Raw genomic sequence first — 108,391 nt, forward strand, 5'->3', positions numbered from 1 at the left:
TGGTTCGATACATATCCATTTACTACCATCTTTGCTAACAGTCCATTAAATAATGCTTTAATCCAATTAATATATTTTCCTGGCAGATTGAACTTCTGTAATACTTTAAGTAAGTAGTTCAACTCTACCCTGTCAAAGGCTTTTTCTGCATCTAAGGCAACAGCCACCGTTGGTTTTTTACTTCCTTGAGCTGCATGAATTAGATTAATACGTTTACAGACATTGTCCACTGTTAGTCTTTTCTTGATAAATCCAGTTTGATTTTTTTTACTATTTTTGGTACACAGTTGGCCATTCTGTTTGCTAATAATTTCGCTATTATCTTATAATCTGAGTTAAGTAGGGATATTGGTCTATATGATGCTGGTGATATTGGATCCTTCCCAGTCTTTGGTATTACTGTAATTATTGCTGTCTTAAACAAGTCTACCAAGTTTTGTGATTCTTCTACCTGATTTATTACTTCCAGGAGAGGAGGAATTAATAACTCCTTCAATGTTTTATAAAATTCTATTGGAAATCCATCCTCTCCTGATGTTTTATTGTTCGGCAGCTTTTTTAATATATCCTGTACTTCCTCTATTTCAAATGGTTTTATCAGTTTGTTTTGTTCCTCTTCTTGCAATTTTAGCAGTTCAATTCTAGCTAAAAACTCTTCTATTTTATCATCTTTCCCCTCATTCTCAGTTTGGTATAATTGTTCATAAAATTCCTTGTTTTCATTAATCTCTGTTGGGTAATATGTGATTTGTTTGTCCTTTTTCCTTGATGCCAATACAAGTGTTTCAGCTTGTTTTGTTTTAAGTTGCCAGGCCAATATTTTATGTGTTTTTTTCTCCCAATTCGTAATACTTTTGCTTTGTTTTCATTATGTTCTTCTCCACCTTGTACGTTTGTAATGTTTCGTATTTTATTTTTTTGTCCGCCAATTCTCTTTTTCTTTATATCGTCCCTTTTCACTAGTTCCTTTTCTGTACTTACTATCTCCCTTTCCAACTGCTCTATTTCCCAATTGTAGTCCTTTTTCATCTTAGTTACTTAACTTATTATCTGTCTTCTAATGAAGGCTTTCATTGCATCCCATAATATAAATTTAGCTTTAACCGATTCTGTGTTTATTTCAAAATATGTTTTGATTTAGTGTTCAATAAACTCTCTAAATTCCTGCCTTTTAAGTAGCTTGGGATTTAACCTCCATCTATATGTTCTTGGTGGAATGTCCTCCAGTTCTATTGCTAATAGCAGGGGTGAATGATCTGAAAGTAATCTAGCTTTATACTCTTTTTTCCTGACTCTTCCTTGAATATGGGCCGACAACAAAAACATATCAATCCTTGAGTATGTTTTATGCCTACTCGAGTAATATGAATATTCCTTCTCTTTTGGGCACTGCCTCCTCCATATATCCATAAGTTTCATTTCCTGCATTGATTTAACCATAAATTTGGCTACTTTATTCTTTTTGCTAGTCTTTTGTCCAGTTCTAGCCAACATTGGAACCAAATTAAGGTTAAAATCCCCTCCTATCAATATATTTCCTTGTGTGTCTGCAATCTTCAAAAAATATCTTGCATAAAATTTTGATTCTCATCGTTAGGTGCATATATATTGAGCAAATTCCAAAATTCTGAGTATATCTGACACTTTATCATCACATACCTCCCTACTGGATCCGTTATTTCCTCCTCTATCTTGATTGGTATATTTTTGTTTACTAATATGGCTACACCCCTAGCTTTTGAATTATATGATGCTGCCGCTATGTGCCCTACCCAGTCTCTCTTCAATTTGTTATGTTCCACTTCGGTTAGATGCGTTTCCTGCACAAATGCTATAACTATTTTTTTCAGTAAATTTAGTAGCCTCTTCCTTTTAATTTGATTATGTGTTCCATTAATGTTTACAGTCATATAGTTCAACGTGGCCATCTTATATCTTAACATAGTTTGCTCCCTAGGTATAAATACTTTAAGTATGGTTGGATGTCTTAACATGAATTTATAACCTTTTTTCTATAAAATTATTTTCACTGCATTAAATTCCTTCCTCTTCTTTAAGAGTTCAAAACTTATGTCTGGGTAAAAAAATATTTTTTGTCCCTTATATTCCAATGGCTTATTATCTTCTTTAACTTTATTTCTTGCCCGCTCCAGTATATTTTCTCTTGTCATATATCTTTAAAATTTTACTAAGATGGATCTTGGTTTTTGATGTGTCTGTGGCTTCGGTACCAGCACTCTGTTTGCCCTTTCTATTTCCATTTCTTCATGCAATTCTGTCATTCCCAAAACCTTTGGGATCCATCCTTTTATAAATTCCTTCATGTCTGCGCTTTCTTCATCATCCTACAGGCCCACTATTTTTATGTTGTTTCGCCTAGTATAGTTTTCCAACATATCAATTTTCTGAGATAACAACTCTTGTGTCTCTAATTTTTTGTCACTTTCTTCCAATTTTTCTCTTAAATCATTTACTTCCAATTCTACAGCTGTTTCCCGTTCCTCCATATTTTCTACTCTTTTCCCTATTTCTGTCATGACCAGTTCTAAACTTTGCATTTTCTGCTCTTTTCATTTTTCTTTTAATTGCACTAAATTCTAATGATAACCATTCTTTTAATGATCTCATTTGTTCTTCAAAAAAGGCTTTATCTATATTTTGTCCATCTGTTTTACCTTCTATTTCGCTGTGAAGATCTTGGTCTTCTTCTCCCTCTTCTTCTGTATCTGTACCTGTGTTTGTGTCTTCTTCTTCTCTTCTTTGTACCTGTGTCTCTTCTGCTTTTTCTTCTATGTCTTTGTCAGGCCTCCTCTTGCTGGGCCTCATGCTGTTGTGCCTCCGGTCATGGGCTGTCTGTCTGTCGGGCCTCCTGCTGTTGATCCTTTTGATGTCGGTCACCCTGCTGCCGTTCTCCCTCTTCTGGCTCCTCGATCCTTCCCTCGCCGTTATTTTGATCCTCCAGCCGAGCGCCCTGATGACGGGCATCCCTAAGCTGGTTGTGTTGTAGCTGCCTGCTCCTCGGCTGAGCCCCCATCCCGCCGATATTCACTTCATCCTTTGATTGCGCACTGTACATGCGTGAGCAGTTGCGCACTTTTGTTTGGCTCTGAAAGCCATTTCTGGAGTCCACTGGTCGAGAGGTCGCGACTTCGCAGGGCACTCACCAACCTCGGAGATCGGCTGCTCTTCACCACCGTAGCTCCCTGCTCCTGCGTGCGGGTAAGGCCTTCTTCTTTCTTCTCTGATGATTTTCCTTCTTTTTTTCCCTTTGTTCTTATTTCTCTTTCTTGGGTGTCATCTTCTTGTTCTTCTCTGTATCTTCTATTTCTTGTGTTTTATATTCGTTGAGTTCTGTCTTTTCCAAACTTTTTTTCTGGAGAGGGCTGGTTCAACCCGACTGGCCACTACTCCATCACGTGACTCCTCTCATCTTTATTGTTGTTTACAAGAAGATTTTGGCGTCTTTTGGTATCCTATTTTTTGTAATTCTATTTAATATTAGCTTTAAATCCTCTCAAAAAGTGTTAACTTTTGTACGTCCAAATTGCATGTATTTTTGTTCCAATTTCTTGTTTACAGCAGAACCATTTGTCTGATATTGTTGTATTCCATTCTTTTAACTTTTGAGGTGTAACCTATAGTCTATGGAGCTAATTGTATTGTATCATACGAAACCAAGTATTTATTGTATTAATCATGGTACCTTAAGCAAGCAGTTTCTTTATCTAGAATTATTTTATTGAACGGCCAGCAATTGTTTATTGACATTCCCTAGAATGTACATTTATTTACTTCAGAGCAACACCAGGTGCCAGAAATACCGTATTTTTAATGTCTCATTTGGCCACTATCCCAAATTCAACTTTATTGTCACATGTACCAAGGTACAGTGAGAAAATTTGTTTTGCAAACCATCGAGCTAGTCAACCTATACATAGTACAGTAGTTAAAATCAGTCAGAACAGAGCAAAAGCAACATTATTTTACTGGAGTGAGGTTCTGTCAAGAGCTGAAATAGCCTCAATATTGAGTGTACAGATTGGCTCAACGTGATTTATTTTAACATGGAATGGCCATTGGATACTGACTACTGCAGAAATTTGACAGAGATAGGTCTTAATCAGTAGCAAGGCAGTCCAAGGAAATTGGAGACAGAATTAATACTGACATCATTTTATCTTATATTTATTGATTAATAAATAGTAATGAACAAATTAAAATGAGGTCTTTCACTCTCTATTCAAAGGAGTTCAATTTTCACTTGCAAATAGGTGAAAACATATTTCATTGGGTGTGAGTTGACTTATCATTTCAGGAGACAATGCTAAAAAATTACCACAATAATTGGGAGAGCAAGAAAACTGATCTAACTGCCCCTTACTCTTATAACCTTGTGATTATTTTTTAAAGAGTTTCATTAATCTTTAAACAGTGAATTCTCTGAAGAATAGGTCTTGCTGTCAATATTAGTTTAGATGGGTGTAAGTCAGGATTTACTCATAAACTTTACTCGTTGAACCACACAAGACTGACACTGATCACCACAACTTCACACTAATTTTTGTCCATTGTTTAAGCTGTCCATGAGTTGCATGAGTATCTGATTAAATTGATATGCCTGTTATCTGGAATTATAGAATCCATAAATAGTGATTAACAAATTTTTAAAAAACATATTAGCTTTTTTTTAAAACCAATGATAATGAATTTTGTCGATTGAATTCTTCAGATTGGGAACGACTCCATAAATTGTCCCCTTAATGCACAGTTGCCCAGTGCCCACAGTAATCATTTCCCCTTTTTGTGGTGGAAGTGCCCATCCCCAATATCAATCAATAATATCAGTTCTGTTTCCTTTAAAAAGGTCTTGAAATCCTTGCATCCTTTTTAAAGCACTCTACCAAGAACTTCGACAATAATGCAATTGGAGTATAAGTAATGATGTGTATTGCTTTTGTATGGGTTGAAGAGCGTCTTCAACTCACGTGCAAGGGGGAAAACTATTTGATGTTGCTCCCATAAAATCAGTAATGCAAATTCCTGTTCTTGAAGACATTGCTCAAGAAAACGATTCCTTTCGCATGAGTTAATTGCTGGGAGAAAGCGATCCGACAGAAGAAAACCCGACGACACACACACACACACACACACACACACACAGAGTCTGTGTGGCACGAACGAGTTGTGAGATCTACGGAACTATTCAGAGATGCTCCCTCTGTGCGGATGAAGAGCATTTTCTGTTCACGCTGCCTTTTGATATTTATTGAAATTGAACAGACGTCGGTAATAATCAAAGTCTCATTGAATTAGATGAGTGGCATTATTAAAAACAAACGGAACACTGGAGGGCCACACCATTCAAAAGGATGGATGCTTAAGCTCTGGAGCTGTGAACAAGCCCTTCGCCTTCTCCATCCAAGGACCTGGCCCAATAGAAACGAGTAAATGCAACAAGGCTTAGAATGACGGATGGATCGTCAACACGGAACGTCCGGGCCCTCTGGGTAGCTGAGTTGATACTTTTACGCTTCCATGATAAATATGATTGTTACGCATGTTCCACTTTTTGGTTGACGTTTTCTGTCACGCGAGGGGGGCGGGAGACAGGACAGCGGCTCTTCACTCACTGCGCAGGATGGCGGTAAATCCGCAGGGGCAGCCTCCTCTCCCTCTCTGGCATCGCGTCGCCCGGCGCAGGCGCAGGAGGAACCTGGCCGTGGGCGGGCTCCCTCTCCGAGCCACAGCGCCCCCTCCCCTCTCCCGCTCCCGATTCCGTGGCTGCCTCTCGTCGCGAGGCTGATGTCCGCCGCGGGTAAGTGCCCTTGGTTTCTGTCTTGTCCGGTGCGGCTGGAGGCCGCGGGGCGTCGGGTGGAGCTGCCGTTGCCGTTGAAAGCGTTTTCTGTGCCGATGGGCGAGAGTTTCGTTTCTAACGGGCTTGTCCCGATGGCCGAGCAGGCAGGACGTGGCTCTGGGAGACTTGGAGAGCCAAACGTTCTTCTCTTTCATGTTCTTAAATTAAGGCATTTCGGTCGTGCCTTCCCATTATCGGGTGTCTCCAGTATTTTTTAATATCGTGCACTGCTTCCTGTTGGGCAAACATTTCAGATTCAGGATTTGTGGTCATGAATAAGTCGTGAAATTCGGGGTTTTGCGGCACCATCTGAGGGCACACATTCATGTTATGAACCATCTTCCAACACTGCTCTCAATAAGACTCAAAACCTAGGAGTGCATTGTTCTATTTGGTATATAGCTATGTTTTCAAGGACAGAAATGGTGGGGGTTTTGTTCGTGCAGGTCACTAACAAACACTTCACATCACAGATCTCATTTAAAATACCAGGGCTCTGCTCAAGCCTTGGTAAAGGACTTTGCTGAAGGAGTAATTGGCCGTGCTGTGGAGTAATGGGAAAGCCACAGATGAAAGGTGGGGGTCCTATGCTGCAATGTGGCTGAAGGCAGTCTGCTGTTCTAGGAAGGTCATGCGGTCGTGTCACAGGTTTTTTTCTCTCGCAGAGAGAGAGAGAGACTGCTGGTTTTCTGCAGTGGCTTTTGGAAGCCCCATTTTGAAGATGGGTTGTGAGTTCTTAGTTCAGCTTGTTCAAAGCCCTTGTATAATGTTTGACTTGAAATAAGGGAAACAAAAAGGAACTCTGGTAACTTGGCGAAAAAAGTTATCGTCTGCAGAAAACCCTGATGCGGCAAGTTTCTTCAGCAAGGCGCTGAAGTGGCTGACTGGAAAGAATCAGTTTGTGGGTGTCCAAACGAGCAACAGATCTCTCTGAAAACCAACAAGAACCTTCTTGACAGTAACCATTTATCTTTCAAGCACCAAAAGCCTGGTGAAGATTCATATAGGTTAAATTCTGCGCACCGTACAAGGATTGCCTGATATCGGTGAACTTGGAGGAGTGAGAAGTGAGATTGGACTGTGAATCAAAGAATTTTTCTGAACTTGTATACAAATGAAGTTTATTGTCAACCCGATGAAACAGCATTCTCTGGTCCTCGGTTCAAAACACGCAGACGCACAACCAGACGTAACAGACAGACAAATATATATGCAAGACAAGCATTTCATATAGGCAATAAATAAATAAATCAATAGTTTCATGAATATGAGAGTCTCGGATGATTAGTTTGATTGTTCAGCATTCTCACTGCCTGTGTGAAGATTTTTTTCAACAGCCTGGTGGTGCTGGCTCTGATATTTTATCTCTTTCTCAATGAGAGTAGCTGAAAAGTGCTGAGTGTGGGGTGGAAGTTGTCCTTAATGATGTTGTGGGCCCTCTTCAGACAACGATCCCAGTAGATGATAGATCATGTCAATTGGGCGGTGGGGGGGAGGGAGACTCCATTGATCCTTTCTGCCAGCTCAAACGTGGACTCATTGTTGTAGATGGCCCAGAATGGACCCTCAAATGGCCTCTGCAGCAGTGGATGATGTGGACCCCTGCAAATTGTCATGAGCCGAGAGGACCCCAAAACCCAGCAGCAATAGAAATTCACGAAGACAAATGGTTTCTTAAACAAAAATTGCTTTTAATTATCTTAAAACTTGAAAACAGCATAAAACTCTAACTTATTTAACTTAACTTAACCCCCTTCTCATTCTAAGCGCACGTGTATGTAATGTGTATATAAGTTCAAAAAAAGTTATTTGATTCACATTCCAATCTCACTTCTCACTCCTCCAAGTTCAGATATCAAGCAATTGTTATACTGTGCACAGAATTGAACATTTATGAATTTCACCAGGCTTTGGTGCTTGAAAGGTAAATGATTACTGCTCAGGAAGGTTCTTCTCGGTTTTCAGAGAGATTTGTTGCTCACTGGACACCCACAACTGTTCCCTTTCGATCAGCCACTTCAGTGTCTTGCTGAAGAAACTTGCCCTATCAGGGTTTTCCAGATCATAACCTCTTCCTTTCAGGTCACCACAGAGTTCCTTTTTGTTTCCCTTATTTCAAGTGAAACATTATGCAGCCAGCCATCTCCTCTTGTATGGACCAGAAGGGCTTTAACCAGGCTGAACTCTCAACCCGTCTTCAAAATGGGGTTTTTCCACAAGCGTGCCAGCTTGTCTTGTTCCAGTCCCAGCTGCTGCTGAACTGTCAAACTGAATTTTCTCTCTCTCTCTCCATTTCCCACAACGGAAGCATTGTCAGTGGGAAGGCCTGCAGACCAGTAGGTCTGGTTGACCCACATCCAAGTTTTTGTCTGCCCTTTGCCAGCCCCATCACTAATCTGTCTCGCAGTGCCTGATTTAGAAACTGGTCGAAATGACAGTGCTCTGCCAGTTTGCGTAACAATGCCAGGTACTCACTCACTGTTTCTCCTGGTCCTTGTCTCCTTTCACAGAATTGTTGCCTTTCTGCCATAACTGGTGGTTTGGAGTTAAAATGGTTCCTTAGAGTTGTGTATAATTCATTGAATGTCTTTGTCCCTGAATCAGAATATGCATGTTGAGCACTCTGAAGTTTGCATTGGCAGTGGGATGTGCCATAATTGGAAATTGCCCAAGAATTCAATTGGAAATTAACTTTTCCAAGTAATTGGAACTGAGATGAGCTGGTAATGGTGGAGAATGATGTTGCTGTGTCAGATTAGAGCTACAGACAATAAAAAAAAAAGGTGAGAATAGATGGTCTGGTATCTGAGGTGCCTTGAACTGTGAAATCTTCGCACAGTATAAAATGAACTGCAACTCTTGGTGCAGAAGATGGATTAAAGGAATTTGAACTGGCAGTGGTAACAATTTTGAATAGATTATACAGAATAAGTGTAAGGTCTGAAGAGTGTTTCCATGACAATTGAAGAGGATAAATATTGCTTTTTTTTTCAAAAATAATTGGAGTACAAAAATGGATATTATTCAACTGCATAAATGATTAGTGAATTTCATGGCAATAGAGTGGTACTTGAGAATAGTTTAGATTTGAGTAGATATTTTCAATACTTTAAAACTCCTTGTATCTGGCAACTGTGGGGATTAATAGATGACAGATAAGTGTATTTGCTGGGTGCTTGAGATTGCATGTTGCGCATTTGGTGAACTAACTGCTGGGGGCAATTTTAACCACTTGTATTTTTTTACCTACTGGTAATTTTTTCCACAATTTTTTTTCCAGTTACTTGAATAACAACTTTTCATTTTCACCTGCTGCTAAGACATCAACCGTCTCAACTTTACCACCTCACTCGTATTCCAACCTCATCTCCTCAGAATTCTCTGCCCATCACTCTCTCCACAGCAATCCCAACCTCACCTTCAAACCTGCAGATAAGGGTGGTGCAGTTGTAGTCTGGCACACTGACCTCTACCTTGCTGAGGCTAGTCAACAGCTCTCAAACACCTCCTTCTATCGTCCCTCCCACAGGACCCCACTACCACACATCAAACCATTGTCTCTAACACCATCTTCAACCTTATCGCCTCCCCTCCACGGCCACTAACCTCATTCTTTCTCACCCCATACTGCCCATTTTTACCTTATACCCAAGATACACAAAGCCAACCATCCAGGTAGACCTAGTGTTTCTGCCTACTCCTGTCCCATTGAACTAATGAGAGACAAGGAGTTCAGTTAGGAGAATACAAAAGTCAAAATCCTGTGAGATAGGGTTGAATTACCAGAATAGGTGCTGTTGTATGTTACTCCTGGGAAAAGAGGAGCACAAATTAAGTGGCTTTTGAAATAAGGAAGACCACTTCACTGTCTCTTTGGAAAAAGGACTGAATTCCACAGGGTCCAATTTGTATGACCACTTCCTTTAATCCTTGTCTGGATTTGTGAATTTATGGTGGAAGAAAATAGCCACTTCCTTTAACCCTTGTCTGGGGTTGGGAATTTATGGTGGAAGAAAATAGCTACTTCCTTTAACCCTTGTCTGGGATTGGGAATTTATGGTGGAAGAAAATAGCCACATTCGCTGCCTCTTTGAAAAGAGGGCAGACTATTCGTGTGGAAAAATTATTCCAAAATTTTCAGTAAAAGTATTTCATCCTGGGAAGACAGGAATTCTCCTTTTCACAGGAAATAAAAGTGTTTAAGAACTATATCAAAATTATGTTGATTTTAATGTTAAATTTTATTGTTACATTCTCAAAAAAGTTATTGATATAGGTTCACAAATACTAATTACCACAATATTGTAGCTAAAACACCAGAAAATTTGACAGTCAGTGACTATAAAAACATAAGCAGCAATGAAAAGAACAGCGTGCTCTTGTAGTGCATGCAGACAAATCCAAATGATTCGAAGTGTCATTGTGAATGGGTAATAATGACAGCTCTGACCAGAGTGCGTTAGAAGGTTCGAAAAGTAAATTAACAGTTTAGCCTTCCAAGTATATTGAGCGAGTAAGCTCTGTCGAGCGGGCAAGCTCTGTCGAGCGGGCAAGCTCTGTCGAGCGGGCAAGCTCTGTCGAGCGGGCAAGCTCTGTCGAGCGGGCAAGCTCTGTCGAGCGGGCAAGCTCTGTCGAGCGGGCAAGCTCTGTCGAGCGGGCAAGCTCTGTCGAGCGGGCAAGCTCTGTCGAGCGGGCAAGCTCTGTCGAGCGGGCAAGCTCTGTCGAGCGGGCAAGCTCTGTCGAGCGGGCAAGCTCTGTCGAGCGGGCAAGCTCTGTCGAGCGGGCAAGCTCTGTCGAGCGGGCAAGCTCTGTCGAGCGGGCAAGCTCTGTCGAGCGGGCAAGCTCTGTCGAGCGGGCAAGCTCTGTCGAGCGGGCAAGCTCTGTCGAGCGGGCAAGCTCTGTCGAGCGGGCAAGCTCTGTCGAGCGGGCAAGCTCTGTCGAGCGGGCAAGCTCTGTCGAGCGGGCAAGCTCTGTCGAGCGGGCAAGCTCTGTCGAGCGGGCAAGCTCTGTCGAGCGGGCAAGCTCTGTCGAGCGGGCAAGCTCTGTCGAGCGGGCAAGCTCTGTCGAGCGGGCAAGCTCTGTCGAGCGGGCAAGCTCTGTCGAGCGGGCAAGCTCTGTCGAGCGGGCAAGCTCTGTCGAGCGGGCAAGCTCTGTCGAGCGGGCAAGCTCTGTCGAGCGGGCAAGCTCTGTCGAGCGGGCAAGCTCTGTCGAGCGGGCAAGCTCTGTCGAGCGGGCAAGCTCTGTCGAGCGGGCAAGCTCTGTCGAGCGGGCAAGCTCTGTCGAGCGGGCAAGCTCTGTCGAGCGGGCAAGCTCTGTCGAGCGGGCAAGCTCTGTCGAGCGGGCAAGCTCTGTCGAGCGGGCAAGCTCTGTCGAGCGGGCAAGCTCTGTCGAGCGGGCAAGCTCTGTCGAGCGGGCAAGCTCTGTCGAGCGGGCAAGCTCTGTCGAGCGGGCAAGCTCTGTCGAGCGGGCAAGCTCTGTCGAGCGGGCAAGCTCTGTCGAGCGGGCAAGCTCTGTCGAGCGGGCAAGCTCTGTCGAGCGGGCAAGCTCTGTCGAGCGGGCAAGCTCTGTCGAGCGGGCAAGCTCTGTCGAGCGGGCAAGCTCTGTCGAGCGGGCAAGCTCTGTCGAGCGGGCAAGCTCTGTCGAGCGGGCAAGCTCTGTCGAGCGGGCAAGCTCTGTCGAGCGGGCAAGCTCTGTCGAGCGGGCAAGCTCTGTCGAGCGGGCAAGCTCTGTCGAGCGGGCAAGCTCTGTCGAGCGGGCAAGCTCTGTCGAGCGGGCAAGCTCTGTCGAGCGGGCAAGCTCTGTCGAGCGGGCAAGCTCTGTCGAGCGGGCAAGCTCTGTCGAGCGGGCAAGCTCTGTCGAGCGGGCAAGCTCTGTCGAGCGGGCAAGCTCTGTCGAGCGGGCAAGCTCTGTCGAGCGGGCAAGCTCTGTCGAGCGGGCAAGCTCTGTCGAGCGGGCAAGCTCTGTCGAGCGGGCAAGCTCTGTCGAGCGGGCAAGCTCTGTCGAGCGGGCAAGCTCTGTCGAGCGGGCAAGCTCTGTCGAGCGGGCAAGCTCTGTCGAGCGGGCAAGCTCTGTCGAGCGGGCAAGCTCTGTCGAGCGGGCAAGCTCTGTCGAGCGGGCAAGCTCTGTCGAGCGGGCAAGCTCTGTCGAGCGGGCAAGCTCTGTCGAGCGGGCAAGCTCTGTCGAGCGGGCAAGCTCTGTCGAGCGGGCAAGCTCTGTCGAGCGGGCAAGCTCTGTCGAGCGGGCAAGCTCTGTCGAGCGGGCAAGCTCTGTCGAGCGGGCAAGCTCTGTCGAGCGGGCAAGCTCTGTCGAGCGGGCAAGCTCTGTCGAGCGGGCAAGCTCTGTCGAGCGGGCAAGCTCTGTCGAGCGGGCAAGCTCTGTCGAGCGGGCAAGCTCTGTCGAGCGGGCAAGCTCTGTCGAGCGGGCAAGCTCTGTCGAGCGAGTTTGGATTCTACAGAGACTTTGGTGTGACTTTCCAGATCAAAATTGTATCCAAGGTTTGGATTTTCTTTAAAGTCGTTTTCAATCAAAGAAGTTTGTGACCTCTTATCCCTGTGATTTTCCGCATTCTTACCTACAATGAAACATCCTGTGAGCAATAATCATTGTCCTAAAAAGAGCGCAATCAACTATTTATTACAAAATTCCAGTCTTGTTTCAATTGCATGTTACTATTTTTAGGGTGAGAAGCATAGTTCTGTAAATTGCAACCGGTTTGCATCTAAAAGCATTGTTTGAAGTCTTTCTCACTGAATAATATGTTATTTCAATTGATTATATTTTATTTATTTTGTCATGCAGGTTCAATGACTAGCAAAACCAACTATATCCTGGACAGCCACACGTGGATGGAGTGAATTTTTTCAAAGATTCCACAATTTTCTTCTGCCACAAGTTGTGTATTGCTTGTCTGTGATCCATTACCCCTACTGAACTGTTGTTTTAGTACAATGGTTTGCAAATTGGCAACTAGAATTTTTTTTCAAAGATTTGTACTTTTGTTGATTATTCTTAGTATTGGACCTGTTATTTGGATGTTAACCATTTATAAAGAAGAGCTCGTATGGGAAGTTAAAACAAAACATTTGATGCAGAAAGTTTTGAAGGTGGCACGACAGGTTGAAGAATGGAAGACATCAATAAGTCCATCAAAAATATCTCCAACTCCAAAACCTTTGCAATTGTGCCCTTCTTTATCACCATTCCTACGTGAGTATGGGGCAATCTTTACTCCAGAGAAGGGAGGAAATATTTGGAAACCTGATTTGGAAATGATTTGGTTTGGAGCTCCAGTAGTTTATTGGTTCACTCATTTATGGGGAAGAGTACTGTGAAATAATTAATATTGGTATAGGCTGAAATAGAAAATTAAAGTGAAATTCCTAAAATATTGTCTTCATTTAATGGGTAATGATTATAATTGGACACTGGAGGCAAGATACTGCAGCTACTGAGATATGAAAAAGGAAGGGAATTGTTGACATTTCCAAGTCAGAACCTTCATCAAGAAACATTGTGGAGAGGGTAAGTGGCCAGTATGTTTGGGCACATTAGATTGGTATTATTGGAAAAGGATTTGCATTGCCAACTTGGGAGTAAGAGGGGGTTGTAGAAGTTCTTTGCAGCCTTGTCTTTAAGTTGATTTACCGTTAAAATGTAAGAAACCCTAATGCCAATTTGTAAGTGGGTGGAACAAGCCTGCAACAGTTTGAAAATAGCCAGGACATCCTGTCAGCAATTGATAAGTGAGAAAAAAACTATATTGATGATAGTTGTTTGAAGGATAAATATTGGCTGGATGTGAATTTCAATGATTTTTTTCAATTAATGAAATGACCCTTTAGTACGTTACCTTCAGTTGGCCTTATGGTTTCAGGATTTCATTTGAAAGTTTGCAAGTTAGTGTCAGCCTAGTTTTAGTGGTTCTACCTCCTAGTACAGCAGGATGAGAAATAAACCTAGCAATCCACTGATATCAGCTGGGCAGATGCAATATTCAAAATGAGATCAATAGTTTTGTTAATTGGGATGCAGATGAAAGGTGAGAAAACAATGTTTTTGTAGTAATCAGCTAAGTGGCAGAGGAATTTCAATGGACTGACTGAATTGTCAACTTGTTCTTCGTGTACATTTGTGCTGTTGATCATAGAAAACCTGTTACATAATGCTGGTATTAGTGAGGAGGAAAAGTACAATATATGTTTTGTAATTTTGGTAAGATTTAAATATACTCATTTTCAGATAATTCATTCCATTTGTTCCAAACTTCTTTTTTCTTTTAGGTGGTGCAACTGATTTAAAATTTGATGCACATCTTACCTTGGAACAAGTTTGGAAGAAGAACCCAAAAGTACAGAGAGGGATGTTTGCTCCTGAGAAGTGCCAGCCAATTCAACGTGTTGCCATACTGATTCCATATAGGAATCGGGAAAGACATCTCCTATATTTACTTGAGCATTTGCATCCATTTCTACAACGGCAGCTTCTGGATTATGGAATATATGTTATTCAACAGGTAAAATAATTAGAGTACAGCAAAGACCGATCTTTGTTAAATTTACAATTCAATTTAAACCTTTAACCAACAATTATATCGTGTTGTCTTGATAAACATAGATTTTCTTAAATTCAAGATTCCTTTATTGTCTTGGATGTAAATACACAAAGTGTTTACTTTTGTTTGTCCGTAACAGCACACAAAGGGGCATTCGATGCCCTTAACAAGCAGAGAAAGAGAAGCAACAGAGTTGGTTTAGCGACATTGGGTGTCCAAGGATCCCGTTACCTCCTCTGATGTCATAGCCTCCTGTCCATTCCAGCAGTGAACCAAGGCTCCAGGCACCTCCTCTGTTCCTGGTTCCGAATCCCTGATATGATTAGGAAGATGTCAGTTGCAAGGTCCTTTAGGAGCCTTGCTCGCCATTGGCACCATCATAAATCCCAGTGAAGATACCTGGTTCCTGCAAGCCATTGAATAGCAGCCCACAGCCTGGAGTTGGTCCTTCAGCTATTGAGCTTGGTTGTCTTCTACTTTGTAGGAACTTCTCAGCATGTCAATCTTGCTACCAGAGGAGAGAACACCCTGGATATGATGTACACCAACATTCCTGGTAAATACAGGATATTTGTCCTGCTCGCCCTGACCTATAGACTGCTAGCAAAGTAAACTAGGTGAGTTCCCAGGAAAATCAGGACTGGGGTGGAGAGGGCACAGCAGCACTCCAAGACTGTTTTGAGACCAATGACTGCAGCTGTTTCAGGGAGGCAGCTACCTATAACAGTTATATAAATATAGAGGAGTACATGAGCTCAGTGACAGGGCTGACCAGAAACCATGGATAGATGTAGAGGTCTGGGCACTTCTCAGAGCTCATGATGCTGCCTTCAGGGCCAGAGATTGGGTGACCCTGAGATCAGCCTGGGCTGAACTTTTCTGTGCAATCTAGAAAGCAAAGAGGGGCATGAGGCAAGGGATCAGGGCTATAACAGATCACATGTCAACCCTTCCGGACAGACTGAATATCTATGCACGGTTTGATGAGAAGAACAGGATTACGCTGAAGAAAGCTCCATGTCCCCCTCATGGCCAAGGTGAGGAAAACCCTATCCAAGATTAACCCAATCAAGGTGGCAGAACCAGACAACATACCTGGTTGGGGACTGAAGGACTGCACAGACTAATTGATGGAGGTCTTCACAAACATCTTCAATATCTCACTTCAGCAGTCCATCATTCCTGCAGGGTTCAAGTCAGCACCATCATTTTGGTATCCAAGAGGACTACAATAAGGGGTCTGAATGACTGTCGCCCTGTGGCACTGACCTCCACCATTATGAAATGCTTCAAGTGTCTGGTGTCCAAGAGATACTGCACCCATTTCATTTCTCCTATAACAGAAACCATTCCACAGATGATGCTACAGCCTTATCTCTTCACTCCTTACTGACCCACCTGGAGGGTGACACTTTGTTCAGCAGCTTGTTGTTCTTTGACTTCAGCTTGGTGTTTAATATGATCCTTTCCTTGAGACTGGTGAATTTCCTAATGGAAAGACTACAGTTTTTTGGGGATTGGTAGCAGAACTTCGAGCATCGTTATGCTGAGCACTGGCACATCTTAGGCCTGTGTGCTCAGCCTGCTCCTCTTCATGCTACTGACTCATGACTGAATTGCCATGTCCATCTCCAACAGTGTCATCCAGTTTGCAGATGACACGACAGTAGTTGGCTTCATCAGCAACATCGTGACACACTACAGAGAAGAGGTGGTAAACTTCGTGATATGGTGTGAGTGTAACATCCTGAGTCTTAAAGTGGACAAGACAAAGGGGATGATCGTGGACTTGATTGAGGGGTGCCAGAAATGACCACCCTTCACTGCGCATCAACAACTCTTATCGTGTCAGAGTGGAGAGCACCAGGTTTCTTGGAGTTCACTTAACTAGTTACCTATAGTGGATGCACAATATCTCCCAATTGTCAGGAAGGTACAACAGCGACTGCACTTCCTGAGAAGACTGAAGCAGGCAAGATTACTGGCACTTTTTGTCAACCTTCTACAGGAGCTCTATTGAGAGTATTCTAGCAGGCTGCATCACTGTACGGTACATTTTCTGAAGAGAAATGGTTCGGTGGTCATTCCACTTAAGAATGGCAGAGATGATCACTGGTGTCTCCCTCCCCTCATCACCACCCCCTCTTCCCTCCTCCTCCCCCCCCCCCCCCCACAACGTAATCTACCTGGATTGTTGTCTGAAGAGGGAGTGCAAAATAATTGAGGACCTCTACTACCCTGCACACACAGCATTTTTCATCTGCTCCTGTCGGGAATGTGAGTATCAGAGCTAACAACACCAGGCAGAGAAACAGGTTCTTCCCCTGGGCAGTGAGAATGCTGAACAGTGAAAGGAATTGCTCATACTAACCATATGAGATTCCTGTTTATGAAACAATATTTATTTGTATAAATGAATACTTGTCCTGCATATGTATTGTTTTATGTGTGTTTTGCACTGAGGACCAGAGAATGCTGTTTCATGGGGTTGTACTGATGCCTCCCAGTGACAATAAACTCGACTCTACTCCAAATGTTTTCCTTGTTGACGGTGATATTCTCCCGCTCTGACGCCCTGCAGCAGTTTCTTGCTCCTCCAGAGTTTGCAACCCTCTTGGTGTGGACTTCCTAGCATGGGTACCACTGTCTTAGGCAGGAATGTCCTGGCTCAATTCCACAGGTGGTTTTAACCTGAATTGGGCTGATGGCATAATGACCAGGACATAGAACACTACGGAGGAACATTGGAAGATGTGTCTTCACTCCCCACTCCCTTTGGGTTTATAGCAGTACTACTGTTATGGCAGAAATGCCATTTCTGACCAGTATGGTCATGAATTAATTTCCAAATAGTTTTTCTTGGTCAATGTCTATCAGAAATTCTGATTTCTTTAATTGAGGAAAGCCTTTTCTCCTGGTTGCATATTGACCTGTTGATGGAAATGGGATGAAACAGTTTCTTTGTGGTTTGTTTATGTTCTGCCTCACTTTTTCCCCTCACAATTTTTCAATGCTTCCTCCCATCCCTCTTCATTTCACAAATGGATTCCCTTATTTTTTTCTCCCCACAGACAATTGTTATTCATGATGAATGCTATTTTTTAATGATCTTTCTTACTTTCCATCTCCTCTTTTGAGTTTCAAATTAGTCTGGTAACAGAGTTGTGATCTTGATATACAGCCTTTAATTTTAATTCAGTTTGTAAAATACCAGTTACTTGGATTATTTTAATGTGAATTTGTACTGCAAAAATACTCACATTTAGAAAAAATATATAAATCTCGCAAATTTTTAAAACATTAGTCCAGTTTTGAGATTGCAGGAAGCCTGTTGGTGGCTCACTTGGTCAGAATATAGGAGCCTCTTACACTTTTAAGGTTTTTTTTAAAGAGACCCTGGTAAAAATGGCATATCTTGATTGCCTTTTGCTCCTTCAGGCTGGTAACAATGTATTCAATCGAGCTAAGCTATTGAACGTGGGTTTCCTGGAAGCAGTGAAGGAGCGCAAGTGGGATTGCTTCATTTTTCATGATGTTGATCTCATACCAGAGAATGACTTCAATCTGTACCAATGTGATAATGAGCCAAAGCACTTTGTTGTGGGCCGAAATTCGACTGGATACAAGTAGGTGAACGTACTTAATGTCACTTTTCCACAAGATGATGGTTGAAGTAAAAACATTCTGGAGAAACTCAGCAAAGATAAAGATAACTGATGTTTCCCTTCAACATCTTTGCTATAAAAGAAAACTGTTTGACTTGCTGAGTTTCTCCAGCATTGTGTTTTTACTTCAACCATGATGTTTAGTCTTTTGTGTTTTACTCCTTTCCTACTACCAGATGATGGTTGAATGTAAAAGGAAAAAAGTTGATTCAACAAGCTGATTTGGTGAATCCCAGATAAAAGGTCACTTTGCAAAATGAGTATTTTAAGTTTTGAACAGTTATGAAGTCTCTCTCCAGAGAAAGAGTATGGAGTCGTCCTTTGACCCACCAAGTCTGCACTGACCATCAACAGTGATCTTATTCCAATTTTTTGTATTTCACACTACCTCACAAAGATTGAGCCACACACCTGTATGCAAGGGGCAATTTAAAGTTAAAATCTACCTTCCAACATGTAGGTTTTTGGAAGATGGGATGAAACTGGAACAAACCTTTGAGATTCTCATGGGATGGATGGCAAAAAAAATTACAGTATTAGTTTTTTAAGTTAATAATGTACATTGGCTGACAGTTGAATTAAATAATTGTAAATTTGATTCCATGCAGAAATTGGGCAAGTTTTGAAAAGACACAGCATTCAAGCATTCAAACCTTACTGAAAAAAAATGAGGAAGAATTGAATTGTAGTCCCTGGTGTTGCCCTATCAGTATTCTTTAAAATGTCAGCCACCACTTCAAAGCTGACTATAGGTTGTTGTGGAAATTGGCATGCTGAAGCCCAGGCTCATCCAGATGTGTGTGGAGTGGTGGTAGACAGCATAGAGTTGGGATGATGTGAATGGAGCTAAATACTGAGCTCTATGGCAGATTGGAAGAAGACTGCTAGAGGTTGTGGAGATTGATAGTTGAGTATTACTCTCAGGTCTGGTAGGCATTGCTGTCCTTGTCTTAGAAAATCATGGGAAGCTGAGGCACTGGACTTGAGAAATGTAACCTGAAGGATACCAATCACAGGTCATTGTCTCTACTACATTTCCCAATGAGAGGAGGCCAGTTAACCCCATTGGGTCTCTGCCAACTGCCAGAGCAATACCTTTGCCAACTAATTTTTCCCTGTAACCTATTCTCCCCTTTATACATTGCCATGAATGCCTTTTGCAAGTTTGAATTGTATGAGATTTATTTCAAGATGCACCATCATGTGGGGTTCACACAATTGAAAATGAGCAATGAATTGCCATGTTGGTGTGGCAACCAGCATCTTTTGGGGGCTGAAATGTACAGCAGTTTCTCAGGATTCAACTTTGGCCTTGTGAATCACTTCAGAATGCACAATGTAGGAACCACAGCCTCCTCTAATTGTAGTTTGCGGGATGGTCCACTCTTTCTATTGTTTCTGCCATGCTTCTGTTTTCAATATTGTTACAAATACTCAGTGTACGTGGGCCACATTTTCCACATCAGGCTTCCAAAACAGACCAGACAGACATGTTTAATGATTCAAGGACGTGCTCAAAACTTCTCCAAAAATAAATACGATGTTCCCTATCTTCAAATAAATTTTGAGTAGATCCTTCCATCTTTAACTATGCATCTCTAGTTTATTGTGAGTTCTGATGTTGGACATCAGAATCAGGATTTATTGTCATGAACATGTCATGAAATTCATTGATTTGTGACAAACTACTGTGCAAAAATAATTACATGCAAAAATAATAGAAAGTGAAGTGTGTCTGTGGTTCATTGTTCATTCAGAAATTTGAATGCAAGAAAGGAATCTGTCCTCTTGCCAACATCTTCAGTCTTTACCTCCTTCCCAATGGTAACAGTGGAAAGATGGCATTTTCTGGGTGGTGAGGTTAGAGGTTGCTTTCCTGAGATACTACCTCTTGTAGATGCCCTTGATGGAGTGAAAACTGATGCCTGTGTTGTTGCTGGCCAAGTTCAGAACTCTCTGTAGTTTTTTTATTGTTCTGCTCATTGGCACCTCCATGCAACTCATCAGAATGCTCTCCACAGTACACCTGCAAAAATTTGCAAGAGTCTTTAGTGAGCAAATTTAAGTTCTTGGGAGTTGCTATTTTGGAGGATCTTTCCTGGACCCAGCACACTAATGGGATCATGAAGAAAGCACAGCAGCACCTCTACTTCCTAAGGAATTTGCAGAGGTTTGGTATGATATCGGTAAATTTCTACAGATGTGTAGTGGAAAATGTGCTGACCAGCTGCATCACATTCTGGTATGGGGACACCAATATCCCTGAGCGTAAAGCACTGCAAATGGTAGTGGGTGCAGCCCAGGACATCACAGGCAAAGCCCTTCCCACCATTGAGTGGATGAGAAGCTCTGCCATCAAGCAGCAGCAATCATCAAGGATCCAGGCCACCCAGCACATGCTCTGTTCTAGCTGCTGTCATCAGGAAAGGGGTATAAGTTCCACAAGACTCTTACCACCATGTTCAGGAACAGCTGCTACTCCTCCACCATCAGCTCCACAGCATCCTGCTCCATCAGAGACTCATTTAAGGACTCTTTTGCTCCAGATTTTTCTCTCTGTATTGCACAATTTGTTTATATATTTTGTTTATGTAAATACTAGTTTCTTGTGGAGTTTTTTTGCACTACAAATAAGTTCTAATTCTGCCTTGCCCACAGGAAAAAGAATATCCGGGTAGTATGTACTTTTGACAACAAATCTACATTTTGAACCCCCCCCCCCACCACCAAACTCCTCACAAAGTATATGCATTGGTGAGCCTCCTTTGTGAGTAGTCTCCAGGTCATATCTTCAAAGATGTTGACGGTCAGGAACTTGAAGTTCTTAACTCTTTCCAGTGCTGACCCCTCGATGAGGACTGCTTCATGTTCTCCTGATTTCACTTTCCTGGCCCACAAACAGCTCCTTGGTTTTAGTAGCATAGAGTGCAAGGTTATTGTGGCACCACTCAACTAGCTGATCTATCTCTCTCCTGTACGCTTCCTCTCTTTTTTTTTTGGAATATTTTTATAATTTTCCAGACTTGGACTCAAAGAGCTTTCAGCAATATTATTGTCAATCAACACTGATTGCAACTTATTCAAAAACATGCACAGATCCCTCTGCTGAGACCATATTTATCCTCTTTCTTACCCTCCCACTCCTGATCCCATGACATGACATTTAACGTTTAACTAGTCAAAAAAAAACTTTCAGGACAATTTTAAAAATAACATTCACAACAATGGAATAAATCATACATCAGGGAGTTGTAGGTTTGTCGAAGCATGGCGGCCCAGGTCCAGGCCAATTTCTTTTCCTGACTTTACCATCTAGAAACAGACAGGGAAGGCAGAGCAGCTAGGCACAGCAGTCCTCCCTACAACTGTGCTCCTATAAAGTTTAAATATGGTTGCCAAGTCTTTTGGAAAGTGCCATATCTCCCCCTCAAGTTATGAGATTTTTCTCCATGGGAACACAGCCTTGCATCTCCTTGTTCAACAGCACAATGTTGAAACAAGAGTCAGACTTCCAGGTAACTGCTATGCACTTCCTGGCTACTGGCAATGTGATCATTACAAATTGAATTTGGAATTTGGACAGCTTCATTTTAAGTCTTGTGTCCATTATATTACCCAACAGGAACAACTCCAGGTCCTGTGGGAATTCCTTACCTATAATTTTCCCGAGGATTTCACCTAGTTCTGCCCAAAAGGACCTCACCTTGGTACATGTCCAAGTCGCATGCACAAAGGTCCCTGTCTCAATGCCACATTTAAAACCTTGGTCTGATAATTCTGGCTTAGGTTTATTGATCTTTTGTGAAGTAAGGTATAGCTGGTGCAAAAAATTATATTGCACCAGTCTATACCATGCATTGATGATTGCAGTCATGCTGTTCTGACACAGGTTGGACCAGCATCGCTCATCAATCATTATTCCTAGGTCCGACTCCCATTTCTGCCTTGATTTATGAAGGCTTTGTTTAGGTCCTTCCGCTTGGAGGAGAAAATACATTACTGAAAGGAATTTCTGTGTGTTCCCCTTTTGAATTATGGTCTCTATTGTCACTGGACTTTGGTAGGGCCATGGTTGGACCTAATTTGTACTGTAGAAAATATATTTTTTAAACTTTATTTAAAAGATAAGTTAAAAGTATAACATACATCTAAATATTCAAACAAAGTAATTTTACAAAGATTTATATATATTAAAAAAAATGCACAACAAACAAATTTTTTTAAAAAATTAAAAAAAAAACAAACTCCCCCCACCCACCCCTTCAGCTAGCCCCCTTAAGGGGAGCCAAAAATATAAATCATATTAAAAAAATATAAATGTTAATAGCAGTTCAAAGTACATCTAATTGCATACATTTCAAATACGGAGACCACTTATCAAAAAAAAGAATAATTATCATGTAAATTATAAGTAATTTTTTTCCATAATGATACAAGCTTTCAATTCATTATACCAGCATATTATATTAATTTCTACACCATCTTTCCAAGTAATAGCAACACATTTACGCGCTACCGATAACACTAAACGTACAAAGGCTATTTGAACTTTATCCGAACCCTTTCCCTTTAAATGAATACAAATCTAACAAAAAAAAATCGTTGGATCCAAAGGTAGTTTAAAATTGTACAATTTTTCCAAAACTATTTTAATTTCTTGCCAAAATAGTTGGACTTTCACATAGGTCCAATCAGCATGTAAGACAAAGTACCAATACATAAACCACATCTAAAACAAGAATCTGAATTACTAAATATTTTTAAAAAACTTTTCTGGGGTCAAATACAATTGATGTAAAAAAATTATAATTGACCATACCATATCTTATATTAGTCAATTTAATTACATTGTCCTGACATATGTTCGCCCAATCATCATCAGGAAAAGTAAACACTAAATCAGTCTCCCTTTTAAGTTTATATTTTTCCCAATCTGACTTAACCATATAACCATTTACGGAACGGAAACAGGCCATGTTGGTCTTTCGAGTCCGCACCGGTTCACTGACTTTGTGTGCCCTCTTCAGGCATTGGTGATTTTAAGTGTAGTGTATCTTTGAGAATTTTAACATCTATCCATAGGTACTCTTTACTTTGGATGTGAAATCTCATATTAAAATATTCAAAAACATTGGCTGTGTGGGAGAAGTCAGTGAGTGGCCGTGGACAATTACTTCTCAGACTGGAGGCCTGTGACTAGTGGTGTGCTGTAGGGATCGGTGCTGGGACCAGCATAGCTTGCCATCTAGATCCACAATCTGGACAACAATGTGGTGATTGGATCAGCAAGTTTCCAGACAATACTCAGATCAGAAGCATTGTGATATGGTAAGTCAAAGATTAAAATTTCAATAAAGTAGGTAAATACATCTCCCTACCATAATTATCTTTTACCAAAGCCCTAAGCTGATAATACACAAATAAAGAATTTAAAGGTATTTCAAATCGTTCTCTCAAATGAATAAAAGAAAGCAATTGTCCCTCTACAAAACAGTCCTGTATTGTCTTTATACCTTTAGAATTCCAAATCTTTAAATAACTATTAAACATTGAAAAAGTAATAAGCTGATTATTATATAATGGAGTTAAAATTGGTAATTTATCTTTCGACCCTAAAATTTTATTTTTTTATCCAAATCTTTAATAAATGTTTCAGTATTGGCAAATTATATTCCTGTAATAAAATCAAATTCCAACAGAATATAAATTCATGTATCTCCGTTCTAGGTAGCTATGATATCTCCACCTTAGCCCAACTAGGAGGTTGATCCAAATCCATCAATCTACTAATAAACTTCAACTGAGCTGCCTCATAATAATTTTGAAAATGTGGCAATTGTAAGCCACCCTATTTCCAAGCAAGTTTGTACAATGCTACTCAAGCTAATTTACCTTTCCACAAAAACTCTCGTACTGCTTTATTCAAATCCTGAAAAAAAAACTCTTTGAAAGCAAACAAGGTATTGACTGAAATAAATATTGAATCTGAGGGAAGGTATCATCTTAATACAATTAACACGTCCAATTAAAGTTAATGGAAGATCTTTCCATTTAATTAAGTCTGCTTTAATCCGCCTCAATATAGGTACATAATTTAATTGATATAACGATTGATACTCATTGTCCACAAACACACCTAAGTATTTGATTTTATTCGTCCATCTTAATTTTGTAATAATTTAAAATTCAGAATAACCTTCTCCAATTGGTAAAATGTCACTTTTGTCCCAATTAACTTCTCCATATTTGTCTCCCGACAATTCTCCATATTTTGATTAAACACTCCTGTAACTGTTACAACTATCTCTCAGGCTGTCAAATATATCAACACATCATCTGCAAATAGATTAATTTTGATATTCTTCATCCTTAATCCTCATCCCTCTAATATCTTCATTTTGTCTAATAGCCTGTGCTAACAGTTCTATAGCCAATGCAAATAGGACTGGTGACAATGGGCAGCCCTGACGAGTTGATCAAGTCAATTTAAAAGGTAAAGATGTCTGACCATTTGTCACCACCCTAGCAATCGGATTCATGTATAAAGCCTTAACCCAACCAATAAAGAAAGGGCCAAATTTAAATTTCTCTAATACCTTAAATAAAAAGTCCCATTTAACCCTATCAAAAGCTTTTTCAGCATCTAATGCAACCACCATAGGATGATTAGGTTGCCGCCGATAAACATTGATCAAAGTAAACAATTGAAGTATATTATCTGAGGCATTTCTATTCTTAATAAAACCTGTTTAATCAATATGTACTAACTTAGGTAAATATTTAGCAAGTCTGTTAGACTATAAAATTATGGCAAAAGTATTAGCTATATTCAATAAAGAAATGGGTCTAAATGAATATACCTGTCAAGGATCTCTGTCTTTCTTTGGGATAAGTTATTAAAGTACTTGAACACGTTTCCGATAACTTCTGATCTTCAGTAGCTTGATTTAACTCTTCCCCAAATATATTAGAAAATTTCATCATTTTAAAAGAAAGTTTATAAAATTCCACAGGAAACCCATTGTCTCCCGGGGACTTACCATTAGGCATTACCTGAATAGCTTCCTTGATTTCGAAATCCGTAAATGGAGATTCCAACTCCTGAATCTTTCTCATCTAGTACCAGTAATGTTAATTTAGATAAGTAAAAATCAATAGAACCATTACCCTGTTTCCCCTCAGAAGTATATAATTTTTGATAAAATGAATAAAACTAGTCATTAATTTCCTGAGGCTTATGTTATTATTGAATTCTTCTTAACAGCATTAATAGTCCGAGACGCCTGTTCAGCTTTCAATTGCCAGGCAAGTACCTTGTGAGCCCTTTCCCTCAACTCATAATAACGTTGTTTAGTGCTTATTAATTAAGCACTCAAACGGGTAAGTTTGTAAAGTATTATAGCATAATTTTAATTTCGTTAATAGGGTTTTTTTTAATCTTCTGTTATATCTTTCTGAAAGTCCTTCTCTCGTTCAGCAGTCTGATTTTCCAACTGTAAACTTTCTGCCATATATTGTTTCTTAACTTTCATAGAATAGATAATGATCTGTCCCCTTAAATAAGCTTTTAAAGCATTCCATACGATAAAATGACTCTTTACAGAATTAACATTTTTGGTCAAAAATAAAGAAATACGCTCTTTAACAAAAGTAACAAACTTTTTTTCAATAACATTGCATTAAACTTCCATCTATATGTCGAACGTACTATCTCCGAACTTTCACAAGAGAAGATTAATAATGAATGATCTGATATAACTCTACTTTTAAATTCAGTTTGCAGTACCCTACCCTGAAGATGTGCTGATACCAATAATAAATCAATTCTGGAAAACGAGTTATGCCTTGAAGAATAAAAAGAAAATCCTTTCTCTGTAGGATTAGCTTTTCTCCAAATATCTACCAAATTTAAAACTTTCATTAACACATTAAGTTGTATTGCCATCTTTGACTTCCTAATACTCTTTGGATTTCTATCTAATAAAGGATCCAAACACAATTAAAATTTTCACCCACTAAAATATTCTCATTAGCCTGATTTAAAAAGAAAAAAGCTTCTGAAATAGACCGCTCATCATCTGTATTAGGTGCATATAAATTAAACAGTGTACAAAATTCTGCAAAAATTTTACAATTAACTCTTAAAACTCTACCAGCATTCCCTTCAGTAGATTCCAATTCAAATGGTAAGTTCTTATGAATTAAAATCGCAACTCCTTTTGGTATAGAATTAAAAGAAGAATTAAAAACTTGACCAACCCAGTCTCTTTTCAATTTCAAATGTTCTTTCTCAGTCAAATGTGTTTCTTGTAAAAAAGCAATATCAATTTCATCTTTTTTATATAAGCCAATACTCTCTTTCTCTTTATTGGGTTATTTAACCCCTGAACATTAAAAGTTGCAAAGTTCAATCTAGACATAATTTTAACTATTAGTAAATACACACACTAAAAAAATTAAACTCTATAAAATAATGCTCCCCTTTATAATCCTTCAAAGATTAAAAAAAAAGAGGAAAAACCCCCTCTTAAAAAAAATTCAAAACAAAAATAAAAAGAACAACACAACAATGGATCATTGTCCTTCTTTAGGATTGTCATAATTACTGCCTTTGAAAAAGAATCCTGGTCTCTTGCCTGACCCACTACCTCCATATAAAGAGGCATCAGTAAATCTTTGAATTCCTTATAGAACTCTGATGGAAACCTATCCTCCCTTAGGGATTTGTTAGTTTGCAATGATTTCAGTGACTTCTCTATCTCGTCTTTTGTGAATGGACCATCTAAGTCTTCCTGGTCTTCTAAATTGAAATTTGGCAGCTCTATCTTGGACAAGAACTCTCCAATTTTGTCCAACCTCCCCATCAATTCTGATTTATGTAAACCTTCATAATGTTCTCGGAAGCTATCATTAATTTCCTTTGGTTTATAGAAGATCCTATCTTTCCCAGCTTTCACTGCACTGATTGTTCTCGAGGCTTGCTCTGTCTTCAACTGCCATGCAAAGACTTTGTGAGCTCTCTCCCCCAATTCATAATATTTTTGTTTTGATCTCAGTATGGCCTTTTCCATACGTTAGAAGCACATTATATTTCAGCTTCATAATTTGTAATAGCCCTGTATTGGTCTTCTGAGCTCAATCTTTGTGTCCTTTTCCAAACTGACAATTTCCTGCTCTAATTCAATCACCACCTTCTCATATTCTTTTCTTACTGTTCTAGTGTATCCAATTATTTTACTCCTGAGGTACACCTTGAGGGTATCCCATAGGAGGAATTTATCCAAAGTGGAGGTGGAGTTGGCCTCACAGAAAAAATCTATTTGCACTCTTACAAAACTCTGGTATCTTCAACAGCAATGGATTAAGATGCCATCTATAAACTGTTTCCTGTTTGTCTGGCATTTCAACCATTATCACCAAGGGCGAATAATCTGAGAGAAGTCTTGTCGTGTACCTAACTTTCATGATCCTACCCTCTACATGGGCTGAAAATAGAAAATATCTATTCTAGAGTAGGAGTCATGTTGCCTACATATATCAACCAAATTCAGCTCCTTCATACCCTTAATGGCTGGTCTTGCCATAATTTTTTCATTATTTTCTTTGTTGACTTATTCAAAACCAGATCCAGACAAAAATTAAAGTCTCTCCTAATTAAAATGTTCTCCCTTCCCTCTGCCAATCTCAGGAAAATATCCTGCATAAATTTTTCATCATCAAAGTTGGGAGTGTATACATGTACTAAGGTCCAGGATTCCAAGTATATCCGACAGTGCACCAATACAAATCTACCTGGTTTATCTATAGACACACCCTCCACTCACCAGAACATTCTTCCCAATCAATTTCAAAAGATGGATTGTTCCTCTTTCATATGTTCTATTTGAGTGTCTTTTCTCAGTATTTTCCAGTTTCCATATTGCTTAATAGTTCACCTAATTTTCTCTAATGCTGTCCAGCTAATCGGGGTTTCCCTGTTTTTCATCTTCCTCATTTCTTAAATAGTGGAGTTATGTTTGTTACCTTCCAATTTGGGAAATTGGTTCCAGAAACGATATCATCAAATTGAAAATTAAAAAGTGGTGATTATTCGTTGAGAAGTTTATTTTAAGTCTAAAGAGAAACTCTTCAGAGCAAAACCGATTCATTTGCACATCAAGTTTTATGCTTTACATGATAAAGGACTCCCATCACCAGGGTCGTATCATCTTCTCACTGCTATCTTCAGGGAGAAGGTACAGAAGCTTAAAAACTAGCATCTCTAGGTTCAAGAACAGTTTCTTTCCAACAACTATCAGATTCTTGAACCTCCCCTTGATACATTTATCATTGGTTGCTCTCACAGGACAAAAGTAATGTCTGCACAAATGCAAGTCACTTTTTCTGCACTGCTATTTATTTTTTTTAATATTTTATTTTTGATTTTCAAAAATATACATAAAATTTTCAATATCATAATATATTAAACATAAACAGCAACAAACAAAAAAAGTCCCTCCCCCTTCCATACATGCAAATCCACACACTGTCAGAGTTTACGTATCTTTTAAATAGAATACAATTGGGGAAGCCACTTTTAAATTTAATAGTTGCATTTTTGGACCCATATGTGGTCCAGGTATGGCTGCCAGATCATTACAAAAGTATCATATTTATTCTTTGTGATTCTCTCCCCCCCCCCCACCCAATAGGTATCCAGCTGTTCATTTCCACAGTCTATTATGCTATAAGTAAAGTCGGACTTCCAAGTGGTTGCAATACATTTTTTTGCTACAGTCAATGCTATTTTTATAAATTAGATTTGATATTTATGGAATTTGTTTCTTATTGCCATAAAATTACCTTGTAGATATATTTCTGGATCACCCATGAAGGCCACTCCTTTTATCCTGGTTAATTTTTCTGTCATGTCTTGCCAAAATGCCTCACCTTTGCTTGACCACGTAGCATGTTTTTTTAAAAAAAAATGCATGTCTCAGTCCCACATCTGAAATACATCTCTGATATTTCTGCTTTTGATCTTTGTAATTTCTGTGGGGGAAGATGTAATTGGTGTAAAAAAAATTATACTGAACCAATCCATATCTTGCATTTATAATTGATGTCATGCTGTCCTTACACCAATCTCACCAGCTTCTTTCTAAAATCACCACACCCAAGTCTGACTCCCATCTTTCTCTTGACCTCTGTAATCCTGGTTTCATTCTGGAGAGCATAGTACATTTTTGTTATAAATTTGGGTATTTCCCATCCGGACTATTTGTTCCATTTCACTAATTTCAGGTGGGGCCATCATTGTTCCTCATCTTTCTCTTAAGAACAATCTAAGCTGGAGAAAACAGAAGAAGGTCCTATTGGCCACTATATTTGTGTTTTAATTGTTCAAAGAACATAAGAGTTCCTTCCATGCAGCAGGCTACAATATATCTTATACCTTTGTCATACCACAAATTTAATGTTCTATTGCTTATGTTCATAGGCAATAGCACATTTTTACACAGTGATGCTTTTATTGATTCCCTACTTTTTTTTCCTATGCATTCATTAATTTCTTGCCAAGTTCTGATCATATGTATTAGTATGGGATTGTCTTTTTCTCTAGTGATTTGACACTCCATTTATAGATAAAAATCCTTTGCTTCCCCCTCCTCCATTGAGCGCATTCCCATCTGAATCCAAAAAGGTGGGGTGGGGGGGGTGGGTGTCTTCAATGAAGAAGGCTGCGATAAATCTAGCCTTGGCAGCAAAGTAGTATTTTTTTTAATCTGGAAGTCTAAGGATTCACAGCCTGTAGTTCCATGTCAGTTTTTCCAGTGTGATTCTTGGTACCTTATTATTCCATAGGAACTGTCTGATATGGTTGTTTAGTTGTTTAAAGAAGTTTTAAGGTAATGGACTAGGCAGCGATTGAAAAATATATGCAGTCTTGACATCACTTTCATCTTGATGCGTTAACCTTTCCCATTAAAGTAATCAGTAAGTCTCTCCTTTTCTGCAGGTCCCTTTCTCTCTTCCCAAGAAGAGGAATGTAATTTAATTGCTTTTGTAAATTCTTGTCAGTTGCTATTCCAAGATATTTTATTCCATCTGTCTTCCATTTAAATTTACTTCCTTTTTTGTATCTTTCATATTCAAAATTTGTTAATGGCATTATCTCGCTTTTGTTCATATTTCTTTTGTAGCTGGATATTCTTCCATATTTTTCTAGTGTTCTTGTAATTTTTCCAAAGATTTAAGCGTGTCTGATAGATATAGTAGCACATTGTCAGCAAATAGACTCATTTTGTGTTCTTCTTGTCCAACTTTGAGGCCCTTTCTATCCGGATTCCCCCTTATTATCTCTGCCAGTGGTTCAATTGCTAAAATAAAAAGCGCTGGGGACAGGGGGCATCCCTGTCTACTCGATCTACTCAAGGGGAACACTGCTGACATCAGATTATTGATTATAATTTTAGTTTGCAGTTTATGGGTATAAAGTTTTTATCCAGTTTATTAATTTTCTGCCTATACCAATTTATGGAAAGGGCCATTCCAAAGGGTTGAATGCTTTTTTTGTCTATTTTAATTCTGTAGTTTACTATTATAGTTTCTCTTTACAAGTACCTGTTTGGCAGTAGCAATTAAGAATTTTGTTGTATATATTTTCTTCTTTGGCTTGGCTTCGCGGACGAAGATTTATGGAGGGGGTAAAAAGTCCACGTCAGCTGCAGGCTCGTTTGTGGCTGACCAGTCCGATGCGGGACAGGCAGACACGATTGCAGCGGTTGCAAGGGAAAATTGGTTGGTTGGGGTTGGGTGTTGGGTTTTTCCTCCTTTGCCTTTTGTCAGTGAGGTGGGCTCTGCGGTCTTCTTCAAAGGAGGCTGCTGCCCGCCAAACTGTGAGGCGCCAAGATGCACGGTTTGAGGCGTTATCAGCCCACTGGCGGTGGTCAATGTGGCAGGCACCAAGAGATTTCTTTAGGCAGTCCTTGTACCTTTTCTTTGGTGCACCTCTGTCACGGTGGCCAGTGGAGAGCTCGCCATATAATACGATCTTGGGAAGGCGATGGTCCTCCATTCTGGAGACGTGACCCATCCAGCGCAGCTGGATCTTCAGCAGCGTGGACTCGATGCTGTCGACCTCTGCCATCTCGAGTACCTCGACGTTAGGGGTGTGAGCGCTCCAATGGATGTTGAGGATGGAGCGGAGACAACGCTGGTGGAAGCGTTCTAGGAGCCGTAGGTGGTGCCGGTAGAGGACCCATGATTCGGAGCCGAACAGGAGTGTGGGTATGACAACGGCTCTGTATACGCTTATCTTTGTGAGGTTTTTCAGTTGGTTGTTTTTCCAGACTCTTTTGTGTAGTCTTCCAAAGGCGCTATTTGCCTTGGCGAGTCTGTTGTCTATCTCATTGTCGATCCTTGCATCTGATGAAATGGTGCAGCCGAGATAGGTAAACTGGTTGACCGTTTTGAGTTTTGTGTGCCCGATGGAGATGTGGGGGGGCTGGTAGTCATGGTGGGGAGCTGGCTGATGGAGGACCTCAGTTTTCTTCAGGCTGACTTCCAGGCCAAACATTTTGGCAGTTTCCGCAAAGCAGGACGTCAAGCGCTGAAGAGCTGGCTCTGAATGGGCAACTAAAGCGGCATCATCTGCAAAGAGTAGTTCACGGACAAGTTTCTCTTGTGTCTTGGTGTGAGCTTGCAGGCGCCTCAGATTGAAGAGACTGCCATCCGTGCGGTACCGGATGTAAACAGCGTCTTCATTGTTGACCTTCATTGTTGGGGTCTTTATATATATTACATGTACAATATTTATGACAATTACATGTACAATATTTATGACAAACTCATGATCATAGGGCATAGATAAAATATCAGTTTTGTCTTTGGCAGCAGTCTGTCAAGCCTTATTGAGAGGAATTGGATAAGAAAATGCAAGCTAGCACTTGAATGAAGTATTGAATATTTTATCTGTCTTATTATGTGAAGGTGAATGTCAGTGATTCTTTGGCACAATTGCATAGAAAAGGAATTGTGTTATCCCTCATCTCCTGCCTCATCAACTTTTTCGAATCATGTCCTCTGTGATTATTGCATTGTTGGAGTTGGTAGTGTTAACATTAGTTGTCACATTTCCTACTTTAGAGCAGCAATTACAGGTCAGTAACACTCGACTGGCTGTAAAATATCCTTTGGGAAAGATTCAAAGTTTGTATTGATTGTCAGAGTACATGCACAATGTTGCATACAACTCTGAGATGCTGCAGACTAGGCAGATTTTCTATTTTACAGTAGTGCAAATAAACTATTCAAGGAAAGATACGTAGGCAAAAGAGAAGTGTAAACAAACTGCAATACGGAAAATGCTTCAATAATAAATAATGTGCAAAATAAGAGTTCTTAAATGAGTGTCTGAGTTTGTATTTTAGGAGTCAGATGGAGGTTGTACGAGTCCTGTGGAGCCTCTACCTCTTTCCTGATGTATGTCCTAGATGGTGTGAATCCTTGATTGCTGCTCGATGAGTTAAACGTTGTGAAAAGTTCAAAGTCATGCCAGGACATCAATTTCAAATGGCAATTTTAAAAAATTCTTAAAGATTTCAATGTGCACCTTGGGGGGAAAAAGCAATATTCTGCAAGGGATAATTACTACAGTAAGATCCAGCAAATAGGAGGGATAATTTAATTTTTATTGGGAAGGTTGTAATTACAGGACCTATTTTTGAGTTAAAAACAAAAAAAAAACCTTAAATGCAACTTCACATGCCCTTGCAGGATTTAGTTACTCTCTTTAAATTTATTTCTCTGATGCAGAGAATTGCATGACCAATGATCTAGCAATGGCTACCTCTTTTCCACCAGAGCTATTGAGTGTATTTTTGACTGTCAGTCAGGGGATCATAATCCTAACTTTACGTTCACCACAATTAAATATCCATTTTTGAGAGATCAGATGACAAATTAAGTTGGAGAAAAGTTGCATAATTTCCGAGGTGATCTTGATTTGGCTGGTGTTCTTTGAAAATGCTCTGAATCCAATTGCAGTGCAGGGATCTTGTGTTGTGATAAATGTAATATGATCTATCTGCATGTTAGCACTTTTGCAATTCCCCTGTTTTATCCTTGATTCAAGGCATTTGGCTATCCAGTAATGGAATTGAAAGTACCCAATTTATTATTTTACAACCTTCTAGTAAATATTTCATGTTCTCTTTTATTGATCTCTCAGGACATGATTGTATAGTGCATCAAAACCTTCCAACAGTTGAAATAATCTTGGGAGTTTTTGAACCAAAGTGTTTTTTTTAGGATGTTAGATGCAGGATATTTCAGTATTTATCCTTCAGGTTTCTTTTATCTCAAGTTCAAAGCTTGTAACAGAGTGTTGAAAAATAATTGGGTACAAGGTCCAATTAAAAAAAAATCTTATTTTCTTCCTCCCCTCAAAAAAACGCCAGGTTACGCTTCAAATCTTATTTTGGTGGAGTAACAGCAATGACAGCAAAGCAGTTCGTCCAAGTCAATGGGTTTTCTAACCTTTATTGGGGCTGGGGTGGAGAGGATGATGATCTTCTGCAAAGGTAGGTTGTTGTATCTGCAACTTGAAAACTGTAGAAATAGATCATTGTTTGTTTTGGTTGTTCTGCTGACTTGCATGTGCATTTTCAAATGTGCATCTCTAAAATCGTATTGCTAAATTGTCTGTCAATAGCTATACACTTAAATCACCTGAGACAATACCTTATCCATTGTCGGGATTTAGGTAAACACGCAATGCTGGAGAAACTCAGCAGATCAAATGACGTACTTTAAATAGCAAAGATAAAGATAACCAATATTTCTGGCTTGAGCTCTTCATCAATGTGTGAGCACCTGAACAAAATAGTGTGGGTGACGAGGAACACAGGCCCACAGGCAGGAGGTAATCAGTGGATGAGGGAGGGAAGGCACACCGCCAAACAGGGGGAGGGGGAATGGCTCTGTGAATGGAGAGGGAATGGGTTAGAGAGCTGGAGGAAAGAAGATGGGGAATGGGAAGGGAGGAATAATGGGGAGTGGGCTAGCAGAAACCAGAGAAGTAAATGTTGATGCCATCCGGTTAGAGTGCCCAGATGGAATAGGTGGGATCTATGCATCTAATGATAGTGAGGACCTTGATGCAATTAATGTCACTGAAGGGAGCATCCATTAGAAGAACAAGCTAAAGAAACTAAACCAAATCATAATTTGCTGTGTGGATAATTGGCAGGAAAAGGCTGTATATTTCCAGATTTGATATCACAAAAGAAGTTTCTTCACGAGCGTCGGAATAACATTTTAATTTGGATGGTGGATTTATTAGGACAGAAAACATCAGAAAAGAATGTAATTTTGAACCTAATCCTTTAACGGCTTTGTATGGAGTGTTAGATAATATTACTGAGCTATTTTCTTCATCTGATTGTCAAGTAGGATAGCACTTCGTGCTATCCTACTTAGATGGAAAGATCCTGTTCCACCCAATAGGACTTGGTGGTTATGTCTTGTCTTGCCTTAATTTAAAAAAAGATATGGTGTTCTGTGTTGTATGCTAACACTAAATTTTATAAAATTTGGAGTCCTTTCATGTAGTATTTTCATGTTCATTAAATCTGTTTGTCTTGATCATTGAAAGTATTCATTTATTTATATGGTTTTTCCTTCAGCTAGTTTTATAGATTCAGCAGAAATATACTACCTTTAATTTTATGTCAAAACATCCCAGGGTAGAATTTTCTTTTTCATTCTGTCGACATTCTGATTGTATATTGCTATTTTGTTTTTGAAAATTTACTTTTATTAATATGTGGTAACCTTGTGTTCTTGTTCTATAAAACAATAAAAAAATTGAAGGAGAAATGAATATATCTTTTTTTCAGATTGGTAGCTCATTACTGGTTTGCAGCTGCAGGAATTTGTGCTGGTCCCACATCCACACAATGCTTGCATGAATGCCCTGTGGCAGATAGAGTATGAAATGTATATGAACATAGAACAGTGTACCATAGAGACAGGTCCTTTATCCCACAAAGTCAGTGCCAACCATGATGCCAAATTAAGCTAATTCCACTTGCCTACACATGGTGTGTGTCCTTCTGTTCCCTGCCCATTTATCTGTGTTAAGGGGTATATTATATTTTATATTATATATAAGTATGTTTTTAAAAGAGATAGATTGTGGGGGTTTAGTGTAGATCACTTCACAAATAGAGTAACACATCAAAAAACATATCATTTAAAATGCTAGTGCTTTGCTCAAGCCAGACATCCAGGCTCCGAGTGCCTTTGCAAAGACAATGAAATTGTTTTGGAAGGAACTTCAGAAGCAGGTGCAAACAAACAGTCCAGGCTCAAAGTGCTGTTAAAGATCTTTCAAGGATTGGGTTAGTCCTACAAGAGGTTCTGGTATTTACAAGAGGTGAGAGGAAAAAGAACAAACAGGATTTCTCTTTTAGAGAAAGAGAGAGAGGTCGGAACTAGCTTTTGGAGGTTGCAACATGGCAAGCTGGTTGAAAACCCCATTTTGAAGACAGGTTGTGAGTTCTGAGTTCAGCCTGTTGGAAATGGCCGGCTAGAGTGTTTCTCCTGAAATAAAGGAAACAAAGGAACTCGGTGGTGACCTGGAAGAAGAGGTTATCATTTGGAAAACACATGATGGGTCAAGTTTCTTCAGCAAGACACTGAAGTGGCTGATTGGAGGGAATAGTTTGTGTCCAACGTGCAACAAATCTCACTCTCTGAAACCAATGAGAACCGAACTGACCGGTAACCATTTATCTTTAAGCACTAAAGCCTGGTGAAATTTCATAAATATTAAATTCTGTGCACAATATAAGAATTGCCTGATATCGGTGAACTTGGAGGAGTGAGAAGTGAGATTAGAATATGAATCCAAAAATTTTCCTGAACATATACGCATTACGTACATGTGTGTTTAGAATAAGAAGGGGGTTAAGTTAGGTTGAGTTAATAGTAATACATTAAAGTTTGATTCTATTTTTATGTTTAAAGAAAATTAAAACCAACTTTTGTTTAAGTAACCATTTGTCTTGGTGTATTTCTATGGCTGGTGGGTTTTGAGGTCCTTTGGACTTGTAACACCTGTTTCCAATAGCCTCTTCAACATTTTTATTGTTTCCACACCATGTATTCCAGTACCTACTGCTCTGTTTCTTTTAAAACCAAAAACACTTGCCGTGTACATCTCCTAATTAAATTTGCCTCCTCCCACTTTTGGATTGTGGTCTCTAGTTTTGACATTTCTACTCTGAGAAAGATCTGTCAAATTACCCTATCTTTGTTTCTCATAAAATCATATACTTCTCTCAGGATGACCTTCCTCCAGCACTCCACAGAAGATATTCCAAATTTGTCCAACTCTCAAATCCAGACAACATCCTGGTGATCCTCTTCTGCAACCTCTCCAAAGTCTACGTATACTCCATGCACTGGAAGCAATACTATAAATATGGCCTACAAGAATGCCTTGCCAACTGATGAAGGCCTACTTGAAATACCTGCCATTACTGTATTCTCTCATCTTGTATTTTACTTTTCAAAATGCAACATTTCATACTTGTCTGAATTAAACTCCCTTTGCTTTTTCTCTGCCCAAATTTCTAATTGATCAATCTGCCACTGTATCCTTTGAGACCTTCATCAGAATTGGAATTTATTGTCATGAACAACTCAAGAAAGTCAGTGTTTTGTGGCAGCATCACGGGGCAAACATTCATACTATAACCATCTTACAACATTGCTAAAAATTTTTTAAAAAAAACTATAGTTGTGCACAGAAAGGAAGACCATGTTGGTTCATTGGTTATTCAGGAATCCGATGGCAGCGGTGAAGAAGCTGACCTTGTGCCGTTGCCTACTCGTCTTTAGGCTCTTATACCCTTTTCCCAATGGGAGCAGAGTGAAGTGGCATAGCCTGGGTGGTTGGGGGTCTTTGAGGATAGAGCCTGCTCTTTTAAGGCACCGTCTCAAGTTGATGTCCTCGATGGAGTGAATTGGGTGCCTGTGATGTTGTAGGCTGAGTTAACAAACCTCTGGAGTTTATTCTAGTCTTGAGGGTTGGCACCTCCATACCAGGCAGTGATGCAACCCCCCAGGCCATGCCCTTTTCACTCTTTACGTGCAGGAGTCTAAAGAAGAGCACTCAGTGGCACAAGAGTACCTTCTTCCCCGCTGCCGTTCGATTCCTAAAAAATCAATGAACCAAAGACACTGCCTTACTTTTCGTGCACTGTTATTTTTTTCATATAGTTATGTCGCAAGATGATTATAAATATGTATGTTTGCACTAAGGTGCTGCCGCAAAAAATCCTGATTCTGAATCCATCATCATCCTGTTTAGTTTATGGAACGTCACTGGTCACATAAAGTATACTTTTTATATGTGAGACTAATCAATTCTTGCATACAATGGTTCAGCCTACTCTCCATTCTCCCTCTACAAAATAGGTAGCTCTAATTTCTTCTGATGATCAACAGATAATACAGGAATATTCAATTGATCTAAAAGATCATTCATCACATTATTATCCTGAGAAGAGCCAGAACTATATAGTTCAGAGAAAAAAAAATCCTTAATCATTAATTTCTGAATGATCAGTTGTCATAATACCAATAGCTTTATGAATTTCTTTCTTTTGTCGTTTGGCTACTAAAGCTTTTAATTGATTAGCTAATAGTTTACCTGTTTTATCTCCATAAAAATAGAATTGACTTTAAGCTTTTAAAAGTTGACTTTCAATTGGATATGTTAGAAGAACCTCATATTTAGTTTCATTTCAACACATCATTTATATAAAGAGGGTCTGGAGTTAGAGCATAATTGTTTCAGTTGATTAGCTAAATCTGTTTTTTCTTGGTTAGCCTTTTCCTAATGCTTGCAGTATAAGAGATCATTTGTACCATAATAAAAGCCTTAAAACCATCTCAAACAATAAGACTGGAAATGTATTTTTTCCAATGCTTATGTATACTCATTTGGAGAAGACCAGCAAAGTTTAAAGATAGTAACTCAGGAGCATGGTCGGAAATGTGTATGTTTTTCTGTATTCACAAGATCAAATTAATAGAATTATTTGACTATCAATAAAAAAAGTTAATTTGTGGATATGTATATGAACTTAAGAAAAAAGTGAATATTCCCTGTCTTCTGGATTAAAAAAAAATCAGACATCAATAATAACACATTTTAATAAAAACGATTGAATGATTAAAGCAGATTTATTTAAAGTGGCTTGCTTAGGAAACGAGCAATCTAAAACCAGATTTAACCAACAATTAGTCTCCTCCCATCACAAATGAATAAAGACACAAATCAGGCAAGAGTGAAAAATACGTTTAAAAAAATTTTTTAAAAATCGGGGAATAAACGTTAGAAAACACCACTAATTTATACAATTTCCTTGTCACAAATAACAAAGCAACTATTTGAGTCTGGACAAAGGGAATGGTTTGATTTATAAAAATCCATAGCCCTCAGGCGTGAAATGATGAGTGAAAATGCAGTCCATTCCATCTTCTAAAAAGACTTAAGTTATTATTACGTATGTGTTCCTTGCAAAACTATAACTGGGTCCACAAGTATTTTTAGCATAACCAAAAATATTATTTCAATTCCACTGTTTGACGATAAAACTAAGTAAATGAATTACTTGATCCATTTTAACTCCTTAAAGAATAAGAAAGCTAACAAATGGGGAACTTGTATCAAATATACTAAACGAGCATCAAAAGTGAAGTAACTGAAAATAGGTATGATTATACCAAGCCAAAACAACTTCATAAAGAAATATTAACACCCCTCCCTCCCTCAACCCAAAGCCAGAAAGCCATCCTAAAGTCAGACGGTGCACAGGTAACTAAACTACCCATCCCAAAAAATCTGCTGGCAAAACGCCAATATTATAATGAAACTTTGAATGTTTTCCAAACAAGTCAAAACAAAGCTAGTGCAGTTAATGCCAAGGACAGAAGCTGACATAGTAGCTATTATGTTCCCAGAATAAAACAGCACACATTGCCAATTAACAAGAGAGGGAAAAAACACCTTGGAGTAAAGAAAACACAATTATTAAAATTTAATTTAAATAATTATTTCAGAATCAAAGAGCTTAACATTTTATAAGCTAAATTATTTAAACATCAAAAGCAAACTCTGATCAAAATCTATAAACACTAAGGTATTCATATAAACATTATTAATTAAGCATTACAAATTTCAAGTAAATAGCAATACAGAATTAAAGGAGAAAAAGTAGTAGGCAGATATTCTTCCGAGAACTTCTGGGCTTGTTCAACGTTATAAAACCACTTCTTAGAATTGTCCTTCAGTATGATACGAAGGCAAGCTGGAAAAAGTAGAGCAGGCTTTAAACCTTGATTGTAGCATTCCCAACAACCTTTTTGTATTTAACAAATTCACTCAACTTTGACGAATAGTCCTCGACAACACCAAACTTCTGACCTTTGTAATCAATTCTTCTGTGACAGGTTTCACATAATAAGAACTCCTTAGTTTGAAATTCATGAAAGCAGACTATAACCGAACAAGGTCTCTGACCAGAAGCTGGTTTAAGAATCAATGATTTCTATGCAAAATCAATGACAGGAAAAGTCAGCAGAACTGCAGATCCAAACAATTGAGCCAGAATATTTAGAAGGCCAGCCACCTTCAGTTGACTCTTCCAAGCCCAGAATTCGTAAATTATTTCTTTGGCTTCTGTTTTCTAAATTAGTCTTCTGGGTTAATTTTTCATTAGGCTTTGATAAGTTTTTACAGAGCTTTTGCATATCATACATTCTTCCATCCAAAGCAATTGCAATTTCTTCATTATCTTGAATACACTTATCATGTTTTTCTAAGATTTTAAAAATGAATCCAGTTTCGCATCCATCTGCTTAAATTCAATTCTTAATTCATTTCTGAATTGTTGTAATTCATCAGAGAATTCTTTTCTGATGTCAAAGCAAATCTATGATAGACTCCAAAGATGCAGAAAGTTTACTCCTTGTAGCCATGTTAAAGACTGTTGCAGTCATTAATCCAGTTAAATTAAGCAATGTAATGTTTAAGAATAGGGATTTAAAAAGGTTGGAAACAGTAAGGTAAATTGGAGCAACTTCAAAAGCTGCTACTCCAACAACAACTAGCAGGAAGTCTCTCAAGACCACATTTCAACCAGGGTTCAGTGGGCAAATGGGCTGCAAAACTAGCATGGATAACACTCCTTCACATGACAAACTCTTGCACTATGAAACTCCAAATGGTTCTAGCATACTTCAAACTTGTTCAAATCATTTCTCCAGGGGAAGAATTTGATTTCAATAATTAATCCTCTGAAGCTATACAGCAAGACAAAGGTATATAGATCCTTTCTTAATTCAGAGTCCCAACATTTCAGTGCCATCAAAAAGCATAGACCTCAAAGCCCTATGAAATCCAGTAAGATTCATTTAATTTTGTATTCCAACTCCCATACAATAATTCCCAAAAAACAACATTGTTTTCTAACTGTTGGTCACATTTTCAATGTCCACTTATTGTGTGTTCAAAACCAATAATCTCTGAATCCTAGTAAAGCATGAGTGTCTGCACACATCATGATTGAAGTAAAAACACGATGCTGGAGAAACTCAGCAGGTCAAACAATGTACTTTAGATGGCAAAGATAAAAATACATAACCAGTATTTCGGACAAGCTCTTCATCAAGGTATGAGCAAAATGAAGTCGGATGCCCCAACAATATAGTGGGGGAGAGGCACACAGTCCCACAAGCAGGAGGTAATAGATGGATAAGGGAGGGCACATCAGTAAGCAGAGGAGGGGGGGGATTGCTCTGTGAATGGAAAGGTAAGGAGGTGGAAAGCTGGAGGAAAGAGACAGAGGATGGGGAATAGAGGGAGAATGACAAGTAGGCTGTATGCAAGAATTGATTGGTCTCACATATAAAAAGTATATGTGACCGGTGACGTTCCATAAACTAAACCGGATGAAGTTTTGTTTTATGCTGATGATTTATTGCTTTTTATTTCTAATCTTGAAACTTCATTGCCTTCTCTGCTTTATTTACTTTCTCATTTTACTCAATTTTACATAAATCTATGTTGAAATGAACTTTTTCCTTTGAATAGTTTGGCACCAATAAATACTAACCTTCCCTTTAAAATTGTGAGAAATCAATTTACCTATTTGGGTGTAACAATCACTAAAAATTATAAAAATGTATTATTCAAAAAAAATGTTACCCCTTTCTTTATCATTGGTTGGTCGAATTAACTCTATTAAAATGAATATATTACCTAAATTTATATACCTTTTTCAAGCTTTGCCTGTTTTTATATCTAAGTCTTTTTTTGATTCCTTTCACTCAATCTTATCTTGTATATGGAAGAATAAACATCCTCATCTAAACAAAGTCTATTTCCAAAAACTTAAAAAGAATGGAGATTTATCCTTATCAAATTTTAGGTTCCATTAGTGGACAGTCAATATATGAAATCTTACATTTTGATTAAATTATATTCACCATGAAGACTGTCCAATGTGAGTCCCTTTGGAATCTAATTCTGTTACAAAATTTTCTCTTATATCACTTCTCGGATCCTCATTTCCGATATCTTTAAATAAATTAACTGATAAACCAGTGGTTAAACATACTTTGAGGACTTGGATACAATTTAGAAAACATTTTGGCTTATTGAAATTTTTCTTTCCAGTCCTATTTTTTCTAATTTTTTCTTTTCTTTGGCTTGGCTTCGCGGATGAAGATTTATGGAGGGGGTAAAAGTCCACATCAGCTGCAGGCTCGTTTGTGGCTGACAAGTCCGATGCGGGACAGGCAGACACGGTTGCAGCAGTTGCAGGGGAAAATTGGTTGGTTGGGGTTGGGTGTTGGGTTTTTCCTCCTTTGCCTTTTGTCAGTGAGGTTGGCTCTGCGGTCTTCTTCAAAGGAGGTTGCTGCCCGCCAATCTGTGAGGCGCCAAGATGCACGGTTTGAGGCGATATCAGCCCACTGGCGGTGGTCAATGTGGCAGGCACCAAGAGATTTCTTTAAGCAGTCCTTGTACCTCTTCTTTGGTGCACCTCCGTCTCGGTGGCCAGTGGAGAGCTCGCCATAGAACACGATCTTGGGAAGGCGATGATCCTCCATTCTGGAGACGTGACCCACCCAGCGCTCTATTTCTTTAAACCTTCCATGATTGACGAGGCTTTTAAAGAATGGTATAAATTGGGCATTAAATATTTTAAAGATATATTTATCAAAGGAAATCTTGCTTCTTTCAAACAACTGTCAGTTCAATATAGATTACCAAATAATTTTTTTTTGGTATTTACAGATTAGAGATTTTTTGCGATCTCAATTACACACATTTCCTATGAGTTTTGATAAGAACTTAATAGTTGTAATTTTTAATTTACAACTTTTTTTATAACGGTTCAATATCTAACATTTATGGCATGTTGTTGGGAATAAGAGAGGCTCCTTTAGATAAAATTTAAAAAGCCTGGGAACAGGACCTACAGCTTTTAATCTCTGTCGAAACTTGGAATGCAATTTTCAAATTGGTTAACTCCTCATCTTTATGTGCCTGCCACTCCCTCCTGTTATTTAAAGTAGTCCATAGAGCTCAAATGTCCAAAGTCAAATTATTGTTTTTATGCAGATGTTTTGCCTCGTGATAGATGCAGAAATGGAGATGCTTCATTAATTCATCTGTTTTGGACCTGCCAGAGCCTTGAGAAATACTGAAATTAAATATTTCAAAATGTTTTCTGTACTTTTTAAAGTTAATTTTAAGGCTTATCCTTTAACTGCCATGTTTGGTATTGTTGGAAAGAGTGACATAACTGTAACAGCATCTGATCTGCATATATTAGCTTTTATTTCTTTTATGGTTAGACGGGCACTGTTGCTCAGATGGAAGAATATTGCTCTGCCTACTCATGCTTAATGGCTACACAATGTCCTGTTGTAGCGGCCCGTGCACAGAGACACAGACCTGCAAAATGGTCGATAAAGCGGCAAGCTCATGGACCTGGGGCGACACTTGCCATTGTCCCAGGTGGCCACCGCATAGCAGGAAGATAGGGAACACTGGCGGGAACGCCTGCCAATTCTAGGCCAGCACTCCGATGATGCTCGGCCCTGACATCAGCACCTGGGCCTATATAAGCGTGACAGCAGGAGCAATAAACCAGTCTTGTTTTCCAAGGCTTTGGTGTGCATGTTGTTTTTCTCCATGCTCGGGTAGTGTGAACGCTACATTGGTGACCCTGACAGGTCCAACTGGTAGTTGGACCCGAAGATGACAGATAAAGGGGAGCCAGAGACCATCCAAAAGGTCTCTCAGGGTCCCAACATTTTGGGTGTTGCAGGCACATGTGTGGTTCGAGCAGGCTGAGGTTAATTTGCAGCTTTGGCACATCACCAACACCTGCTACTTCATGAGCGCACTTGATCAGAACACAGCAGTAAGGGTTGTCAATTTCCTATGGCAGCCTCCAGAGCAAGGCAAATATGCGACCTTCAAAGAGCTATTAACCTGCACTTTCAGGCTCTCCCGGCGCGAGCACACCACCTGATTGCTGCATGTATGGATTGGGGGACAGGGCCCTGTCCAGCCTTCTGACTGAGATGCTTGCTCTAACCGAGGGCCACAAGCCTTGCCTGATCTTTCGGCAGATCTTTCTGGAGCAGCTGCCTGAGGATATCTAACTCTTACTCACAGACAAGGACCTCAATGACCCTCGAAGGGTTGTGGCCTGGGCGGACAAGCTCTGGAGAGAGAAGAAGAACACCTGCACTGTTGTAGACCACAACAGCAAGCCCGATGACCAGCCCCCTGTAAGATCAAGGCCAGTGGAGCGCCAGTGGAGAGGCCAATTAATACCCCGGGACAGCTATGTACCATCATCAGCAATAGGGTGTGGATGCCCGAAGATGTTGCCCACCCTGCGGGTTTCCTAGAAACGCTCTGGCCAACCGTCTAAGTCTAGGACTCCTTGTTGGGCAGGCATTTCCTGTTTGACGCTGCTGCCGAGATAAGCATCCTACCCCCCCCCCTCCCCGCAGGCCTCGACACCCACAACTGCAAACAGGGCCCAACACTGAGGGTAGTCAACAGTTCCTCCATTTGGTATCTGCACCATTCCCGTTCATTTTGGCAACAGCTACTTTACATGGACCTTTGGGGCAGTGGTGCAACCCTCCTGGGGGCCAACTTCCTTCGGGCCCTCTGCTTGCTCGTCGACCTCAAGGGATGGCATTTGGTGTACGCCAGAACTTTTCAGACTCTGCCTCTGGGGGAAGCCAAGCTACTCTCCCACTACCTGGACTCTATAACACTCTTGGACAATTAATTCACCAGTATCCGGGCAGTGTTTCCCTCAATTGTGGCACCACAATTCTCTGCAGCTGAACAAAAGCACTGGGTAAGGCATCACATTTTGAACGAGGGGGGCCCCCTGTTCCATGCCAGGGTACACCAACTCCCTCCCAAAAAGCTCAGCCTGGTGATGGAGGAGTTTAAGAAAATGGAAGAGCTGGGTATTGTGTGGTGCTCCAACAGTCCCTGGGCCTTCCCCCTTCATTTGGTGCCCAAATCAGCAGGGCGTTGGAGACCATGCTGCCTCAACGAGGCCACCACACCCAAAAAATATCCCATGCCCCATATCAAAGACTTTACCATCAACCTGCAGAGGGTAAACATGTTCTCCAAGATGGACCTCATCCGGGGATACCACCCAATCCCAGTTCAACCCAGGACGTGCCCCTTTTGGCTTGTTTGAATTTTTCCGCATGCTCTTCAGTCTAAAAAATGTGGCACAAACTTTTCAGCAGCTGATGGATGCAGTGGGGCGGGTCCTCCTATTTGAACAATATCCTCATCGCCAGCCGCAGCCGCAAAGAGATGCCGCCCATCTGAGACAATTGTGCACCCGCTTGTGCACCCTGTGAAGTGCCAATTCGGTCTGGATATCACAGACTTCCTGAGGTACAGGATAAAACCGACACGGGGGTACACCCCTCCCTGAGAAGGTTGAGGCAGTCCGGCACTTTGCTAAGCATGGACGGTCAAAGGGCTACAGGAATTTGCCAGTATGATAAATCTTTACCACAAGTTTGTACCAGCAGCGGCACACATCATGCACCCTTTCTTTGTACCAATGGCAGGCAAGTCAAAAGGCATTATTTGGGGCAATGAGTCTTCTAGGCCATTCCAGAACGCCAAAGACACGCTCCAGCTCAGCAATAGGAGGCATGCTGGAACAACTCATTGAGGGCCAGTGGCAAACCCTAGCCTTTTTCAACAGGCACCTCCGCCTCCCCCAGATCTCAAATACAGCACTTCAGACTGAGCATAGTTGGCACTGTTTATGGCAGTAGACATTTCCGTTGCTTTTTGGAAGGCTGGCAATTCAAGGTCTTCACTGATCACAAGCTGCTGACCTTCACCTTTCATAAGGCATTGGACCCATGTTCAGCCTGATGACAAAGACACTTGTCTTGCACGTCCAAATTTACCTCCGACATTCAGCACATCGTGGGGAAAAACAACGTGGTAGCCAACATTCTGTCATGCCCAGTGATAGTCAGTACTCACCCTATCCTAAGGGGTCAACTATGTGGTCCTGGCCAAAGTGCAGCAAAGTGCAGCAGCAGGACCCCGAGATATCCCTGCTGGCCAAGGTAACCTGACACTGCTGTGTGACATCTCTACTGGCAGCCTCCATCCCTTCATTCTGGCTTCATGGCGGCGTCAGTTTTTTGATGCCATCGACAACCTGGCGCACCCTGCAATCTGTGGCATGGTCAAAATGGTGGCTAGCAGGTTTGTCTAGCATGGTCTCTGTAAACAAGTCAGCCAGTGGGCCAAAACCTACATGAACTGTCAGTCCTCCCAAAGTGCAGGTTCACACGAGAGCGCCCACACTTGATGGCCTGGCTCAAGGGTCCCATCTGGGTGGACAAACTGCCTTGGGACCTGTTGGGAATTTGTACTGCACTGAAGGAGCATTTCAATGCATCGGTGCCAGGGATGGTCTACGGCATGCCCTTTATCTCCCCGGGAAGTTCCTGGCACATCCGCCCACAGCAGCGGGAGTACCGGGCCCAGTGGTGGGAAGCTGGGTCTTTAAAAGCAGGACTGGGGAGAACAATAAATCAGTCTGGGCCTCACTTACACCAGTGTGTGTATATGTTGTTGTTCTCTCGCACTGAAGTAGTGCCTTGCTACAATGTATTATTTTTTAAAATTTAATATGTATGCTTATGTACTCTATTTTTCAATGTGGAATTTTATTTTCAGTAAAAATATTGAAAAAGAAAGAAGTGTTAACATGCCTTTCTCTTAAATATCTGTCATTTGCTGCTTTGGTGTATGAGGAAAACTGATTTCAAAGAGCCAATCCTGTTGCCACTGTGTTTCCTCCACATAGAATTTGACCAATAATGACTTGGAGATCTTTGTGGAAAGAAATTCAATAAAGTAACATGTCCCTATTGGAGTGTAAAACCACAAAACAATGAAGATGTACTAAAGCTGTGAGGAAGTTGATTGTAAATATATGAATCACAGAGTCACATTTTATTCCTAGGGAAAAATGAAGCATAAAAGAAATCTTAGAAATATCATGTTATTTGTCGTGCATGTGTTTTCTTGGACTAAATATTAATTTCATTCTTAGAGCTAAGCAACAAAAAATGAAGCTCGTGCGACCAGATCCTGAAATCGCCAGATACACAATGATTTTTCACAAAAGGGACAAAGGAAATGAAGTCAATAAGAATAGGTGGGTTGGAATGTAAACATTAATTGACAGCTGTTTAATTACCATGCTACTTTTTATATTTATTTTCATTTTGACGAAGCATGTATGTCATCTTAAACAACATTTCCTCCAGGTCTCCCTCATCCAGTCATCCCTTCCCACTAATGGTCCACTTGGTACCCAGCCCTGTGACCACATCTGCTCCTTCACCACCATCTGGGGCTCCAATCAGTCCTTCAAGTGAAGCAACACTTCACTTGTGAATCTAAAGGGTTAATCTACTGCATCTGATACTCCTGTTGTAGCCTCCTCTACATCGGAGAGACTAGACACAAACTGAGATTATTTTGTAGAGCAGTAACAGCAAATCATTTTAATTTCACACACCATTCCCACACTGTCCTTGTGCAGTGCCAAATTGAGGCTACGTGTAAATTGGAGGAACAACATTTGATATTCTGCCTGGGCACTTTCCAACCTGACATTAACATTGACCTCCAGTTTCTGTTATCATCCCTACCCCTGCCCCATCCCATCCTTCTCATTTCCTATCCCTTTTTCTGCTTGGTGTGTGGTGCAGGTTGCCTCAGCTCCCCACAACCTTCCATTGCCAATCAGAGCTACAACTTCCCCCTCTTCTCAGCTTTTTTACACTTCTACCCCCCTACCTATATCTACCTTTGATCTCTTGCCTTTAGCCTATACTCCTTCCCCTGTCCCGTCCTCCTTCAACTCATCACACCACCTTTTTATTTAGACACCTGCTGCTTTTTTTCTCATGCCTTGTTGAAGGTCTCTGTCCCTAAATGTTGGTTACCCTTTATGTCCTATCAATGTATGACCTGCTGTGTTTCTCTAGCACTTTTGTGTATTGCCCCACAAATGACACAGTGTAGAGCTTGTCGAAAGAATCAAAGACTTTTTTTTTAAACTTTATTTAAGATTTTATAACATGAATAACATATAGGATTACATAAAAAAAAATTAGGAATAAAATAATAAAATTACAATACAATATCAGTAATCTAAATAAACTATACCCTCCCCAATAATTATTACACATTAATAACCCAACTCAAATTAGTCCAACCCCCCCTTACCCCCCAAAAATAAAGAGTGAAGAATTAATAAAGTTAATAATATATGTGAGAAAAAACCTACTTACAAAAAAAACAAAAACATACTGATTAAAATACTAACAAAAAGAAAAGTAATTAATACTAAAATATCAGACTTAAAAAACATATTTAAATCAAACTTAAATGCATAATATTTAACAAACGGAGTTAAGATGAAATATATATTAACTCAAAGTTAATATAAAAAATTAGTAAAGTTAGTAACATTATCTATCAAAAATTCTTAAATAATCAATTCTTAAAAAAAAATTGTAGCATGAAAAAAAGATGAAAAAAAAAACTTTCTCTATAAAGATAAACCTTCACCAAATATCAACTAACTTCACATCTATCATCATATTAGTCACATAAACCACCATCTTAAAACAAAATTCAAACCTCATTAAGCATTGTACAATTCAATTTTAGTACTCTTCCACCATTTTTCCCTTTTACTCTTAAATAGTTATCCAAAAAAAGCTCCAATACCACATTTAAATATCCCCACTCATTACGTTAAAATTCAGATATCCGAATAATAAAAACACATCTACAACGAAATATATATTTTCAACAAATGGAGCATAAACCACAAACAAAATTCAAGCCTCATTAAAAATTGTACAATTCAATTTATAACTTTCACCATTATTCCCTTCGTTCTATAACTAAAATAGCAAAATAATATACACCAGAATTACCACTCCTTTCACCTTAAAGTTAAAGAAAAAATATATTAAAAAAAACTTATCCATCCCATTCACATTTAAATTTCAGATATTCCTTATCTACTGAATAAACTTTACAAAAAAAACCACATCAATTTTTAGTTTTTTAAACAATCAAATACTTTCTTATGCTTTTTTTAATATTTAAACAAAAAAAAACCTTCACTCTTTAATCTAATAATACAAAAAAAAAGGAAAAAAAAACAGGTAGGAGGTTAAAAATACCCCCTCCTGTCTAAACTGCGCAATGCGGTAACTCCCAAAAAAAAATGGGCGTGAGATAACTCACACGTAGCAGATGACTTTCAGGAAATAGTGCCTATCCAGTTCTCTCCCCCAACTCTCACTTCATCTTAAACTAACATCCTCATTATTTAATATCCCTTTTTTAAAAAAAAATTAGAAAAAAAAAGGAAAACTCTTCTTTTAATCAGCTCCAACTGTCGAGTCACCATTACAACCATTCCTTCTTGGAGCACGGCTCTTTTCTTCCATCTCTTGTCGCCTTAGAGATCACGACGGACTATGTCTCTGTTGAAACTGAGTAATTGGCAGCTCTTGAGCAAATGCTATAGCTTCCTTTGGAGAATCAAAGAACTTTGGTTGGCAACCATCTTGAAAAACCTTCAAAACAGCTGGATATCTAAAGGTTGCCTTGTAACCTTTCTTCCACAACAACTCTTTAGCAGGATTGAATTCCCGTCATTGGAACATAACTTCTTGACTCAAATCCGCATAGAAGAAAACTCGATTATTTTGAATCATCAAGGGTGATTTTCTCTGTTGTGCATTTCTAATAGCCACTCGTAAAATTATTTCTCTGTCGTAATAATTTTTTTTTTTTTAAATTTTTTATTTTTCACACCATAAATCACAATAGCCATGATATACACTTTTTATTTTCCACACATTTACAGTGATTTTTTCTCCCCCCCCCCTCCCTCCTCCCAAGCCACCCCCCCAGCCCCCCCCTCTCATCCATTTTAGGTATACAATCTAGGTTGCATTAATTCAGTCAGACAATGTTGTCATTCAACAAAAATACACCAGAAATTCTACTGAGTCCATTCTTTTCTTTTCTTCTCCTTCCATCAACTTAGGTAATGTTTGTTCCCGGTAGGTTTTCGCTATTGTATTTAATGTAAGGCTCCCATACTTGTTCGAATATTTCAATATTATTTCTTAAACTATATGTTATTTTTTCTAATGGAATACATTTATTCATTTCTATATACCATTGTTGTATTTTCAAATTATCTTCCAATTTCCAGGTTGACATAATACATTTTTTTGCTACGGCTAGGGCTATCTTGACAAATCTTTTTTGTGCATCTTCCAAGTCAATTCCAAATTCTTTATATTTTATGTTACTTAGGAGAAAGATCTCTGGATTCTTTGGTATATTGTTTTCTGTTATTTTATTTAATATCTGATTGAGATCATCCCAAAATTTTTCTACTCTCTCACATGTCCAGATTGCATGAATTGTTGTTCCCCTTTCTTTTTTACATCGAAAACATCTATCAGATACTGTTGGGTCCCATTTATTTAACTTTTGCGGTGTAATGTATAGTCTGTGTAACCAATTATATTGTATCATACGCAGCCTCGTATTTATTGTATTTCTCATCGTTCCAGAACATAATTTCTCCCATGTTTCCTTTTTTATCTTTATATTTAAATCTTGTTCCCATTTTTGTTTAGTTTTACCATTTGTTTCCTCATTCTCCTTTTCTTGCAGTTTGATATACATATTTGTTATAAATCTTTTGATTAACATTGTATCTGTAATCACATATTCAAGGTTACTTCCCTCTGGTAAACTCAAATTGCTTCCTAATTTATCTTTCAAGTAGGATCTCAGTTGGTAATATGCCAGCGCTGTATCTCCAGTTATATTGTACTTATCTCTCATTTGTTCAAAGGATAAGAATCTACTTCCTGAAAAACAATTTTCTATTCTTTTAATCCCTTTTTTTTCCCATTTTCTAAAGGAAAGGTTGTCTATTGTAAAAGGGAGTAGCTTATTTTGCGTCAATATTAGTTTTGGTATTTGATAATTTATTTTATTTCTTTCTACATGAATCTTCTTCCATATATTGAGGAGATGGTGTAATACTGGAGAAGTTCTATGTTGTACCAATTTTTCGTCCCATTTATATAATATGTGTTCAGGTCTCTTTTCCCCTATTTTATCTAATTCTAGTCTCGTCCAGTCTGGTTTTTCCCTTGTTTGATAAAAATCTGATAGGTACCTTAATTGTGCGGCTCTATAATAATTTTTGAAGTTTGGCAATTGTAAGCCTCCTTGTTTATACCATTCTGTTAATTTATCTAGTGCTATCCTCGGTTTCCCCCCTCTCCATAAAAATCTCCTTATTATTTTCTTTAACTCTTTGAAGAATTTTTCTGTCAGTTGTATTGGCAATGCCTGAAATAAGTATAGTATCCTTGGAAAAATGTTCATTTTAATACAGTTTATCCTTCCTATCAGTGTTAGCTCTTTCCAATGCTCTAAATCGTCCTGTAATTTTTTCATTAGTGGATTGTAATTGAGTTTATATAATTGGCCTAGATTTTTGTTTATTTGCACACCTAGGTATCTTATTGCCTGCATTTGCCATCTGAATGGGGATTCCTCCTTAAATTTTGAGAAATCCGCGTTATTCATAGGCATTGCTTCACTTTTATTTACGTTTATCTTGTATCCCGACACTTCTCCATATTCCTTCAATTTCTTATATAGTTCTTTTATTGATAGTTTTGGTTCTGTTAAGTACACTATCACATCATCCGCAAATAGACTGATTTTATATTCCCTGTCTTTTATTTTTATTCCTTTTATATTATTATCTATTCTTATCGATTCTGCTAGTGGTTCTATAGCTAGCGCAAACAATAATGGTGATAGTGGGCATCCCTGCTGCGTTGACCTGCTTAAGTTAAATTGCTTTGATACATGTCCATTTACTGTCACTTTCGCTAACGGTCCCTCATATAATGCTTTAATCCAATTAATATACTTCTCCGGTAAACTGAATTTTTGCAATACTTTGAACAAGTAATTCCATTCTACTCTGTCGAAGGCCTTCTCTGCGTCTAAAGCAACTGCTACTGCCGGTGCTTTATTTCCTTCTACTGTATGAATTAAGTTAATAAATTTACAAATATTGTCTGTTGTGCGTCTTTTTTTGATAAATCCAGTTTGGTCTAAATTTACCATTTTCGGTACCTGTTCTGCTAATCTGTTTGCTAATAGTTTAGCTATTATCTTATAATCTGTGTTTAGCAGAGATATTGGTCTATATGACGCTGGTGAGAGTGGATCTTTCCCTTGTTTTAGTATCACTGTAATTATTGCTGTTTTACATGAATCTGGTAAGTTTTGTGTCTCATCAATCTGGTTGATTACATCCAGGAGGGGCGGTATTATTAGATCTTTAAATGTTTTGTAGAATTCTATTGGGAGTCCATCCTCTCCTGGTGTCTTATTATTTGGTAATTTTTTTATTATCTCTTGTATTTCTACTGTTCCAAATGGTTCTGTTAATTTATTTTGTTCCTCTATTTGTAGTTTTGGTAGTTCAATTTTAGTCAAAAATTCATCTATTTTCCCTTCTTTCCCTTCGTTTTCAGTTCGGTATAATTGTTCATAGAATTCTCTGAAGTTTTCCTTAATTTATTTTGGATTATATGTAATTTGTTTGTCTTTTTTCCTTGTTGCCAATACCATTTTCTTAGTTTGCTCTGTCTTAAGCTGCCATGCTAAGATTTTGTGTGTTTTTTCACCTAGTTCATAATATTTCTGTTTTGTCTTCATTATATTCTTCTCCACCTTATATGTTTGTAATGTTTCATATTTTATTTTTTTATCCGCCAATTCTCTTCTTTTGGTTGTATCTTCCTTTATTGCTAATTTTTTTTCTATGTTTATTATTTCCCTTTCCAACTGCTCTGTTTCCTGATTATAGTCCTTCTTCATCTTGGTTGCATAACTTATTATTTGTCCTCTAATGAATGCTTTCATTGCGTCCCATAGTATAAACTTATCTTCCACTGATTCCGTATTTACTTCAAAGTACATTTTTAATTGTTTTTCAATAAATTCTCTAAAATCCTGTCTTTTAAGTAGCATGGGGTTTAATCTCCATCTATACATTCTTGGAGGGATGTCCTCTAGCTCTATTGCCAATAACAGGGGTGAGTGGTCCGATAATAGTCTAGCTTTATATTCCGTTTTCCTAACTCTCCCTTGAATGTGGGCTGATAACAGGAATAGGTCTATCCTTGAGTATGTTTTATGTCTAGTCGAGTAGTATGAGTATTCCTTTTCTTTTGGGTTTTGTTTCCTCCATATGTCCACAATTTTCATTTCTTGCATTGATTTAATTATAAATTTGGTTACTTTGTTCTTCCTGTTAATTTTTTTCCCCGTTTTATCCATATTTGGATCCAAATTCAGGTTGAAATCCCCTCCTATTAGTATGTTCCCTTGCGTATTAGCTACCTTCAAAAAGATATCTTGCATAAACTTTTGATCTTCTTCGTTAGGTGAATATATATTAAGTAGATTCCAAAGCTCCGAATATATCTGACATTTTATAACATATCTCCCTGCTGGATCTATTATTTCCTCTTCTATTTTAAATGGCACATTTTTGCTAATTAATATAGCCACTCCTCTTGCTTTTGAATTATACGATGCTGCTGTTACATGTCCTACCCAATCTCTCTTTAATTTCTTGTGCTCCAATTCAGTTAAGTGTGTTTCTTGGACAAATGCTATATCTATTTTTTCCTTTTTCAGTAAATTTAGTAGTTTCTTCCTTTTAATTTGGTTATGTATTCCATTAATATTTAGAGTCATATAGTTCAGCGTAGCCATTTTATATTTTGTTTATCTTCTCTTTCCGTTTTTCCATCATTACCTTTCCTCCTTTTCCATTTCTGTTTTCTTATTTTCAACTCTTTACCAGACAACATTCCTACAACATCCAACATTTTCCTTATTCTCCTATTTCTATCTTCTTTATCCCCAATCTCCCCTTCCCCTCCTGAGTTGTCCTTTATCCCTTGTCGGACAACCACATCTCCCCTCTCCATTTGGATTTGTGAATCCACTCACAAGCGTCAACTGATTTTGCAGTGACCGCTCTTTTCCCCCACCCAGCCCCCCCAGAAAAGATTTCACTTTTTATATGTCACAAAGGTCACTCTTTTAATTCCCTCCTTATTCTCTCTATTCCATTACCTTCCCTTATTAATTCTTGTCTATACTATCTATGTTTTCCTCTAATTACAGATACTTTCACGTATGCCCATTGTCTCTATTCACTCTTATACCTCTTTACCCGCATACATATCAATCGTGGTCATTTTTACCCTCATTACCCGTCTTCATCCCTCAGTCTATTTTTGTCTTTACCCACATACATATCAATCGTGATCATTTTTGCTCTCATTACCCGTCTTCATCCCTCAGTCTATTTTTGTAATTGTTCTGCAAATTTTCGTGCTTCTTCTGGATCCGAGAACAGTCTGTTTTGTTGTCCTGGAATAAATATTTTCAATACCGCAGGATGCTTCAGTGTAAATTTATATCCTTTCTTCCATAAAATCGCTTTTGCTGTATTGAACTCTTTTCTCTTCTTTAGGAGTTCAAAGCTTATATCTGGATAAATGAAGATTTTTTGCCCTTTATACTCCAGTGGTTTGTTGCCCTCTCTTACTTTTTCCATTGTCTTCTCCAGTACCTTTTCTCTTGTAGTATATCTTAGGAATTTTACCACAATAGATCTTGGTTTTTGTTGTGGTTGTGGTTTAGGGGCCAATGCTCTATGTGCCCTTTCTATTTCCATTTCTTGCTGTAGTTCTGGACATCCTAGGGCCTTAGGGATCCATTCTTTTATAAACTCCCTCATATTCTTGCCTTCTTCATCTTCCTTAAGGCCCACTATCTTTATGTTATTTCTTCTGTTATAATTTTCCATTATATCTATTTTTTGGGCTAGTAATTCTTGTGTCTCTTTAGTTTTTTTATTAGATTCCTCCAATTTCTTTTTTAAGTCTTCTACCTCCATTTCTGCTGCTATTGCCCGTTCTTCCATCTTGTCCATTTTTTTCCCCATTTCTGTTAAGGTCATATCCATTTTATTTATTTTCTTTTCTGTGTTGTTTATTCTTCTTCTTAAATCATTGAATTCCTGTGTTTGCCATTCTTTAAATGACTCCATGTATCCTCTAACAAGAGCAAGTATATCCTTTACCTTGCCTTTCCCTTTATCTATTTCACTGTATTCTTCCTCTTCTTCTTCCTCTGGGTTGGCCATCTGTTGTTTCTTTGATGCCCTTTCCTCCTCTTCTTTCTTGTTTCCATTGTCTTCTGTGGTCTCTTCTTGCTGCAGGTGTTCTGCAGCTGTCGTTGCCGGCTGTGGAGATCGACTCCCCAGCTGGTCCCCCCTCCCGTCGGTGTGTTTTTTTTCATGCGCGGTTGCGCACTTTTACTCGGCTCTGTGAGCCATTGTTGTAGTTCTTTTTCTACCGACCTGAGGTAGTGGGGTCCTCTCTCCACAGCGGGCCTCTTCGGACAGGTAAGGCCTTCACCTTTTTCCTCCGTTGTCTTCTCTTCCTCTCTTCTTTCCGTTGATTTTGATTTTTCTCCTTTTGTCTCCATCTTCTTTCCACCTTTATACTCACTTTTCTTTAACTTGTATTTCTGTGCCTTTGTATTTTCTCTTGTTTTTCCCGACTTTTCTGGAGAGGGCTGGAGTTCACCGTCCGGCCACTACTCCATCACGTGACTCCTCCTCTGTCGTAATAATTCATGCAACGAACCAAAAGAGGTCTTGTACTTTGACCTGAAATAGGTCTTCTACGCAAGGCTCTGTGAGCACGTTCCAGTATTATACCTTCCGGGAAATGTTCTTGACCCAACACCTGCGGAATCCATTCAGTAAAAAATTTTCTTGGGTCTGGTCCCTCCATACCTTCCGGCAAACCAATAATCTTTATCTTGTTCCGTCTGGATTGGTTTTCCAAATAATCAATCTTTTTCACCAAATTTTTATTTTGAGTTTGTAAGTCTTCGACCATTTTGGTCACATCAAAAACTTGATCCCGTATTTCGTCTATATCTTCTTTACACGACTTAAATTTATCTCTCACTTCAAGCTTAAAAGCTCCAAACTCAGCCATCTGTTGAGATGTATTAAACCTAGTACCAAATTCAGTCATAATCTTGAATAATACCTGCATTGTATAAGATAATTTAGATTCAAGATTCACAAAAATCTTTTCAATTGGAAGAGATTTTGGCTCAATAGATTCCTGCTTCTTCTCCAAAGGATCTTCTATTCCGTCCTTCATTCTGGTTGCCTTCCTTGTAGTATGACTGTGTGTGGAAACCCCAGCCACAGCCTCTCCCGCAATGACTGGAGGACGCTGGCCGGGGTTTTCCCCAGTCCATAATGTATTAAATTCTCCCAGTACATCAAGTTGTATAGGTTCTTGTATCTCAAGAGATGCAGTTTGCAGCACTATCTCTACAGCTGACAAATGCCTTTGAGTAACTCTTTGTTCTAAAGGCTGTTTGGCGCCCTCTTTAGGGGGCTCTACCGATGTAACATAGAGCTCTACATCCGAACACTGTACCTCTCTCCTGGGATCCATTTCACGCTGAGTCCCGGTGCCTTTTCTATAGGTAGGCTCCAAAACTTGAACTTTTGGAAAATGTAGTTTTTTTATGATCTGTTGTCGTTTTTGTTTGCTCTTTTCCACCAATTGTACCATCATAAGTTAAATTAACAGCACTGAAATTATCTAAACTTTTAAAGAATTTTAACGGGCATTTCTAGACAAAACAATAAGATAGAGTCAGGAGAGGACTGGAAGGCACATCTGATCCTTACGCCATCTTGCCACGCCCCCCCCAGAATCAAAGACTTGTTGATCCAAACCAAGGCTTTTATTAGCAAAAGACAGGAGCTCTTCACAGGTGGCCGACCAGTCCAGAATGATCCGACCTGGCTAGGGACACAACCCTTTAAGGCCCAGACAATAGGCGTGGCTTAGCTCTCAGCCAATCGCTGTAAGCACAGTCTAGATACAGTAACTATATACACTATGTACATTGGTGATAGATCTGTACTATCACACACAGTCTGCAGACTTTCTTGTTTAATATCACTAAAGTGATCAAGTTAATTTAAATTTAATTTTGAATGTATTCTATTGATCATTTCTGACCACTTTTACAGGTGGAACCTTTTGAGAAATGTATCCAAACAGTGGAAGGAAGATGGTTTGAACTCCTGTTCCTACAACATGATAGCAGAAGATCATCAGCCTTTGTATATTAACATCACAGTGGATATAGGTAGTCCCCATCACAATCCACAAGTTTCTAATAGAAATGCTCCTCCTGTTATTAATGGAATTTAGATTATTGGCTGTTCTTCAGCCATTGCATTGATTCACTTTAGTGCTAAATGATCAGATCTTTGGGTTGCTCAACTTGCAAAAAAAAAACTCTAAAAGTGACATTTTTTTATGTGGCCAGGGAATCAAAATGAATGGATAATGTGCCTTGACATTTTTAAATTGAAAAGAAGTCAGTCTGCTGGTTAATATTACAGTTTGGTAAATATGCAAATAGAAATCACTCATGAGCTGCATTCATTCAACTTTTAATCTGCGTGTTATGAATGTTATGATTGAAATTTGTAAATGATGATTGGGTCACCATTGAGCCTTGTTTCATGATGGATACTTGCCAGTACTGAATCGGCAGTAAATATGAGACAACAGTCGAAGAATGAAGAAATTAATACACCATCATTTTAATTTGTTGGGCTTATGTGCAGAAATTTTGAACATGATTATGAGTATAATGTTTTATTTCTTTCCGTGTACAGGTGAGCTGCTTGCAAAATTATTGGTTATTTTGTATGTGGAAAAGGACTGTTAACTGCTAGTATGTGCAACTATCTCTTTGGATTAGATTCCTATAAAGGTCTGATCTAACTCTTTCCATTCTGTGATCATTGGGAAACATTTGTAAAATGTTTTAAAAATATATGTAAATAAACTTAACTGAAGTTGAAAGGAGTCAAAATGCCATCCGTGTTAATATCGTGTAGTATTCTGTGCATAGAGCATCTTGAGGACAACCCTTTACTAGCGAAGTCCACAACAGGTTTTCCACCACCATTTATATTTGCTCATTGTAAGTTGTGTTACTACAGGGTATTAATGGCTAACTGACAGATAGTTAATGAATCATGTGGATGTGTAACTGACCTTGTTTTTAAAGTGATAGATATGACCACCAGTCAACTTGTAAACTAATGATGCTTCCTTACCACACATTATCAGGCCTACAAATTTTTATTCATTTATAAGAATGTGCAACAGTTCATCTTGTTGGTGAGATCTGTGATTTAGAGCCCAATGATGGTGAAGGGACAGGTATAAATCTTCAGTTCGTGGTTCCGCGTGATTGTTAAAATTTCTTTATGCCATTAAATACTCTTTTCTGGTTTATATTTTGTCTGCACAAAATATTATGTTTTAACATGGTTCGTTCCACCAAAGTTATGAAAGCAAGTTGCATGAAGTAGGATTTTGTTTGTCATCTGAATCCTTGTGCAGTCAAATTGAGTGAAAATTAGAAAGGCTAGTTAAATAATTTGTTCCAAAAATCTGTAAATTAATTTGCTTTGTTTTAGTTGCATCAAAATTACTTTAGTCCTTAAATTGGCTTGTCAAAGGCATTCAAATCCATTTGACTTTCTTCACATTGCTCTTCCAGTGGTGAATCTACACTTTACCTGTTCTACAGTGTGAAATACTGGAAAACTGTCAAATTTATTTAGAGGCTGAGATGGGAAATGGAGGCATTATTTGCAGATATTTTAAGAAGATTATGTATTTTGGAACTGGAAGAAAAATGAATGTGTTGTAAATTAGCCTTTTATGTCAAAATCTGGATGCATATTGAATCTAGAAGGAAATGTAATTGTTTTTTTATCTATTGGCCTTCAATTAACATTGTATAGACATGTTGCAGAAATGTTACAGGAATTGGTCTTCTCATTTAAGCTATAGTAATAATTTTTAGAAATCTGAAGAAAGTGGAACGTTGATGCATTGTTCTTATGTTCAGCCTATGATGTACTGTGGTTAATTGCACAATTTCATTAGTTATTCATTTTGCAACAGTAAAATTTCATTTGTGATGAGGAAAACTTGGATCAAAAGTGATATTTCCTTTTTCATGTTGTAGTCTGGAATATATTTGCATGCACTGGCCTGAAGAGGGTCTAAGTTGGAGTCTTTGACCTGCCCACCCTTCAGCTGAGAGTATAAGATTGCTAAATTTGCTCTCTCTGCATCCTAAAATGAATAGCTGTCATAATCATGAGTCATGGTGTACAGAATTCCAGAGTTTAGGAGGTGGGATCTAGAATACATCAAAGCTGGTTAATTTTGAGAGGAGTCACGTGATGGAGTAGTGGCCGGACGGTGAACTCCAGCCCTCTCCAGAAAAGTCGGAAAAAACAAAGGAAAACACAAAGGCACAGAAATAAAAGTTAAAGAAAAGCTGGTTAATTTTAACCAATGCTTGCCAAACAACAGTTAAACTTGCCCACAAATTTTTAAAAAAATCATACTTGTATTTCTCTTTTCTCTTGGAAAGATAGAATTTATGGTCTTCTAAAACAGTTTCTAAAATTTGGGACTATTACTGTTGTTCGAATCTGCTTCTGGAAGTTTTCCCTGTGCCTGCATAGGTTTCTTCCGGCTTCTCCAATTTCCTACCACATTCCAAAGACATGCAAGGTTCATGAATTCATTGGTCACATTGGTGTATTTGGGCAGCGTGAGCCTGTTACCACACAGTATCTCTAAATTTAAAATTTACATTCCATAATTTGGTGCAAGGTTAGCATAGCAGTTAGTACAACGCTATTATAATGGCAGCAACCTGGAGTTTGTACGTTCTTCCTGTTTCTGTGTGGGTTTCCTCTGGTGCTCCAGTTTCTTCCTACCCTTCATACTGGGGATCATAGGTTAATTGGGATTTTGGGCATCATGTGCTGCAAGGCTCTATTATGGTGCTCTATGTATAAATTAAATTATATCATAATCTGCCTGTAATGATTTTTTAAAATTTTTAAATGTTCAAATTTTATTTACAACTATATAGAGGCCATTTCTGGCTATTGAAACCTCTGCTGCTCAATTACACCTAATTAACCTACAACCTGTATGTTTTTGGAACCAAGGGAAAACTGTCTCAGCTCATTGGAGAATGTACAAACTCTTTACAGACAGCTGGATTCAAATGCGGGTCACTGGTGCTGTAACAGTGGCACGATAACCACAACACTAACCTGGCCGTCCTACTTCGTGCACAACTTCATCCTGTGCATAAATTGATAAAGCAGGAGCATTACCACAAAATCTGTTGTTTTGTGACTTGTTCTGAGTTAAGGAAATTGGGATAGTTGGCAGACATTTAACACCGAAGCACATTTCATTGGAACTGCTCCAAAGAGGAATGTAATTTACTCTACTGGCATTATGGTTAAGTCTTAATACCCCTGTGATGTAGCCATGAGCAGTCAGTCTTTTGAGTTGACAATCAGCATTTGGAGCTAGCCTCATTTCAGGTGAAGCCTTGTTCAGATGCATGTTGTCTTCTTGGCACGCTGAGATTTTTACCCTCTTATCTCCATTATAGCTCCCATATTACAGTGACAATGGAGAAGAATAAAGAATAACTAAATGTACGAGTACAGGTAACCCTCCAGAGTTGAGAGATTTTTCTCTTGGACAATTCACAAATCGTTACCTAAATCTTTGAATGCACAAAATGTGGAATCAGGAGTTTAGAAAAATAAGTATGAAAGGGATAGACAGAGTGGATGTGGATAGACTATTTCCGTTAAGAGGAGGAAAGATTAAAACAAGAGGACATGAGTTAAGAATTAAGGGGCAGAGGTTTAGAGGTAACATGAGGGGGAACTTCTTTACTCAGAGAGTGGTAGCCGTGTGGAATGATCTTCCGGGAGAAATAGTGGCGGCGGAGTCAATTGTATTATTTAAGAAAAGGTTGGACAGGTATATGGATGAGAAGAAGATGGAGGGTTATGGGCATTGTGCAGGGAGGTGGGACTAAAAAGGGGTGTTTGGTTCGGTGCGGACTAGAAGGGCCTAATGGCCTGTTTCCGTGCTGTAATTGTTATGTTATTATTACAATTTTATTCCAACTTACAATTGTCGCATGTGCAGATGACACTGTTTCACATGGGGTAAAACAGTGATGTGGACAGATTTCTATTAATGGAATTCTATCCTCTTTTTTCCCCCTCCCCCACCCTGCCCCTCCTGTAACATTGGATTTTCTATGGCTTAATGTGTGGTGGAGTATCCATGTGAAACTTGTCATCTTTACAATTTATAAACTTGTTTCAAATGTAACAAGGATTTTGGAAAATTAAAGCAGAATTGTTTTTTTTTACTAATTGATGAATAGGCTGGAAATAGAGATATTTTCCAGGGCATAGACATGAATCAGCAAAGTATGATTGTAAAACCAGATGATGATGTCCTGCTAGTTTTCTGTTACAGTTGACTCAAACGTAAAAGTACAACAAGAGTTATTTTGATTTTATCAAATAGTCTTTTCAGTTAATTGTCTAATTTCAACCTGAAATGTTATTCATTTGACCAAGCCTATCCTGTTGAGTTTTTTTTTCCATCATTTTCTGGATTTCCTTTAAATTTGCTTTTTTTTGGCAGTCTCATTTGGGATATATTAAGTGTTGTAAAATGCCACCTCTGTTATTCAAAGTTAGCAATCTCTTCAGTATATTGTGTGCCTCAGACAGCATTCAAGTGAAGATTTTACATTTATAAACGGAGCAACTTTTTTAAGCAAAATGTTAATGCACAAATGAATACTTCCTCTCAGCTAATGCTTTTGGTACCTTCACTATGGCAAAGCTCACATTTGTATTTTACTGAAACTTCTTTCCTTCTTTGGCTTGGCTTCGCAGACGAAGATTTATGGAGGGGTATGTCCACGTCTGCTGCAGGCTCGTTGGTGACTGACAAGTCCGATGCGGGACAGGCAGGCACGGTTGCAGTGGTTGCAAGGGAAAATTGGTTAGTTGGGGTTGGGTGTTGGGTTTTTCCTCCTTTGTCTTTCGTCAGTGAGGTGGGCTCTGCGGTCTTTAAAGGAGGTTGCAGCCCACCGAACTGTGAGGCGCCACGATGCACGGATGGAGGCGATATCAGCCCACTGGCAGTTGTCAATGTGGCAGGCACCAAGAGATTTCTTTAAGCAGTCCTTGTGCCTCTTTGGTGAAACTGAAACTAGTAATACCATAATTAGGCAAATTCTATTAGGAGTTTGGTCCAATCCTGCTTCGGGTGTTACTGGGTGGTGGTTATGGTGTAATCAGGAGGGACAATAGAGTGCAAATGCTGGAAGTTATGAAAAAAAAATTAGCGGAGCAATTTGTAGGTCATGTAACACCTATGGAGGGAAAGAGTTGGTTAACATTTTGGGTCAGTGCGGATACAGGGTCTCATCCTGAAACATCAACCATCCTTTTGCCTCCATAAATATAATCAAACTACAGGAGACTGGATGAGAGAAATTACATAGTCACCAAGACAACCAAAGTTAGAGGTTACAAATTCTGGCACATGGTGTATTAGATGGAACCCAAACTATTGGTGCAAATGTGGAGGATGGGTAACGGATTTGGGTTAAATGCACCAGTAGTGAGAACAGAACGATTAGTAAGACTAGTTCAAAAAATTTAGCAAGGCTCATCTGTAACTCAAAGTTGCATTGAAAATGCGATGTGGCCATGCTAATGAGCTGAGCAGAAAGTGTTTGAAAGAGTTCTCTGCAAAAAAAGTATTTAAAAGACGGTTTAAAAGCTCAAAACAGAATTTTATCATCAAAAATAGATAAAGCAAGTGCTAAACGACTGAGGCAACCAAGAATAAAAACTGAAGAATAGCTCAGCCAAAAACATTGAGTGGAAGCCTGATGAGGAATGACTCGGCAAGGGCTTTGGGACCAGCTGTAGCCTGCAGAGCTGGGGATCTAGCCTCCATCCTGAACACATTGGAAACTTTATCCAGTCGTTTTAAGAGTATGGAATCAGCGATGAGAGATACATCAGAGAAGGTAATGAAATTAAAGAAGTTGTGGATGACAAGTGAATGAATGACTTCTTCAGAGGCTGAGCTGGACAAAACAAAAGACAGGCTGAAGGCACTGGAAGAAAAAACAAAACTTGGGACACAGAAAAGCAAGGACTGATGGGCAAGATTGATCATATGGAAAATTTTAGCAGATGTAACAATGTAAAAATCATTGGACAGAGAGAAGGAATAGAGGGAAAAGACGCGGCATGTTTCTTTGAAATATGGATCCCACAAATGCTGGGACAAAACAAGTTAAATATAAAGTAGCAAATTGAAAGGACTCACCAGACTCTCGGACCCAGAAGAACCGGTGAACAGCGACCATGACCATAATAAGACTTCTAAGTTACTGGGAGAGAGATGCGATCTTGGGAGCAGCATCTGAATATTCAAAAAATAATAATGGCCCATTAGTGATGGACAATGCAAAAATAATGTTTTTCCAGGACTTCAGCCCTGCCTTGGCCAACAAAGAAAGGAATTTGATGAGGTAGAGACAACTGCAATCTAGAAAATTTAAATATTCAATGATTTACCCAACAATGCTGAGGGTGGATGTCTCAGAAGGTAATCAACGAGTTTTCAAGAATAAAGTGGAAGAATTTTTAAGAAAGTTATGAAAATATTAAAGTCGTCAGCTTAAAGGGCTGAAAAGACCATTTCAAAATGGGACTAACTGAAAGACATTTATGCCAATAGTACTGAGCTGTCTTGTTTTCACTGTTAAAAGAAAAAAAACTGGTTTATATGGAAAAGTCTGAAAAGACAGAAAGGTGGGAACTCTGACTTGGGGGGGAGGGGGGGGCAGAGAGATGGCACCCCGGGAGAGAAGCGATTTTAAAAGATGGCACCAAAGGGAAGGTTTCCTTTTCTTCTTTGGAAGAACCTGCGGGCTTTATTCACGGACTTCCAGGTACTATTGTCAACATCACCATCAGAGCTAGGGATGTGTGTGTTTCTTAAAGGGGAAATGTATATGTTGGAAGTGACTTTTAATAGGGAAATGTTATGACAATAGAAAATTGGGAAGATATTGTTATTCAATATTTGTGTGAGAAATGGTATGGATAAAACTAAAATTTATTAGTCTCAATATTAATGGGATAAATGGAAGAGTGAAGAGGAAGAGGGTCTTGGCATACTTAAAGAAATTAAAAGTGGATGTAATCTTTTTTGCAGGAAGCACATCTTACCAAATTGGAACATGATAAATTAAAATGAGGATTTGTGGGACAAATAATATTGTCTTCCTTGGTTCAAAGGCAAGAGGGGTGGCTATTCTAATTAATAAAAATACACCAGTGTTAATAGAAGATACCTCAATTGATTAAGCTGGAAGATATGTAATAGAACACTAACATTTATAGACCAGCATGGACATTTATGAATATTTATGCCCTGAACTATGACAATAAAGCCTTTATGAAAGACATCTTAAAAACAGCAGAGGGAAGACAAAATATATTAGTTTGGGGAAACTAATTTCTGTTTGTATCCAATAGGAGATAAATCGGCAAGAACAATAATGAGTGCGAAAGCAGCAAAAACCACAATTTCATATATGAAAGATCTAAATCTTTCAATGAATAGAGGCTATTAAATCCCACAGAGAGAGACTACTCTTTTTACTCAAGGGCACATGACTCACATACAAGGATGGACTTATTTTTAACATCTGCCCAGTTAAAAAGTAGAATGATAAAAACAGAATATCTAATGAAGCTTCTATCAGACCATTGTCCATTAACTATAGCCACAATGGAAAAGCAAGAGAATGTATACAGATGGTGTCTCAATACTACATTTCTTAAATGAACAGACTTATGCAAATTTATCAAGAGAAAGATAGAAATAAAACAAAAAATCTGCCATCTACTAATAATAGTTTTCTGAAATGGGACACATTTATAGCTTATTTAAGCAGACAAATTATACATAGTGACATTTTAAATATACAATATATTAAATTTTTTTCTCACAAATGCAACAAACAAAAACAAAACTGTCCCTCTCCCCACCCCATCCCCCTTCAAACATACAGATTCATTCACCATCAGAGCTTACATATATTTTAAATACATAGAATAGAGTTGGGGAAACATTTTGTATATATAGTTACTTTTATACACTTTTGTTCCTTTTTATTACTGTATTTGGGCCCCCATGTAGTCCAGGTATGACTGCCGGACCTTTACAAAAGATCGTATTTATTCTTTAAGTTGTATGTAATTTTTTTTTCCGTAGATATACAGCTGTTCATTTCCGTAGTCCATCGTGCTATAAGTAGTGCGGAGTCGGACTTCCAAGTGATTGCAACACATTTTCTCACTACAGCCAGTGCTATTTTTATAAATGAGATTTGATAAAAGAACACTTCTTTCTTGAATGAAAATTTCTTATCTGCATCCACTATGGAGAAGTGAAATACTATAAAACAAGGCACCATTGGAAGCAAAGGTAGAGTTTTGGAATCCTGACACAATTTTAAGATACTGTATTCGTTGGCCAAAGTTGAGGTGCCGGATGACTTGAGGACACCAAAAATGGTACGTTTAAGAAGAACAACCAGGATTAGCCAAGTTACTGAGGTAAAAACATTCTGAGAGAAGATTTGAAATGCAGTATGTTAGTAGTCAGGGATTTGGTGATAGCAATATGTTTTGACTAATGATAGAAAATACTTTGTTTTCCTTGGAAGGGTAGTCATTGCCTGGCCTGAGAAAACTTGTCGGTTACCAGCCCTATCTGAATGGGTTTATTGGAATTGCTGGGTGCAGATAAGGTCTGGATTAATAGTTGAAGGGTTAAGCATAGGATCAAATGCTGTGTGATCTTCAGTGAATATCCCCATTTTTGCTGAAAGGACATTGGTATAGCACCTGATGCTTTGGCCAGAGGAACTGTCTTGATAGCCACAATGATGTATTAGGGTTATTAGCTTCCAGCAGCCACAACCTTTGACTTATGATTGGAGGGTGAGATCTTCACCTTTGGCCAATTGAGGTGTTGATCTTCATGATAACTTTATTTGGGGGAAAGGAGAGATGGGCAGCATCTTCAACCCTCTCTCCTAGATATGATGTGCTTGTTTTACCTCAAAGCTGGCTTCCTTGGTTTTCAATTATGATCAAGAGGGAGTGGTCAGTGCAGGATGCAATTCTCTTGTTTTCATGATGCCATGCATCCCGGTTTGGCTTCAATGGTAGCCAAGTGTGTTCTGCAAACCCAGCCAAACCAAACTTGAAGTTCTCAATTACTTTTGGCCAAGAAGAGAAATCTCAACCCTATTTGTCAAATGTTAAGGGTAGGCCTCTTCCATAGTCTAAGACTTCAACCCCTTTTACATTGTCTTCATGACTTGTACAATGTATGTACATTGACTGATATCTAAAGCAGTATTAGACTGTGTCAGTCAAACTTCTGCCATTTTTTTGGCAGGGCAAAGCCACACCGAACAAGAGTGAGGTCTGAGCGCAGCCACTATCATCCTCTGCTGGTTTTGCACTCCTATTCTGCAGCTTGCTCTTAAAACCTGTATTAAATATTCTGGAATACAGTATAACATTGGCAGTGTTTTATACAAGTTTTGCAGCAGCTACTTTTACAATCTACATCTCTTCCATTATAAGGGATAATGAAGATTCTGGCTGAACTTCCAGTAACTCAGAAGAAGACAAATTTTGAGAAGCAGGAACATGCTGCCAAAGGAGATGGTGGAGGCAAGTATTCTTACAACATTCAACAGGTAGAGTATTTGAACCACCAAGTTCTGGTAAATGGAATTCGTATAGGTGGGCATTAGATGGTCATTATGATTATGGTGGGTGGAAGGGGTTGTTTCTGTGCTGTAAGACATTATGACTTTAATCCAACTTTTCTCACTTGTTGAGCAAACTCAAAGGGTATTAACTAACTTTTTAAAAAAAAGTTAAAACTCTGCATTCTATAAATCTGAAAAAATAAATACTCTACAGGCCAGGAAGTGCAGAGAAAGAGTAAAATTACGTTCATGTTTCAGGTCACTAATCATGAGGAAGGTTAAGAGTGTTCAGGAGAGAGCTTGGGTGAGCAGGAGGATGTCCTTGTGGCAATGGAACTGTGGGTTTGTTTAGACTCTTGAAAGTTCTCTGATTCAACTTCCATAACCTGCATATTAGTGTTTATTAAGGGTGAATTTAAACTGTTCAACAAAACATAATGGCATTTTTGAAAATGCAAAACTTGCAATAAATATGAAGCTGTGCAAAAGTGAACTGCTCATGTGGGAGCCTTCTCTGTTATATTAGATTATCAGAAGCTGTGTTGTTTTTCATTTGTTATCCAATGAATTGCTATGTTCAATCCAGTAAATTTTTTCTGAAAATCATCACTGATTCTATTATCTCATCTTTCTGCTACTGAAGTGTTGATCCTTTCCTGGTATTTGCCTATTGCAAGCGTTACGAGTCCAGAGGACCTCAAAACCCAGCAGCAATAGAAATTCATTAAGACAAATGGTTACTTAAACAAAATTTGCTTTTAACTTTCTTTAAGCATAAAAACAGGATCAAACTTTAACTTACTATGATTAACTTAACCTAACTTAACTCCCTTCTAATTCTAAGAGCACGTGTATGTAGTTTCCTGAACATATGTTCAGGAAAATCCTTTGATTCACAGTTCAATCTCACTTCTCCAAGTTGATCAGTATCAGGCAATTCTTATACTGTGCACATAATTTAACATTTATGAATTTTCACCAGGCTTTGGTGCTTAAAGGTAAATGGTTACTGTTCAGGAAGGTTCTTATTGGTTTCCTAGAGAGATTTGTTACTTGTTGGACACACACCAACTGATTCCTTCCGATCAGTCACTTCAGTGTCTTGCCAAAGAAACTTTCCCCATCACGGGTTTTCCAAATGATAACCTCTTCTTCCAGGTCATCACAGAGTTCCTCTTGTTTCCTTTATTTCAGGAGAAACAGTCTAGCCAGCCATTTCGTCTTGTAAGGACTACAAGGGTTTTCAACAGGCTCAACGCAGAACTCACAACCCATCTTCAAAATGGGGTGTTCAACAAGCCATCCAGTTTGAAATGTTGCAGCCTCCAAAATCTACTGCTGCTGAACTGCCACTGTAGAACTGAGAACTGAATTCTTTCTCGCGCATGCTCTCGCTCTTCGCACGCTCACTCTTCACGCGCTCACTCTTTGTGCTCCCGCGCTCCCTTTCTCTGTGTTTTCAAAACCACATGATCCCTCTTAGAGCAGCGAACTGCAATCAGACAGATTGTGGAATCAGTTCTTGCCTGGGCATCTGTGGCTTTAAAGACAATAGTCCATATACTCCCCAAGGTCAGTCCAATGAACACTGACCTTTCATAGGCAATCTTCAAAGTTTCTGTAAAGTCATAGTTCTTGCATTTCAAATGAGAGGTCTTTTCTGAAATGTTAATGTCTGTTTGTGAAGTGACCTACACACTAAACCCCCACAATCTCTTTTAAAGACATATTTAATGTATAATATAAAATATAATATACCCGATAACATAAGATGTTATTAACTAGAACTAAATAAAAAATAAAATTTTCAAAAAAAAAAACAGAACTAATAATTAAAACCCTTTCCACTGTGATTTGCAATAGCTTGGGCTTGGACAATAATCTTAGTGTAAAACAGTGCGAGCAGATGTTTAACAAAGGCAGCTTGCACATGTAAAGTACCTTTGAGGAAAAGTATTGCAAAGCTCATTGCAATGCGATAACCATTCCAACTTTGTTACCAGGCCACATGAGGTGACCCATTAAAACATGCTTGCTGGTGGAGAAGTTGTTTTATTGGAATCTTATTCGAGAATCCCAAATTTATGAACAGTCCCTTGGACAATGGCCAGAGAGAGAGGGAGAGTTAGAGGTAAAATCGATACAGTTTGAGTTGGAGATTAAAGAAAACATCTTGTAATATCAATTTGGAGTATTTGTACAAAAAGTGAAGGAGATGGGGTTGAGGCAAACCTGGGTTATGTCAACAAACTGGTGGAAACTGGCACTTTGTTCCAAGTATTTCAGGGGGATGTGAGTCTAGTTTTGATTTTAATTGGATTAGAGTGAAGTATCTGTCAGGAATTATCAGGCAAAACCTAATGCAAATTTGTTTGCACCTTTTTATATAGTTGTTTTCAAATCCTCAATGATCATCTGTTTTGTGGGGATCTTGTTCAAAATGGTACAATACTGCCACTGAATGGCCAAATAATTTTTGTGGCACTTGGGACAGAATAACCACGATGATGAGAATTTATTGTTATATGCACAAGTACAATGTATAAATGCAATGAAAGTGTTGCTTGATGCAGCAGTCCATTTATGAAAATTAAATGAACACCAATCAAGAATAATTAAGATGCCCAACTTATGCTGGACCAGCATGATTAACACGATTAATGTACAATTTAACTTCTTGCATCAGCTATACCTTATTCCACAAAAGTTACATAAATTCAAATTGGAAATATCAGACCAATATTTTCAATGTGGTCAAGAAATAGATACTTTTTTTTTGCATTCGACCTGGCCCTGCCCAAAAGTGAAGCCTTTCTGGGAAGATTTGTGTAATCTGGAAAAAAATTACTGGAATTCGATACACTCAGGCACCTGAATTATTTTTATTACGGAATTTAGAAGACTTAAGAGCTAAAATGAGGGTGTCAAACTATCAAGTAAAGTTTGTTAAGCTTGCTTCAGCAGTGGCCAGGAAGTACAGAGCAGTTAATTGGAAATCTGGTTGAGCCCACTGGAAGATAGAAATGCATAATTGTGTTCCCCTGGAGAAGATCACCTATAACCTCAGAAACAGGTATGATCCATTTTTAAGAATATGGAATTCATACCTAAGGTACATCAGGGTAAATCTTTAATGATCTCCCCTTCTGTTACTTCTCCCTGGTGCTCGCAGCACCAAGGACCCTGACCCTCCCATCAAGGGAAGCCAATCTTTTCTTTTTTTTATTCTTTCTCTTTTCTTGTTTCTTGGGGGGAGGGTTACTTTTATTTTGTTCTTCTTTCTCTTTTATCTTTTTCTCCCTTTGGTTCAACATGGGCATTGAATTTCCATTTTTGTAATATTATTGTAATTTTTCTTTCTTTATAATAATTGAATCACATGTTGATTCTTTTTTCTCACTTTAATATCAACATGCAGATCGACATTTGTATTATTTTTATATTATTAATGTTTTTCTTTTCGATTATTCTTCGTTTCGACTGCATATTCATTGAAAATTCTCAAAATGAAATGTAAAAAAAAAAGTATAATTAAGATGCTACAAAGGTGTACGTTTTACTTCAGAGCAATACCAGCTACTATTATTATGAGCCCAGAGAACCCCAAACCCAGCAGCAACAGACATTCACTAAGGCAAATGGTTCCTTAAACAAATGTTGCTTTTAATTATCTTTAAACATGAAAACAGGATCAAACTTTAACTCATTACTATTAACTTACTTCTCTGTAGTTGATAATCCAGATTTGTTTTGCAAAGTAACCTGCATCTGAAATAATGCTGAAATAAAGCCCAGTTTCCTCTATTAATTTTGCTAATTTCAATTTTAAAGTTCCATTTCCACGTTCCACTATTCTTGCTGCTTGTGGCTAGTGGGAGCAGTAGAACTGTTGATAAGTAATTAATTCTTGGCATAAATCTTTACTTAATTTTGTAACAAAGTATGGACCATTGTCCGAACTTAGCATTTCATTTAGTCCATAATGCAGGATAATTTCTCATAGCAAGATTTTTATAACAGTCCATGCAGTACTATTAGTCCCTCTGAAAAGTCATTTTGCTTCCATGTCTAGTAGACCATTTTACTGGAGAGGCAGAGGTGGGGGGTTTGGAAATTGCATGGAGACTCTAAGGTTCAGGTGGGAAGCTGACTTCCTTGCCTTGCAATTGGCCTGGCTGTTTGCCATTGATACAGGGTCAGTGGCACTGGTATGGGCAGCACACTTCATCACAGCCAGTGTGGCAAGGAGCTGGAGAGTTTTTAACAGATTTACAACAAAATGAGTTTTAATAATTCATGTAGCAGTAGAAGTAAGGAATTCCCAGTGTTCTTCTTTCTCTTTTATCTTTTTCTCCCTTTGGTTCAACATGGGCATTGAATTTCCATTTTTGTAATATTATTACAACTTACGACAAGACTAAGACAGTAAATTCATGGTCAGTAATGAGGTGAAAATGCTGCGATAAGGATAAAAATGTGTTTAAAAGGAATGTACTTAAAAAGGCGTTTATAAGATGTGTTCAGAAGGTGCCTAAAACAGTAGAAACTCATTATGTGAAAAAGGGTTAAATGGCAAAATGTTTTTAATTCATTCATTGTTTATTTCATTCTTTATTGGTAAGAAAGGAACCATAATAGTATTATAATGTCTTTGCCCATATCACCCAGGGGGAATTGTGGTTTGACCCTCATTTGAGGAAACATCGCTCGATCACTTCTATGATTATTTCTCCCCATTTTCAGATATGTTGTGGGTAGTCTACACTGGTAGAGTGGTTGTGATCATTCACTAAGATGTTTCAAGTGTCAAGAGAATATTGATGTAACATTTGGAGTAAGTTAAAGTGCAGCTTTGCTGAGTGTGTGTGAGCAAAGCCCCTGCGTGTTAGCAGAGCACAACCCGTAGCTGTGCCAAGTGATTCGGCCATGTGGTTAAGTCAAATGTACACATAAGTAAATGTATTTGAAAGTTGTTGGTATATTGTGTATTTAGGAACTTTGACAAGTTTTGTGAGAGTTTACTGAGCCATAGTTACATATTATTTAGCAGTAGAGAAAATGAGAATAATGTCTCAGAAATACTGTATATCATTGTCATTTACAGAGGATATGCATTCTTCCGTAACCGAGCTAGGATGTTGTTTGGAAATTTTTATATATTTGATAATTGGATTCAAGTAAATGCTTCCACTGAGGAAATATCACTTTTGTGATTTATTTCTCCCCATTTTCAGGGATGTAACACACTAGAGTCATGTGCTACTCCAAAGGCATAGCAAGAATTAGTGTAAATGTTAACACAACTGGCACTTAAAATGCAGGTAAGTGCAAAAAGTTCATCTTTTTGAGCAAGAGTCACTTCAATTTGAGATGGCTGTACTACAGCTGTCTTCACATAGACCCACAGCAAACAAAAGTGACTAAAACAGACCGTCGCCTTGGGTCTGCCCTCAGATTCTGCCCACAGTACCTACCCTTGAGATTGATGCAGCCAATATTACTTTACATCAATCTTTCCAAATTTACACCCAGCATTACATCGTGAATCTTCTCAGCTCCCAACAGACCCAGCACCTGATCCAGGCATGTCACAATAGCTATGAGACGCTCTTACTTGGCAACCCTCTGCTTACCTTCCACCATTCACTGACCTGCCTTATTCTGACCATGATTGCCTATTCCATAACTGCAATTTTACTACCTCCCAGGACAACTTAACTGATACACCACTCCCAGATGTCAACTTAATCTTTTAGGTAGATTGCAGCTCTTTTACTGATGAGACTGACCGGCATCACTCTAGCTTTGCCATTGTTTCTGATTCTTTTGTTTGCTGTGGGTCTGTGTGAAGACAGCTGAAGTGCAGCCATCTCAAATTGTAATATAAAGTTGGAAGGGGTGAGCGGCCCAGACCTGGTGCTTGGAACTATCTGATTCAAGGCTTTCAGGGCTGCTTTAGAGGAGGCATAAGGTCACAATAATTTAGTGTCGGTACTAACGTGGGGGATCTATAATCTGCAAAAATTAATTGATCCCAGGAAAGCTCTCAACTGCTTTGGTGTGTGTGTAACAGGAGTTTGGACAAACTGTGGTGGAACAATTGGAGCAATGCCTTGACAACACCAGTGGGTTTGAATCCCGTGCTGTATGTAAGGAGTTTATATTTTCTCCTGTGTCTCTGTGGGTTTTATCCAGGGGTTCTGGTTTCCTCCCTCCATTCAAAAATGTACCGGGGGTAGGTTAATTGGGTGTAAAATGGTAGCATGGACTCATAGGGTCGATTTGGCCTGTTTCAGTGCTGTATATCTAATTGGAGTACTCCATCCTCAACATTCATTGGAGCGAATTCATCCCTAACATCGAAGTACTCGAGATGGCAGAGGCCGACAGCATCTAATCCACGCTGCTGAAGATCCAACTGCGCTGGGTAGGTCACGTCTCCAGAATGGAGGACCATCGCCTTCCCAAGATCGTGTTATATGGCGAGCTCTCCACTGGCCACTGTGACAGAGGTGCACCAAAGAAGAGGTACAAGGACTGCCTAAAGAAATCTCTTGGAGCCTGCCACATTGACCACCGCCAGTGGGCTGATATTGCCTCAAACCGTGCATCTTGGCGCCTCACAGTTCAGCGGGCAGCAACCTCCTTTGAAGAAGACCGCAGAGCCCACCTCACTGACAAAAGACAAAGGAGGAAAAACCCAACACCTAACCCCAACCCACCAATTTTCCCTTGCAACCACTGCAACCGTGTCTGCCTGTCCCGCATCGGACTTGTCAGTCACAAACGAGCCTGCAGCTGACGTGGACATTACCCCTCCATAAATCTTCGTCCGCGAAGCAAAGCCAAAGAAGAAGAATCATGTCCTCAGTCAGCTTCCTGTCTGTTGCACTAATGAATTTTACTTTTTCTTGGCCCTTTTTTTCCTTTATGAGGAGGAATAACATAGCCCAAAGGATGCAGAACGTTCAGCAGAAATGGGATGTCTGAGTTATTTGCAGCACGGGATGGACTAGCCAGTTGTAATTTAAAATGTATGGCAATGCAAAATAGCCAGTAGATGGAACTAGAGAGCTGGTCTGGTGGATACCAGACACCGACACTGCAGGTGTGGAAGTACGGGCAGTCAATCAGATGCATAACCTGTGGGGTCATTGTCCCGAGCTAGAATCTGCTTCTTTTGTGTTTCACATGGGTGAGCAAATGTGTCAGAAAACTAACGGAGGGGAGCGTGGAGAGAAGGAAGTTCTTTTTCTCTTTGTGGATGGGTATTAACTACTCTGGGATACTACAGAGGAGGTACAGAAGGGGGAAAGAGGATGTGGAAGTGCATTGGCTCCAAGGGGTAATGGTGGGTACAGTGGGAGTCGGGGAATCCAATAAATTTGATTGCAATTGCTTCACTCAAACCATATCAGTAAGTCAGACATGGAATTTGCATCCCACAATGATTTTTTTCTGACTTTTTCCCCATGTTGTGACTCTTCTTTATCTTTTGCCTATTCTCTTCCACTTTAACTGGTTTTTCTTTTAAGTCTTTTACTGTCTATGCCAAATAAGGGGTTGTTCTTCACAATCAGCTTTAGCCGTGCTGAATCAGCAAAATTCACAATGGAATGAACTCCCCTCTATTTTTTCATAATTTTAAAACTCACATTTCTCACTAGCAGATTGCGACAAATGCGTATGGAGGTGGAGGGAGACCCCAGTGATCATCTGCCATTCTTATAGTCATGATATGATAGGTCATTAGTTAAGTGAACACCAAGGAACTTTGGGCTCTCCACTCCCTATAGTTTATTGATGTGAGGGGAGGGTGCTGTAAATAATTGAGATTTTTTTTATCTCTCCGCTTTGTTTCATTTCCCTATTTGTATCTGATTCCAATTGAATTGGTAACTGGTTTTACTGGTTTTCTTTCCATAATGAAATTAGATTAGATTCAACTTTATTGTTATTGTGCCAGTAAAATACAAAGCCAATTAAATACAATTAATATCCAACCAGATTTTTAAAAAAAATGCCATATACAAATAAATCATTGGAAATAAAAACAAGTGCATTCATCAAGAAACAATTATAAAAGTACTGACAGTACAATGTGAGTGCAGTACCTCTCAGCGCTGTGATTTAAGGTTCAGCAGGATCACAGCCTCGGGTGGGGGGTGGGGGGTGGAAATAGCTCTTCTCGAGACCAAAGGTTCCTGTAGCACCTACAAGATGGGAGAAGAGTAAAATGTCCATAGTTAGGGTGAGGTGCAACCTTGATGATGCTCTTCGCCCTGCCCAGACGACATTCCTGATAGATATTCTCAATGGTGGGCAGTTGGATGCCGATAATCCATTGGGCAGTTTTCACCACCTGCTGCTGAAGTGATTTATGGTTCGATATGAGACAATTGCCTCGCCACACTGAGATGCCACAGGTAAGTATGGTACTGTGGCGCTTGCAGGAGCTGAAAGGAATCACTGCTGCCACACCAAAGGTCATTAATGACTATTTTTATTCCTTTTAAGGGCAGCAGTCACCTGGTGCATTGTGATGTCATAATCGCTGTCCAGGGTGTGCACTGGAAGGAATGCTGGAGTCAGAAACCTCTGATGACACCATTTCCACATGGCTGCCCTGCCACGTGGCGATACAAGCGGGGCGGGTCGCCATGAGGATGTGCGCTGCCACACAACCACCCCCCCCCCCCCACAGAACCGTCTACGCATCCTGTTGCTTTGGCGGCTGGACCCGGTGCTTGGGCGTGGCCTTCTGCACCGGCTGTGATAAGTCTAAATGAGCAGCTTTTAAGTGGTCAGTCCACAGTAAACAGTTCTTCCCTGCCTAAAGTAAAAGTCCCACCCGACCGCCGGAGAACCTTGTACCATCCTTCGAATGGGTGCTGCAGCAGGGCCCTCTATGGTCCTCTCCGGATGAATATAAATTGCGCCACATCCAGATCTTTTGGTCGATGGGATGGTCGGGTGCTGTGGTACAATTGAGGTGGTGGGGTTAGATTGCCCAGTTGTTTACGGAGGTCCGCAAGCTGCTCATCTTCATTGTGCGTCGTCTTGGCCTCTGGGCCGAAGAGTTCACCAGGCAAGGAGAGTGGCGCGCCGTAAACCATTTCTGCTGACAAGGCTTGCATGTTCTCCTTGGGCACCGTTCTAATCCCAAGGAGAACCTGGAGCAACTCGTCCTCCCAGTCAAGGCTGGAAAGTCTTGCCATCAGAGTGAATTTTAGGTGTCAGTGGAACCTCTCTATCAACTCGTTAGACTGTGGGTGGTAGGCCGTGGTGTGGTGCAGTGTTACCCTTAAAAGCCTTGCCAACTGCGACCATAGTGCGGAGGTAAATTGGGCACCTCTGTCACTTGTGATGTGCGCCGGCACGCCAAAAAAGCGATCCACTGGCTGACCAGGGCTCTAGCACATGTCTCCGCTGATGCCTCATGGACCAGGATGGCTTCCGGCCACCTGGTTGCTCTGTCCACTATGGTAAACAGGTACCGCAATTCCCTGGACACCAGCACGGGGCCCACGACATCTACGTGGATTTGCTAGAACCTCAGCGTTGCCGAGTTGAAATGTTGAAAGGGCCTGCGTCTGCCTGTGGACTTTAGACGTCTGGCACCTGATGCAGTTGTGGGTTAGCGCTGCCACCTCCTTGAGGCCATGCCAGACGAATCGCTGCACCACCATACACATGGTAGTTTTTACTGACGGTGGCCGAGAACATGGTTAGACCTGTCAACCCTTGCCCTCCACTCCTGTGGGCGCGGTGAGCCAGTGGAGGTGTTGCAGAGCAGCGGCTGGGTGGAGTCAGGAAGCTGGCTATCCTTGAATTGGAGATCTGAGATGGCGGTCTGGAGAGCTTAAGTTTCGAGGTTGTACTGCTGGGCCTGTGCTAGTTGATCATAGTTGAGGCCGGGAGCTAGCATGCTGATGGCTGGGTGAGAGAGCGCATGTGCGACCACATTGTCCTTGCCCGCCCTGTGCCAGATGTCTGTCGTGAATTTGGACACATAGGACAGGTGGTGCTGTTGCCTGGCCGACCATTGGTCCTTGGCCATAGCCAGTGCTTGGGTGAGGGGTTTGTGAATGATAAAATGGTGAAAATTCTGCTCTTCAAGAAGTATCAGAGGTGACAGATGGTCAGGTACAGCGCCAGGAGCTTCCAGTCGAATGCACTGTATTTAAGCTCCGGCAGCCGCAACTGCTTATTGACAAAGGCCAGTGGGTACCACTGCCTGTCCAGCCACTGTTTCAGTACTATCCCGATCACCGTGGTGGAAGCGTCGACCTAGAGCGCCTTGTGCGCTTCCGGGAGCGGGTGCACCAACAAAGTAGACTCTGCGAGGGCCTATTTCATTGCAGTGAAGGCCTCGTACACCTCCTCCGACCAGGCCAGGGTCTTCTCTTTTGTCACGTCGCGATCAGCGCGAAAAGAAGGCGCATGATGCGGGTGGCGTTGGGGATGAATCTCTAGTAAAAATTTACCATTCCCACAAATTCCTGCAGGCCCTTGAGGGAGGAGGGTTTGGGAAAACGCTGGACAGGTGCCACTTTCTCTGGTGCCGGAGCTGCCCCAGATGCTGAGATGGTGTGCCCCAGGAACTGCAATGTCTGTTTCCCAAATTGGTATTTGGCCTTGTTGACCATGAGGCCGAATTCTGCCAGCCCAGTGAACAGGGTACGGAGATGGGCCTTGTGCTGTGGCTGGCTACCAGGATGTCATCTAGATAGATAAAGACAAAGTCCAAATCCCTACCCACTGCATCCATGAGGCGCTGGAACGTTTGGGCTGCATTCTTCAACCCGAATGGCATCCGAAGGAATTTTAACAAGCCAAAAGGGGTGATAATGGGAGTCTTTCTGACATCGGTGTGTACTGGGATCTGGTGGTATCTGTGCACCAGATCGACTTTTGAAAAGAACCAAGCACCGTGGAGGTTGGCCGTGAAGGATATGGGGGACGGGGTACCTGTCTGGAGTTATGGCGTCATTTAGCCATCTGTAGTCTCCGCAGGGCCTCCAACCCCCTGATGACTTCGGGACCATGTGCAGTGGTGTTGTCCATGCGCTGTCCAACTGCCGAATGATGCCCAGCTCCTGGAGCCTAGAGAATTCTTCCTTTGCCTGTTTTAGCTTCTCCGATAGCAGCCGCCTAGCTCTGGCATGCAGCTGGGGGCCTGTGATGGAAAACTCCATGGCGGGGGGAGGCGATGTCAAAGCGTGACTCCAGGATGGCAGGGAACTCACTGAGGATCTTGGCAAACTCATCTGGTGGTGGCTAATGTGGTGATTTTGGGTCTGTCATCGTCCACTGTGTCCAGGCGCACCGAGCGAAAGGTGCGGGCATTGATCAGCCTCCTGCCCCTCACTTCCACCATCAGACCATGAACCCTTAAGAAATCAGCCCCTAACAGCGCGGTGCCCACCGAGGCCAGGATGAATCTCCAAGTGAACTTTTCATCCCCGATCTGTATCTGTGCCCTATGGGTGCCAAAGGTCTTGATTGTGGAACTATTGGTTGCCCGCAGGATTGGACCGGGGATTCGGGTTCGAGTTTTCAGCACTGTGAGGGGAGGGCACTCAGCTCGGCCCCTGTGTCCACTAGGAACCTGCAGCCTGTGGACTTGTCAGTGATTAAAAGAGGCTGTTCACATGGCCAAACGTCATGGTCATCAACGACGGTTGGCCTGGCCGTTTCCCTGGAAGTCGCAGGGCTGGCGGGACTTGCGGGCTTTCACTCCCCAGCACTGGGGATAAAATCACCATGTTGACTGGGTTTCTTCTGGCTTGTGCTTGGGGGTATCCTGTGGACGGCGGGGCCCGGCTTGGAGACTTGGCTGAGGACTGCCTCGTTCTCCTGTTTTGCATGTCAGAAGGCATCTGCCCGGACTGCTGCCTTGCGGGGATCAGAAAAGTCCTCTTTGGCAGATGGAGCCGGATATCTTCTGGCATCTGTTCAAGGAATATCTGGCAGAAGAGGAAACACGATTCATGATCCTCTGCCAGGGCCAGCATTTCATCCATGAGGGCTGAGGGGCTGTGATCCTCCAACCCATCCAGGTGTAAGAGCCTGGAAGCACACTGCTGGGGAGTGAGGCCAAACTTCCCCAGGAGTAGATTTTTGAGGGCGGTATACTTGCCCACTGCTGGTGGCTGGTGAATGATGTCATCTACCCTCACCGCTGTGTCCTGGTCCAGCACACCCATGAAGTGGTAAAAATTTGTGGCGTTGGCTGTGATGTGGCAGAGGTGGAATTGTGCCTCCGCCTGCCTGAACCACGTCCATGGGCGATGGGGCTAGAAGGGAGGAAGTTTGAGGGCTACTGCGTTCACCTTGGCTGCGTCCATCGTTCGCTAAGTCCAGATAGTCATCTGGGCCTGTTGGGGTCACCACTGTGGCACTTGCAGGAGCTGAAAGGAATCACTGCTGCCACACCGAAGGTCGTTAACAACTGTTTTTATTCAAATTCAGCACGTCCCTTTAAGGGGAACATGAGCTCAGTCACCTGGTGCATTGTGATGTCACAATCACTGCCCAGGGTGTGCGCTGGAAGGGAGGCTGGAGTCCGAGAGAAACCTCTGACAACGCCATTTCCCCATGGCTGCCCCGCCGCGTGGCGATACAAGTGGGGCCGGTTTGCCATGAGGATGTGTGCCGCCACAGTACATCAGTAAAAATCCATCAATATCCTGGGAGAGAGGTGAACATTCTTCATGCTCTGCAGGAAATAAAGATGCTGTTGCACCTTTTTGATCAGGATGGAAGAGTTTAGGGATCAGGTGAAACCATCAGAAATGTGGAGACCAAGGAATTTGATGCTCGAGGCATGTTCCACCACAAATCCATTGATGTAAATAGGGATGTGAGTGTGGCTTCCAGCATGCTTGAAGTCCTCAAAGATCTCCTTGGTCTTCTGAGGATTAAGTGCCCTTTTTTAAAAATATTTTATTTTAATTTTCATTGACTCAAAAAAATATAATCTTTTTTTAACATTCATGTAACATACCCCACTGCCCCATCCTCGTTCAACTGAAAATACAGTCAAATAAAGAACATCGATACAAATTCCGGTGGGGTCAAAGATCCCCTATAGAACACTAGGAAAAAAGCCTAGGTGAAAAAAAAACCAAAGGCTAAGTAACAGAGGATAAGAAATTAAAAAGAACTTAAATTAAAAATAATTTTTAAAAAAATGCACCATGTCCCACTTCTTTGATCGCATTCATTTCCCTGCTGGGACAAATTGCTACAGTACACCTATTTCAAAGGCGGGGGGGGGGGTGTGGGAGGGGAGGAGGGGGAGCTAATCAATTTGTACGCCCAATATATTTCAAGTAAGGTTGCCACACCCTAATGAATGTGTTGTGTTTCTTCCTTGGATTGTACGTGATTTTCTCCAGGGGAATGCAACTCTGAATTTGATTGGGAGTTGGACTTCCATGTAACCGCTATATACTTCCTGGCTACTGACAAGGCAACCTTCATAAATTGAATTTGATATTTGGACATTCTAAAACTCACATCCCTAATACCTCCCAGAAGGTACAACTCTGGATCTTGTGGAAAACCCACCTTTGTAATTTTTTTCAGAATATCCCCCAGGTCCACCCACAAGGATCTCACCTTTGTACATAGCCAGGTGGAATGGACAAAGGTTCCAATCTCCACACCACACCTAAAGCACATTTCCAAAATTTCTGGCTTTGATTTATAGAATTTTTGTGGTGTGTTATACAGCTGGTGCAATGACCCCAATTACACTGTCCAGACACAGGTCTTGCCACCACGCTTCATTGGCTGTTGTGCGCAAGTCTGACTCCTATCACTCCCTTGACCTGTGTAAGTCCAACCGCACCCTCACTTCAGAATATGTAATACATCTTAGAAATAAATTTACAAACATACTCATGTAGAATTAGAATCTCCATATTACTACATTTAGGTAGGGTCATAGACAGTCCTAATTTTTCCCTTAAGAAAGCTCTTATTTGCAGATAGCAGAAAAATGTTCTTAGACAAATCATACTTGTTCCTCAACTGCTCAAATGACATGAGCAGCCTTTATTTGTAACAATCCTTAATACACCTGATCCCTTTCTGGGACCAGGTGTTCAGGATTTTATTACCCAGAGTCAAGGGTATTAAGTTGTTCTGGGTCAGAGGCGTTTTAGGAGATATCCCCACCTTCTATTTAATGTGTTGATTTATTCTTTGCCATAATTGAAGTATATGCTTTAGTATGGCATTATATTTTCTTTGAAATTACAGTACGATTCCGATTATCCAAAATCGGATTCTCCAAAATCTTCAGTTATCCGAATTTTTTTTGGAGCCGAAGTGACTGGGGGCCTTGGGATCATGGCGGTGGTGGCAGCAGTGGACCTCAAGCTTCTTGGCAGGAGCGGGACTCTCGGGCTCCTGGCATGAGTGGGGCCTCAGTGGGGAAGTGTTGGTGATCGGCAGTGACCAGCATTTTTTGGTGAGAATTAAATATTTTAATGCTTAAAAAGCCTTAACTTTGTTGTTTGTTGTATTTTAAATACCGTTACAAGCGATTTGCTGTTAATACTGGGCTGTTTTTTTTAAAATGACCAGTTCTCCAAAGAAAAGTTTCTCCTAAATGGGCCTGGTTCCAACCATTTTGTATGATTACAATTGTATTGTAATTTAGTGTATAATAAATTCTGCTCTCATCTTCTGCATGTAGTCCAATTTGTGCCCAGGAGGGGGCCCCTGACTTGGGTAAACTTGTACCTCTCACTTTGTTCGTTTTAGATTGGTCAGTGTTTGAGCTACCGAAAGAAAATAGACACACACACCGAGAGCAGTTCAGTTTATACAAGTCTTTATTACTAAATCTAAAGCTGAATTCACACCCAATTATACTTATCAACGCCTGAACTGGTCCCAACTGCCGAAGCGAGGCAACGACTGCACACTTGTAGTAGGTTGTCGGGGAGCCGGTAGCAACTTCTCCACCTCCCTCGACCGGGACGTTAGTTGGACTCTTGAAGTTCTTCTTGATGAGAGATGTTGCCACCTCTTGGAGAGTCTCAAACTTCAGCAGTGGGACCATGGCTTCTATTACCCAAAAGTTGTTTTACTTCAGATCTTATCTCTTTGAATAAATGATTTAATTATCTTCAAGGTTTCCTGACAGTCTGCGACCAACAAAAGAAAACTGCATCTCTGGGCCCCATGGTGGAATTTAGGTGTGTCTACTAATTCATATGCATCCTGGGCCTCATAGTGTCAACTGTATCCTGGGCCTCATGGTGGAATTTAGGTGTGTCTACTAATTCAATTCATATCCATCCTGGGTATAAATTAGATTATGTCTGCTGATTCTAAAAAAACAAGCAGATTCTCAGCCTTGCAGAAGCAAAGGCTGCAAAAGTTAAAAAAAAAACAGTTTAAATCCTCCATTACAGCCCCCTCCCTCAGAGTGAGGTGATAAACCTTGCCTGAGCTGCCCAGTAATATTTTTTGAAATTCAATAATTTTAAATTCCTCAAATTATAGTCCCAGGTCAATTTTTCCATGGAGATTCCATTCCACAGGAACCTACTGACACATTTGTTGAGCATCTTTATATAAAAAAAATCCAGGGGCAATGAAATGAGTAACAATTTAAAAAGATACAGGAGCTTTGGCATCACCTTCATTCTGACAGTTAACTCTGTGTTATGGGAAAAGTCCTCCATTTAGCAAGGTCCTCCTAAATCTTCTGGAGCAAAGGAAGATAATTAAGTTTGTATAAGTTACATAAATCTTTGTCTACTTTTATCCCTAGATATTTAATGCCTTCTTGTGGCCATTTAAATTGACTTCTCTGTTGATATTGTGAGAGATGGGAAAATTGATCTAAAATTATGAACATGGAAGAAAGTAAAATTCATCAGTTAATGGCTGTAACCAGTACAAACAGGATGAGCTTGGGGATTAGGATGCAGGAAAGCAGAGTCAGCACGATTAACATAAGAATCTTCTTTGTGACAAGAGCCACCATAAGGAATGGTAAGGTACAATAGAATGTAGGAAGTTGAGGTAGTCTGGATCAGATAAAGGTCTCCTAGCCCTAGATAGAAGTACCAAGTCCTACATATCTAATTAGCTAACCTTACACAGATTTATACATATTAAATTAGCCAACCCTAGATAGGATGAGTCAACTCTGCATACCAAGAGACTGTAACCCCGAGAATCAGGAAGGTGTGAATAAGGACAATGACATGATGGGACACCCACAGGATACCCCCTGGTCCTCCAAGTGTACTGAAACTGCACGTAGGCAGGAAGGATTGCCTATGCCAAACCCATCCAGGGGGCAGAAGAATGTAAGGGGGAGGGCACTCTGATACTGAAATTGACTGTATAAAAGTTGGGTGAGCCCCAGTATGTGTGTGTATTCCCAGGGTAAGGGGAAGCACCCAACTTTGCATTGTTGTAAAATAAATGTTCTTTGTTCTCAATTTTTGTCTCGAGCAATTTCTTTAAAGGTACTTCAATTTCTAACACCAGTATAATTGTTGGTAAAGAATGAACATTTTTTTGGTTTAAAAAAGCATGCAAGTATATTTTTTGCATAGCACTGGTGTCACTGCTATGCTACCCATAATGGATTTGGCTTTAAACTACATTTAATTGTATCACCTTCCAGGTTGATTTGGAGAGGAAGCACAGCTGCAGCCTCATGTCGTTGAGAGTGCCATTTCCAGACATGGCAATGAATTAAACCCAACAGAAAACTGCAATAGTTTTGGCCTCTGCAATAGTTCAGCAGACCTCAAGAATAGCTATTCATGACCAAGCATTTGCTTGTCCAACACTCTTCTCTGTGGCTATTTCTTTGGCAAATAGTTAAAATGCTTTAACTGCTGGCCTTATTGTGAACAAAATTGACTGAACTGTGGGGCTTCCTTTGACTTCACAAAAGCTTTACTGACAGCACACAAGAAACCTGGTGTAACTTGATGGGTGTTGCGACACTCTACAGCAGAGTACTGCGCAAACATTTCAAGATCATCATAAGTTTGGGAGGAACCAGTACGAGATTACAAACAATAGCTAATAACAAGAATTTGTTATTCTTGGAGTCAGAGCTTGGAAACAGTCCACCATCTCAAAATGTCCCACCCACATTTGTTTGCAGATTCACTGACCCACCCACCTAAATTTTTCATTTTTGAACAGTATATAATAATCAACAGGGGTCCCAACACTGATCCTAATAGAACAACATGGGTCATAAGCCTCCAGCATCAATAACAGCCTTCTATCACCATCCTCCATCTTTTATGGCCCAGCCCATTTTGTATCCAAACTATCAACTTGCTGTAGATCCCATGGATCTGCACTTCCTGCATCAACCTATCATGAGTGATGCTGTCAAATGCCTTAAAGGCCATGATGAGAATGAGTTTATGGTCCTTCTTCTGAGTGGAAGCCATTATATCCAGAGTGATAGGGGTCTTTTTTGATGTTGGCTGCCTCTTGAGCCCCTTTCAGATCATCAACACAGGGTAGCAAGAACTGAGGAAATTAGTCATGCTGCAGAGTTGTCAAAAAAGGTGCCAGTGGCAAAGCTATTTCAGAGAACAAGGGAGCAAATCGAGAGTTGAACATTGGTCAGATCAGATAAGGCCAGCAGATTTCACTCTCCACACTCCCAAAAAGATATTAGTGAGTCAGATGAGTATTTTTAAATATCCTGGAATGTAACTTGCAACTCTAGTTCACAATGTGAAGGTTACACAAAGAATACCACCATTCCCTCAAAATAGTTTGAGAGAGATTGAAGAGAAGATGAACATGACTAATCCTTGATAAAATTTTCAGCGATGTTCTGGAAAGCAGAGTAAAAGAATGCCTCAGTGAGGTATACAAAAACAAATTATTGGCTGCAATGAGAATTAACAGAGGCAGGCCACTTAAAGATTCACCACCCCTCCATTTCAGAATAATAAACTTACTCTACACATTTTTGAGAAGTAAAATTCAGCATTCATTGAAACAAGGAGATAGGCAGAAGGTCGAAGCACAGGCTGTGGGGAGACACCCCCCAGTTTTAATCATGTGAGGACTTTATGAATAAGCTTGCACCAGGATGAAGTAAGTACACTGAAAAGAACAGTTTTCATAACATCATTGAGCCATTTTAGCCCAAAATTCCTCATTGAATTGTTATCACGCTGATCTAATATGTAACTATTAACACGTGGAATCCACGAATGTGACCTTTTTTTAATCCACAATTTTTTTTCACCCACATTCTGCTCAAAAAATATTGGTTAATTTAAAAAAAATATTCCAAATGCATGAACATAACAGGTGCTGACTCAGTGAATCTTCCACTCAATGGACTGTCTCTCTCACCTTTCACCTTTGATATTTGGGCCACCCCGAGTAGGGTGAATGTGGGAAGGCAGCTGGTCTTGATTTTATACCTGACCATGTGCTTCGATTCTGTACTGAAGACCAAGGTCTTGATGAATATTTTCAATCTATCTCTGGTCCAGCCAGTTGTTCCTTTGAGGTTCAAGATTGGCTCCATTGTGCCAGTGCTGAAGTGTCCCACTGCCATGAGTCTGAATGGCTTCTGTCCAGTTGCCTCACACCCATTATTGTGAAGTGCTTTAAGAAACTGGTTCTATCACATTTGAAATTCTGTTTGCCCATAATCACCCTGGACTCTCATCAATTTGCTTACCATATCAACAGGTCGACTGAGGATGCCATTTCCACAACACTTCATTCTGCCTTGATCCACATGGACAGCTCCAACTCTTATGTCAGAATGCTCTTCATTGCCATTTCATACTGTGATTCCCTCCTAACTGATTGTCAAACTTCACCAGCTTGGCATCAGCTCATCCCTCTGCAATTGACTTAGACTTTCTGACTAATAGACCCCAATCTGTTAAAATTAGGAAATCTCTTCTCTTCTGTAAGCACTGGTGTGTACCAGGGCTGTGTGCTGAGCCCTCTCCTGTATTCCCTTTTCATGTCTGACTATGTTCCTGTATATGGTTCAAATTCCATAATCAAGTTCGCAGATGACACCACAGAGGTTCGCCTGATCAGAGGGATGACCTACGGGTGTGCCGACAACTCTTGTCACTTAACACGGTACGCCAGGTGGAACACAAAATCAACCTTTTCACTGATGATGTGTTAGAATATTTGACAGACAGACCCCGGAGTGGGGAGGGGGGGGGGGGGTCATTGGCCAGGCTGAGGACTATACTGGAAGATTATGGGGAGGTCTCAGGGTACAAGGTAAATTTGATGAACAGAGATTATGGGCAATGTGAGAGATGAGTAACACTGATCTGAAAGAAAAGTGAGGATTGTGAGAGATGAGTAAAACTGATATAAAAATATGAAGATGAGGAAACTAGTATAGATATATGTGCAATGAATAAAGCCAGTATGAATAGGATAAGAATAGATACTAGAATGTAGGAAGTAAAGTTAGCCTGAATAAGATAAGGGTCTTCTAGCCTCTTAGACAGAATCAGCAAGTTCACCAGTATGAATAAGATAAGGATATATAATAGATAATAGAATGTAGGAAGTAAAGTTAGTCTGAATAAGATAAGGGTCTTGTAGCCTTAGACAGAATTAGCAAGTTCTGCATGTAAGAAGTTAGTCAGCCCTGAGAGTCAGGAAGGTGTGAATAAGGACAATGACATGTTGGGACACCTACAGGATACCCCCTGGTCCTCCAAGTTCACAGAAACAGCACGTAGGCAGACAGGATTGCCTAATGCCAAACTCATCCAGGAGGCAGAAGAATGTAAGGGGGAAGGTATTCCTATACTGAAATCGACTGTATAAAAGTTGGGTGAGCCTCAGTGTGTGTGTGTATTCCCAGGGTAAGGGGAAGCACCCAACTTTGCATTGTTGTATAATAAATGTTCTTTGTTCTCAATTTTTGTCTCGAGCAATTTCTGTGAAGGTACTTCTGTTTCTAACAGGCAATATTGTTAGAAATTGAAGTACCTTTAAAGAAATTGCTCGAGACAAAAATTGAGAACAAAGAACATTTATTTTACAACAATGCAAAGTTGGGTGCTTCCCCTTACCCTGGGAATACACACACATACTGGGGCTCACCCAACTTTTATACAGTCAATTTCAGTATCAGAGTGCCCTCCCCCTTACATTCTTCTGCCCCCTGGATGGGTTTGGCATAGGCAATCCTTCCTGCCTACGTGCAGTTTCAGTACACTTGGAGGACCAGGGGGTATCCTGTGGGTGTCCCATCATGTCATTGTCCTTATTCACACCTTCCTGATTCTCGGGGCTACAGTCTCTTGGTATGCAGAGTTGACTTATCCTATCTAGGGTTGGCTAATTTAATATGTATAAATCTGTGTAAGGTTAACTAATTAGATATGTAGGACTTGGTACTTCTATCTAGGGCTAGGAGACCTTTATCTGATCCAGACTACCTCAACTTCCTACATTCTATTGTACCTTACCATTCCTTTTCTTAGTCTTATGGTGGCTCTTGTCACAAAGAAGATTCTTATGTTAATCGTGCTGACTCTGCTTTCCTGCATCCTAATCCCCAAGCTCATCCTGTTTGTACTGGTTACAGCCATTAACTGATGAATTTTACTTTCTTCCATGTTCATAATTTTAGATCAATTTTCCCATCTCTCACACTGGCAATCATCCCTTCTCTTTTATTAACGTTTGTATGTCATTCTTCCACCTTCTGAGTTGATATACATTAAGCATTACATTACAATTATCAATTAGCAAAAATATTATCACAACAATATGCAATATTATCATCACCCCTGGATGCATTTGATCCCCAATTTCAATACTTACTCCAAAGATCAGAGTTTTCCAATATCTCATTTGCATTATCATACGTTTTCTAATTACTTTCATGTTTTTAGTGCATCGGTGATGATCTCCCTCGCCTCCTCCACAACCTGTCTCCAGTCTGCAGTCAAACATACAATTGGTGACAATTCGGTAGAAACATATTGATCCACGTCTGTGTGCCAAATGCAAGGTTTTCCTCACCTTTGTACATACCTTCAGAACACCCAAAATTTTATCCAGGCATGTTAAATCATTCACCTCCACATATTAAAAAGACAAGTCCTTTATTATCTTTTTTTCTATCATGACTTATCCAAATCAGTTGAGAGAATTTTTTTAATCACTGGGTATTCTCAGTGTCGATATTGCGACTGACGTATTTCACTACTGTGATGCTTCTGGAGTAAAACCATTACAATGAAAAACAATTCCATTCAGTGGAGTGAGGACCTCCTGTGGTCACAGGGATAGCTGGCCAGGGCAGTAGTGGGAAGGGAGGAGTGGATGACTGAGTCATGAAGGGAGCAGTCCCTGTAAAAGAGAGCGAGTAGAGGATAGGGAAGATGTGTCTGGTGGTAGGATCACTTAGAAAATGATATGATGAATAAGTAGGCTAGTGGGTAGTAGTTGATGATCAGGGAAATCCTGTCCTTGTTGCGAGCCATGGGAAATGCTGAAGAACCAGTTTAGGGGTGTATGCCAGTAAAGAGGGTGAGGCTATACTTTGCATGTCTTACCCATTGTAGATTGTGACTGGACTTGTTCCTTTGCTAATCTGTCTGCTGTGCCTGCTTGTTGTAGGAAAAGGGGGTGGGGTATCACAATTGGCAGTTGCGATTATCAGTAGTTTTTTTTTGGGAAGTGCGATTATCAGTGATTACCCAGTGTCAAATGTGGATGGGATGATTTATTTGTTGTTTCCATGTATATGTGTGAGTGTGCTCCCTGTGGTGAATCCCTCTCTGTGTAAATAAGGCTATTGTTTGTTTAAAAAACCATGTCCCTTCAAACTTCTTCTCACGGTCACACTTTGTGACCGTAAGAAGAATTGCACTTGTACCTCCTCCTGCGCTGCTCCTTGGGGTCCCAAACAGTTCTTCCCAGTGAAGCAACAATTCACCTGTGAATCTGCATAGGTCATTTACTACCTCTACTAAATCGGAGACTGGGATATTGTTTCATTGAGCACCTTCGATCTGTGTGTTGCAATAGCAAGGACCTCACTGTGATCAACCACTTAATTTCTACATTCCATTGCTGTGGAGACATGCATGTCCATAGCCTCATGTAGGGCAAATTGAATCTACTCACAGATAGGAGTAATAGCTTGTATTCCTTTTTGGCAGTTTCCAATGTTACGGAGTCCAGAGGACCCCAAAAACCAGCAGCAATAGATATGCACCACAACACAGGGTTATTTAAACAAAAGTACTACTCTTTGCAGACGATACCGCTTTAGTTGCCCATTCAGAGCCAGCTCTTCAACGCTTGACGTCCTGTTTTGCGGAAACTGCCAAAATGTTTGGCTTGGAAGTCAGCCTGAAGAAAACTGAGGTCCTCCATCAGCCAGCTCCCCACCATTACCACCAGCCCCCCCACATCTCCATCGGGGACACAGAACTCAAAACGGTCAACCAGTTTATCTACCTCGGCTGCACCATTTCATCGGATGCAAGGATCGACAAAGAGATAGACAACAGACTCGCCAAGGCAAATAGCGCCTTTGGTAGACTACACAAAAGAGTCTGGAAAAACAACCACCTGAAGAAACACACAAAGATCAGCATGTACAGAGCCGTTGTCATACCCAAGCTCCTGTTTGGCTCCGAATCATGGGTCCTCTACCGGCATCACCTCCGGCTCCTAGGACGCTTCCATCAGCGCTGTCTCCGCTCCATCCTCAACATTCATTGGAATGACTTCATCACCAACATCAAAGTACTCGAGCTGGCAGAGTCCGCAAGCATCGAATCCATGCTGCTGAAGACCCAACTGCGCTGGGTGGGTCACGTCTCCAGAATGGAGGACCATTGCCTTCCCAAGATCATGTTCTATGGCAAGCTCTCCACTGGCCACTGAAACAGAGGTGCACCAAAGAAGAGGTACAAGGACTGCTTGAAGAAATCTCTTGGTGTCTGCCACATTGACCACCACCAGTGGGCTGATATCGCCTCCAACCATGCATCTTGGCGCCTCACAGTTCAGCGGGCAGGAACCTCCTTTGAAGAAGACCGCAGAGCCCACCTCACTGACAAAAGACAAAGGAGGAAAAACCCAACACCCAACCCCAACCAACCAATTTTCCCTTGCAACCACTGCAACCGTGCCTGCCTGTCCCGCATCGTCTGCAAAGCCAAGCCAAACAAGAAAAAAGAAAGAAGTTTTAATTATACTTGAACAAGAAAACAGAATTAAACATTAACTTATTATTTAACCTACTAACTTAACCAACCTAATCCACTATATCAGCCCTCTAATACTAAGCATATGTATGTGTAATATATATTTAAGATTAGAAATCTTAAATGATCACCCACATGCGATCCATTAACTCATGGACCCTTGGAGCACCGCGCATGCCCGGTAAGGCCAGGGACTGCACAGAAGCGACTTCCAACGCCATTCTGCGCGTCCCCGGCCCACCCGACGGCAGCCTGAGCTCAAGTGCTCTTCTCTCAGCTGGGTTGCCCACACGCCCAACATTGTGGACACGCGGTTTGACCCCGGCTGAGCTTGTCATCATGCCGGTGCCGTCTTGTGGAGGCAAGATCGGCGCTGGTGTAATACTCAGCCTGGCAGGAGTTCTCTGTACCTTGGAGGTTTCAAACAATGAGTCCGTGGCTTCAGTTGAACAGGTAGGCCTCAATTCTTCAGAACTTTTTAAAGGTAATTTCTTCTGTAGTTACATTTTCGGGGTTTTTTTTTACATTAGCAGCCATTATGACCCACTAATGTTCCCAAAAATAAAAATACAACTTTTAATCACTTTTACAAACTTAAAAAATGGGTTCTTAAAAAACTGGCTGAGGAAGGGTGGGATCGCACGTCTGCCCTCTGTGCCATCTTGCCACACCCCCCTTGCCGAGTACTTCTGTATTATGAGAATAAAGGTAGTGAAGAACAATCTGTATTGGAGGTGTTTACTGTTGACAGAGTGGAGGAAGTAATGGATCATAAGATTATGAAAACAGAATCTTGTGAGGGTAACCTGGAAGTCAGCCTGAAGAAAACTGAGGTCCTCCATCAGCCAGCTCCCCACCATGACCACCAGCCCCCCCACATCTCCATCGGGCACACAGAACTCAAAACGATCAACCAGTTTATTGGTTCCAGTGCGCCTGTCTAACTCAGCAATTTTGGAAAATTTGGAAGAAAAGTTAGGCCATCTTAAGTCACAAGAGCAGATGCAGTTGAAAGAATTACTTTTCAAATACACAGATTTGTTCCCTGATGTTCCAAAAAAGACATCAGTGATTTACCATGATGTAGATGTTGGAGAAACAAATCCCATAAGGCAGCATCCATATAGAATAAACATTCAGAAGAGTAAAATCATAGATCAGGAGGTGAAAGTTAAAGTTTAATTCTGTTTTCTTGTTCAAATATAATTAAAAACTACTTTTGTTTAAGTAACTCTGTGTTGTGGTGCATATCTATGGATGATGGTTTTTTGGGTCCTTTGGACTCTGTAACACAAGTTAGAGAGACAATCTTTATCAGATTCTTTTTCACAAGCTTTTATTATGGTTATACTTAAGAAAGACAGAGCCCCTTTGAATGCAGGATCTTATAGACCAATTTTATTGCTAAATGTTGATTATAAACTTGTGACGAAAGTTCTAGTCAATAGATTAGTTCAATTTTTACCTGAGTTAATTCATATTGACCAAGTGGGATTTGTTAAAATCTGTTATTTGGAGGATAATATAATTAAGTTAATTAGTTTAATTAATGTTTCACAGGAGAAATCCAACTTACCAATAGTCTTATCATTTGATGCTGAAAAAGCATTTGATAGAGTTGAATGGTATTTTTTATTTAAGGTATTGGAAAAATTTTGATTTAGACCAATATTTATAAATTGGATTAAGGCTATATATGAACAGCCTATGGCTAGAGTTGCGACAAATGAACTTTTGTCTGAATCTTTTAGGTTAGAGAGATAAACTAGGAAAGGTTGTCCTTTGTCACCTGCATTATTTGCATTGGTGATAGAACCTTTAGCACAGTGTATAAGGCAAGATAGTGAGATAAAGGAAATTACAACGGGTCTGGGTGAATTTAAGATGAATTTATTTGCTGATGATGTGTTGATTTATTTAACAGAACCAAGAAAGTCATTGAAAGTTTTATAGGATAGATTAAGGGAATATGGGGAATTATCTGGGTACAAAGTTAATTGAGAGAAAAGTGAATTTATGCCATTGTCTGATGCAGATTCTTCTTCTTGTAAAGATGTTGTAAGATTTAAATGGACAGATCAAATTAAATATTTATGTATTTAAATAGAGACATATAAATCATTTATATGCATTCAATTGTTTACCATTATTTTCTAAAATTAAAAATGACTTAATTAGATGGAAACATTTACCAATAACTTTAATAGGCAGAGTGAATTATATTGAAATGAATATATTCCTAAGACTTCAATATATTTTCCAATCTATTCCATGTAAAATACCTAAGAAAACTTTTTAAAGATTTGAATGTAGTAGTGAAAATTTTTTATGGAAAGGTAAAATGGTAAGGGTAGCTACTCAGAAATTAACATGGAAATATGAATTAGGAGGTTTACAACTCCCAGATTTTCAAAATTATAAAGATGCTCAATTAAAATTTATTAACAGAATGTTTGATTCTGATAATTTGTTAATATGGGCAGATATAGAGTTAAAACAAATTCATGAAAATAGAAAATAGTTGTTATATTTGTATAAGTCACCAATATTGTCTCATTTGATAGGAATATGGGAGAAAGTGAATAAGGAAATTGGTACTCAAGGTAAAATATCTAGATTTACTCCTTTGTATCAGAATCACCTTTTCCCTTTACGATTAATAATCAACTTCTTAAGATTTGAGATCAGAACGGTATGAAAACAGTGAATAATTGTTGTGAATGGAGTTGTTATCCTTCATTTGAGAGAATGAAAGAGAAATATCAAATAACAACCCATACACTTTTTTGTTATTATCATTGTTGTATGATTCTTATGGGAGAAATTTAGAACTTCCAAAGGAATGAAAATTTGAGATGTTAATTTGGGAAGGTGGAAAGAAAGGATTTATATCTGAAATGTATAAATTACTGCATCAAGAAATGTTTAAGATAGATTTACATAAGTCAAGTTTAAAATGGGAAAAGGGTTTTGGGGTGGAATTTAGTATAGATCATTGACAAACTATTTGTAAGAACAATATGACTAAGATTATTAATGTTAGATATAGACTTGTTCATTATAATTTTATACACCAATTATATTTAACCCCAGAATGATTAAAGAGATATAATTTGATAACTTCTAATTTTTATGTTTTTGATGTCAGAAGGAGAAAGGGACTTCTTTGCATTCAGTATGGACATGTGAAAAAGTTAAAAAAATTTTGGTATAGGATTAGAGAATTTTTACAAAATATGTTTAAAATTAAATTTTCTTTGGATGCATTAATTTTTTAAAATTAGTGATGTAAGTACAGTTTGTTTGAAATTATGTTTGGATAAATTTCAAGTGGCTTTTTTTTAGATTAGTTTTAGCAGTAGTGAGGAAGTGTATTGCAATTATGTGAAAATATCAAATAGAACTTAATTTGCAAAGATGGTATTCAGAATTGAGATCTTGTATTCCTTTGGAGAAAATAACATATAATTTGAGAGATAAATATTTTGTTTTTTAGGAAGGTTTAGAGCCCTTATTTGGAATATATGGATTTAAAATTTTAAGGATCTGGACCTGTACATGGCAGGATATCCCCATTACATGATGATTAGTTACTGTGCTATTTTTGGCCACATTCAGCTAAGACATCAAATACAGACTGGGGAAGTTCAACGGAAGTGCGCAGTCCGACCAACTGTAGGCACTGCACGACACCCTCTGCCACCCGGGTGTCATGCGCCTGCATCACTTTGTCAAGTCCCGAAACCTCCCCTTCACTGACTAAGTCCGGATCATGAGGAAGTCATGCAGGGTCTGTGCAGAGTGCAAACTGCGCTTCTTTCAGCTGCCACAGGCCCATGTCATCAAGGCCACTTAGCCCTTCAAGCAGCTCAGTATCGACCTCAAGAGCCCCCTGCTCTCCACAAACAAGAATGTCTACTTCCTCTTGGTGGTAGATGAATATTCTTGTTTTCCCTTCCCTGCCCTAACACCTCCACCACTATCAAAGCGCTGACGTAGAACTTCACCATGTTCAGATATTTAATTACTGTAATTCCAAAGAAAGATAGAGATCCATTAAAAGTGTCTTCGTATAGACCTATTTCTTTATTGAATGTAGACTATAAAATAATAGCTAAATTGTTAGCTATTATTTAGCTTGCTAAATATTTACCTAAATTGATACATGTCGATCAAACAGGTTTTATTAAAAATAGATATGCTTCGGATAATATTCTTCGACTAATTAGTTTGACCAATGCATACCAACAAAAAAGAACAAAAAAATTTTTTTTAATTAAAAAAGAAAGAAAAATAATAAAAAGAAAAAAAATAAAGAAAAATAATAAAATGAAAAAAGGAAAAAAAAAATAATAAAAAGAAAAAGAGGAAAGAAAAATAATAAAAAGAAAAAAAGCCTATAATTCCTCATTCAGTCTTTGGAGTCATTGATGGGGCATATCAGTTTAATACACATTAATTTTCCACAGAAACCTGCAGCTGCTGAGCAGTATGAGCAGTGGATTGTCTGCTTCATGAAGTCGTAGCAGGCCTGGTGGACTTGGATGAGAAGAGACTCAAGGTCCTGGAAGCAAGAGTGGGTCACTGAGCATACCAGGCAATCAGGAACTGCAAGACCTACCCAAAGGGCATGACTGAACTCCTAAATCTCTACCAACACCGGGTGAATGAAGTGTTCTCATGGTGCCTGCTGGCCTCGAGGAAACAGCAACCCAGTGAGACCATGGACAAATTCTTTCAGGCGCTGTTTGACCTGGTGAGAGACTGCTGGGGGATCGCTACAGCCCCTGTGTCCGTAGCCCAGTGTGTGGAGGAGTTGGTCTGCGTGTCTGGAGTGAGGTCCAACTATATTCGTCAGCGACTGCTCGATGACAAGCTGCCCTTGAAGAGAATCTTCCAGCTGACTAGGACCCTTGAGGTGGCCCTATGCAACACCGATGCGATCGTCGGTAAGAACGGGGGCCTCCAGATGCGGGCAGCAGGCGCCACCATGTTGGGACTCAGTATCACAGTCTGCCACCATGATAGCGAACCACGACCCCACCACCGCTGCCACCGCAATACCCGAGGTGTCACTTCTGCAGCCAGCTGAAGCACCCCAGATGATTCTGCTGCCCAGCTTAAGGAGGCCACCGGTTCGGGATGTAGAAAGAAGTGGCACTACCTGTGGGTCTGTAAGTCGAAATTCTCCCGAGTGAGAAGTGCAGAGCTGACATCACTTCCAGTCCCAACCTGCTCGGCCACATGCGCGACTCAGGAGTTGCCATCTTACTCTGCATCTCTTCCACCCTCCTGGATGATGTCGCGTACACCTCCCGCATCCCAGATGATGTTATTTCTTCCGCCTTTGGCCAATGCAATTGTGTGGTCAACATGGTGGCCACCATCTTACTGATCGGGCCTCCCCTCCGACAGCTACGATCCTATCTTGCCCTCCATGACCCTGAACTAGGGCAGCCCTCATCTGATCGCCCACTCAATGATGGAGATTGAGGTAAATGGGAAAAGAGTGAACTGCTGTTTGACAGTGGGAGCACAGAAAGCTATATCCACCTGGACACTGCCCAGAAACTCTCTTTCCCTGTCACACCCATGAGCAGCTCCATCTCTATAGCAATCCGCAGAGATCTGGGGGTACTGTGTAGTGTTGTTAACGGTGCGGTCGGGCAAATGTTATGATAACTTTCATTTTCTTGTAATGCCACAGCTCTATGCACCGACCCTCCTGGGGTTCGACTTCCAAAGCCAGTTTAGGAGTGTTACAGGGGGCGTGGCATGATGGCATAGGAAGAGGATGTGGAATAACACCTCCCCCTGACATAACAAATTAAAACCCGAAATATAAGTTTTTGAAAAAATGTTAAAGATATTTGAACTATTGGTGGTCTACCTTACAGCTATGAGGAAAGTTAAAGCTCTGGTAGGGAAGAAAACAACAATAAAACAAGTCAGAAGTTTGGAAGGAACGAGGCTTACCTTACAAAATGAGCCTCCAGGCTCGAGTGCAACTCCTCCCTGACCCCAACGGACATACCTGGGTAAGGTCTTTTTGACACTGTCTCCAGCCTCATGTCCCGTGGTGCAAGATGGCGCTGGTGACCGACATCAATCCTCCTCCGATGCAGAGAATGCTCTGCGCATGTGCATAATGTTTGAATTGGCCCAGGTGGGGGGGGGGGGGGGGGGGGAAGGGAGGACCCAACTTCCACCGGCCTACTGATGTTGGGGTACGGGGGGGAAGGGACCCGCACCCGCAGTTGGGTGGCCTTGGCTGCAATAATGGCAGCAGAAGAGGAGGAGAAGTAAGAGGATTCAAGCCTGGCTGCTGAAGAAGAGGAGGCTGCAGCTGCAACTTCAATAGTGAGTAGGCCTGAAATGTCAATGCAGAAGCTTGTTTTAACTAAGTTAGACCTCTCATCTTTTACATCTGTTTTGAATGATATTGTTGGTCAAATTGGAAGCTTGGCTACACAAACAAATCAAGATTTTACTGAAATGCGAGGTGTGATATCTGAGTTACGGGGGGAAATGAATACAATCAAAATGTATGTGAATAAATGTCTTTGAGCAGTTGATAAAGTGCAAGATCATTTTAAAAAGCTTGAAGAATCCTTTGTTGTTTGTAAAGATGAGATGGAGCAATATAAAGAAAGATTTGAACAGATTGAAGATTTGTTTATGGGTTTGGAGGTACAGAAGTCAGATTTGCTGAAAAAAATTGATACTTTGGAAAATCAAAGCCAGATAAATAATATTAAGATTGTGGGACTACCACAAGATATTGAGAGTTCGAACCCGCTTCAATTTTTCCGAAAATGATTTCCTGAGGTTTTAGAAGCGGAGGAATTTCCAGATGGACTGGAGTTGGATAGAGTGCACAAGGCAGTCAGAAGAAAACCATACCCTGGTCAAGCTCCTCAATCTGTTCTGATCCGGTGTCTGCGGATCGAGAGACAATTTTGAGACTTGCAGTTCAGAATGCTAGATGTAATCAGAGTCCATTGATGATTCAGAATAATAGTCTTTTTTTATGCTGATTTAAGTCAAAATATTATTAAACGTCGTAAGGAGTTTAACTCAGCTAAAAGTTCTGTCAGAAAGAATACAAGTTTGTGTTTCGTTACCCTGCGGTGTTGAAAGATTTTTATGGAAATTTTCAGACTCAGTTTTTTGATAATGATCACATGGCCCTTGTTTTTGCTAATTCTTTACCAGTATTACTTTACATTAAGAAGATGAAGATTGATATTGCATTTTTACAGGAAACATCTGATGGAAAAGGAACACCAGAAGTTGAAAAGGGACTGGGTTGGGCATGTTATAGTGTTGTCTTTTAATTCTAAAGCAAGAGGTGCTGCTATTCTAATACATAAAAAGTTATCTTTTATACTGGATTCAGTTTTTGCAACAGCAGGTGTAAGTGGTAAACTGCAAGATTTTTTCAGAGGCTTGGACATTGATGAATGTCTATACACCTAATGTGGATGAAGAGGTGTTTATGACGAAAGCTTATTTTAATTTGAATTAAACAAATGATAATGTGTTGGTGGGGGGGTAATTTTAATTGTTGTTTGGACCCCTAATTGGATAAATCTCCAAAAATGTTGGGTAAAACAAAAATGGCTAAACAGTTGTCAATAGTAATGAAGGAGCTGAATTTGGTAGAGATTTGTCGGAAGTTGAATCCAACAGAGAAAGACTTTTCTTTTTATTCGGCCAGGCATGAATCTTATTTTAGAATTGATTTATTTTTAGTATCAGCACAATTACAAGGTAGATTTACGCATGATGAATATAAAAGTAGGATATTGTCTGATCATTCTTTATTATCACTTTCCTGTACAGGTTCTGATAGAGCTGAAACAACATATCGTTGGAGATTTAATACAACATTGCTGAAACAACCTGAATTTATGGACTGCATACGGGAACATATAAAAACTTTTTTTGCAAATAAATGAAGGGTCAGTACAGTGTCAGTTTGTTTGAGGGGCCAGATTCCTAGTTATTCAGCCAGTTAAGAAACAATATTTAATGGAGAGCCAAGACCTGGAGAAGAAAATTGACAAATTGGCAAAGGAAGTACAAAGGGACGCAATGGAAGATTAAAAAAAAGCTCAGTTAACTAAGTTAATGGTTAAGATATAATACTTTACAAATGTATCAATTTGATAAACTATTGCAGAGATCTAAACAACACTATTATGAGCTAGGCGAACATGCCCATAAGGTTTTGGTTTGGCAATTGAAAACGGAACTGATTTCGAGGACTATTAATGCTGTAAGAAAAGATATGACTGTTTCCTATAAACCTCAGGAGATTAATGTCAAATTTTGCTAATTTTATAAAGACCTATATATTTCCGAAGTTGTACATAATAATGATCAGATTGATACATTTTTGTCTAATTTAAATAGGCATTCATTGGAAGATAAAGAGATTAAGGAGTTAGATGTTCCATTCAATGAGATGGAAATTAAAAAGGCACTACAATCTATGCCTAGGGGGAAATCCCCAGGCGAGGATGGTTTTACCTCTGAATTTTATAAACAGTTTTTAGATTTATTATTCCGTGTTAATGAGAGTTTTTAAGCAGGCTACCACAATTGGTTCTTTTCTGGAATCTTTTTCTAAGGCATTAATTACTGAAATCCCTTTGTCTTCCTCTGTAGAATTTCTCCCAATCCTCTAGTATTCTGTCTTTCCTGGCTAGTCTATACGCTTCCTCTTTACACTTGATACTCTCCCTGATTTCCCTTGTTATCCAAGGATGTACTACACTCCTTGAGTTATTCTTTTTCCAAACCGGGATGGACAAATGCTGTATTTCATCCAGGTGATCCTTAAATGCTTGCCATTACCTTTCTACAGTTAATCCTTTAAGTAACATTTGCCAATCTAACTAATTAATTTGCGTCTCGTACCCTCAAAGTCACCCTTCTTTAAGTTCAGAACCTGCGTTACAGAATTAACCAAATAAAGAATTAGATGGTATCCCAAATTTCTCCTGAAGTTTAGTAAAAGAAAATCGTCTGTCTTGAAAACAATCATCAATCACCTTTAGAATTCCAAATCTTTAAATACGAAGGGCCAGCAACAATCTAATGTGTATTAAAGCCTCACTCAGTCCTCACTCAGTCTTTGGAGTCATTAATAGTGCATGTCACCAACCTGAATATAAACCTGAGCCGGCCCCTCCTGGGCCAGTCACTTGTGGAGCCATCAGGACAGTGTTACAGAGTTCTGTGTTGTGTATTAGCCTATGTGTTGTGTGGTTTTATGTTAAAAAGTGACAGTTTGCCTTAGAGAGCCAAGGTGAAGGTGGACTGCTGAGAGAGTGGGAGACAAAAGTAGATAGCTCCTCTATCATTACAAGAACACCTTTAAAGGCTGACATGAAGTCCCTGGCAGAACTTGTAAATGGCAGGAGATATAAAACAATTCTGCCAAGCAAAATACACCCTTCAGAAGACTAGGAGGAAACCAGAAGACTGGCTGACATGCAAGAAGGAGGACACCAAAATGATAACAAACATTGCCAGAACTCTTCAGAGGGCAGCATGTGCATATTCAAGAGTTGATGTAGAAACATGGACCCCAGCAAAGATCATCAGAGAAGCTGAGACACCAAAATCATACATTGTTGAGACAGACTCTGGCAATCAGCTGAGGAGGAACAGAATTCACATCTGGCTGACACAAGGTGTGATGAAGCAGAAAAGCCTGCAACATCAATATCAAGTGAAGAGACCACAACCACTAATACCAAAACATCAATACACAGTGGTCAGGTGAAGCACAACAAGCTACAACACCTACACATGTACCAACAACAGAGCCCAACAGTCGCAGCCAAATCCACAAGATGGTGAAGCAACATACTGCCTCCAGTGCGATATCTATAAGAACTATTTAAAAATAGTTGAATTAATAAATAAGTGTACAAGTTCAGATACTTAAGTTGCACTGGAAAGAAAGTGATAAAGAACACTACATTTTTCTTTACCTTGAGAAGGAGGGATGTTATATAGTCAGGATAATGTGAACTATATTGTAACTGCGTAAGAATACATCCTTCTCACTGAAGCAACTGTAGTGTGGTGTATGTATATAATATATGTGTGTGTGTGTGTGTGTGAACAGTTTCTTTGATGGAAGACATCAGTCTCTTTTGTTATTTGAATCCTGAATCTCAAAGTTATTGAAGAAGCTTCCCAAGTAACAACGAGACATAACACTCTCTGATAATCTATCCTGGGGCCTACATGTCGATGCAATCACAAAAAGGTGGGTGACACAGCGAAGTGGTTAGCGCAATGCCTTTACAGCATCAGTGATTGGGACAGCGGTTCGAATCCCACGCTCCCTGCAAGGATTTGTATGTTCTCTCCGTGTCTGAGGGGGCTCCGGTTTCCTCTCACCATTTGAAACTTACCAGGGGTGTATGTTAATTGGCTGTAGATTAGGTGGCACAGAGTCGTGGCCCGAATTGGCTTGTTACCATGCTGTATGTCTAAATTTAAATAAAAGGGTTCACCAGTGCCTATACTTTGTGAGGAGTTTGCAGAGATTTGATATGCTACCAAAGACACTTGCAAATTCCAACAGGTGTACCGTGTCGAGCATTCTGACTGGTCGCATCAACGTTTGGCATTGGAAAAGACTAGAGTGTCCTGAACTTCTCAGTCTCCATTCCATTAAGGACATCTACAAAAGGCAGTGTCGCAAGAAAGCAGCCTGTATGATCAAAGATCCTCACTGTACTGACAATAACCACAACAGCAGTGCGAGTATAAGACAGCTTTAATAAACTAATATGTACACTAAGAGGTCTTGTCTCTCTGCAAGACAAACCTGGAAGGCTAGACTGTCGCTCTGGACTGCTTTCTATACAAGGTCACCAGGATGACCCCTGGTGACCTAGTGATGTAATTACATATCACCACATTCACCCCCCCTTAAAAAATTGTTATCCCCCCCCCCCCCACCGTCATCCTTCCCTTGTTTGTAAGTTCATAAGTACAAAATTTTTTGTGGATTCCATTGCCTTCTGGACCTCCTCGGTAGTGGTATAGGGTATAGGGGTGGGGAGTCCAGACTCCCTTTTGGCCATTCTTGGTGGAGGTGTGGGAGTGGGAAGTACTGGTTGGTCATGTGGCTGTGTGGGGTGGGGATCCTCTTGTATGGGATTAGGTCCTGCCATCAAGTCTAGGGTGGTGATATTTTGTGGGGCTGGCGTACCCAAGGTCCTGATTTCCGGGGTGGGTGGCATAGTCCTCTGGAGTGACTCGAAGGATGACTGTTCTGGTGACTGCTGCTGTGCTCCTTGTTGATCTGTAGACATCTGTGTTTCCTCCGCATTCTTCGCTCATCCGGCCGGCATGAAATCCCTGGTGGCCACCGAGTCTTCCCTTCCATCTGGGAATGTGACGAAGGCATACTGAGGGTTCACGTGCCTCAACTCCACTTGATCCACCAGTGGGTCCGCTTTGTGGGGTCTGCAGAGCTTCCGGAGGAGAACAGGTCCCGGTGTCATCATCCATTTAGGCAGCACTGTGCCTGTCGTGGCTTTTCTTGTGAAAGATACGTTCACGTGGGGTCTTGTTAGTGGCAATACACAACAAAGAACGTAGTGTGTAGGGCTTCTGGCAACACTTCTTGCCAACTAGTAACAGGCAGGTCTTTTGCTTTTAAAGTCAAGAGGACCGTTTTCCAGCTAATGGGATTTTCCCTTTCGACTTGTCCATTCCCGCTGGGATTGTAACTTGTAGTGCAGCTGGTAGCAATCCCTCTCTCGTGCAGATACTGCTGTACTTCTGCGCTCATGAATGTAGCACCCCTGTCTGTGTGTTTGTAGCTCGGGTACCCAAATATGCTAAAGATGGGTTGGAGGCATTTTATAACAATGGCTGTTGATACATCAGAACATGGGATTGCGAAGGGGAAACGGGAATATTCATCTATTAAATTTAGGAAATAGACATTTCTATTATTGGACGGGAGTGGGCCTTTAAAATAGAGGCTGAGGCACTCAAAAGGTTTGGTAGCTTTTATCAGGTTGGCTTTGCCTGGCCAGTAAAATTGCGGTTTGCATTCTGCACAGATGGGGCAGCTCTTGTTCACTGACCTCACTTCCTCTACCGAAAATGGGAGGTTTTGGGTTTTAATGAAGTGAAACAGTCTAGTGACCCCCCAGCTCATAGTCCAAGCTCTGCAACTGGGACGTGTGGTTATGGATGGCACAAGTGCCTCTGGACAGCACGTCCGGGGGCTTGTTGATTCTCCCGGGGCGGTATAGAATGTCGTAGTTAAATGTAGACAATTCTATCCGCCAGCACAGGATTTTCTCATTCTTAATTCTCCCCCTGTTCTTGTTATCAAACATAAAAGCCACAGACCATTGGTCCGTGATGAGGGTGAAGTGTTTGCATGCCAGATAATGTCACCAGTGCCTTACTGCTTCCACAATGCCTAGGGCCTCCTTCTCTACTGCTGAGTGTCTTACTTCTGACCCCAGTAGGGTTTGTGAGAAAAAGGAACCCGGTTGTCCGTCTTGGTTTAGGGTGGCTGCCAGAGCCACATCTACTTGAAACGGGATCGACTCATCGATGGACCGCATGGTTGCTTTAGCGATGTGGTCACTATTGTCTCTGAATGCTCTGGTTGCTGCTGGGCCCAGTGGGAAAACTGAGGCTTTTATAAATGGGTGGGCCCTGTCGGCGTAGTTGGGGACCCATTTGGAGTAGTAAGCGAACAGCTCCAAACACTTTTTTAGTGCTTTCAGTGTGTGTGGCACTGGGAGGTCTAGGAGAGGGCACAAACGGGCTGGGTCTGAGCTGATTTCCCCATTCTGCACTATGTAGCCCAGGATTTACAACTTCCTGGCACTAAAGACACATTTGTCCCTGTTGTATGTTAGGTTCCTTTCCTCGGTTGCCTGGAAAAAGCATTTTAAATTCGTGCCATGATCCTCCTGAGTGTGGCCACAGATGGTCACGTTGTCCAAGTAGGGGAACACCGCTTTTAGTTGGAACTCGTCTACTATTCGGTCCATTTTTCTCTGAAACAGGGACATTCCATTGGTGACACCGAAGGGAAGTCGCAGAAATTGATACAGTCTGACATCTGCCTCAAATGCCATGTAAATGCGATCGCTGTTTCTAATGGGCAGTTGGTGGTATGCTGCCTTCAGGTCCATGGTGGAGAATATCTTATGCTGCGCAATGTTGTTGACCATGTCTGCTATGCGTGGCAGGGGATAGGCATCTAGTTGTGTAAATTTGTTGATAGTCTGGCTGTAATCCACTACCATGCGCAGTTTTTCTCCTGACTTTACTAAAACCACCTGGGCTCTCCAGGAGCTGGTGCTCTGCTCTATGATGCCCTCCTGTAGTAGCTTGTGGACCTCTGTCCTAATGAAGGCTCTGTCCCTTGGGCTATACCTCCTGCTCTTTATGGCTATTGGTGTGCATTCTGGGTTCAGATATGTGAACAGCGGAGGGGGTTCTATGTTCAGGACAGACAGGCTGCAGTGTTGTTTCTTCGTAAGGCATAGTCCGGGGTGAGGCCCGTTGTGCACTATTGTAATGTTTTCTAACTGGCACTGAAAATCTAACCCCAATAGTACTGGGGCACAGAGGTGAGGGAGTACTAGTAATTTGAATCCTTTGTATTTTGTGCCCTGGATTTCTAGAGTAACCCTGCAAAACTGTTTTACCTCAGCCGCAAGGCTGCTAGCTGCTAACAGGATCCGGTGCTCACTTGGGCATGTGGGGAGGGCAAGGCGGTTGACTAACCCCTGGTCAATAAAACTTACAGTGCTTCCACTATCTATTAAGCAATTTACCCTCACATCATTAATTTTTTAAAATTTTTTTTATTTTTCACACTGTGAACCATACTGACCAAAATACACACAAACATTTCCCTCTTGAATATAGTTTTATTTTCTCCCCTTTTCCCCCTCCCTTCCCTCCTTCCTTCATCCCCCCCTCCCCACCCACTCAACGTTCAACATATATGATACATTAAACCCATTAAACAATGTCATCACACAATGAAAATAAACAAGAAATTTGTGTCATCTACTTTTACATACTGGGTCAGTTTATTTTGTCTTCTCCTTCTGTCATTTTAGGTGGTGGAGGTCAGCGGTAGGACTTCTCTGTTGTGTTCCATGTACGGTTCCCAAATTTGTCCGAATACTGTGATGTTATTTCTTAAATTATATGTTATTTTTTCCAATGGAATACATTTATCCATTTCTATGTACCATTGCTGTATTCTCAGGCTATCTTCTAATTTCCAGGCTGACATAATACATTTTTTTGCTACAGCTAAGGCTATCATAATAAATCTTTTTTGTGCTCCATCCAAATCAAGTCCAAGTTCTTTACTTCTTATATTACTTAGAAGAAAGATCTCTGGATTTTTTGGTATGTTGCTTTTTGTGATTTTATTTAATACCTGATTTAGATCTTCCCAAAACTTTTCCACTTTCTCACATGCCCAAATTGCATGTACTGTTGTTCCCGTTTCCTTCTTACAGCGAAAACATCTGTCCAATACCACTAACACTGATAGGAAGGGTAAATTGCATTAAAATGAATATCTTCCCAAGGATACAATACCTATTCCAATCGTTACCAATTCACCTAACAGAGAAATTCTTCAAGGAGCTAAAGAAAATAATAAGGAAATTCTTATGGAAAGGGGGGAAACCGAGGATAGTGCTAGATAAATTAACAGAATGGTACAAACAAGGGGGCTTACAGCTACCAAACTTTAAGAATTATTATAGAGCAGCACAATTAAGATACCTATCAGATTTTTATCAAACAAGGGAAAAACCAGATTGGACCAGATTAGAGCTAGATAAAATAGGGGAGAAGGTACCTGAACATATACTATATAAGTGGGATAAAAAGCTGGTGCATCATGGGAATTCACCAGTACTGCACCATCTGCTCAACATTTGGAAGAAGATTCACGTAGAAAAAAAATAAAACAAATTATCAACTACCAAAATTAATATTGACGCAAAATCAACTAATCCCTTTCACAATAAAATGTTTTTTTGGGAAATAAGTTATTATCTTTTGAACAAATGAAGTGCAAATATGGTATAACTCACAGTACATTGTATACCACCAACTGAAAACCTACTTGAAGGACAAATTGGGAAGCAGGCTGAGGTTACCAGAAGGAAGCAATTTTGAATATATGATTATGAACACAATGATAATTAAAAGATTTATATCAAACATGGACATCAAACTGCACGAGAAAGAGAATGAGGAAACAAGCTGTAAACCCAAACAGAAATGGGAACAGGATCTAAACATAAAGATAAAGAATGAAACATGGGAAAAGCTAATGCTCTGGAACTATGAGAAGTACAATAAACATGAGGTTATGCATGATACAATATAATCGGTTACACATCATTAATTTTGATGCACAGAGTGGCATCAGATAAATTGTGTGGACTCGCCTGATTCATGCATAGGGAAGCAAGTCTGGCATGTCCTTTGTGTCTTTCCATCGGATAGTACTCAGTCATATTCATCTCCTGAAGACTGTGTCCTCTGTAGCATTTGTCCAAGATGACCGGCTGCACTTGGCATTCTTCTTCTTCTGTTTGTCTGTTGAGAAATAAGAGCCTTCCCACCTCTCATTAGCATGAGAATGGGCCTTGGCTGTTACCTTTGGGCTTCTGCATACTTTTGCATAATGCCCACATTTTTCACAGTTGGTACAGACATTTTCTCTGGCAGGGCAGAGGGCTCTGGGGTGCTTTCTTTGTCCACAGAAAAAGCACTTGGGACTCTCAAGGTGTGCTGCTGCTGCTGTGGATTCCTGTGAGGGCTAGAGAGTCCAGCAGTGTGATGTTTGTCCCAACCCCAGGGTCCTGTGAGTACTCCTCCAATTCTTTCCTGTTGGTTTCTAAAGCTTCTGCAATAGTCTCTGCCTCATCTACCCCACCATTCCTTTCTCCAGCAATCAATGTCTCGACTCAGTGGACCGTATGCCCGCAACAATTCTGTCCCTAATAAGGTCCTCTGCATACTCCTGAGCTGATACTGCTTTAAAGTTGCAGCCTCTCGGCAGGTCTTTCAGAGAGAGTATAAAGTCTTCGGCAGACTCTCCTACTTGTTGTGACCTGGTCATGAGTCTGTCCCGGTTGTGGAGTTCACTATGCCCCTTACTGTCCTTCCCTCCTTTGGCTTGGCTTCGCGGACGAAGATTTATGGAGGGGGTAAAAAGTCCACGTCAGCTGCAGGCTCGTTTGTGGCTGACAAGTCCGATGCGGGACAGGCAGACACGATTGCAGCGGTTGCAGGGGAAAATTGGTGGGTTGGGGTTGGGTGTTGGGTTTTTCCTCCTTTGCCTTTTGTCAGTGAGGTAGGCTCTGCGGTCTTCTTCAAAGGAGGTTGCTGCCCGCCAAACTGTGAGGCGCCAAGATGCACGGTTTGAGGCGATATCAGCCCACTGGCGGTGGTCAATGTGGCAGGCACCAAGAGATTTCTTTAGGCAGTCCTTGTACCTTTTCTTTGGTGCACCTCTGTCACGGTGGCCAGTGGAGAGCTCGCCATATAACACGATCTTGGGAAGGCGATGGTCCTCCATTCTGGAGACGTGACCCATCCAGCGCAGCTGGATCTTCAGCAGCGTGGACTCGATGCTGTCGACCTCTGCCATCTCGAGTACTTCGACTTTAGGGATGTAAGTGCTCCAATGGATGTTGAGGATGGAGCGGAGACGACGCTGGTGGAAGCGTTCTAGGAGCCGTAGGTGGTGCCGGTAGAGGACCCATGATTCGGAGCCGAACAGGAGTGTGGGTATGACAACGGCTCTGTATACGCTTATCTTTGTGAGGTTTTTCAGTTGGTTGTTTTTCCAGACTCTTTTGTGTAGTCTTCCAAAGGCGCTATTTGCCTTGGCGAGTCTGTTGTCTATCTCATTGTCGATCCTTGCATCTGATGAAATGGTGCAGCCGAGATAGGTAAACTGGTTGACCGTTTTGAGTTTTGTGTGCCCGATGGAGATGTGGGGGAGCTGGTAATCATGGTGGGGAGCTGGCTGATGGAGGACCTCAGTTTTCTTCAGGCTGACTTCCAGGCCAAACATTTTGGCAGTTTCCGCAAAGCAGGACGTCAAGCGCTGAAGAGCTGGCTCTGAATGGGCAACTAAAGCGGCATCGTCTGCAAAGAGTAGTTCACGCACAAGTTTCTCTTGTGTCTTGGTGTGAGCTTGCAGGCGCCTCAGATTGAAGAGACTGCCATCCGTGCGGTACCGGATGTAAACAGCGTCATCATTGTTGGGGTCTTTCCCTTACTGTAATGCCTCTGTAAAATGCTCATTGCCTCTTGGTAGGACCTGGCATCCTGTATAAGGGAGTAAGGGTGGTCTCCCAGCTGGGCTAACAGCAGCATTAATAGCTCTTTATCTGATGCCTCAGCACCCTCCACGTAATTCAAAAAACATCTCTGCCAGCGGCTGAAATGTGTGCCGGGTCTGGGATTTCTGGGATCGAGCTCCAGCCTGTCTGGTCGCAGCACATGGGTATGCCGCAGTCTCTGTCCCTTAGGTGTAGCAAGGGTGGACCCTGGGGTACTGGGAGCTGCTGCTGGGGGAGTGACGGTAGTGGTGTCTGCTTTCCCTGGCTCTGGAGTGGTTGAGAATTCTGCACATACGTGGCAATCGGGAGCACGACTTGTGGAGATCCTTCCACCCGCACTTGTAGTGGCCCCTTTCTGATCGGACCGGGGTTTAGGGTCGGCGGCGCCTGTACCGGCGAACCCACGGGCAGGCGGGGCTCTTGGCCGTTTATTACCTGCCCTATCGTACTTCTGTGGACTTCCCTGCATTCCACCACGATTCCAGTACAGCGGTTCCTCGGCGTCTCTGTCCTCGGAAGCACGTGCGTGCTCGTCGTCCCCGGATTCCATTCCTCAGGAAGAGTCTCCAGGTGTTCGAGAATGCGTGTTGGAACAGAAGCAGCTTCCATCCTAGTAGCTATATTAGTTTATTAAATTGTACTGACAATAACCACACCAACAGTGCGAGTATAAGACAGCTTTAATAAACTAATATGTACACTAAGAGGTCTTGTCTCTCTGTAAGACGATCGTGAAAGGCTAGACTGTAACCCTGGACTGCTTTATGTAGAAGGTCACCGGGATGACCCCTGGTGACCAAGTGGTGTAATTACATGCCCTCTTCACATTGCTACCATTGGGAAGAAGGAGCCTGGAGACGAGGACGCAAAGGCACAAAAACAGCCTCTTCCCCTCTGCTCTCAGGCTGCTGGCTGGACAGTGAACCTCACTCTCTCCTTTTGCACCAATTCATAGCCAATCTTACACCGAGATTTTGATTTTCAGAAACGCCAACAGTTCGTCACCACGCTTCCAAGCTGAAAATTTCTAACTCCCAAAGGGGAA

At 40.4% G+C, this 108,391-nt stretch overlaps 2 protein-coding genes and 1 long non-coding RNA gene across 4 annotated transcripts; 1 reads left to right on the plus strand and 2 right to left on the minus strand.

Moving 5' to 3' along the window:
* Positions 1-5,633: 5,633 nt before the first annotated feature.
* Positions 5,634-57,818, plus strand: LOC138738883 (beta-1,4-galactosyltransferase 4-like). 2 transcript variants are annotated; one of them, XM_069890016.1, is made up of 7 exons: positions 5,636-5,815; positions 12,653-13,060; positions 14,134-14,366; positions 17,844-18,031; positions 33,511-33,633; positions 46,777-46,881; positions 56,962-57,818. In XM_069890016.1, the coding sequence occupies exons 2-7, from the start codon at positions 12,802-12,804 to the stop codon at positions 57,143-57,145; spliced, it is 1,092 nt and encodes a 363-aa protein (XP_069746117.1). In that variant the 5' UTR covers positions 5,636-5,815; positions 12,653-12,801; the 3' UTR covers positions 57,146-57,818. The 2 variants fall into 2 exon arrangements, with proteins under 2 accessions (XP_069746118.1, XP_069746117.1); XM_069890017.1 differs by lacking the exon at positions 33,511-33,633 and having other exon boundaries at positions 5,634-5,815.
* LOC138739998 (uncharacterized) lies at positions 10,343-12,772 on the minus strand. The gene is made up of 2 exons (XM_069892450.1): positions 12,676-12,772; positions 10,343-12,282 (listed from the first exon to the last, which is right to left on the minus strand). The coding sequence occupies exons 1-2, from the start codon at positions 12,770-12,772 to the stop codon at positions 10,343-10,345; spliced, it is 2,037 nt and encodes a 678-aa protein (XP_069748551.1).
* Positions 28,768-79,138, minus strand: LOC138738884 (uncharacterized). Its single transcript, XR_011341844.1, has 3 exons — positions 74,810-79,138; positions 63,221-63,316; positions 28,768-29,101 (listed from the first exon to the last, which is right to left on the minus strand). It is a non-coding gene; the product is annotated as an uncharacterized lncRNA (long non-coding RNA).
* Positions 79,139-108,391: the final 29,253 nt, after the last annotated feature.

Source organism: Narcine bancroftii, chromosome 7 (genome assembly GCF_036971445.1).
Source record: "Narcine bancroftii isolate sNarBan1 chromosome 7, sNarBan1.hap1, whole genome shotgun sequence".
Taxonomy (NCBI): domain Eukaryota; kingdom Metazoa; phylum Chordata; class Chondrichthyes; order Torpediniformes; family Narcinidae; genus Narcine; species Narcine bancroftii.

Excerpts from the sequence above, each read along its gene's own strand:
- LOC138739998 (XM_069892450.1), bottom strand. The coding sequence starts at position 12,772 with ATGGATCACAGACAAGCAATACACAACTTGTGGCAGAAGAAAATTGTG. Across the intron at positions 12,283-12,675 it reads GTGTGGCTGTCCAGGATATA|AGCTTGCCCGCTCGACAGAG; the intron begins GTTGGTTTTGCT and ends CTCGCTCGACAG.
- LOC138738883 (XM_069890016.1), top strand. The coding sequence starts at position 12,802 with ATGGTTTGCAAATTGGCAACTAGAATTTTTTTTCAAAGATTTGTACTT. Across the intron at positions 13,061-14,133 it reads TTCTTTATCACCATTCCTAC|GTGGTGCAACTGATTTAAAA; the intron begins GTGAGTATGGGG and ends TTTTTCTTTTAG. Across the intron at positions 18,032-33,510 it reads CGAAATTCGACTGGATACAA|GTTACGCTTCAAATCTTATT; the intron begins GTAGGTGAACGT and ends AAAAAACGCCAG.